The 141,296-nt window shown below is 46.3% G+C and overlaps 8 protein-coding genes and 1 non-coding gene across 12 annotated transcripts; 5 read left to right on the top strand and 4 right to left on the bottom strand.

Annotated features, from left to right (window-relative positions):
* Positions 1 to 27,385: 27,385 nt before the first annotated feature.
* LOC144158840 (beta-1,4-N-acetylgalactosaminyltransferase bre-4-like) lies at positions 27,386 to 33,701 on the bottom strand. The gene has a single exon (XM_077690004.1). It carries the CDS (start codon positions 33,299 to 33,301, stop codon positions 32,144 to 32,146), a length of 1,158 nt encoding a protein of 385 aa, XP_077546130.1. The 5' UTR covers positions 33,302 to 33,701; the 3' UTR covers positions 27,386 to 32,143.
* A 6,287-nt stretch (positions 33,702 to 39,988) lies between these two features.
* LOC144158841 (EEF1A lysine methyltransferase 2-like) lies at positions 39,989 to 51,598 on the top strand. Its single transcript, XM_077690005.1, has 7 exons — positions 39,989 to 40,111; positions 40,289 to 40,354; positions 42,777 to 42,888; positions 44,132 to 44,236; positions 46,898 to 46,970; positions 48,658 to 48,813; positions 51,458 to 51,598. Exons 1-7 carry the CDS (start codon positions 40,047 to 40,049, stop codon positions 51,568 to 51,570), a joined length of 690 nt encoding a protein of 229 aa, XP_077546131.1. The 5' UTR covers positions 39,989 to 40,046; the 3' UTR covers positions 51,571 to 51,598.
* A 7,685-nt stretch (positions 51,599 to 59,283) lies between these two features.
* Rpl29 (ribosomal protein L29) lies at positions 59,284 to 68,244 on the bottom strand. Its single transcript, XM_077690003.1, has 4 exons — positions 68,150 to 68,244; positions 67,366 to 67,426; positions 65,400 to 65,464; positions 59,284 to 59,448 (listed from the first exon to the last, which is right to left on the bottom strand). The coding sequence occupies exons 2-4, from the start codon at positions 67,400 to 67,402 to the stop codon at positions 59,314 to 59,316; spliced, it is 237 nt and encodes a 78-aa protein (XP_077546129.1). The 5' UTR covers positions 67,403 to 67,426; positions 68,150 to 68,244; the 3' UTR covers positions 59,284 to 59,313.
* A 158-nt stretch (positions 68,245 to 68,402) lies between these two features.
* On the top strand, positions 68,403 to 98,891 carry LOC144158838 (protein SHQ1 homolog). Its single transcript, XM_077690002.1, has 14 exons — positions 68,403 to 68,784; positions 68,951 to 69,018; positions 69,670 to 69,734; positions 72,845 to 72,973; positions 75,755 to 75,936; positions 77,981 to 78,093; positions 79,455 to 79,570; positions 83,603 to 83,658; positions 85,271 to 85,369; positions 87,137 to 87,190; positions 88,123 to 88,246; positions 90,146 to 90,266; positions 91,446 to 91,485; positions 93,270 to 98,891. The coding sequence occupies exons 1-14, from the start codon at positions 68,710 to 68,712 to the stop codon at positions 93,816 to 93,818; spliced, it is 1,791 nt and encodes a 596-aa protein (XP_077546128.1). The 5' UTR covers positions 68,403 to 68,709; the 3' UTR covers positions 93,819 to 98,891.
* A 3,819-nt stretch (positions 98,892 to 102,710) lies between these two features.
* On the bottom strand, positions 102,711 to 105,899 carry Sec63 (translocation protein Sec63). Its single transcript, XM_077689994.1, has one exon. It carries the CDS (start codon positions 105,810 to 105,812, stop codon positions 103,497 to 103,499), a length of 2,316 nt encoding a protein of 771 aa, XP_077546120.1. The 5' UTR covers positions 105,813 to 105,899; the 3' UTR covers positions 102,711 to 103,496.
* A 357-nt stretch (positions 105,900 to 106,256) lies between these two features.
* Positions 106,257 to 126,807, top strand: LOC144158835 (putative phytanoyl-CoA dioxygenase). Of its 4 annotated transcripts, none has more exons than XM_077689995.1 (10): positions 106,257 to 106,493; positions 112,262 to 112,395; positions 113,855 to 113,949; positions 115,354 to 115,517; positions 115,851 to 116,013; positions 117,773 to 117,854; positions 118,889 to 119,070; positions 122,520 to 122,675; positions 124,514 to 124,648; positions 126,035 to 126,807. In XM_077689995.1, the coding sequence occupies exons 2-10, from the start codon at positions 112,335 to 112,337 to the stop codon at positions 126,086 to 126,088; spliced, it is 1,092 nt and encodes a 363-aa protein (XP_077546121.1). In that variant the 5' UTR covers positions 106,257 to 106,493; positions 112,262 to 112,334; the 3' UTR covers positions 126,089 to 126,807. The 4 variants fall into 4 exon arrangements, with proteins under 4 accessions (XP_077546121.1, XP_077546123.1, XP_077546122.1 ...); XM_077689996.1 differs by lacking the exon at positions 106,257 to 106,493 and adding an exon at positions 106,585 to 106,773; XM_077689997.1 differs by lacking the exon at positions 112,262 to 112,395.
* Positions 126,771 to 129,806, bottom strand: Ndufv3 (NADH:ubiquinone oxidoreductase subunit V3). Its single transcript, XM_077690001.1, has 2 exons — positions 129,429 to 129,806; positions 126,771 to 126,865 (listed from the first exon to the last, which is right to left on the bottom strand). The coding sequence occupies exon 1, from the start codon at positions 129,768 to 129,770 to the stop codon at positions 129,444 to 129,446; it is 327 nt and encodes a 108-aa protein (XP_077546127.1). The 5' UTR covers positions 129,771 to 129,806; the 3' UTR covers positions 126,771 to 126,865; positions 129,429 to 129,443.
* Positions 129,807 to 136,158: 6,352 nt separating this feature from the next.
* LOC144158836 (uncharacterized) lies at positions 136,159 to 137,967 on the top strand. Its single transcript, XM_077690000.1, has one exon. The coding sequence runs from the start codon at positions 136,375 to 136,377 to the stop codon at positions 137,182 to 137,184; it is 810 nt and encodes a 269-aa protein (XP_077546126.1). The 5' UTR covers positions 136,159 to 136,374; the 3' UTR covers positions 137,185 to 137,967.
* Positions 137,968 to 140,373: 2,406 nt separating this feature from the next.
* On the top strand, positions 140,374 to 140,514 carry LOC144160190 (U4 spliceosomal RNA). The gene has a single exon (XR_013320375.1). It is a non-coding gene; the product is annotated as a U4 spliceosomal RNA (small nuclear RNA).
* The last annotated feature ends 782 nt before the right edge of the window (positions 140,515 to 141,296 follow it).

Genomic DNA, 141,296 nt, shown 5'->3' with positions numbered 1-141,296 from the left:
TTTTTAAGCGCTGAATATCACGCAATTATGATCCTTGTGGCGCATGCTCACAAGGCTTTTTTGCTCATAAAACGTATCGTGGGTGTAAAACAAATTTTAAGCTACAATTTCGCCCACTAGAAAATAAGAACTTCTCGATTTCCGGAAGCTTTCTTTGCTAATATTTCAGAAGAGGAGATCTACTGTAGTGGTACGTACATGGTACATGTGTGGGGACACCAAAGATTACCTTTCCTATTCTTGGCGAAATTGTAATGCGCACATCTACCTAGTAAAAAACGGTTGCCGCCACTACCCTTCGTCCTTGGCACTGTACATTCTGATTATCTTTTGGCGCTGCTAAGTTGTCTTCATTTCGAGAACAAACACCGCGATTTCAGGTCGCCCATTTAAGCATTCTGGACTTGCCGTGGTGCAAACTGTTGATAGCAGATGCCGCCGCGCCGACATGCGTCGGAAGGTTCACAGAATTACGCTCGGACGGTGTCTTTTCTTGTGTGGAACGTAGCTTGTTCGAACGGGGCCAGTCGGCTGTGCGATGTCGTCTCACGTACGCTGAAACTGTACGCAGGTACCATCGGCGTACACCAAGCATAACCAAGCGGTCACAGGTCAACATTACTCGAAAGCGGCTATTTTGCTGCGGTCTGGAAAGGCTGGCTGGGTCCCCACGCAATACATAATCACAAGCAACTTTCTCACGTTTTCAGATAGTGCTTCTAACAATATGAACTCCGGTTTATCTACGTTGTCGGCCCGAGAAAATCGGAGCTTCGTCACGCTTTCGGATACGCGACTCCATGTACGCGATACGGCAGGGCAGTTGGCAGCAGCAGCAGCATCGCCGGCTGCTCCCGCAAGAACAAAAATTGTTTGTTTAGAAAAGTTTTAGCAGTTCAATGGTGCGTTATTTTGTACTGCAAATAAAAAAAAATGTGTATTTCGGACTACACTACACAAAATAATGACAATTATTAATGGTATGACGTCATTGTGACGTCACGCGTGGCAGCAGCCGTTGCCAGGGGGGGGGCGTGGCTGGTGCCACGCGCGTGGCAGAAGACGCTGCCTAATTTATAATGTAATTTAATTACATTTTAGAAAATTCTGGGAAAGTAATAAATAATGTAATTTAATTACTTTTTACAAGTAATTCTGCCATCTCTGCCATGCTCTGGTATCGGCTGCATTATTCCATCCTTGGGGTCCACCCTAGGAGGTCCCGCCACCGGGCATTCATATAGTAACAACGCTGTTGTGTTCGGCCGTGGGGGCGCAGGTCGCGCAAGCAGATAGTTAATCGAACAGGCTAGACTGACGTGGAGCTGACGCACGCCTCTATCTTCGTGTTGATTACCAGTGCAGTTCTTCCCTTGCATATTTCACGGCTATCATAATGAACTCCCTATCTTTGAAGTGCAAAGAGAGCCACAGGGTATGCATGCCGAATGACTCCCAAGAAGGAATAATCCAGAGTTTCAATTTTGGGGCGGTGTCGAAATTCTCCTGGCTGCGGGAGGTGTTGTGGGAGTTCCGGGGGGGGGGGGGGGGTATAAATTCCTGCTGCCAAGTTTACCTCAAGCCACGTACACTTATACAAGGCTTTCACGATATTGTCTGTGACACTGCCGCCGATGTTCTTGCAGCTGTTATTATTATTTTCAGAAACGTTCCTTTCCTTTCCGCAGTACAACTGTGATACGTAGCTGCCGCACGCGAACAATTCAGCAAAAAGGCGTTGCGCAGAGGAGATTTCAGAAATGTCTTATTCACCCGAAATGTTGATTGCAGCTGTTGATCGCACTACTTCCTCACGTTAAAATGGGAAACCCATATTACCATCGTCATTACCACCAATAATCTGCTGCCCTTTTGATTGAATGGCGCTAAATTTCTCAGTGAATGCTTTCTCTGTTACAGGAAAATTTCACCGAGCGAGTTATTAAAGGTCAGACGGCTCATCCTGTCTGTGCATGTGCTCACCTGTTACCACGATGCTTTTCGAATGTTCGATTTGCACCTCACCTTCCCCCTGATATGTAGCGGGTTCGATTTCCGGCCGCGGCGGCCACTTTTCTGATGGAGGCGAAAAGCAAAAACGCCCGTGTGTACGAGATTTCGGCGCACGTCAAAGATCCCCAGGTGCTCGAAATTAATCCGGAGCCCTCCACAACGGCGCGCCTCATCGCTTGCGTTGCGTCGGCGCGTTAAACCCGACAATCAATCAATCAATCAATCAATCAATCAATCAATCAATCAATCAATCAATCAATCAATCAATCAATCAATCAATCAATCAATCAATCAACCTTCCCCCCGCTGCTTATTCTCTGGATCAGTTCTGCGGCAGAAGTTCTCATTATTGTAGACACGGTGGCTGCGCACGTGGGCTAGCAAGACTCAGCCGACACGAAAATACGGAATGTTCCCGCTAATCAGGAAAACATACGTGCGTACGCTTTTGTCAAAACAAAGTAAAGCTAAACGACCCACGAAGACAAAATACAAAGCTTACTCAGCTCCATTCCTTCATTTGAAGACATTTTTTAACCGAAGAAAACAAGAGAGAGAGAGAGAGAGAGAGAGAGAGAGAGAGAGAGAGAGAGAGAGAGAGAGAGAGAGAGAGAGAGAGAGAGAGAGAGAGAGAGAGAGAGAGAGAGAGGAGCTTTATTTGTGTTGTGCTCTTGCATTTTTCATTTCCTGCGTTTTATTCAGACAAACGATGTCGCGGGTGGAGAGGCAAACGGCGGACATCTCCGCCGTACATGCGACATTGCAAAGCAACGATGTGACAAAAAATGAAAGGTACAAAATATGAAAACGTGCTATACTAAGTCTACAGACTTCATAAAAATAGCATCATGCGACCTAAAGAGGTCGCGTGATGCTATTACGTGGCATTGATCGAGAACGCAGGGGGTAAACCCGCAGATGTGCTCGGTGGGTGCACCGTCTGTCTACCCCGTCTGCGACTGGGCTCGTAGCTCAATCGGTAAGACAACGGGATCTCGCTCAATTTCTCTATTCGTTCCAGGTTCGATTCCTAACGGTGCCAACAACTTTTATTTGTTCGAGGGAGTTTTTTGTTGACGTCAATGGTCGCCACTGAACCCTTGGGGGGTAGAGATAAAAAGCTTCGCTTTAATAATATTCATAATATTCAACAACCTACTGAGGTCTACTGTATGACTGAGGCCTCTCCTAGCGACCTCCAACTGCTCCTATCCTGCGCTGCTGGTGTCTTTTCTTCCCCCCAAATTTTCTTTTGTCCCTCCATCGATTGACCTTCCCCTTCTTCTAGACTAATCTTTTGGTATCCAGTCTGTTACCCTAATTGTCCACCGGTTGTCGGTTCGTCTGACCACATGACCAGTCGAAGACCTTTTTTTTTTTTGCTTCATTTGGACTGATATCTACTCGAGTTTGGTCCGTAATCCAGGAGGCTCGTTTTCTGTACCTAAGTGTTACCCCTATCATTATTCGTTCCTCATCCCGTTCAGCCGTCCTAAGTTTGCTTTCCATGGTTGTTTAGTAAGGCGCCAAGTTTCAGCTCCCTGTGTGATCACCGGCATGGTGTATTGGTATTATATCATTCTTTTGAGTGGTAGAAGCAGCTTACTTTTCTGTATATGGGAGCGCATGGCGAATGTTCCCTGGCCCATGCCTATTCTGCGCCTTATTTCTCTCTCGTGATTGGCGTCAGCAGCGATAACTCGTCCGAGGTTAGGGGCGAATCACCTTAGGGGCGAATTACCTTAGGGGCTCGGGCTGTCGGCGTCTTATGTCGTCGTCGTCGTTCGTCGTCGTATTCTCATGTGGTCACGGTACTAAAACGCCGGGGCACTCGTTTTCCAAAGCTTCGTGCTAGAACGTAACGCTTACTAAAAGAACACACCGGGACACTCGTTTTCCAACACCTCACATAAGAATGTTTCATCTCCATGGGCAAAAACGCGTACTAAAAGAACACACCGGGACACTCGTTTTTCGTTCGCGTTCGCTTGCTTGCTTGCTTCTGTTTCGCTCCGTACTCGCTTCAACTTTGAAATTTGCAGATCTCCATTTTGAATTTCACTTCTCGTCCGTCTTCGTAATTGGGATGTCGCGTATATCAGCGCGTGCCGTGTGACAATGGAAAGACTTACAATATTTGAATACACTTATACACTGCATGCTTCGCCCCTCCCCAGGTTTCACGTCAGTGGCGATTTTTACTGGGCCGCATGCTCAAGCTGTCTTTGAGCACACATTCTTCTCAAGCAATCCAACACCTAGGGAGAGGAACACCCCAGGGCTCTGTCTTGTCGCCTACACTCTTTACTATTGCCATGCTCGCAATTTCCACGGGCCTGAGTAACATACAAGGCATCAAATACGTATTATATGCCAACGACCTCACAGTATGGATCACGAAAAGATGACTGGTCCATATCGAAAGCACATTATAGACAGCATTAAACATAATAGAGGCGAAAGGGATTAAAAAATGATTGAGTTGTTGCCCACTGAATCCGAGATTCTCATCATAATCAACCATTACAAAAACCAGGAACAGGAAAGGATCCAAATCTACCTTACTGGCTCGCTGATACCACAAAAGAAAGAAATTAAGATTCTAGGGTTCAGAGGTCAAAGAACCGGGAAGCTAACATTGACGACAGCAGCGCCTTCTGAAGCAGGGGAACCAGATTGTTATTTCAATTATTCCAGCGTTTTGTTACATATGCTGAAGAGGGCGCTTTCGGCATGTTCATTATTCACTAGTTTACATTTATTCATATTTGTTGTTAGCACAACAGCCCTACTTTATGATCGCAGTTCCTCAAGCATTTTTTGCAGGTGTTCTGCAGACTCAGCAAGTCTATGTCGTCTCGAAACCTCAAATGGTTCAAGTATTCTCCGTTGATTCGTAACCTTGTGTTTTGCCAAGCAACCTTTTTGAATACGCCTTCTAAATATGCTGTCAACAGTCTTGGCGAAATGGTATCACCCTGTCGTACGGCCGTTCGGACCGGCCGCGGGAATTTGTCGCTTTGCTTGTAAAAGATTACCCTGCCCGTATATTCCTCATATATGTCGTCTAGAAATCTTATGTAGGTCTCCCTATATCCGCTGGTCTTTTATTGCTTCTAGCACTGCTGCGGTGTGTACTGAATCAAACGCTTTCTAATAGTCTATAAATGCCATGTAAACGGGTTTAGTGTACACTGCTCATTTTTCTATTACTTGACTGACGACATGAATCTGATCCATTGTTGAGTATCATTTCCCAAACCCAGCCTGATATCTAAATTGTCGGAAATCTAGATTGTCACTTATGCTGCTACCAATTACTTTGGTAAATAGCTTGTAGACAACTGAGAGCATACGCTGATGGGTCTGTAGTTCTTGAGAGCCTTGGTGTCTCCCTTCTTATAAATCGGAATAACGTTGGCGTTTTTCAAGGCTATGGACGCTTTTAGACTCCTTAAGATTTCTGAAATTGGTGCAGCAAATTTTTCCAGTACAATATTTCCTCCCTCCTTTAGAATATCCACGGTTATGCCGTCATCACCTGCGGCTTTTCCTTTTCTCATGCCCTTTAAAGCCATTTCTTCTTCCTCTTTAGTTACTAGTGGGACATCGCAAGCTAAACTTGTACGCTCAGTAGCTTCCACTATAGTCTAACGTCGCTGGCGTATAGCCGGGTGTACAATCGTTCTGCTACTTTTATTATCTCGTCTAAGTTTTGCGTATTGTTACCCTGCTCCTCTCTGAGCGCGTATATATACATCCTGTCTTTGCCGATGGCTAGCTTTCTCTTAGTTGCTTTCAAGCTTACCCCTATCTGCAGATCGAGTTTCCTCGATCACTGCCATGTTATACGCACGAATGTCTTTCCGGTTTTACTTCTGTGAATTCGTTTCGACAGCTCGGCTAATTTGATCTGATCCACCGTACTTGACACTTTCCTGTTCCTACGTTTCACCGTTAGTTCAGCTCCCTTTTCTGAGTTAGTTCTTCAGTTTTTTCTCTACATGTTTCTTCACCCACAGCTGCTGCTGATCCTGCGATTGCCATGGTTAGGTTGCCATTTAGCCTGTCTACACTACCCTCGTCCTCCCCGTTTAAAAGCGTGAATTTGTTTTGAGTGGTTATTTTAACTTCCTGCGTCCTGGCTCTGACTGACTCCATGCATGCTGGGTTTCTTACTTTTTCTAAGTTTACTTCTTTCTCGTTTGAGAATTAATCTTAGCTTGCATCTAATCATCCTGTAATCGCAGCTCCTAATCTTACTTGGCACCTCTGCGTCCTGCACAATACCTGGGTTGTCACTTAAAATGCAGTCAATTTTACTTTTTTTCTTGTACGATCGGGGCTTTTCCGTAATAAGGCACGTGGAACATGCACATTATCATGATAACGAACATGATAAGGTAGCGCTGCCTGGCTGGGCTTCAGGTTCACCGGCATATCAACCGCATGTTGCGCAATAACAATAAAGGCTCGTCCCCCCGAGGTTATCTACTTCGGGAACCGTACAGGTCATCCATGAATATTCACTCTAAAACCATTACCACCATAACTTGCCCGCACTGATATTTCAGAAGCGTTCTTTTCTTGTGATCACGATCACGAAGGTTTGGAACAATTGAATTGTTTGCGCACCTTTATTGTTAAATGCACGAGTGTTGGTGCTTGTGACAATGCTTTGACGACTCACCTGTTGATGAGAGAGCAATAAATGAACCATTGATCGATAAAGCTAGCTTGCGTCGCGCAGGCGTCGGCGTTGGACGCCGGGCGACACCAATGGGTCTGAGAAGCGTCCCAGAGCGAGACGTCCCATAGCGCGAGCAGCTTAAACTCATCAATAGCAAAAGGGAGCCGCTTACGCCGCCGGAGGCGGAATTCTCAGTCTTGTCCATATCACGTCCGTTCCGAAGTGCCCGTTTCGAGTGAGCCCTGATTGGCTGAAAGCAGATGACCGGCTGTGAGGCAGCACATCTATTGGTCGGAAGCCCCGCAAGTGCAACTATGTCACGATTGAAACGGACGCGAAATGGGTCTTTTCAAAACGGACGCAATTCCGAATTCTGCCCCTCGGTCGGTGCTCTTCAAATGACGCAAGGAGGCGGAAGAACGCAGCCAAACAATTGCTAACAGACAGGCACGCGAAATCATCCACCGTCCAGAGTTTCGTTACACCGGGGAAGGAACGAACAGTGGCGCAGCGTGTAGGAGGCAGATCGAAGCCATTCGAAAGCGCTAAGGCGGAAGCGGATGCAGAATCCAAAGCATCTCAACCGGCAAGAGGTCGAAGCCTTTCGATAACGACAGACGAAAAAGAGCGCCTCAGCCATTTGATTGGACGCTGATGCTTTCGCCTTCACAAGAAATAAGAAGTGCTTAGGTGTCAGCAGAGTTTTCAGAACGCAACTCTTAAGCGCCCGCTCCTGTGGTTTCGCGTCGCCATCGGCCTCGTTGTAACCGAGCCAACGAAGAGGACACCGAAGATAGACGAAATAGATCGAGAAGGAAAGCGGAGGAGGGAAGTTTGGCGAAAGTGTAAGGTGGAGGGTAGTATGCCCTCCCCCTTACACTTATACGATTTGCAAATTGTATCTATTTCAAAAATATCCATCCCGCGTCCATTCCAGTCATGCAGTATAGTGCGCTTGTGAGGCCTCTGACCACTGACGTGCATAGGAACCGACGCCCCGCCTTGTTCGTGCTGCGTCACAACCGCGTCACCTGCTTTCAGCCAATCAGTGTTCGCCGGAAACGGGCACTTCAAAACGAACATGAAACGGACAAAACTGATACTCTATAATTAAGGTTTATTGGCAGAACCCGAACTTCGCACCCAAAGAAACCCACGCCTGCGAAGTGAGCTCAACTTCAGATCTACCCGACGATGCACAGGATTGCATTTTTCAACTCATACGCTCGGCAATAAAAGGAATTTCTATTTTGTTGGCTGACACGAGCTTCCGTACACTTATATTACACAAAAATCTTTTGACAGTTGTCATGTAAGCTGGTCTCAATGTTTGAACAGGACAGTCACTGTGTAGGCGAAAACTGGTGTACATACCACACGAGGAGCAGCGGGATCTCAAATGCAAAAGATAAGCATTGTAAACAGTCAGATAGTGCTTCTAGTCGTTTGTTTACACAGCGGCCTGCTTGCCGATACAGCAAAGGCCACAGCACAACGGGGTCTGATAACGACCCCTACTGAAGAAGCAACATATACTTGTATCCATGGTCCCAGGACACGTGTTAACAACAGCCTTATCTTAACTCTCCTTCTTTAGCGACCCGGGCACTCATACTTGCATAGTTATTAGGACCCTTAAAAAATAAACTGACGATTACTACACTCCCTAACGTAAAATTTGACCCGCCGCGGTGGCTCAGTGGCTAAGGCGTTGCGCTGCTGAGCACGAGGTCGCGGGTTCGATTCCCGGCCGCGGCGGCCGCTTTTCTGATGGAGGCGAAAAGCAAAAAACGCCCGTGTGTTCGAGATTTCGGCGCACGTTAAAGATCCCCAGGTGGTCAAAATTAATCCGGAGCCCTCCGCTACGGCGCGCCTCATCGCCTGCGTTGCGTCGGCGCGTTAAACCCCACAATCAATCAATCAACGTGAAATTTGAGCGCAGCGCGAGCTGCAGTCTTCTCGGTCACGGAGCATATCTGCTGCGTCTCAGGAAGTGATCACGTGATCAACAAATGCACGGCGGTGCATGCTACTCTGCTGTTACCCGCAAGATCCAGCAACGCGAAGCAGATAAGATGATTCAAACTTCTCCAGTAAACCGCGTTGCGGCGATAACTTTAGCGCGGTTTTGATACAATGACTTGCTGCGGCGGCGAGCGAGTGACCCAAAATGGCGGCGCCAGCGTATACGTGTCTCCTCCCTGTACGGCGGACGAGTGTGAATCGAGGCACCCTATGCTGTTATGTCGCAGCGCGTCGCCGCCGCCGGTCAGCGTGTTGTTGTAAATCATTTGATTGATTGATTGATTGATTGATTGATTGATTGATTGATTGATTGATTGACTGATTGATTGATTGATTGATTGATTGATTGATTGATTGATTGATTGATTGATTGATTGATTGATTGATTGATTGATTGTAGGTTTTAACGCGCTGACGCAACGCAGGCGATGAGGCGCGCCGTAGTGGAGGGCCCGGATTAATTTTCACCGGGGGATTTTTAACATGCGCCGTAATCTGGCACTCACGGGCGTTTTTGCTTTTCGCCTCCATCAGAAAATCGTCTGCCACGGCCGGGAATCGAACCCGCGTCCTCTTGCTCAGCAGCACAACGCCTTAGGCACTGAGCCACACGGCGGGTTTGTTGCAAAGTATGTTTGAACCTCCGGCGCAAATGTTTTCGGATTAGCCACGCAATGGAAGCAGACAGCATGTTGCAAATCGGGTTTTAACCTCCCGCGCCAATGTCACGTGGTTTGAATCAGCGGCGAACGAAACAGCGTTTGGGGAGACGGAGGGCGGGGAGGGCGCTTCTGGTGTGGCGACGCGCGTGAAACCATAGCGAAGGGGAGGCAGTGAGAGATCCATAGCCGCGCATGCCGCCCTCCTCCTTACCCATCGCTAGACGCTCCTCTCTTTTCTTTCTGCCATCACTGCTGCGTTCGGACACTCGTTTACGAGGACGGCTACGCCGCGAAGCCCAAGTAGCGGCTACCAGAGGGCTGCGCCTTGAAACAGCGCCAACCATGGATGTAGAAGGAACCTACATTTTTTGTTGCGTTAGGAGTGACCGCGAGGTTATATTTATTTTAGAAAAGATCGCCATTTGGGCAAGTTGGGATAGGCACATTGCGCTGATGTTTGCTGCACAAGCAGCAGCGCCATTTTCCTTATCCTGGTGTTGAGGGCGTTCGTTTCTATTGTGAAAAAGGCCGATAAGGTTCCTCGATTCACGCGCTTCTCCGCCGTTTGTCGAGGCACCCTAAAAAAATGGGCCCATCTCCCCGCAAGGGGGACTCGAGTAAATGCGTCGCATAGGGGGTGGGTGTATTGCGTTAACGTTTAGTGTTTGGGGGGTTGGTGCTATCACGTGTACACCACGCAGCTATCACGCCGCTAGCACGCCGCTGAGTCACCAACGCACGCCGCTGACGACGTAGTTTGAATAAGTCAAGGATATAAGGCGCGTTCGTAGCCTTTCATTCTGTGTCGGTTTTGTGGCGCAGTGGGTAGAGCACCATGTACCTTGCGTTCCGCCCGCAGGGTCGTGGGATCGAAACCAGGCGCCGGTAATTGTTATTTCTTTTTATAGTGTAGGGGGAGGCTGGCTGCTGCGGACGCCGACGCACGGGTGACATCGTGAGTTATACAAATGCTCTGCATTTAATATCCCAAGTCCACTTCTTTTCCACTTTCTATATCAATAAAGCACTCACTCACTCACTCACTCACTCACTCACTCACTCACTCACTTCACTCACTCACTGATAATGGGTCGAGAAATAGCCACTCCTTTGTCGACGCCCTAGCGTGCGCTACAGGCAAATTTATTAGGAAAAACTCCCACCTCCCCTCGCGGGAACCCCTGTGTAGATGCGACGCATAGGCGGAGCGGCGAAGGGACCGCGTTTTATAGCGCGCTTAACATTGAGGGGACTGCGTAAGCCGGTCCCAGCCGATGACGACGTTGGCGTACTTGTAAAGCGGCGTGGACTCTAGGTGTTTGAGCCAAGCGCGGATGTTGCTTCGCCGGAGAACGGAACACCGGTTATATGCGCAGCGCGCCCGAAAGAGAGGAAACCGCGGAAAAGAGTACTGCACATGCGCCGGCCCGAGCGCGTCTGCCGCGGCTATGACGCAACACAATCCAACACAGTCCACTTTAATCCAATCCAATCCAAATCCAAGCTAAGCCAGCCAATCCAATCCAATCCAATCCAATCCAATCAAATCCAATGCCCCTCGCGAGAGAGTGTTCGCTATCGGAGAGGAGAGCGCAGCTGGCGCGGCGAGGAGAATGGGGGAGGGGTGGACAACGCCGACGACGACAACGACGACGACGCCGGAGGGACAAGGCGAGTGAATCAGATGCTCTGCATCTAAAAGTGCATTCGCTCGCAGCGGCCACTGTCAGCTGCACCTGTCTATTGGCTAAGCATCTTGAACGGCCGCGTAGCCGACACGGACCAGAGGGAAACGAGACAATAGACGACGCCGTACTCACGACTAATTTTATTGAAACCGCAGCACAAATATAATAAGTATGGCCGAACTCACCTGCTCTCACAATATGACGCACAGCTATAGATTAGCACGCACACCTAAAACTGCATGAATTCACGCTGATTATTAACACACAGGCCCATCCGAAACGAGAATTCTTTTTCATGCAGTGTTATCGGCGGCTCGGTAATGCACAAATCGCCTCGTTTTCTAATGCCTCATATTAAAAAAGGATGCGAATTTGTGCGTTAGCGAGCTGACCGTGACACCTTCCAAGACCCAAATCGCAAACGAAGAAGGAACCCACGCGACGATTTTTCGCGCACCAACTAAACGCATCCTCGAACGATCTAAATGTATACCGATATGTGAGGTAAAGGCGTATACCATTGCAGTCCTTCTTCGTGGTCGATGCGTGTATTGTCATATCTAGAGCCGTTCCTTTTCCGCGATTTTCAAGTAACCGTTTTGACGCAACAGAAACCCGGTTTCACGCACGCGTCGTTTGTCCATATATCTTATCAGAGCTTTTCGGTCGACCAACCGGTCCATGGGGAAATACATTAGTTTTTGACAGAACGCCATCGGTCCCAATAAGAAAGCTTTCGCTTTAAAAAAATATTGGTTTGACTGCCGAAACAATGAAGAGTACGATGGCATGCTGTGGGCATGCAGCGCTGGGAGAGAGAGAGAAAGACAGACAGATATATATATATATATATATATATATATATAGAGAGAGAGATAGAGAGATTTGCCCTTAGGCTAAGGCCTCTCATTGGTGGGTCTTCCAGGGGTCTTGCCGGGAAAGCGGGGTGCCTATGGTCTTTTGGACAAAGCCTGCCAACGATAGCTGCTGCTCTAGCGTGGCCGGTTGAGTCGGCCACTCCCTGCGGATACTGCTCCTGTCTACCTTGGGACATAGCCATAACACGTGCTCTTGACTGATCGGTATGTGGCATTAATCACACACTGGCGGGGAAGTGTTTATGGAGCCTTTGTACATGTATACTTTGTCGGGTGTGAGTAGCGTTTCTGTTTGCGTCAGCCTTATGGCACAGCACCGAGTGCCGACCACACTTGTGACACATTGGTGGCTTTGTACCGTTCAGAAGGTGTGAATGTGTCACGCGTGTGTGTGGTGTTGAAGTAATACGTAGCTTGCACGTGACGACACGAAAACCCTTTCTTAAATACTGCTCTCAGCTTTGGTAGTGCTGCTCGAGATGATAGCTAGCGGCAGTCAAGTTCGCAGTCTTTCACCGTGCAAGCATGGCCGCTACACTGACGTCAGTGCAATCTATGTTTACAGCGCAAACAGTCCAAGGGCAGAAGAAGAAGGCACAGGACGAAAATATGTATGGCGAGTTCGCAACCTCCCTAAAATATTTCGCACAAAAACTTGCGCATGGGCTAAAAAAAAAAAAAAAAAACATTGCTTACTGCCATGGAGTTCGCGTTGTTTTCAAGGCTCCCGGTGAACTTGCAAACATTTGCGCACTGGCTGCTAAAAACAGAGCGTAGATAACCCTGATTTTCACGAAGGGCGCTGCGGAGCAAAGATATAATAATCACGCTGTCCTGTGGCCATTGTTACATTGTGCAAATGGACCGCTGTGTAGATAAACTACTGCGCGAGCGCTATCTGTCAACCCGGGATTCTGCACTTTCGCATTTGTCATTCTACTGCGCCTCGTGCTGTTGCACACCTGTTTTAAATGCGCAGCCTTTCAATGTGAACTCAGCAAGAAAACGCGTCTGTTCGTTTGTGACGCTTCATGTGTCACACTTGAGCCGCACAGTTCTTAATTTCAAATCAATTTCCTGTTGCCCCTAAAGATGTTTTCCTAGCAATACACTGGTGTTTTGTAGTGACTTTATTGCGGCGCAAAGTATAGCACTACGCAGTAATAAATGGGGTACTATAAAGGCTAATTATAAAAAGCACTAGATTAAGTGCAGAGCACTTTAGGGGCTCGCCTTTTCGTCGTAGTTCGCTGTCACAGTGTCACGCGACTGCCGGAATCAGGCGGCGCAGCAACATAACGGACCAATGTAGAGCCCCACGGCGTTACGGCATAACGGACCCAAACAGAAGCTTCGAAAAAAATCACGCCATATCCACGGAATGAATGACGATAAGTGGGGCGAAGCTCGAGAGGGGGAGATCATCGGTAACCGTAACTGTCCCGTGAAAGTTCGCCCGTTATATCATTAAGAAAGACGTAAGACTGTGTGCGTACATTGTACAAATCAACTTTATTTTGTTCTTGTTCGTTTGTTGTTTCGTTTCTTCGTTTGTTCTTTTCATTTCGTCGTTGTCATGACTGGATTGCGAGGTCCCTTCATTACGACGGCTTTATGATCTGTGAAATGAAGCGAGAGAGGTTCTTGTACTGGCTGCAATGGGAAGTTTGCAAACACTAAGTCTATACACGTTCCTCGGATCGTGGTAGGGTTCATATGGATACATCTGAGTGCGTATTTGAAGAAATAACTTTTATTTAGGGCGAACTTGTGCCCGAACAAGACGAGAGGAAACGAGCAAAGGTCTTTGCGTCTCGTTCGATCTCCGAGAACGATTGCCTGCGTTCGTGGCGTGATCTCTTGCGTGATCTCCCCCTCGCAGTGCACGTGCGCTCGCGCCTCCGTTGGCGAACACAGACAAGCTCGCGCTCCCGGTGCCGAGTTTGCGCTGCCGGTTGCAGCCGGTTCTTGCGCGTGCAACGCGGCCCACTTTGCGACATCTCCGAAAGCATGCGGCGGTCACGTACCACGAGACACAAGGGATGGACAGACCCATGGCTTTAGGAGCTTCGCCCCTAAAAAGTGGCCGCCAAGAACGACGCGTTCCAAACTTCGCAGATCCCGCTCACGCTGTTTCAGACAGGAGGCGCGCGAGCACTGCGAAGGCGGGAAATTTTATTCGCACTGGACAGAAGCTCCGTTCAATTCATCAATAGAGGAGTGAGACAGGGAAGCGAAGAGCGTGATGGGGGGAAGCAGTGAGCGGATAACGGTGCCACATTCCGTTATGGCGAATCTCTGCTCTGCACTTCCGACAGCTTTCACGTTGAGTGGGACGGCTTTAATTTTTTTAATATACGGCCACTTATATTAACCCTTCAAAAAAAATTGTTTACAGAAATACAGTTGTGGTACGCAGTGAAGCCGACTTTAACTACAGTTGGCTCGAAAAGATAGACAGTGGGTACGTCATAGTATACTTTGATTTAATAAGTAACGAGGACGCCGAGTGCAAGAGAAAAATGATATAATGACGTTTCGACCCCTGGAACTGGAGCCTTGCTCACACTCTGTGCGTAAACAAGGCTTCCGTTTTGGGGCCGAAACGTCATTATATATTTTTTCCTTTGTCGTAGGCGTCTTCCTCATTTCTTGAATGACCATTCCCGACCAGATGGGCGTCCGTCGATGCCTTTATTTCATCATACTTTGCTATCAGACACCTTACATCGCCCCCCCCCCCCCCTTCCACCTTCCCCTTCATAGTAGTGCGGTTGACCTCCGGAACCTTCCTTCTTTCTGGCCAGACTGATTATAATGGCCTTGAAAAATGTCTTCCCAGCAATTCAGTTGTGCAGAGTAGTGAAGCGGACATTAAGGACTCGGTGTATAAAAGTAGTGCGGCTTGCGCATCTATCCCACAATTCCTCCTGCTTGGGAGCTGCTTCTGCAATCTACCTGTTTTCCAACACGACTGTCCCGCTCAAGCACTGCATGCGACCACCTCCCGCGAGAAGTATCAGACGCTTTTAAGAGAAGCTTATTAGTCTACGTACAAACCTAAAAAGCACGTCGTAGCGTCCCTCTAACCTTCAAGCTCAGCCTATAGGTTAAGCAAGCGCCGCGTGCGGTTTCGCGATACCGATTGATTGATTGTGGGGTTTAACGCGCCGACGCAACGCAGGCGATGCGGCGCGCCGTAGTGGAGGGCTCCGGATTAATTTTGACCACCTGGGGATCTTTAACGTGCGCCGAAATCTCGTACACACGGGCGTTTTTGCTTTTCGCCTCCATTAGAAAAGCGGCCGCCGCGGCCGGGAATTGAACCCGCGACCTCGTGCTCAGCAGCGCAACGCCTTAGCCACTGAGCCACCGCGGCGGGTCCGCGATACCGACGGAAGCGCACTCGACGGGCTTCGGTGACCGGCCAAAGCAAACGGCGCCTCGCGGCCTTGGGAGAGCAGCGCTACTCGATCGTCGGCGCAGAGAAATACTTCGAAAATAACTTTGTGATGGACTAATTCGGAACGGCACGCAATTGAAGCCTCGCTTTACGTCGATTCCCACCCATGCGAGGGATTCGTAAGCACAGTGAAATTAGCGTCCGCCAATCTTGAGTGACGTTGCACGTATCCCTCTAGCCAGTGGTCGGCAACCTGCGGCCCAGGGGGCGGTATTATGCTGCCCCCAGCACATCATCAAAACCTCCACCTGTCACTTTCTATTTCAAGGCCGACACGCCAGTTTTGACCTCGAATGGTTTTAGACGGGAGACAAGACCATGAATTGATCGCTTCCAGTTGGAATGGCCCCCCATCTGCATGCTTAGCCAGACTATTGCCAATTATTGTCAACTATTATAGTCAATTCGCTGAATTTTTTTCATTAATCTGCAAAGCCCCCCCGCACACACACGCGAGCACGCACGCGCGCCCGATTTGCCATCCGGCACTCCGCTGTGTGGGCTTTGTGCAACTCGGCCCTCCACCTCAAAATGTTGCCGACCCGTGCTCTAAACAATTGTGCAAAGCTGCGCACTGCCTGATAATTCTGAAGTTACCTCCCTTGAAGTGTGCAGTTTCCTTCATGCATTCTAGCTCGTGTTTTTGCAATGAGCCTTCAGCTCTGTCTGTCTGTCTGTCTGTCTGTGCGTGTGCGTGTCTGTGTGTGTGTGTATGCGTGTCTGTGCGTATGCGTGTGTGTGTGTGTGTCTTATCGGGTGTGTGTCTTAGCGGTTTTATCGGGTCTTGGCCAAAAACCTCTAATCAAACTGTGGTTATTATTAAACCTGTATTTTACACAAGGCTCACCTAGTAGTAGGAGAAAGACTGCAAGGGGTTTTCTATATTATTTTCTTTATCTCTCATATCAATCAGTTACAGTCGAACAACCAACTAGTAGTTCCAATTAATAACGAAATGCCTCGATGACCTCAAGTCTGTTTATGCGCTTTCAATGAGAAAGCACTCATTCCACTGGCGGCGATACTTTTCCAAGACTTCTGCTGTTACCTCGGATGTGAAATTCTGTATTCGCTTTTGCTTCATCGCCTTTTCGCGTCAATTACTTCAACAGGTGGAGTGGTCACATTTACCACCACAGCTTTTTTAGCATCGCAGTTCTCCGTGGCTGGGACGCGCGTGTTCTACTCACGTGCCGTCCGTTCCCCTGTAACGCGATATGACGTCAGCGTAGCGCAACGTACTGACGCGCTGGCACCGGCCTGTCGCAGCGCGGTGGCACCGCACTAGGCTCCTTCTATGGATCATCATCATCACCAGCCTATCTACGCCCCATGGAGGAAAGAAAAGCTTTTTTTTCCTCCATGCTACGCCCACTGCAGGGCAAATGCCTCTACCATTAATCTCCAATTACCCCCGGTCCTGCGCTAGCTGCGACCAATTTATCCCCGCAAACTTCTTGATCTCATCTGCCCATTTACCCGCCGCGGTGGCTCAGTGGCTAAGGCGTTGCGCTGCTGAGCACGAGGTCGCGGGTTCGATTCCCGGCCGCGGCGGCCGCTTTTCTGATGGAGGCGAAAAGCAAAAACGCCCGTGTGTACGAGATTTCGGCGCACGATAAAGATTCCCAGGTGGTCAAAATTAATCCGGAGCCCTCCACTACGGCGCGCCTCATCGCCTGCGTTGCGTCGGCGCGTTAAACCCCACAATCAAAATACTCAGCGACTCCCGAGCCGCCGTGGCAGGCTACAGCCGCGGTCGCGTCGGAAGACCGGCTGCGAGAATCCTCCCGAGAGGAAAGGAGACCGTAACAACGCTGAGGTGGTTCCCGGCCCACGTCGGAGCCCTCCCCGGCGGTACGCCCAACCGCAACGAGGGCGCGGACGCCGTCGCGCGAGAAATCGTGCACCGCGCGACGCCCCCCCGTGCCCAAGCCCTGCGGACGGAAGACAACATGGAGCCCCTAGCCGGCTACAGTGAGATACTGGCGTGGTACAAGGAGGGACGCCGCGAGCTTCCCGGCCCTCATCGGGGGCTGGGGAGGCACGAGGGCGTGCTCTTCAGACAGCTACAAGTCGGGACAGTGTTGACGCCGGCACTGGCCCGGCACATGTGCTCGGACATTCCCGGCGACGGTGTGTGCTGTGTGTGCGGGGTGGAACTGGCCACCCTGGCCCACATACTTTGGAACTGTGACGAACCTGTGCGGGGTGTGCGGGGCCCCGGCCCGCTACCACCGGACATCGAGAAGTGCATCCGCTCGACGGATGAGGGCGACCAACTATACGCGATCCAGCGGCTCGAGGAAGCCCTGGGCCGGCAGAAGCGAACGGGAGACCCTCCTGCTGGGGGAGCGCTCCCTAGTAGCCGAAGCCAAGGCCTGGGTACCCCTTGAGGCCCAGGGTAGGCGGGGGCGGTGAAGCCCTGCGTGGTGAATCCCGCCCCCCTCGCAGGATTTATTAATAAAGGTCATTTTCTCTCTCTCTCTCTCAATCAACCATCTGCCCATTTAACTTTCGGCCGCCCCCTGCCGCGCTTGCCGTCTATAGGGATCCACTCTGTTACCCTTAATGACCAACGGTTATCTGGCCTTCGCCTTACACGCTCTGCCCACGACCATTTCTTCTTCTTAATTTCTACTAATAACACGTGTTTGTTCCCTGACCCACTCCGCTCTCTTCTTGTACCTTAATGTTACACCTATCACCTTCCGTTACATTGCTCGCTGAGTCGTCCTCAAGTGAAGTTGAACCCTTTTAGTGAGCCTCCAAATTCCTGCTGCGTAGGTGAGTACCAGTAAGACGCAGTTGTCATACACTTTCTTCTTCAGGGAAAATGGTAGGCTGCCACTCATTATATGAGAATGTCTGCCGAATGCACTCCACCCCATTCTTATCCTTCTGATTATATCTGCCTCATGGTTGGTATGCGGGGTCACAACTTGGCCTAAGTAGATATATTCGCGCTTACCACTTTCACTGCCTCGCCACCTATCTCAAACCGCTGTGCTGTCCCGAGGTCATTGATCATTACTTTAGTTTTGTGCATATTAATTTTCAGCCTCATGGTTCTACTCTGTTTGTCCAGTGCGGTAAGCATGCTTAAATTTGCAATTCGTCCCGCGAGTTACTTAGCAAGGGAATCTCATCAGCAAATCTGAGGTATTCTCCATTAACTCTTATTCCCACCTATTCCCAATCCAATGTTCTGAATATTTCTTGTAAACATTGGAGAATAAAATTGGAGAGATTGTGTCACCTTGCCTGACGCCCTTACTTATAGGTATTTTACTGCTCTTCTTATGGAGCACGATGGTAGCTGTGGACCGATACCCTTTAGCATTCTTACATAATGCTCATCTACACCCTGGTTCCGTCATGCCTGAATGACTGCTGAGGTTTCGACCGAGTCAAATGCTTTCTCATAATCTATGAAGGCTATATATAGTGGTTGTGTATACTCCGCGCACTTCTCTATCACCTGATTGATCGTGTGAATATGGTCCATTGTTGAATAGCCTTTACGAAACACTGCTAGTTCTTTACGTTGACTGAAATCTAAGGTGGCAGAAATTCTGTTAGACGATTACCCTGGTAAGTACCTTGTAGACGACTGACAGTAAGCTGATCGGCCTGTAATTTTTTTAAGTCCTTCATGTCACCTTTCTTATGGATTAGGATGATGTTCGCGTTCTTCCAAGTTTCCGGTACACTCGCGGTCATTAGGCATTGTGTGTACAGGTTTGCCAGTTTTACAAGTACAATTAGCCTACTATCCATCAAGAGGTCTGCGGTTATCTGACCTTCGCCAGGTGCTTTGCCCCCATGCATTTCCTTCAAAGCATTCCTTACTTCTGTCGTTACTGGGGGGATGTCTATCTCCTCTGAACTACTTTCTCGTTCGGTATCATCCTGGATGTCCCGGCTACACTAAATTTTTTCACGCTTAATAAGCGTGAGTGTCGACGATTTTTTGCACGCTTGTTACAAGAGTGACGTGTTTTCGCGCTGAAAAATCACGCTTTGTAAGCGTGACTCGCGGGATGCCTAACGCTTGCCAAGCGCGAGTAGAAGATATTTTCTGCACGCTTGTTTTAGGCGTGGTGAATTATCACGCTAAGCGCTCACGCTTGCCATCCGTGACTGGCAACCTTCTTAACGCTTAGCGAAGGTGAAAAAAGGATTGTCCTTACCTGACGTGGAATTCTCCAGCTGTGCATAAGACGCCTCTCTGACCGTCAGAAATCGATTAGAAAGAAAGTTGAAAGAAGACAATAGTTGCTGTGCCGTAATTATGGTCTGGGTAGATCGGAGCACCCACCGAGCATATAAATACGGCAAAACAAACATGATCTTATTTCAGCTTTCTTTTTAAATGATTGCTGACGGTCAGAGAGGCGTCTTATACACCGCTGGAGAATTCCGCATCAGGTAGGGACAATCCTCTTTTCCCCTTCACTAAGCGCTAAGAAGGTCGCTAGTCTCGGATCGACAAGCCTTACGTTGCGATTACGGCGTTAATTCTTCGTTATACACGGCCCCAAACGTTCGCAGAACAAGGGGGTTTAGGATTGCCGCTGAATTTCGGTTGTGATGCCGAACCCAAGCGCCATTGAAGGCAGTGCATGAAGCATCTTGAACAAGTGCACCTAGCGAATCCCATACAATTAAGACTGTGATGTGCATTCTTTCGGCACATATACCCATACGTTTGCGATGAAAATTAAGTGAGGAAATACGGTGAAGATTGGTGCAAAGGTTGACATTTTGAACCAAAGGTTAGAGTCAAAGAAATTTAAACAGATTTCAAATTTGAGCGAAACTTTTTATTATTTAAACTGCCATCGGGGGAAAAGCCTCTGTCAGGCTTCTAGCCTTTTGCTTTTCCCCCGGTCTTTCCGTCATTTCGCCCTGTATGCGGAAAGAAAAAAATAAACTTCAACTTCAACTTCAACAATAACTTACAAGAATGCTTCCGAACAGAGAAATCTGAGAAATAAAGACGGGAACTATAAAATAGGCTCCAGATGAAGTGTTGATGCCGCTTTAATACAGCACGTGAATACTGCTATGAACTTAACTCCGGCGAGGTGTAGTCTCATGGACAAATCGCGCAGCATTTTTAGCGCCCATGAAATTTCCTAGCCATCACGTGTATACCTACTACTTGAACGAATCCTAGCAACTTCCTGAAAGCAGACAGATACGTAACGTCCTTTATGTAACACACACACAAACACAGCACCAAGGCTTTTTTTCCAGTGGCGTCTCCAGTTGCAACTTCACGACTTTTCTGGGTTCTGTCGCATACCAGCTGCTTCACGTCGCCTCATACAGTGCACCGGCAAACGATGTCCACGGGTGAAACCAGGCGTAGACAAAAAGCGGCTTGAATCAATGCGTTTGCACTCTCATACAACACGCAAACTTCTGCCGCGATGTGCAGCACAAACGAGCGCATTTTTAATGCGTCCATAAAGCGGCGGTTCTGTACAATGGAATACGATCTTCAGCGCTTCGTAATGTGCGCGTCGACTGTGTGAATTTGCGTTAGTCAACATTTTTTTTTTGCCATTTTCGAAGTGCTCTGCGGAGGCCGGAAAGAGGAGGCGGCTCCATCACCCACGGTGTAGCGCCTCCTCGCCCGAGAACGGCTACCGACGCGAACCGCAAGCGCGGACGCGAACTTTATACCGCCGAGACCGACGGAAACCGGACGGCGAACGAGAAAAACGACTCCCAGCCACAACAACGAGAAACGTACCCCATCCTGCTTTCTTCTCAACTTTCCCGGTCGACCGCGTGATCCGTGTCCAACGGAAGCTACGTAGAGAACGAGACCTGACACTAACTAATGCGAAGTTCCGAGGTCAATAGGTAGATCTACACAATACACTAAAAACGTCGTTATTCAGAAAATAGTTCACTATATTTTCAGCAAAGACATTAGGAAATAATTTGCTTACCCGATATTCCAAGCGACCGAGCATGAGAGCTGACTGCCCACTGTAAGAACGCCATCCGGCCGGAAAAGTGGAGTTCGTAGTCAACGGCGCCGTGTCGCGCGAGAATTCCCGGCAGTCGACACTCGGTGTTCTCTCGCACCAACCACGAGCCCACCACACCTCCCAATCAAGGTCAAATCACCCATCACACTGTTACTCTACTACTACTACTACTACTACTACTACTACTACTAAGTGATTCGGGTGAAAAGGAAATGAAATGCACTAGGGATATTATTGAGCCCATCTGGGGGCTCACCTGCATGCATACAACCCAGTGCGGGTGTGTGTGTGTGTGGGGGGGGGGGGGGGTGGAGGGGGATGAAAGATCATGGAGGAGAAAGAGGGTTGTAAAAGAGATAGGCAAGCTAGAAAAAGGAGAGAGTGGGGCCTCTGCTATTCCTCCTTCGCCACTTTTTACCACAAAAAGCGAACACTCCGCGCAGTACACGCGTGAATGGCAGAAAGACACGACGCATAACCCACCTGCTTCGGCCGATGCCTCCAACGGCTCTAACTCCGTTTTCCCGCTAAAATAGCTGAAGCGAGTGCCACCGTTCAATCCCTTTGCATGGCAAAATAAAGAAAAGAAGCGCAAGTCGCAGCAACCTCCAGCAGCGCGCCCCACTGCTCCGTTGTGGACATGTATCAGGATATGTAAATGCGTGATTAGGAAAGGCGTGATCACTGGCGCGAGATTTTTCTTAACGTGATTTTTTACGGTTTACACGCATGCAATCTTGCATTACGCGTAAAAGAAAGGGAATGTGGTTTTCCCAACCCGCTTCACGCTTATATCGAAGAAAACCACGCGTATTTAGAGTCACGTGGTGCTCAAAACGAAGTTTACCGCGCAAAGGAGCGTGTTTCACGCTTACTATGCGTGAAAAATATGGAACTCCTCGGCCACTGTGACTATTTTATCCCTATTTGTGATGACATTGCCTTGCTTATCTTTAAGTGCATACATCTGATTTTTCCCCGCGCCCAGACGCCTCTTCACTGCTTTCAGGCTACCTCCGTTCTTTACAGCGTATTCGATCCTCTCCATATTATACTTCCGTATGTCAGCTGTCTTACGCTTATTGATTACCTTCGAAAGCTCCGCTAGTTCTATTCTGTCAGCTGCGGTAGAGATTGTCATGGTTTGCCGTTTCCTAATTAGATCTTTCGTCTCCTGTGAAAGTTTACCAGTATCCTGTCTAGCCATAGTGCCCCCGACTTCTACTGCACACTCCGTGATAATGCGTGTAAGGTTGTCGCTGGCTTCCTGTGTCGTAAGCTCGGCTTCCTCGTTAAGAGCTGAGTATCGGTTCTGCAGCGCGATCCTGAATTCTTCTATTTTACGCCTTACTGTTAGCTCATTAATCGGCTTCTTTCGTACTAGCTTGTTGCGGTCCCTCCTCAGATCTAGCCTAATTCGAGATCTTACCATACGGTGGTCACTACACCTTACCCTTCCGAGTACTTCAACATCCTTCACGACGCCGGAGTTATCGCATAATATGAAGTCTATTTCATTTTTATGCTTCCCATTCGGGATCCTCCACGTCCACTTCCAGCTCTCCCGTTTGCAGAAGAAGGTGTTCATGATGCGTAGATTATTCCGTTCGGCGAGCTCGACTAGTAGGTCACCGCTGTTATTTCTGCAGCCCAGACCATAGTTCCCAACTTCCTTGTCTCCAGCCTGCTTCTTACCTACTTTAGCATTGAAATCTCCCTTAACTACGGTATATTGTGTTTTTACTTCAGCCATTGCCGATTCCACATCTTTCAGCCATTGCCGATTCCACATCTTCATAGAGGCGTTCAACTAGCTGGTCGTCGTGGCTGCATGTGGGCGCCTAGCGCTGTACCACCTTAAATTTGTACCTATTATTAAGCCTAATTACAAGGCCGGCTACCTTTTTTTAATGCTATAGTATTCTTCTATGTTGCCAGCTAAGCTTTTATTGACTAGAAATCCTACGCCCAGCTCTCTTCTGTCCTCTAGACCACGTTAACATAGAACGTGTCCATTTTTCAGCACCGTAAAGGCTTCACCTGTTCTCCTAACCTCACTGAGCCCTATAACATCCCATTTAATGCCCTTTAATTCCTGGAACAACACTCCAGACTCGCTTCACTAGATAAGGTTCTCGTGTTAAACGTTGCCAGGTTCAGGTTCCAATGGCGGCCTGTCCGGGTCCAGGGATTCTTAGCACCCCCTGCTGCGTCACAGGTCTGACCGCCGCCGTGGTCAGTTGCTTCGCAGCCACTGGAGACTGAGGGCCGTGGGTTAATTGGCGTATTCAGGTACGAAGCTGCAATCGGAGCCTTTGTCATCTGTTAAGTTTGGGCTCCTCATTTAATTATTTAAAGCCGCCGGTGGCTCATGTATCAGCGTCACCTCCGCTTGTAGCTGTCATGCTGTGTCTCTTTATTGCAGCCGCATAGACGCGAGGTTGGGGGCCGCCGAGTGCATGCTTTGTGCTCCTCCCTTTTTGTGTGGCAAAAGACGGGGGTGCTTAGCCCGAGTACCTCTGTTGGTATGCGGTCGTTCGGTTTGGTCAGCGGTCGCCTGGGCTTGGAGCGCCTCTTCCCGTGGCTCAGACGGCGGGCAGTGGCGTCCGTTAGTCTGGGAGGGGATTAGCCACGACTCCATCATTGTGCCGGCGAGCGCGCGCGGACACGTGTGTAAGATGTTAGCCGCGCGAAGACGCTCTGGGCGGTCGGCTTTAGCTTTTGAGCAGGCACCACCCGTTTAAAGTAATAGTTTGACCACTCCGCACGGCCAGTGACTTTAGATGGCAGATGTCTTGTATTTGCTTGTCGGTTGCAATAAGGTGCGTGGTGCATGAGAGAGAGTGTTGGGTCACGTGACCACAAGTGGGGACATGTGTGGGATTGGCTTGTTCTTGTGGTCAATCAATGCTTCACATTAATTACTTTGAAATGGGTTTTCGCTCTTTCTTGAACGCCCCCTTTGGAGGCGTGGTTTTGGGATCGAAACCGGAGTGTTGGATTTTGCCTGGGGTCGCTCGAGAGGGATCTAGTTCAGTATAGATCTTGGCCGAACAGGCTGCTGCGGTCACAATTACAATGCAACCGTCATTCTGTCAGACACCCTGAGTTCCTTCCACTGAGCCCTAGATCTCTAGTCTCTATCCTTCAGTGCACCAAGGTGCGCGTGCGCGCACTACGCTGGCAAGAGCCGCTGAGCCGGGCATGTGGCTGGGCGGTAACACAAGGCAAATTTTGTTGGTCGATTCTGAGCGGGTTATCCACACTTCGTTGTGGAGTGCCTTGAATAGCCACGGACCCTCGGATTTCTAGAACCAACAGCACTCCACTGACACGAAATTTTCGTGTTACGTTTTTTTCACTGCTATGGGTGCCTATTAGCCCACTAATCATAGAATGGCACATTAGACGGTCGATCGCAGCGTAAACAATCATTTACGGCGTCGTTTATTCGTGTCAGTTTTGGCTTCGACAAAACGAACGACGACGGGCCGCCATAACAGGAGAATACACGTGACGTCAGCATTCTTGTCGCACCGCTGACGGTCTGGACGCGCTCGCCCAGACCGCCCGAGGTTTTCACTGCAGTGAAATAAAGAATGTTTTCACCATCCCCACGCGCCCGGGCAGCATGACGTCAGTCCAAAAACCATGACGTAAACACATGGCGTAGCAGCGCGCGCCAATCTCAGCCGGCGCATCGGCTACGTCACGGGAGCCCCGACGTCGGCAGTTTGGGGCCAGGAGCAGATGATGTCATGTCGGCCCGATCTGGGCTTTCTCGTGCGGGCAAAGATTAAAATGGATTTAAAATATGCCATACTGGACGGTTACTATTGAAACTTGTTGAGAGACACCTCCCGATAAAAAAGAAGCATTTTATAGTTATCTAAGCTTCGAAATTTCGCGTCACTACTCCTTTGAGATTCTGGTGATTCTCAATGGATTTTATTATCGCTTCGGATCAACCAGTGGAGTCCGCTGGTAGGCCTTTAGGTTTAGCTTCGGAACCAACAGTGCGCGGACATTATCATGCATCGCCATAGGCCTCCTGCGCTGGAGTTTTGGCGACATGCAGCGCCCCTAGCGGCCAACGCCTCTGGGTAGTACAAAAGCAGACGACCCTCGCCGCCCTCCATGTGTTTTCAATTACAAGCCAGAGTGAAAGTTGGTTGTGGCGCTTTGTGGCGAGTTTAAATGACTGCATATTGTATGAAATAGCCCTTAAAGTAGTTGCAGAGGCTAAACAAAATAATATCCGCTAAAAGAAGCCGATTTGTCGGCTTTCTTTTAGCGAGCTTTCGCGATGGTCGCGGCGTGGGACAGTATCGCCAGGTCGGGTGGTTTAACTGTTTCACGACAGTTACAGTTTTTTCTTCTTGCGTGCGGTCGACAAAGGAAAGTTCACGAGTAGCATAAACAAGGAACGCTGCTCATCCTATATCCAGCTGAGGTAACTGCAAAAGGTTGCTTCAGCGGGAGCATGCAAGCGAACGCAAGAATTGCGCAGCCGACACAGCTGACACTGCTGGCCTGGCACCGCCTTTGAAACGAGTGGAAATTTTGTTTCGTATTTTCGCAAACTAAATGATTCTTGCGTAACGATTTACGCTGCACGATTTACGAACGGGAGGGTACATGTATACTAGTGAGTAGGTGGGGCAATAGCGCCAAATAAACAAATTAAGCGCTATTAAAGGACGCAAAACATGCACCAAATCACACGCCCGCTGCCTGCAGAGATGTGTACTTCTATAACACCACATAACACAGCATAACATAACACAGCCGCATACACGGCGCGGGGCCCCGAATATTTACATACGATCGTCACTGACTGTGTTGGTTTTCTAGTGCAGGGGTCGTCGAATCTGAACGCCGACACGCCAGTTTTGACTTCAAATGGAGTTAGACAGCGAGGCAAGAACAGAGAATTGGCGTCCTCCAGTTGAATTGCACCCCCATGATCACACTTCGCCAGATTATTGTCAAATATTATTAGAAATTCGCTGAATTTTTTCTCTTTGCATTCAAAGCCCCCCCCCCCCCCCCCCCCCTTCCGATTTGCCGTCCAGCCCTCCGCCGTGTCGGCTGCATGGAACTCGGCCGTTGCTGACCCTCATTCTAGGCTATTAAGTGCGAACTGGGAATGTATACTGCAAGAGCGTAATTAAGTAAAGCGAGAGCAAACAAGGAAAGCGAGCGGCCTCTTAGTTCGCCCGACCACTTTGTTTTACGGCCACTAATTTCGGAATCGCAAAACAGATTTCACGCTTCTGACGGTCGCGGCAATTTGTCACTGAGACACGCAACAAAACGGCAAGCTAACGCTGCACCGTGTATTCGTAACGGCGACGCAAACGAGCACTGTTTAATGAAAGTGCACGCATAGTGTGCAGGTACGCAAAAGAGCGGCGCACCGCAGCAGGCGAGCCTGCGGTCCGCCGGACTCGCTGGCTTTTTAAAGCGCGATCATCACCGATTGCGTCACTCTTCTTGGCTGTTTTTGAGAAGTCTCTGGCACCTAGAGTATTAGTTTAAACTAGAAATTTCACTTAAAATTTCACTTCGTACGACCATCGCTCGGTGATCACCTGCGAGTAGCAGACGCCGTCACGGTCCCGGCACTTTCGTCGGCGCTGTAAACGTGTGAAGCGCTGCAAAGCTTTTTCCCCTAATGCCAAGTTGATCGCTGAAATAGATCGGACGCGTCGGGGATGAACTGGTGACCACGTCGCAAAATAATCGGGAGCGTCGAGCTCATTTTGCTTCTGTCAACACGGGATCCTATGGGACCCGCGCAGCTTTGTACTACCCGGAAGTACTGCCCGGAAGCCGCTTGCGCAGCGCCCCCTGGGCAGCGCAGGAGGCCTATTAAGTGTGCCCGTGTTAACAAAAGTCGCGGGCCGTAGACAATCCGGAGGTCTTCTGTGGCGTGAAGAAACGACGCAGCGGAGTCGATGGTTTTCAATGTAGCTCGTTTATTCTAAAAAATAAGCTATGTCTCGGTTATGTGGCCTAACAGAGAGAAAGTGCAACCGGGCAGTGCACCTCTGTGACTAGCGGTAACCCTGAAAGAAAACACGGCAGTGGCCGAAAGCGCGACAGACGCTAAGGCAGCGAAGGGGGTTCCACAACAACACGCGCTCAAGGTCAGGACGACACTGCTGGACTCAAGCCTCACGAATGTGATCGTACAAAAGAAAAAAAAGTGCGGCACTTTTAAACACTAAAAACAGTTTCCGGGCGGGCAAATTCCCAAAGTATTCCGGTCGGCTTCACCTCCCAGTCGGAGCTAACGATGCAATTCTACACGCTGTCTTTCAACACTAAGCAGATTCTGCGACACAGTCAGAAAGCATATGGCTTGTGCAACAAAGCAACAAGACAGGCTGAAACATTCTAGGGTCTAAAAGCTGAACACTAAGTGTTATCTTTAATGCTGCCTATGCCACAATGGTTGGCAGATTGACCATCAGTTTCTTTTTAAACTCAGAAAGTAGCACGGCTGGGTAAAAAATGTCAGTGTTATGTAAAGTTTTCACATTTGTTCGTAGGCATTTAAGGTATCGAGATACAGGAGGCTTGCGATATTCCAAGCAGTCGTTGACTGGTGGTGATACGCCAAGCCATAAAAAATTGTTGTAGTCTCATCGAGATTCCTTAGGTATTGATGTTCCCTATGTTGCATTGTCTTGATGTTGACAGCGCCCTGTGGTTTATTGCTCTGACGTGAACAAACTATGCTCAACAACCCCCATTATTCAATACCCTACATGTTCAATCCAACAACCCCATGTGCTCAATTATCTTCAGATCCCCATTACTAGCACCTACACTGGTGCACATCACTGGGCGACACTGGTGCACATCATGGCCTGAAGAATATGGCAGAACATCAGCCTACAAATAACAAATAAAGTGCAAATAAAAACGTAGTATCAAGATGCACATAGTTATATATTGCCGGTGCATTGTGTCACGAAAGACAAAGCAAATATCAATGTGAATACCTCATAACAAATCTGCGTCAAACAAATAATAGTGTGCACGAAGAACTGGGTACTTGTGCAACAAACACCACACAACAGATTGCGTAAATATCTATAGACACCAATGGCAGACTATTGTTTCTGTAAAACCGTCTCGTCGATGCATACAACTTCCTGCTCTAATAGATGGTTGCCGCATTCGACTTCATCATGGCCATGTTTGGAGGGCGACATACTGACTAGTTTTTGAGCTACCAAATGCACCGCTCAACTTGGTGCTTGCTTGCTGCATTATGATTCACCTGCATACGAATCAGTTGGCATGCTGAAACCTACACGACACACATACGCCTAACAGCAAGAACTGAAATTACATTGCGATGGCGTAACATCCTACACATCAGTACGGAAAGTTACGCCTAACACAATGTCCGTAAAAAATCGGCAGTCTGGCACGTTTCCGTAAAAAATAAGTGGAATGAATCGTACAACTATGCGGTTCCAATCCTATCGCAGAACTATGTAAAAGTGGCACTATTGGAAGGCAGCTGGCAAACTTCTATTGTTCGCCATTTGATTCACTGTGGGTACCAGGCATTTTCTAGGGTGACATTTTACTGCACATAGAGCACTAATGTGCGACACAGCACAGACTTACAGGGGTAACTAATTTGTTCATTACACTTCATAGAAATGCTTCATGGAATGTCTGCAGAAACGTCTTTCAGTGGAGAGTATGGCTTTGCACAATGCATACAAAACCCTCCATGCATTGCCAGATGTGGAGCGAACAACCGTTTCAAAAGGTCCTAAAACATTTCTCCTATAAGAGCAACATACGACATCAAAAATCTACAATTTGAGGAGCCTGTTAAAGACCTCTGCAAAAAAGAAACCCATACAAGATCAAAAATGTGCAAAAATTGCAGGTTCTGGTAGATTGCTTGTATGGTGTTGTTGCTAAGGTGGTGTGCTAAAACAGCTGAACTTCGTGAAAACATGCAAAATGTAACAAAAAAATGTCAGGGGAACAGACTGAGAACTGGCTGCTCCGTAATTTAGCATTAAAATCTGGTTTTGGTAGAAAACAAGCACTGAAAACAACAACAACAAACAAAACAGTCAAACCTTTTTGTTGAAGGGCTTAGTGTGTCTCTGTGTCCCTTAAATGCCAACTTAGAAGGGACTTCTCACTGCTGCAGGGTTCAATGCGACCAAATGTAATAACTAACATTGAAAACAACAGCAGCGATTTCACAGACCAGCCGGCAGGTACCACCTTTCAATTTTTCTTGTCTTACAAACTCTGCGGCAACAGTGCAAAAACTACCAGGCCTAAACTCAACCCAGCGTCTCTTTTTATCCACAAGTTCCCTGATCGGCTGCCATACCTGCAGTCTGAGATAGCTTTGAGATTCTCGTGCAATAACAGATAAAAGTTCAGGTGCAGGAAGTGTGCAACACACAAGCAAGCCAAGGCTTGTGGTCTAAAGTTAATTATAGGTGTGACAAAATGACAAACTCTGCTTATCTGGGTACACGCAACCTCGAAACACTTACCAGAGTGCCACACGAAACCAACCAGAAAACAAAAGAATTACAGCAGCAAACAAGAGGCCCTCGCTACCGTCCTCTTTGTTATGGCTGCACGCTGCGATCTCTGTTGTTCGAAAGGCATGGCATTCTAACGAAGGCGTGTAGCTGCACCTGCCTTGATAACCAAACTAATGCCTTCAAGTGCGTGTATGAAAGTTGACTCCATCGATTTTGCCGCAACAAAGCTGAATGTCAATAGTTCATCAACTGGGTATTTTCTGGCTCTTGTGCAGGTTTTCAGGAGGTACCTCAACCAGCAACCACGCCATGGAATAGCTGTGCATTGTGAGGGTCAAAGAATGCGTTGAAATCCCAACGGGCGTAACTCCTAGGTGTGATAGGGTGAAGATTACAGGACTTCTAAACAGTAGGTCAGACTGATAGTTTAGAACGACGGCCTCATCTACCAAAGATTGACGAAACTTCACGTAAAGCAAGCGTATCAAAATCGACCAGTGAAACATACATGGTGTGGGTCGATTTCACAGTTTTCCGCCAGGACAAAACTGGACAAATCAGCAAAACAGAGGCAGCCTTCCACAAAGGAAAAAAAGAATATTGAATCCAAATCGACGTGTGAAATTTAAAGCAGTTCCACTGTAATATTTGTAAGCATTGCTTGCAGCGCACTGAAGACGCGAATATTACTCCCACCAAAGCGATGCTGAGCCTGAGCTTTTGAAACGTTGCAGGACTTTAGGTAAGATGCCCCTGCAGTTTCCCAACCCTCTTTCTTTCACTAAAATATTTATGTTATAAAAGTGATCGGTGCATGCAGCTTGGTATTGCTGTTTAAATTTTTTCATAATTCCTTAGTTAGCCAGTTCAGGCAAAGTCAGAACACATACAACAAAAACAAAAAGGCAGCAGTTCGTAGTGTGACTTTAAGTCAATATGCTTGTTCTTCGATTATTTCTTAACAATGTGCGTCATCATTCTGTTCACCCTGTAAGCTCAGAAAACGGTTCAATGGTCATGATTGCAAGGCTCGGCTAAACCAGTCGAAAGATTATGACGCGTACCACCTATCGTTAGGCCAGGAAAGAAATACACTCAGGTACATTCAAGCGAGCCGCAGCACATACCATTTCGTAGAGTACCCTTCTGTTCCAGTTGATCACGGCTCGCTCCTCACATTTAAAGCGATACAGTTTAAGGATAGTCCAAGCCTATGCGACAACAGCCAGCTACGACGGTGACCCCATGGACAGCTTCTACGACCATGTCGTTTTAAAAAAGATTTACATTACCCTAGTTATGGGAATGTTGGAAAGTTTGTCCACAGACAACTGCTCAGTCGAGCACAAACTACGTGCAGGTACTTTCAAACATTGGCACCGACGTGTAAAACTTTGACAAAATTTTTGAAGCCTAAAAATTACGCTCAATTGTTTCTGCTTCCCTACTACTTCTATTCACCCTGAAATGCAACTGGAAGGGTAAAGTGAAAGGCTTACCAAAGCTTTGGCTCACCGCACTTGACAGCCAGCCCAAACCACAGCAGTAACACTTAGTGCAACAAAAGCTCTCCTCGCAATCAGGTGCAAACTAGGCAGTTTCTAGCTCCCCAACCCATCACAAAATCCTAGGCTAGGCCACACATATTTTACACAGCTACTTTGGCTCCTTTAAACTGCTGTCTTCAACTTCCGTTGCAACTCATCTGCATAGTTTGAGCCTGTTTTTTTTTTTCTCTGCCTTAACCAACCTCCATGTTGTAAAACACACCTCGGCAAAGCCTAAGACTGAGCCGGCTGAGCAGTGTTCGCAGCGTTGATTGTGAAATGTCGGGGCACAAATGTGAATCGAGAAGGCGTTTTAGTAAGTACAGACTCTGTACCTGCCAAGACACCATTGATGCCACGAACACTGCTTCAATTCACGCATCCCCCAGGTCTTCAATGTAGACACATCGATCCTGGTTTAGCAGTTCTTTCACGCCAATGCTGCCAAAAAAGGCGAAGCTGAGGTACAGAAACACTGCAATCACAGCCAACTGTGTGCAGGACATACCAGTTCCATGCGTTCTGGCTTATTACACACCGATCAAATCACCAAAGTTCACAAAGGCCGTAAACTCAGGGTTAGCCACTGCAAGACGAACACTGCACTAGTGTTTCAGTGCACAAAATCACACTGCACCCGGGTCGTCCGCTGTGTGCCTTCCTTTCATGCTCTGAACGTCCACCAGTCCTGGGACGACCTTTCCTTGCGGATGCGGCGGCGGATCGACGTCGACCAAGATTCTCGTGTAGAGCGGCCGCTCCTCCAGGGCTAGCACCTGGTACCGCAAGTTGTTGAGACCGTCCATGTCGTGGCGGGACATCCCGCTCCTTAGAAGCTCCTGCCTCTCGGCGCTGGGCGCGGCCTTGGCGTGCTCCAGCATCGTGTAACGCGACACAGACAGCGGCCACCGCATGCCCACCAGGCCCTGCTTGCGCATGCGCCGCTGCAGGTCGTCGTCCTCGCCTCCCCAGCCGAAGAACTCGTTGGAGAAGCCGTTGAGCTCGCGGAACTGCTCCGCCCTCATGGCGACAGCGCCGCCGAAGAGGTCCGGGTACGGGAGAACGAACCGGAAGACGTCGATGGACGAGCTGAGGTGGCGCGGCAGACGCTCGCAGCGGTACATGTTCCGGGCGTCTATGGGGAGCAGGTCGACGTCGTGGAAGATGAAGCAGCAGTAGCTGTCTCGCGCCAGGGCCTCGGTGAAGCCGATGTTGAAGAGCTTGCCCCTGTTGAACGCGTGGCGCTGGCTCTGCTCGATGACGAAGACGCCGTACTGCAGCTGCTGCCGCTGGAGGAACGGGTGCATGTGCTGGAGGAACAAATCCAGGTGCTCGCGTCGATCCCTGTACGGAATGACGATGGCCACGAAGTGGCGCGAGTTGCAGAACGGCGGCGCCCAGCGTCCGCCCGGAAGCAAGCCCCATTTGGTCTCGAGCTCCTTCAGGAACGTCCTGTTCACGCTTCGCAACACCGGGACACTTCCGCGACGGTCCTTGATCGGGTGAGAGGGACACTTCACGCCAGGGTCGGCGTTCTGCCACGAGAGTTGAAACCCTTCGCGAGGCGTCCACGGGCACTCGCTAACCGTGCGGTAGATGTCGGCTTCCGAAAGGACGATGTGATCGCCGCTCCGCCAAGTCGGGCATCGCAGCGCGCTCAGCAGCACCAACGTGAGAAACAGGCCGATCACGATGCCGCCCTGGTTGGAACGGTAGAGAGCTAACAGACCGTGACGATGGGACAGTCGAAGGACGCTGCGTTCGACCCCGTTCAGCAGACCCATTGCTGCGGTGGAATGCGAACGCGGCGTCGCACTAACCGTGGTTTGTCAGCGAGGACCCGGAGGACTTAACCCATGCCGCTGTTGCTACTTCAGCAGCGCGCGTCGCAACAGCCTCTGCGAGCGACAGCACAGATAACGCAGCCTCGTTTCGATAAACACGCACGATGCGACTTGTTGCTAGTCCAAACACTCGCTTCGAGCAGTTGGCGTTTGCTTTTTGGGAAGACGTTGCGGGCGGGTCACCCCGGCATACCGACGCTTGGCTCGGACGCTGTCACATTGCGAGAAGCGGCTTCCGCACACCGATGATCGCGCAACACACCTGTTCCGAAATATCAACACGACTTCGGTCGACGCGAAACGAAACAAGTAAAGTTGGGAATCATTGGCGCAGTGTTGTGGGCACGTGGGTTGAAAATCTGCTGTTGTGTGATTGCTTCCGTCGTTATTTCACTTGAATTGCCTCTAGGGGCTGCTGAAAAATAAGAATAAAAATAAATTAATGGATATAAAAGAAAAAGGGGGAAATGAGGGCTAGTTGTCAGCGGCCTCGGCAAATTTTTTCGGTTAAGTCTCCTGCCACGCGCGTGGCACGAGCTGCGCCCCCCTGGCAACAGCTGCTGCCACGCAGAAGTGACGTCAAGCTAAAGTAATCACGTGACTTCCTGTGACGTCACAAAACAAACGTCATATTTACGTCATTTGATCATGCCACTTTTTTGTGTTGACGACGGCAGCCGGGTGTTCGCGTCTTGTGTCCCGATGTTCTCCGCCCGTAATTCGAATGGCAGGCCTGACGCATCGTTACGTCCTTATCTCCCTGTACAGCAGCTGCCTCGCGGCGCTTTTTTCTTGTTGGGAGGTGTGCTTGTAATTATTTAGATTGGGTATTTTTTGTGAACTTGCTGTTGCACGTCTTGGTAAGCCTAACGCATTGTTTTCTGCACGCTGCTTCGCCCCGCTTTTTACATGCTCCTAGAACTGTACTGTTGTCGTTTAATATTTTGTAAGCTTCACGTTGTTTTGCAGTTCGCGTGCTATTTGCTTTACGCGCCTGCATTTGTTGTCTACTTGTGCCTCGCTTCTTCCATGCCAAGCCTTGTGTTCTGATTCTGGAGTGGTGGCTCAATTATAAAACGTAGGGATCAGTATTTTCCATCGCGTCGCGCCGTAGCGAGCGACGTAGTGTCAGCGTGTGCACGAATCGAGTGTCGTCAGGTAGCGCACGGCATCATCGAACGCAATCCGATCTCGCATGTAGCTTCTGCAATTTTTCCCCCGGGGCAGTAGTACTGTCGCCGAGAAATGTATCCTGACTATTCCACAGAAACGATCTGTGCACGTAGCGCTGCAGAATCCGTGCAGGGAGCGCAGTTGCACTTCCGTGGGTGGAGCCCAACTGCCCGTCCAAAGATACATCTATTCAAGATACCACTGAAACCATTCGCTGACTGGCTGGCTTCTTGTGCAAGGAGGCTCAAGCTCCAACTGTGCAAGCATGGGAGAAGTGCAGCCGATAAGATCGCCGTGTGAGCCAAGTTTGGAACTTCTGCTAATAGTCCTTTAAAAGTCTGGTGTGCATAAGGTTAACAAGTGACAATTCAGTTATTGTTCATCTATGCTCAGATTTGTTGCTTAGTACCATTGTGCTTTCAACTTAGGAAGTCTTAATGAAATGATAGGCAAGGCTTAAAATTACTGCTTGGCTTTTATTTCCCTTTCCTTCGCTCCAGTACCTTTCGCCTCCTCTAACCTGGTTAGGCAACAGAACTTCCTCCTGCGTCTGCTTTGAGTATGTATTTTGATAGGCTCGTTCCTTCTTTACTCTTGTGTTTGGCTTGGTTGGAATTGAACATAACCAGGCACAATACTTTCATTCACTCTCAGCAGGATGGGCTAATGATGATGAGAGCTTATCTCGGAGGCTTGCAGTCTGCACAAATTCCAAGTGGCTGTGACATCTATATGCCCATCCCAAGCACTCTGCGGAGTTCAACTTGACACTAATGCTTGTATTCGCAACTGGTGAAGCGTGCTTAAGCGTCTACTGTCAAAGCCTTTGGGGTAGTGAACAGGAAGAGTTTCCAATTGTGAGGGGACGTTTCACATTCTATTGCTTTTTAACTCCGCACTGTGTAAACTGTTTTGGAAAATTGCTCAAGTGAATTTACTTAGTGGTAAGGGGCTTTATAAAATGTCCCAACAATGATGCAAGTCTCGTCAGAAGCCAGCTGCTAGAAAACACATTCACGGGTTGTGTGTTGTGTGCCCATTAGCTGTTTCTTTTTCTTCCACAAAACGGGCACTTAAACAATCCTTTAAGCCAACAGGCGTAAAAAATAGTTCATCAAGTACAACTTCGGGGTAATGGTTGGTGTCGAGCGTGACATTGCCCACTCCCAAGAGTACTTCTTAATTCCTTGTGCAAGAACTGGAGCCAAGGCCACGTGCGTAGATGTGAATGTCTGTCGGTGTTTGTGAAAGTTGCAGTACAGCTGGAAGGTGTATGGATCATGGGTGGCTTTAACAATAAAATGACTGCTGAACGTACTTTTGCTCTGGTATCAATGAGCAGCATGTGAGCATTGATAAGTGCTTCACTGTTGACATTTTTGTTACACAAAAGCAGGCCATGTTAAGGCCCCCTGGCAAATATTCATGAAAAACACTGGACCAAAAAGCTGCCAACACATGGAAACCATGTTGATCACGGCACCTTTCCTAGTACTTCAGTACCGTTTATCAGTGCTGTGTTTTTTCCCCCCAGCTAGTAAACTATCCCAGCGTTGCACCTTAAGCCAGAAATCAAAACACTTGCTTGTCAATGACAAGTGATCTGCCAAACTTCCGTGTCTATGCAAAAAGTGAGTAGCTCTACTTTCTCTGCACTGTTTGTGCTGTGAAGTTCCATTTCTAAACAAAATGCCAGGGTTCTTCTGGAAGATGCACAGCATTAAAACCCCAACAAAAAAGGAATAAGCACGCGATACTTTCTTGCACTACACTAGAGCCCTGCGGGAAAGCCAAACCAGCAAGTGATCTTTTTCTACAAAGCGCTGCAGAGGAGCCAAGAAATGAATGAATGAATGACATTTATTAAGATGGGGGAGGCCACGTGGCCGTAGTTGGGGAAGGGGAAGAAGGGAGGAGGGGGAGGTGATCACTTAATCGTTAGAGATGACTTGTTGGAGATCGATGATCAGTGATTTCTTTGTGAGGGGGATTGTAGACCCCATCTCACACTACCCTTGCCAGGCCACTCTTAATAGAAAACACACCTAGAGCATGAAAAAGATTCCTTTTTGCGGACACCAAAGCTACGCTGGAAAGCCAAAATGTGTGGTGTCTGTTAATGCAGATTAGCTGCAAGACGGGCATGTTCACGTAAAGATTTATGAACCAGGCTGGCGGGGTAACAAAATCATTGAATGAGGTTACAACAAAATGTGTTATGAAAAATGATATAATACTGTTTGCTATAAATAGCAATTAAAGGTATAAAATGGTTCTGACACCAATTAAATGGCCTGTTGGAAATCATTGGCAAAACCTAGAGAGCAACATTTCATACAGCTGCAATTGAGAAATAGTAAAGCGTGGTTGGGGCCTGAATTCAGCAGGCATGCTCCAGCTGAGAATGTATAATTGCAGAGCAAAACAATTATAAAGGCCTAGGGAAAAGGTGAGCTTAGTTGAGTTTACCACCAAGGTATTTGGTAGAGAGAATAGTTACAAAAATAAAGAAGCAACATGGGAAGCTTTATTTTCCCTGATTTAAGTTTATCAGCACTGAGCTTCATGTTCTGCATGTCCCATTGAAGAATGTTACACCTGCATGCGCTCGGCACATCACATTTTACGGTATAACACAGTTTACTTCGAACATAGGTAAATAAGAGAATATTGCATAAGCAGTTCATTTATACGTGAAATAGAAACAGCAGGGTTTTTAAAACGAAGCCCGGAAGTGTGCTGAATGAAAGGGACCAATGATGAGTTTATGTTGTCACTAATAACAAATTTCAACGACCTTGTCAGAAACAAACCCCTTCCATGGAGGGACTGTGTGTAATCAAGATTTTTTTGATAAAAGGTTGTAAATGCCCTGTAAATGTATGTCAAAAGGTATTTTAACGCCCTAGTCGTGGCCTGTGAGTCATCGGCGCTTTTTTCTGGTGTTTAGATGATCAAGGGCTGTTGTATGGGATCCACGTTCTCTTCTCACTTTGGTCACCATCTTTCTTAGTCACTGCATTCATGTGCTTGGTCAGGGAGCTAGCAAGCGAGGACGACAGTCGGCACCAACTATCAGCTGAGTTCCTTCAGGCTGGGACAATTGCTGGAGAGGCTAAACAATGTTTTTAAAATCCCTGAGAGCTTTCACTTTTTGTTTTGTTAAAGAACATTTAGGCAACCCTTCAACTGTCCGAAATAACAAAAATGACTATTGTGCCCGTTAAATAGTTAATCTACGCACAGTGAACGATGGCACAAAATCTATCAATGTGAACCTACCCTTTGAACCTGCTTAATATTTAGCAGAGACTCACTCCATTCATTAGCTGTTTTATGGCGCTGTGGGTGGGCTACTGGTTTCCACCTATGGAGCCTATGGGCCGCACTAGTTTCCAGTCGTCCTGGCAAATGTTTTTGGAGACTAGCACTACCCTGCAGTGTACGAGCCATGGATTCCTTGGGTTGGCCATGTGAAATTCTAGTGAATCGTTACAAGCCACCAAAGAAAGTGAGCATGTTTATCGACCACTGTTTTGTGGCCATGAAAAGTTTCGTTCATTAATTAAAAAGACTAACAAATGAGATCAATTTTATTGCAAACTTCAAACAAATAACTGGCATTACAGAAAATGTGTAAAGCAGCTGGAGCTCCATAGCCACTTTCCAGCTATTTCTCCATGCCATCAGAGAATCTTGTTTGTGCGACTAACAGATACCGACCTATTCCACTGCAAAGAAACATAACTTGGCGATTGCAGTGGGGCCTCTAGTTCCGTTTGATCATATCACTTGAGTGTTTACGTACAGTTAACATACTGATGACTGTGTTTATAGGGCATGCACATATAACATCAATGTAGTTTGAAATTGGGATCTTTTGCACCATTTCTTTTTGTTAAATTCGCCCCATGATAGCCTTGACGTTTGCCTATCAATTACATTTGCAGTATGCTCGCTGCTTATACCTGTTTACACAAACAATCCGTAGATGCTTTCACGTTACAGGCACATCTTAAGATTCTCTTTGACGTTGCTTATTGAGCCTGTGCAGAACCCATAGGTTTTCATATGCTGGAGTGCATGTAGGTGTATTAGACATGATGGCCGGCCAAGCGTATACCCTTCCTATTGCCGTCTCTACAGCCTCTTCTCTGACCCTATCGTCTGGGTGTGTGTCCTGAATTAACTTCCTTTGCATGAGGGACTCAGTCAAGTCTGGCCAACATAGCGTACACCACGGTACAGTGAGACGTGAAAGTTATACCAGTGCAGTGGCTATGAGATGAAGCGTCTAGCTAGTCTACCTTTTGAAGGTCGCAGGTCCTAAACTTGTAGAATCATGTATCCTACTACGAAATATTTGGTTTCTACTAGGAAATCTTTTTAAGCGCTGAATATCACGCAATTATGATCCTTGTGGCGCATGCTCACAAGACTTTTCTGCTCATAAAACGTATCGTGGGTGTAAAACAAATTTTAAGCTACAATTTCGCCCACTAGAAAATAAGAACTTCCCGATTTTCGAGTTTTCCTTGCTAATATTTCAGAAGAGGAGATCTACTGTAGTGGTACGTACGTGGTACATGTGTGGGGACACCAAAGATTACCTTTCCTATTCTCGGCGCAATTGTCTGTAATTGTAATGCGCACATGTGCCTAGTAAAAAACGGTTGCCGCCACTACCCTTCGTCCTCGGCACTGTAAATTCTGATTATCTTTTGGCGCTGCTAAGTTGTCTTCATTTCGAGAACACACACCGCGATTTCAGGTCGCCCATTTAAGCATTCTGGACTTGCCGTGGTGCAAACTGTTGATAGCAGATGCCGCCGCGCCGACATGCGTCGGAAGGTTCACAGAATTACGCTCGGACGGTGTCTTTTCTTGTGTGGAACGTAGCTTGTTCGAACGAGGCCAGTCGGCTGTGCGATGTCGTCTCACGTACGCTGAAACTGTACGCAGGTACCATCGGCGTACACCAAGCATAACCAAGCGGTCACAGGTCAACATTACTCGAGAGCGGCTATTTTGCTGCGGTCTGGAAAGGCTGGCTGGGTCCCCACGCAATACATAATCACAAGCAACTTTCTCACGTTTTCAGATAGTGCTTCTAACAATATGAACTCCGGTTTATCTACGTTGTCGGCCCGAGAAAACCGGAGCTTCGTCACGCTTTCGGATACGCGACTCCATGTGCGCGATACGGCAGCTGGCAGCAGCAGCAGCATCGCCGGCTGCTCCCGCAAGAACAAAAATTGTTTGTTTAGAAAAGTTTTAGCAGTTCAATGGTGCGTTATTTTGTACTGCAAATAAAAAAATGTGTATTTCGGACTACACTACACAAAATAATGACAATTATTAATGTTATGACGTCATTATGACGTCACGCGTGGCAGCAGCCGTTGCCAGGGGGGCGTGGCTGCTGCCACGCGCGTGGCAGAAGACGCTGCCAATTTTTTCGCGAGGCTAGAGGCCGGCAGATGACGGGGTAGTCGGCCCGGTTTCTTTAAACATGGCGGCGCCCACAGACGAAACGTGTGGTGAGCTCAACCCTTCAGAACTCGGAACAAAAACTTAGTAAGGACGTTGTCAGGGTTTTTTTTTTTGTTTTCCTGCCTATTTGCATACGGTGTAGCTTCAAAACCTGTTAAATTCACCGCGTTTCATGTTATTGATTATTTTGCAGTCACTGCAATCGTTTGGGCGATCCCGAAAAGAATTGCGGCGACGTTTATTCTGATGCCTCTGTTTCAGCTGGGAGAAAACATATCACAATGAGCTCAACAACTTCACAGATCACGGCGACGTGGGCGAAGTGTGGTAAGCATCACTGCATATCGTAACTTTCTGCTGAGTTCTTGTTGCACAAGTGTCCACTAACACGGCCGTAGCATCGCCACCTACGTTGCCACTGCGCATATCAACCGTAATTGAAGCGCCCGAAGAATCGCAAAATAACGCAACAATTTGTACTAACTAAAGGTCAGCTAACAGCTGTTTTGTCGCATTCATGCCACAATGATCGGTCAAAGGCCCCTAGTGTACGCTCCCGTTGTAAAATTAGTGGTGCGCATTCAGCAGGTAAAGCCCGCTTTAGCCACAACGCGTCCACGAACGTCATGTGTTTGGTGGACGCACATGCAAATTTCCCCCATCCGGTTCTTTTCAGTTAAAAAAGGTTTGCCGAATTTAGATTCGGATGTGTGACCGTTAGTAGCCCCACACACTGATCTCAGGCCCCGGATTTTCTGCGGTGCTTTATCTTGCCGAGCAAATCGCCCGTGTCTTTAACAGTGGAGCTGTTGTTGGTCAAGCTTTTTCGTCCGTCTGCTGTAGGTCATGCGTCACGCAGGGGCAGGAGCAGGTTCCCAGACGACTGATAGAGGGCGCAGTGGTTTGCATGGGCGGGTTCCTCTCCCTGCCGCTAGGGGAGGGAGAAGGGAGAAAGGCTCCCGCAGCTGACGTTTAGCAGCTGATTCTTGTGGGACAGTCTGCTACACCCGCACGTGTAGCGTAGTGAAGAGAATAAAGCTCTCCCGCCCCGCGCCTTGCGCCATGCCCTTGATGTCATGTGCGTGGTGCCGGGCAGGCATTCCTTCCAACATGGTGTCAGAAGTGGGATGTGCTGACCTCTGCTCTCAGCCGGAACGACACGTCAGCACACCCAACCAACCCTCATTCTGAAGCCGCTTCTGCCTCATCTACGGGCCTTCCCTCGACTACAGACCTGCCTGCGACCTTCGCGAGCAACTCATCTTAGATAGCCAACAAGAACGGCAGCGCTGCCTCGTTCCAGATCACGGCACCTGACCCGTTCACCTTCTCACCGTCAGACTGGCCCCAATGGAAGAGACGTTTCCTCCGCTACCAGGCTGCTTCAGGGCTCAGCGATCGACCCAAAGACTGCCAGGTGGATGCACTGGTCTACCTCATGGGACCCCAGGCAGAGGACATCTTTAATACCTTCAGGCTGACCACTGACGAGCAGAAGAACTTAGACGCACTGCTTAAGGGCTTCGAGGACTACTTCATACCTCGGTGAAACATCATCTACGAGCGGGCGAAATTCAACACCCGAGTCCAGCTGGATGGTGAGTCCATCGAAGATTTCGCAACAGCCCTACATGCACTAGCAGATTCTTGTAACTACGGGGAGCTCCGCGAAGAGTTAATTCGAGACAGACTTGTCGTGGGCCTCAAGAACCATAAACTGTCGGAAACTCTGCAGCTTGACCCCAGCCTAGACCTAATGAAGGCTTTAACTATCGCTCGTCAGAATGAAGCAGTCCAACAGCAGCAGGCAGAACTCTTATCGAGCACGCCAAAGAAAGCAGTCAACCTCGACGCTCTGAAAGTACGGCAGAGTAGACCCGCTAAAGACACAGTTGCAACGCCACCCCCAACCACACACCACCCGAGGGGCTTCAAGAAATCATGTGGCTGGTGTGGCAGAGAGCATCACGCGAGGGCCATCTGTCCTTCCAAAGACTGCGTCTGCCAGAAGTGCGGGAAAAAGGGCCATTTCTCAACTGTCTGCTAGAAAATAGTGAAGAGGCCCGTGCCGCCGTGCGAGGGGCATCCATAGCGCAGCAGCACAGAGCATCAGAGCAGCAGCACAGACCATCACATATGAAGCAGTTTTCAGACTACACCCCGAGCAACGAGTCGCTGTCCGCATCGACCGTGGTTCTCCTGCCGCACCCCACAGCGACGGCCAAGAAGCAGAAGTGAGGGTACGCTTGCAGAAAAAGCAACGACGACAAGAGTGGAGACGACAGCTTTCACCAGGGCGACAAGGACGAGAAGCGGCACGACACCAAGTCCATACCATCGCTTCGCCTGAGGCGGCCAACCTGGAACCATGCAGCGGCGAGCCGGTCCAGAGAGGCGGCTCCGTCAGAGTCCAAGCAGTAACCTTCCTTGAAAAGGGAGGATGTGGGGCAATCTGCTACAGCCGCACGTGTAGCGTAGTGAAGAGAATAAAGCTCTCCAGCCCCGCGCCTCGTGCCATGCCCTTGAAGTCATGCGCGTGGTGCCGAGCAGGCATTCCTCCAACAATTCTTTTTCGCGAACCATAGAATTTGCTCTGCGACAGGGCTGCCGTTCTAAGGTGAGCGCCCGTTGGCATTCGAGTTGACACAAGAGAACCGTAGCTGCGCGGTTTCAGCACATTTCGCACTGGGTGGAGCTGGGTGTAATATTTTTTTTTTTTTGGAAGGTAACGCTGGTAATACTGTTTCAGGTTTGGGAGCCAGAATGAGCGACGAATCATCAAATGGATGCTGGGGCATGCCGAGAAGACAGACTTTGTTTTGGACGTTGGCTGCGGAAACGGGCACCTTCTCATACAACTGGTGGGTTACTGCAGCGTAGTTCTGCCGTTCTCATGTCAACGTTTCGAACTGCCTGCATAAGTAACGGTGGTTCTGAAACACCCTGTACTGATGCTATACCCACCGCGGTGGCTCAGTGGCTATAACGTTGAGCTGCTGAGCACAAGGATGTGGGTTTGATTCCCGGCTGCGGCGGTCGCTTTTCTGAATGAGGCAAAAAGCAAAAACGCCCATGTGTTCAAGATTCCGGCGCACGTCAAAGATCCCCAGGTGGTCAAAATTAATCCGGAACCCTTCACTACAGTGCGCCTCATTGCCTGTGTAGCGTCAGCGCGTTCATCCCTACAATACATCAAATTCTATGGAGCACGTGTGATCATGCACAAAACACTTGGAATTGTTTTCCGCTGCAAGGACTTTATTAATGCAATTAGCATTAACTGAGTTATCATGCATCAGAAAGGAGGCTTGTTTCCTTTCCTCTCCCGCACATTGTTTGCAACTCTTTAGATGCTGCGGTGCGATCCGGGATGAGGACCGTCCTGATCGTGTATTTCTTGTGGGAATTGCGAAAACTTGTCAGTGCTACGGAGAGGATGAGCTTGGCTGAAAGTGACCCAGTTCTAGCAGCCAAAAGGCAGCAATGTTGTTGTAATTGTCACGACCACCAAGGCAGGAATGCGGCAGAATATTGATTTACTGATTGGTCTCTGTTTCGGGTGCATTTGGTTGTCCGTTCACTCCTTGCACTGCTCGGAAAAACTCTTGAGTGTTGTGATACCATATCCTGTGTGAAAATTTCGTTCTGTATTCTTTTGCTTCGTGCAAAGTAGTCGCACATTGAGCGTTTGAAGAGCATGACTGAAAATGCATTCTCTGCAGTTTTTTGGGTTGTTTTCTTGTTTTTGTTTGTTTTTCGTTGCTTTTTTTCTTTTTGTACACTCGACTGCAAGTGTGCAATATAATCTACTGTGCCCGCACGCTACCTGCCACCAGGAGCAGGGGCCCTAGACAGGCTTCAAGTCTTTAGCCTCTGCTCCCCTTTCTGTACGAAAAGAAACAATAAAGGAAAAAAATAGTGCAGCAATCTGTGGTTGAAAAAAAAAAAAACAAAAACAGAAGAGAACCAACCACTCAGGCGGTGTGCTGCAACAGTCCTCTCGGTATTCGCAATAATCATCTAGCTCGAACAAACTTACCCACTTGGTGTTATTCCTAGGGCTTTCCTTGGCGCATGCACTGGTACCTCTTGCACCCATTCTAGGCCAAAGAGGGCTTTGCCAACTTGACTGGAGTCGACTATGTTGAGGGCGCAGTCACGCTTGCAAGAGAGCTGGCAGCTAAGGAGGCAGTGTCTGTCGTGTTTGAGGTGAGTGTTTTTTTGGGGGGACTATTTTATCCGGTGAACGAGAAGTCGAGCCATGCTTTGGCTATAGTCCCTGTATTTAGTCACAGAGGAGCCAAGTAGCCATGTTAACTGAAGACAAATAATAACACACCCGCCGCGGTGGCTCAGTGGCTAAGGCGTTGTGCTGCTGAGCACGAGGTCGCGGGTTCGATTCCCGGCCACGCCAGTCACTTTTCTGATGGATGCGAAAAGCAGAAATGCCCATGTGTACGAGATTTTGGCGCACGTTAAAGATCACCAGGTGGTCAAGATTAATCCGGAGCCCTCCACTACGGCGCGCCTCATCGCCTGCGTTGCGTCGGCGCGTTAAACCCTTGAATCACCATCACGAATAATAACATGCATTTCGATTTGTAGGTTTCAACTGCGTTCATTTTCTTTTGTTATTCTGAGGGTACAAAATGTCTGTAAGGGGTCACTTTAGTGTGCAGCACTTGAGCGCCCGCTCCTGCGTTTCCGCGGCGCCGTCGTCCCTCGTAACTGAGCGAATCAAGGGGACACCAGAGACAAACGTGATAGAACAAGCAGGAAAATTGAGAAGGAAAGTATGGCAGAAGAGTGAGGGGGAGGGCGGTATGTCAAGGCAGCGTGAGACATTCTCTCTGGCGGTGACGAGATAACCGAGAGAACGAACAAGCCACCGAAGATAGAGTGAGCAGGAAAGCGAAGGATGAGAGAATGGGGAAGGGCATGAGACATGGTCTCCCGCGGCGGCGCTTTACGAGGCAATGCCTGAGTATGTCATGCAGCTTCGTGCGTTCATTGATTTGGCGATCACTTCATGAGAATCAACAGGTACGCACGTCAGCCAGATGACTGCAGTTCGCCATGCACACAAATTTTGCATTAGGGAGCACCGTAATCATCAGCCAAATTTTAAAAATATTTTTGTTTGCTAATTTGTTTTTTAATGCCGGATATTTATTCAATAAGAATACGCGAAAAATTGATACTTAAAGGGACAGTGAAATTGATGTACAAGTTTGTACTTACCACGTTGGAGTGACAAAATAATTGAAGATCCTGTGGTGGGTCTTCAAGAATGCGCGAGCATCTCACCCCTCTCCCTCGCTAGCTTGAGTTCTGGCTTAATGCCCACACGTTGCTCCAGCTTAAAAAGTCCGCAACACAGCGTTTCTCGCACGCTCCTCGTACGCCTAGCCAACTGTGCTTTGCATCTTAACCGTCTCAATGATAATGTTTGAGCAGTGACATTGGCTGCCTGTCGCTCCTTTCGTTGCCCACTAGCATCAATATTTTGTCGCTGTCATTTCCTCTTTCCTCTTTTGTTGCCACCTAGTGCATTCTACAAAGCTTACTAGCAGTGGCACCCATGGCACCCATCGAGGCAGCCGGCAAGCCACGCTTCGACTTCTGGCAACCCACTCTCCACTCTGTTGTCCTGCACTGTTCTATCGCTCGCTCTGTTGACTGAGTAGCATGAACATTTCGCCAACATGCACAGTCTTTGAAACAAAATTGAATGCACTGGAATTCTTCCCCCCCCCCCTTCCCGTGATTTCGTAGATGCCAAGCCCTGATTGGCTGATGCCGACAAAGGCAGCTGCGAATTAAATTATGAGCTTGAAAACCATAGTGAAAATCAGAATAGTGCTGTATTTCTAAGGGAAAATAATGAATGGCTACGGTAAAAAAAATCGCACACCGACCAATCTTCGATGGAGGTGCTCCGTAACAGCAGCCTCCCACAGCCTTGCTAAAGCTCCAGGAATGTGGCACCATCTCTGTGTGGCTTTTGTAACAGTGTTACGATTTGCTTGTAGGGACTTGCTAAGCAGCGGGCTTTAACGACCCGTCTTGTCGTAAGCATTGACTGTTTTATTAAGCTGAAACTGTCGAATTACAGCTTAATGGTCTTCCTAGCAAGGTCTTCATCGCCTAAATAAAAAAAAGAACCAATTCTGGTGCTGCTGTTATATAAGAAATGTATGATATAAAGCTTTACCGTGTTTAACTGGTTAAGTCTGTAGCTCCAGGTGTTGTTAATTCCAGAGTCTGTTGGAATGGAGCTACCCTACTACTAACTGGTTATTTTATTGGCTGGTTTTCCTATTATGGTACAAATCGCCGAGAGAAAAGCCGGGAAAATAAAAATTGCTGTTGAGCACAAATTTACGCAATGACAGCAGCATTTTTTTTATGTCAAACAAGAATGGAGTCAGAACATTAAAATGAAAGGCAGAACACTAAAAATAAAGCAACTGTATATGTTGTCATCAGGGCTTTCTTTTTTTAAACTAAACTGATGATGCCACAAATTACACCTGTATTGATTTGAAGCAAACATTATTTGCAGTATACTGTAACATAAGTGTAAATTTCTTCTGCTGAAGAGAATCCTGACCCATGATCATGACCTAAATGACACAAGATGCGTAAGGGCTGTCATGTCCCTTTCAAGGGATGAATGCAGCAACTATGAGAAATTTGTGACGCTCGTGAATTTCGTGTTTCACACTGAAGCCACAAAATGGAAGTCAATTTTATCATGAAGACAGGCGTGAAAAACAAAGAAAAAATAAGTAAAGTGGAGAGGTACGCCAATAGAAACTCAGACCTGTTTGCGAATTATTCAAGCCAATGTAACATTTCTTTTGGAAGGTCGGCGACATCCTTGAAGAAGAGCCCTCAAGCCCTTTCTTTTCAAGAAAGTACGACTTTGTCCTGGACAAAGGTATGCAAATTCCTTCTCTTCACTGAGCAAAGTCAGCATCAGTGAAGCGTTTTATTTCTTTCTGATTGTATATCCCAATTTACATCTAATTATCAATCGCTAATTAGCAATCGTCGCATAATGATTTAGCTTGACTTATACAGCAATGAGGGTCCAGTGCACCTGTCTTAAGTGGGCTATAGTCAAGGTTTGTGGTGTTACAGCTTCGAAAAAGCTGGTCTGTTTTTGCATGTAGTGGGCAGCACAACCAAATTTAACGTAAATAACAAGGGGCCCATAATGCCTTCTGCACGTCAACGTTCTCCACAATGTAAAGTAGACACAGCGCTGTTGTTTGGTGTAAGAGATTGAATACAAGCATAAAAAATAAGAATGTCCTGTTAATTTCTGTCTAAGGTCAATAAAACCCCGATTGAAACTGAATGATGGTTTGGGGGCATTGAATGGCCTGAATCCGCCGCTGATACATGGTGGATAAAATGCTGCAAGTTATCAGTGCAAAGAAACTTTTAACTACCTTACACAGATCGTGCGATATCAATTATTATTAATATTTTCCCCCTGAATTTAGCTGTTTTTGGGGATGTGGGGCATTTTTTCCCCCCTTTTTTTGTGTATGAAATTTTGTGAGGCGGAGGTAATGGGAACTACGTAAAGACTGAGAAACAATTGCATCTGTCCATATTTTGTGCCATGTTTATGTTTGGGATGTCATGTTCCTTGTTTTAATTCTGCCTGAGCTCTGTGCACAAGGGCTTATTGAGGTGTACAAGGCTCATGGGAATGTGAAGTGGCAACCCTTTATCTAGCCGGCAAGCGTCAAGGTCTTGTGAGCTGTAAACTGTAGCATACATTATTCTGTAAACTGTAGCATACATTATTCTGTTAGTATCTACAGTTCTAATTGGTTGAAACTCACTCTGGTATAACTTTGAATGCTTTATACAAGCTGTGACTCACACCGATGGGAGCAGTGTGGGTACGTTGTGCTTTTTTTTTGCCGTCCAAGGTTGTTTTTTTTTTTCCCTAGAGTGGTTTGTAAGCAAATCACTCAGTTATGGCCAATTAATAAAATAATTAAAAGAAAAGTAGGTACTACTCGCAGGCGTTATTTTATACACGCATACCAGTAACATGTGCATCACTAATCTTAACATTGGGACCGATACACCATTTACTGAGGAATTGGAATGCATGAAACGAAACAAAATTTATTTTTAGTTCTCATTACAGTCATGTATGGCGTAATTTATATTCTGCCTTTCCTCGCAAGGGGTGTTGCCAAGAGCCGTAGCACGCTTCCTGTGACGAACAATTTTCAAACTCTTGGTGCGAATAATTAGCAAGAGCAGGCAATGCCTCGCACGGTGGTGAACCGCAACCGAAATAAACTCTATTGCATGCTTGAGTACAGTATGCATTTCACGTATCACGTGCAGAATTTTTAGTTATCCGGGTAAATAATTTAACCAGCATTTTGTTCCTGTTGATCCTGAAGAAGCATTATGCAACTGATTCCCCATTACTGAGGAGACGAAAACTGACATTGTTCAATTCTTCCTGAACAATTCTCCAATTCTTCAATTCTTCAATTCTCCTGTCAGAACAACTTGCGGGTGTTCATTATGGCAAAGCCGTTTCTAGCCAAGCCAAGCCACATCAGCACTGCTGGCCCCTCATTTTACAGGAACGTACGACGCAATCAGCCTGTGTCCTGACGACCCAGCCACGAAGCGGAAACGTTACCTACAAGTTGCTACCCGGCTCCTGTCAGCTGAAGGGTGTCTAGTCATAGTGTCGTGCAACTGGACACGGCAGGAGCTGACGGAACATTTCAAGCCAGGTTGGTACTTGTTTTGCGTCTTCTCCGCATTTCTTTGCCAATGTGGAAGCCAACGCACTGGCGTAGCGCTAGGAAGCAGCTTTAAAGGATACATTTTGTAATCCTAGGACTACGAGCAAGGGAGCGAAGCGAAGATAAAATGAGCAAGCAGGCAGAGCAAAGAGGGTGCAAGAATCTCAATGGGCATGAAAAGTGGATTTAAGTAGGGAAGTGTGCAAGTGAAGGATGAGTTGCTCTGAAACCACATCATCCCAAACACTGCCTCGGTCGAGTAATTGCTCAAGTGAAGCATGCTTTTGTGAAGCATGCTTTTTAACTTTCTTACGTGTTCAGGCTCCTGCAGTTGCAATATTGCAATACTTGTGTCTGTTTTGGAAGCTTTTACTTATGACAGAGCTGACAGGTTGCCAGCCAACTTGCAACGTAATATTGATGCACGAACAAAGAACAATACGTGAAGAATAACATTTTAATGTAGCCAATTTTTTTTTTCATATTATACGTAATGGCAATAGTTCCATGACGGCAGTATCCGTATCCTCTGACTACATGGCTGTTTCAACCATGCATAAGCGCTACATTGCAGCCCACTCAAACTTGTACCGGAATGCGACAGCATCCAAACTTAGCCCATTTTGCATAGGAACTACGAGATGGCAGTTGCTTTCCCAGGAACATGTATTGAAGACCATGGACCAAACACCACAACGTTCCCAACAGTCGCCATAATTGTGTCCAAGCAGTGACCCAGCGTCTTGTGACCATATATGTCGGCAAGTTGTCCATTAGCTCTGAGGGCTGTCAGAAAAGTGTAATGCTTTAGGACGCCCGTGATAGAAGGCTAAAGCTAAACAGCTAAGAATACCCCCATTCTTCAGCAAGTGCAACCGTAATGATTCTTTCAATTGACAGAGTTACGTGTTGTGTCGCGCCAGCTTCGTCAAAAGTGTCACTCCCAGCTGTCGCTGTAAAAACAAAAAGTAATGTCAGCAGATAAAAAGCAGATGACTGAAGTAGAAATTTGTGGACGACTTTCCCTTTTAACTATGCCTTTATAACTTTCTAAAAATTATTGTTATGTGAGCCAGGATTTGGTAGCTGAAATGCTGTTACAAAAGTAATTTTTTTGACCCTTAGAGATGTGGTGCAAAGTGAGTAATATACAATGGTGCTGTTACTTGCTGTGGTGTGGCACCCAGCCAGCACAGTCTGCAACATCTTTGAAATTATTTTTACTAATGAAACAGCAGCCAGTGATTACTGCACTGTACTTGAATACAGCTTGAGAACAACAATGGAAGTTGCCCCTGCACCTTACCACTGCAGTTGGTTGTTTCTCTGTGCAGCTGAAAGAGTGAATTACTGCGAGTATTTTGGTCATGTGAACTGTTTCCTAGATTTTTCATACTTAAACTGCTTATAAACTACTGCAGCAATGACAAGCCACACGAGCAACAGCAGACGGTACCACACATCAAGCACAACTTCTTTTAAAAACTTGCTAGCGTTGGCATTTGGGTCGGTGGATAGCATAGCTGCCAAAGGTATTTTAAGGGGCCAGACAACCGTTTTTTGTGGAGTGCATGCTGGTCTAGTTCATATGAAAGCCTGTGTTGTAATACTATAGTGTGACCGCAACAAATTTCTAAATGAACAGGCAGAAATAATTTTAATTTTGAGCTAAAATTTCTCAAGTCTGAGAGGTGGCGACTTGTGTTTAAATGGGACACCACGCGAAACAGCGTCCACTTGGCGCCATCAATTTCAACGCGTGATTCAAAAACTGCGTGAAGGAATAGGAGAGGTTGCACATTGTTGTTGTTTTAGCCAGGAACAAGTTTCTAAACGTGTCCTTTAATCTCGCGTGCAGTTAAAAGCATGTTGACGCACGTATCACTGTCACGGTTACCAGCATTCTTTTTACCAGCGGGACACGTTGTGGCTGGTAGACCTAAAAATTGCGATTTCAAAAGTTCTAAGCGCTGTCAACAAAACCGTTTCGGTTTGAGGTGTTTTAAGTGATGCCCTTTCATTTGGGATAACGAAATCGTACTCGTCAAAAATCGGTTGTTTGTCTCTTTAACAGCAGAGTTGCTCTAGGGCTGGGCTTAACGACAGTCTGTCTGGTGTCATGTCACTCTACATCTAAAGCGGGATTCTCCTCCCAGCAAAAACCGGTTCCCAGTATAGAAAAAATTCATCGAAAAATAAACAAAGGTCCCAGGGCCTGCATGCTTTGACATGTGATGGCTTGTATTGCACTTGGAGGAATGTCTTCCCAGAAATGCATTGGTGTTTAGAAGCGAAGCCAACTTTAAAGGGCTCTGCATAAGCGTGGTTTTTGTAAGCTGGCTTTGCAACATTGCCTGTTGCGCAGTGAAGCCTGGAAATCTACGAAGGGAGTTTGATTACAGAATAGGGCTCTAAACTCTTGTGTTATCAAAAGTATCCCGAAACAAATTATATGACAATTTTTAGCTGCTAAGACAAAGCTAACACGCAAATTTACGCAAAGAAGCCGAAGCTAAATGAAATTTTCGTAAGGACAGCCCATGGCTCTGATGTTTCAGCAGATTTCACTCTGAGTAGAACTGGGTTTAATTTTTCTGCTGTTTATCTGCTTGCCTTTTTTTTCCTTGTGTAGAGCTGACACTGTTGGACAGCATTCCAACCCCAACGTTCTCGTTTGGTGGAAGCCAAGGCAGTTCGGTGACATCGCTGGTTTTCAGGCGCAAATCAAGCGTTGAAGGCTCCTGACGACTTGTAATAAACTCGTTAAACTTTTTGTGTGTGCGTCGTTTTCAGTGCAACATAAACACCAATCGTCGCTGATTCTACAAACTCTACAGTCAACGCACATGTGCTTTAGTCAAACTCTAGGTAGGATGTGTGCTCAGTGCTGGGTTGATTTTGACAACACAATTAGTAAACGAGAAAGACTTCAGCGTTTACCGTAATCGGTGCAACACTTGTGTGGAACGATAGACACATCATAGCGTACACCCTTCCAAGGTAATGTGCAATGATTATCACTTCCAAAACAGTGAAAGAAGCCTATAGCAACTACCAACAATGATGGAGTAAAGGTTGTTGCGGCAGCGAAGAAGAAAATTAGGTGTAATCGTGGACTTGCACCTTCGTGATGGTCGAATATTGCGTACAGCTTTGCTACGTTCAAGTGTTACGCATTAGTCTGAGCTTCCTTCATTTTTTTGTGTCTTATTTTGTTCTGTGGTGTTGTGTCCATTAAGGGAAACGAATATCTCTAGCATACACGTAAATTCACTTGGCCATAAGACTGGGTAGACACTCAACATCTTGGCGCAGAATTAATTGCCTGCACGCAACTGATCGCTTGCGTACTTCCTTAAAAGACTGAAAAATTCTTAAGGATCTTTTGTTGCTTTCTGTTTCATTACGGAGAATATTGCAGCTTCTGGTGGTCTTTGCAACTGTAAAGGTACTTGGAAACTGCAGTGAATAAAAGCAAATCTGGTTGAAGTGTCTGCTGCTTATAAAATCACAGAGAAATGTTTTTAGCTCAGATGTCCAAGCTGTGACAGTACTTCCAGTCACAAAGCTTTTATTCAAGCCTTCTCTCGAGGCGCTTTTGAACATTACGCAAGGATACTGTATTTTCCCAGATGTAACCGGCACAAATAAGTGACAAACCTTTTGGGAGTAAAGTTGAGGCAGAGGAGATGGGCAATTTTTTCCCGGAAATGCAGCTTCATCATGCTGTATCGTGACGCATGCACTGCGACAGCCGCTGTCGTAACTTTTCTCTTGCGCTATTCTAGGACGGCTTGCTGTCAAGAGCAGAGATAAAGCGCGAGTTTTAGTGCACATTTGTAAGCAGGGTGTTATCTTTATGGCGAGTGCGCGTGTTCCAAGGGCAGGTGCTGCCTTGCGGAAGTGGGAGTGTCGAGGAGAATTGGATAGCAGGGGCCACTCCTGGCAAGAAACAAAAAACTGAGCTTAAAAAAAGGAGCCATGAAGAGAAAATACAACTTCGTTTAATTTGAAAGAACTAAGATTCTGCATCTCACTCGGCTTCATTAGAGCCACAAAAGATTTTTTTTTAACGAGAAAAAGCAAGAAGTATTTAAAAACTTTCAAATTTTGCGCCACAGTGACGTGTTATGAGCAAGAATGACGTCATACAGGCCAACAATAAAACATAATTTTCAGTGCGTTAACTGCACGTTAGCATTCGAGTGATGCAGTCAAATGGAACTAGAGGCTCCATTACAGATGTCCAGTCATGTGTCGTCGCGACAGGTCAGTTAGGCGGCCCGTTAATCGCAGAAACAAGGTTCTGTGACGTCACAGAAAAGTTGCGGGAAATCGGCTAGGGGGTCGCGACTGCTTCAAACGTTTTCTTTAATATCTCCGTTATTTGTTCGAAGATTGCGATGGTATTGGTATCATTGTTATCGGGATTAAGCAGTCGTTCTAATGAACCCAACTTGTATTTTGTCTTCATGGCTCCTTTAAAGCCTAGCAACTGTAATTTGCTTTGTGGATGTCCCTCGCCATACTTTTTGGTTGCATGTACATTTTTATTAACACAACTGTTGCGCGGAAGTTAAGCAAAATTAAGAAGTTTGGTGACCATTTGTATGTCTGTTGTGAGTAAATGCTGTTGGTGCAACTACAAGCCTCTTGAAACGTTATAATGCACGTTCTGTGGTGTCTTGGAGGAACGAAACGACGTACATAGTTTAAATTTGGAGGGCATAATGGGAATGTCAGGGTTGATGTCGATGCAAAGTTCAACGCGGTTCGGGGGAACTTGTTAATTGCTAGTTTTTGCCCCCGTTTTGATACGAGGCATGCAGGCATGCATGCATGTTCCAAAAGAACTGAATGTGGCACACAGCTTAAACTTGCAAGAAATGGGGGCCACATTATTACTGATGTACAGGCAAAGTTTAAAATGCATGGCTTCCTAATTTTGGCCTGTGAAAAAAAGCAAGCACGAAAAGAGCAGACTCCCACTGGCGCAGTTTCAGGCATGGGGTGCGCGAGCACTGCAAAGGCGGGAAATTTGAAATGCGTTGGGTGGCAGCAGTGAGCGGATAATGGCGGCACAGCCCGTTACGGCGAATCACTGCTCTGCACTTCCGACAGCTTCCACACTGAGTGGAACGGTTTTACTTTTTTTCTTCTGCACTGCGTCTTGGTCGAAAGTTCACATTGGAGGCTCTTGTATCCATTCTTTCCTCGTTCCCTTAGGGATGATGTCACACAGTGCGTCCAAATATGAGCGGAAGCTTGGGCTTTTGATGTACCGCTCTTGAAGCGTCTCGAACACCTCTATGCTTCACCTTGAATTCTCTCCGTGTCCTTTTCACTTCTCGACACGCAGTACAATACACAGCCAGTCCTGCAGGTGGTGTACAATGGGTGAGACTGGGTGTGTCTTGGTAGTGCGGAGCAAAGAATTCTTGTACCGGTGCTCAGGAGTACGCGACTCCAATGAAGACTCGACGTTGTCCCAAAAGTCACACCTTGTCTGGAGAAACCTGTTTGTTACCTCTTTTACTCTTGCCCATGAGAAAAACCATTGAAGGGACTAAAAATAGCCAGCAATCCTGACAGTTCATTGTTTTGTTTACGCCGGTAGCAGTCACATAGTGTCAGTAGGATTCATAAACTGTTTCTTCCACCCGTGACTCAACCTTAGTTGCATGTTGAGAAAAGCAGAGCGTTGCAATAATGGCTCGAACAGAAGGTTTATACTGGTATCCAGATGGCGAACAGCAGCTTTTTACGAGCGCAGTGATGGTAGTGCGCACCTCTAGGAAATGAAAGGTTGCTTTCCGGGTCCTCCTCAATCTTAGACGTTATGCTCGGCAGTAGGCATCAGATGTTTCGACGGTTTACAAGTTTCCTGCTCTGCGTTTTGGTCTTGTGGTTGTTTTTCGGTTTGGCTACGGTGTTTACAAATTTTTATAGACTGGACGTTGCAGGCTGACGACACTTTCTCTTAGATGAGCCCTGTTGCAAGGTAGAACGTCTCCGTAAGCAGGCTCCATACGTGCTGCACTTTCCACTCGCACTACCTTTGATTCGGCAGGGGCTGGTTGCGTTTCTTCAAGCTCTTTGGCCAATAACAAGTTTAACAGGCTGAGGCGTTTTCAGTGTAAGAGTACAAGAACTCTCTTGGAGTCTCAAGAAAGCCAGTCATATTAGAAAAAGATGTCGACTTCATTTTTACAGGTTGCTCGTTTTCGAGGCACATAGTCAGATGGTAGATGTAAGCGTTTGCTCTAAAAACAGGTGTAGCAATCTGCCTCCTCAACCTCCTGCTCAATTGCATCTTCAACCAGGTAAAAAACATCGGAATCGCATTCAATAAGATTGTTTCGGATCGCCGGTTCTCTAAACTAGCTTTCAGTTTCAACTCTTGGGGAGGTGGTGAAGTCAATAATCGGTCAGTATTGGCTACAACTCGCTTGAAATCAGTACGAGCATGGTTCTGCAACAAATGCAGAGCGTCACCAGCATGCTCTTCTGAAGTGGTAGTGTTTGTGCCAAGCATGGTGGACTATCCAGGATGTGCGGGGTCTCTGTCAAAGTTGTGGTCAGTTTTTCTTGTGACAATGTCGGTGCATCGGGTAGGGCTATGTCTGGTCTCGGCCAAGCCTGGTTAATTTCGGCACCCTTGAGGAAGACTGTAGATATACCGGTGTTGGTGTCACTCCGCATGCTACGTTCGTACAGAGTCTACTGGGACCCGACTGTACATACACCAGCAGGGTATCCAACAGGTGAGAGTACGTTGGAAACCGCAAGTTGGGATAGGGAAGTGAGCACTGGAAGTGGAAAGGTGCTACGCGTGTCATGTCGCTTAACTTCAAGGTAGATGAGTGTCAGAAGTAAGGGAAAAAAAAAAAAAAAAAAAAAGAGGGTGCTCAAGCTTTGCTTTTGGGCCATGCAGTGAAAACACAAGTTTGATTCATTCGAAAGAGTGCCTCATTACAATCATACCGACACCACTTTTGTAAACTTCGCACAAATAAGCTATATAATTAGGGAAAAAAAGGGAATGGCGATGCGACCCACTAGCTCATTTCCCGCAACAGAACCTATCATGTTATATGCCCAGCTCTGCGATTGGCTGAGGCCGGCAAAAGCAAGCGCACATTACGCAGAGCTTATATGCTAACCGAACGAGCTATTTCCACTTAAATTTAGGGCAGATTCTTTTTATAGCAGTAAGAATGGTGGCACAAACAGGGGAAATTACGAAAGCACACGTAAACATTAAGAGTACCGATGCATACTGCTGTTGGTACTGCGCGCACTATGCTCGTTTCAGATGCACAGCACTGCGGTGCTTTGGGGTTGTCTCAGACTGCACTGGTTGTTTGGCGCAAGCGATGTTGTCTTACATGACCCTGTTTGTCGAGCATACCCTGCGTTTCACGAAACGATTACTTTCTACCGTAACAAAACAAGCCAGGAGCAAATAGTCAAAAACAAAGCAACGGCGGACAACAGTCCGCGGCTGAGTATGGTAGCGCCATCTGGGAGGATTGACGGTAAGCAAGGCTGCAGAGCCACGGCCGGACTGGAGGCGCGCGCGCATTCCTTCATACGGCCTTCGCTATCGCTGCGGACACAATGGGAGCGCTTCTCCGCGGGTGGCTTTACTGCTTGCCGCGTGAGAGCGCAGCGACCCTGCAGTAGTTCACGTCCGGGCGTTTGCGCGCGCGCTTGTTGGTGCTGCCGCTCTGACATTTTTACTGCGTTGTGTGTTGCTTGCGAAGTGCTGCCAGCAAAATACGTCGCGATTTGTGTATCTGTGTGTGGACTTACTCGTTGCATCGTCGTTCTGTGGGACATGTGTTTCAATGCGAAGCAGTGAATCGGTCGCCGCGGACCGCCCAGTGAGACCGTAGTGTACTGTGGCGTATTGCACTGTAAGTCAGTCAAGCAGGACCCCAGGCATTTCCTTTCATCAGTTCTCAAGTGATGCAGAACTCGTCGCTAAGTGGCTGAAAAATATTTCGAGGCGAAATTTGGTTGTCAACGACAAGTCGGCGTCAACTGTCGTTTGTAGCCGGCATTTCCTCTGCACTGACTACGAGCCCGGGTGCCGGATCAGGAAACTTCTACCTGGTGCTTTTTTGAGAAAGCTGTCGTGCACTTTCCACGCACAAATGTACTGGAAGTACTGAGAATCCTCATCCAGCCACACCTCGAAAACTCGCCGCTGCTTTGTTGTCCGGAAGGAGTCGACAGCAGCCACGTGATAAGGTCTGCTGGCTTGATTTCTGAGAAATTTGTCAGAATACTTCTGATCAACTACGCCCAGAAGGTAACCGACAAGAACGAGAGGCCAACAAGTTATGTGCATAAGCCATCCACAAAGCAATTTAGGATTTGCATTTGGGTCCCAGGTGGGAGTGATTTCAGCAAAAAGGGTTGCAGTCGACATTAAAGTTCTTAATGAAATATTATTGAAAGAAGTGCTCAGTTTGTATGTTTTGAAGCTTTCCTTACTTACAATGCACGCATCATACCATTTCATAACGTCTTGTTTAGTGATACGAACAAGATAAACGAGCTGTATGACGCATCCTGTGACATGGCATTTCAAGTACAAAGCTTTTCGAGTTATAGTATTCAGTCACATTGTACATATTCAGGCGGGCGCAGCCTAACGTGCGTCATGCAGTTTGTATTTTCGTTGTAAATAAAACTTTTTCCCAAATATGCAGCACCATCTTTTAATTGTTTGTAATGCCGCTGTTGCGTAAACAAAAATGCCAGAACTTCGGTTTAAGAGCAATGACGCCCATCCAAGTCTGGCGTTCTATTCCGTGCAAACGCCGAATGTTCCATGTAAACTTATTTGCTCACTCAGACCCACTCGCAGGCAAAACGATGACATCATTTTTTCGAACTTTTCCGAACCGGAGTGGCGAGTCGCGTGCAAACGAAAACCTCGCAAAGGCCAGTAGAATTGACAAGGCAAAATAACGTTACGATTGATTGCTTGTAGGGTTTAACGCACCGACGCAACGCAGGCGATGAGGCGTGCCGTAGTGGACGGCCCTGGATTAATTTTTATCACCTCGGGAATTTTTAACGTGCGCCAAAATCTAGTACAGACGGGTGGTTTTTGCTTTTTGCCTCCATCGAAACGCGGCCGGGAATCGAAACCGCGTTTGCGTGCTCAGCAGCACAAGGCCTCGCCACTGAGCCATCGCGGTGGGTTGCAGTGGTTGAATAGAAATAAGGGCAAAAAGCGTTAGTTTCAGTACATGACAGTTAAAAATAGTGCGAGCATGCACCGCCGAAGCGGGACCGAGATTGCGCTCGCATTCAGCTCGCGCAAACGGCAGCGGCAAACGCAGCAGGTAGCAGCGGAGCGGCTAGAAGGAGCAGTAGGGTTGGAGCGACACCACAGGGGTGCGTCGGGAGGCGGAAATAGCCGCATTGCGAAGGCCGTATAAAGGAACGCGCGCCTCTTCAGTCCAGCCGTGGCAGAGCCTAACGATGCACTGGAAGTTAATTTGAATACATGCCCTTCTGACTTCATGGCATGCATCATGAAAACACAATTTGGTGGGAGAATCAAAATTTTAACCTGAACCGATTAATTTTTCAGTGAATACAGCATTGTTTGCTGCCATACAAGCACTGGGGGCACTATAAAACGCGAAGTATTTCAAATAAAACAAAATTTTATTTTGTCTGCATGGCCGCTTTAAAGCATGGATTGCGATAGAAATTTATGGCCGTTTGGTTCGCATAAAAACTTTATACCCCTGCTTGCAAAGCATCTGTTGGGGCAGTATTTTGCGATACCGGGGGTTTCAGTGGGCACTGCTATGGGATTTTTTTGCTCACGCTATTACTGGCTTTTCTGCAACACAGGGACGTAAATGCTATGCATTAAAGGCACAGCAATATGCCCTTCTCCTCCACTCCCGAGAGAAGCCTGCGGGAAACACGGAAGAGTGCTAATTCAAAACTATCCCATGGACATGTGAACAGCCAGCTGCCAATCACATACACACGGCAGCAAAAGCTGAACAAAACAGGCAAAAGGCACAGGCTAGGATGGTTCAGGAGTCTTGTACCGTGGAACACTGCTTGCACACACACCATGTGTATAGGGCACAAAAAGAATGCCCAAATGGTCTAGACAAATAACAGCAGTGCCACACAAATCTGTTCCTTCTTGCCTTATGAACCTTTGTTTTACCATGGAATAATTTTGGACTCTAGTATCTCTCGCACCCGTACTGGGCTTTCTGTTAAGGACATTTGCACTGAATCGAACAAATTTTAAAGCCCCATTTATACCTTCATACTGCGCACATCAGGGTCGCAAAAGTATTAAAAAAAGCAAGTATCAACTCGTCAATTGGAAGATAATTTGGGCAAGCTACACATTTCCGGCCAAGAAAGCATATCGGTAGATGCCCACCACCTGAGCATAGGCAGGAGTTCTGTACAGGGGGTGCCAGCTCTTTATTGCTATGCGTTTGCCTTCGCTGCCTTGGCAGCGGCCGCGGCCTCCTTCTGCAGGGCCTCGTTGGCGCGCATCTTCTTCAGGCCCTTCTTGTTATGCCTCTTGGCAAACCTCATGTTCTTCACAAACTTGGCGTCCACCTGCACAAGAAGAAGAACAGCAGAGGGCATAGTTCACAACCTTGCGGGATACCCTTGGCTTGACACAAAGAGCAGCTGTGCAATTATGATGACTCTCTCTTTATTCTGGTTGGATCAAGACAACGGAGTGAGGGCAGTTATGTGACTGCACCGAGGAAAAGTGTATGAGACAGCGACACTTCCTCACGCTTTTCACATTTTCTGCATTCCAGTAGAGGTTAATGGCTGTCGAGCCTGCTATATGATATGACCATGTGAGCCAAGGCACATTGCTGCTGACAGGAATGTCAAACTAAGTGGGAGGCAAGTACCTTGAGTGTTTGGTACCTTTCTCCCGGAGTGAGATAGTGCATCATTTGATAAAGGTAAACCATCACAAACACCTGCCCGATGCATTAATAAAGGTGCAATAAGGGTGCATGAGCAAGCACTGGCATTGCACAAAAATGATGTGGGCGAGTCGTGACCCCGTCAACACCATTTGGAGTGTCTGCTGGGAACGCCTATGACTGGCCAAGCTTTGCTTTAGCACCCAGTAGATTCGCTCAGTCCTACCAGTGTGAGAAACTGAACGAGGACACTTATTTGGGTGCATGAGTAAAACACAAAGGGTGTTGTTGCCTGCTGAACTTTGCCAATATCAGGGGTGAGACAGCTGAATCAGATTTGGGAGCAGTTTTTGGAGCAGCGAAATCTCGATTTTGGAGCAGAACCTTAGAAGCCTTTAAAAAAAAAAGGGCAACTCAAGGGAGGGGGAGTGCACTTTTAAATCAGTTTTAATGCACATAACGCTGAAATAGCCTTTCAATAATTTTTTTTTTCTACCAGAGTATCAAAAGGTACGAGCTGCACTACCTTTTTACAAGCCATTTTTCAATTCTTAGGCTACATATGCATAGATATATAGCGTGGAGTGCAGTTCAAAATATCGAATTGAAAAACTAAGGGGCATATTTATTATCATGTGGAGGCAGAAATGATTATTTTTATAAACCAATACTAAGCTTTACGCACAAGTGTAGAGCCACGGCAAAAGTTGCGCAAAGCGTGGTGACAGTCGTTGCACCCCACCTCCCATTTCAATTCCCAATGTGCACGTTCACTACAATTGTAATTTGAGTGACGTTGGTATGTTTAGCCACCTCCCCTTTGGCATTAAATGTCACTCCAGGTAGATGAACCATTATTACTCGCGTGCAATAATAGCCTGTCCCGCTATCGGACACTGCTTGGACATTTTCCGGCGATGTAGGCTGCACCACCACTTGTGCAGTGTCGATCGTCCCATTCCCGGCACTCACAAGCTCACTCTCAAAGGCAGCAATAACTTCGCATTTTATAACACCCCAACGAGTCCGAAATTTCACTTCAAGTATGCCCCGCGCCTCACACTCAAGGTTGAAACACGGCGAATTCACGGGCACCTCGTTTTTTATGAACTCCAGTCTTTAAAGTCACGCAATTTCCCGCAACAGATCAAACGACTAAATGTAAACACAGCCACCCCCATAATCAAAACCACGGTAGAAATCGGCAAAGAGCACTCTGCCTCAAACAAGAGCAACTGCTTTGCCCGGCGGCCATGTTTTCCAATCTTCACCACACCAAGATGGCAGCAGCGCCCAGTCATGTCGTTCTGGAGATACTGCGCTCCGAAAATTGCCGTTTTTTGATAAACTTGCACAAGTAGTTTGTCACCTCAGTACACAAGTATTTTTTACAGGACTTTGCAATGGCTTTAGATTGGAAAACTTGAAAAATTCACATGTGCAACCTGAAATTGTGACTTATGAAAAAACTACCTTGGGGACAATTTTATGGGGTTTTTTTAATGGAATGATCAATCAAACCTTTACAAACAGCATCTCCTTGGGGGTGCTGGAAAATTATGCCATCAGGAAGCATTTTTCCCCACTGAAACTTACGGGAGCGATAAAATCCTTGGCTCTAAGACTGCTTTGGAGCAGTTCGGCGCAGGAAATCAAATTTGCATCAAAACTGCGCAATATGCGCAGCTGTCTCACCCCTGCAATATAAAGGCCTGTTTATGCTTGCGATACAAGCGAGCAATTTCTGTCGCTCTAACTGTGGTAACTAGTCCAGATGAATTTTTTGATGCAGTTGCTATTGCAGTGAAACAGAGAGGCCGACGCTGCATGACTGACACGTCACATCCCACCAATATGGCAGAATATTTTGTACCAGTATGGCGTGTGTGAAGATATTTGCTGTTGGTGTTCAAACGCTGTTTCAAATGCCTACAGAGCCGCTCATGTTGAGGTACAGAAAAGACAACATGAATGATTATGCAATACTGTTTCAGAAAAGACACTTGTAACATCTGGACATGAACCATAAGGATGAGACGAGTGAAAACGGGTGCAATCTTCGAGTATCGAGCGGTACGTACACGCTTCCCACGTTTCTTGCAAAGCCTTGCTTCAAAGCCATTTTCGCACAGCCTCGGACAGACATTACTAGCAAGTGGCATAAACTGAGCAAAGCTCCTAATTAAGCATCTTGGTGACAGCACGCGACCCAAAGGTGTCATGTGACATTGAAAAGGATGCGAACATTTGATAGTTGAAACCAAAACTCCCGTAAGGTGTCGCAAGAAGAAAAGACAACAAAAGTGAACAAACACCGCCACCACCACCCCCGTTGCAATAAGTGTGAACAGGAATGGCCAGTATTTAGGTGCAAAATGCAAAAGTAAACCACAAAGTGCACTTTTCAGAAATGTGCCTTTAGCAGCCGCCATTCGACTACTTTGACGCTGTCAAGAATATTGCAGGGGTGAGACAGCTGAAACAAATTTAGCAGCAGATTTTGGAGCAGTGAGCGACATTCAATATGTCCTTCTAGGGGATTAAAAATAAAATTTCCAGTAATTGCAGGAGACAAGTACGGTTTCGACGTGATCTAACAAAGTCACCGGTAACCGTGAATTATACTGTTAATTCGGGACTGCCATTTTACACGCAGTTGATCCCATAAATTTGTCTAAATGGAGGCTCATCCCAACCTTACTATGACATCGTAATAGCGGCGGCCGCGGTGCTCGCCTGCCAACAATTTAGCGATGCGCTAAAAGCCTGCACGGAACCCACATGCGGTCAGCGTGCCCTTGGTTCCTTCGCGAAGTCCTAGAACAAAGATGGTAGCAAATGCGCGGGTGCTAGAAGAAACCGAGAGTAGTACTAGTGGTAGAAAAACTTCACCTTTGAAAATATGGGGGGGGGGGGGGGGGGGGGGGGGAGAAAGAGATAGCGAAGAGAGAGAGAGAGATTTGAGAAAACTAGACTCCTTATTTTTTTTTCCTGGCCTGGAGCAATAAACTGTGTCATTCTGACGAGACACATTCCAAATTTTAAACGTCTTGTTCTCGAAATACTTTGTTCAATTGGGAATAGTGGCAAGGGCGTCCGCAGAACTTTTTGCAAGGGTGGGCATCCATTCGCGGGGGGGGGGGGGGGAGCATGTTGGATAGCACCAAAAAGGCGCTATTTGTGGTTACAAAAAGTACAAACAGCGAATTAGAACCAGAGTTGGAGGATATACATTGGATTTTCTTACCAAACAAAGAAATAAAGTTAATAAAGCAGATGCGAAAAGTTACGGTCACTTTGTAAAGAAGAGTGGCCAGTGTCGCTGTGTGAGGGTTCTCAACTCACGCCAACTGATCACCAGCACAAAGCACAATACATTCACATACATTGAACTGCACTCCGTGAATCTTCTTTGAATAGCAGCTGCAGACGCCTCGGGTTTTTCTGGGCAAATTGCGAGATGACATGTGTGATGAAGTCTGTTGAAATGGCTCATGCAATAAAGATACTACTTGCCTCCCTGGCTTTCAATGCAGTACAGGCGTACAAGCGTTTTGAGGGGCTGATTTATAGGTTTCGTTTCGGGGCTTGGGTGGTGCTGACATTTCGCTATTTTGAAGGAAATGGTGTACAAGGTGATGGGACGGCACGGGAGGATGTTACACTCTCCCTACTAGGTGTAGCGGTGAAGATTTTTTTGGTAGATATAGCTGCGACTTTGTCCGAAAACTGAAGTTCTTGCAGAAGACTGCATAGATATAGAGTTTACAAAAAAAAAAAAAAAAAAAAGTCACACCTTTCAGAATTGTTCGCTATTTTCAATAGCCAGCACAGGCAATCTGTTTCGCTGCCATCACATGAACGGCAATGTTAGTCAGTGTCGAAAGGGCAATGTTGACCGCAGTCCTGAAGGGCGTTCCATACGGATACGCAAGACCTGAGTGTGCTAATCGTTTGAGTGGCGTGGATTGTTGCACTAATAGGTTCACGTACATAATTAAAAAATCTTTGCGCTAAAGGACAGGACAAAGGAGAGAACGTTGGTGTAGTTTTCTCCTCTCTTCCGTCCTTCAGGGCAAACTTATTTTAATTATGGGCCAACCAAGCTGTGCAGCTTTTTTGTAGTGCATAAAAATATCCGAATTTCCAAGGGGGGGCAGTTGCCCCCCCTTCCGGATGCCCATGAATGGTGGTGAATCTATTTCATTAGTTCGAGTTTGTCAAAGCATTGAGCCGTATAGGCACCTGCAGGGGGAATCCGAATTCGTTCTTTAGATCCGGAAATTTGTAAGATGGGTTTTTTTTTTTACTGTACTTTACACCTCCTCCTTCTACCTTCTGATACTGTGTTGAGGTTGTATGCAACATCAACAACGAAACTGCCACAAAATATCAAACTCAAAAGCTCTGCAATCATAAGGCACTCTTCGAAACATTTGAATGATGAAATTATTATTTTTGTAATCATGCGTTCGTTCCATTTCCGAAGCTAGCAATCTCGGTGCCAAACACGGCAACAACTCACCGTTCTATAACACTGCAACGTCTGGAAAAGTTCACTTCACGAAACCAGATTATAGATGTATGCACCGCGTTTCGCACTGAAGGACAAACAGCGGCGAAGTCGCCGGCCCCACATTTAAGCGAATTCGTTCTCTTGAGCTGGGAAACTTCCAGTAATCTGCCGCCAATCTCAAACATTATCCCTGCATTGACGTTACTGTTTAGCACCACAACACATGGATTGAAGAAATGGGAACCAAGCTGACAGTGCAACCTAAACCAGGGAAGATATCGGCGAAGTGCACTAAGCGTCTGAAGTACAGTGGGGTACACTGTAAAGAAAAACGGCGAGTGCGTGGCCACTGTGCTCCGCAAATCGCCGGCGCCGAGAAGCCGCTCTGTCGTCTGCTACGGCGCTTCTCCCGGCCGCTCACATCCTTCGAGTGCGAAATCCCTCAGGCTGAGCGGCGCAGCGGAGCACCGTAGCAGACGACACAGCGGCTTCTCCCGCACTGAGCGGTCTGTGCGCATGTGCCGGCTGTCTCCGATTCTTGCCACTTCTCGGCGCCAGCGATTCGCGGAGCACAGTGGCCACGCGCTCGCCGTTTTTCTTTAACAGTGGACCCCACTGTACACAGTGAAGTACCTAGACCAGGCGGCGGTCATGTCAGTTGCCACACTAATGCCCAATTAGGAAGGCTGCTTCAGCGAAGCGAATGGGAGAGCCAACTGCGCTTTAGAAGCTATCGTTTGCTTCGTTTCAGACTATTTCTTCCGATTGTGTGTTTGCAAGTGACCAACAATAAAGGCGGTGAGCCGAAGAAGGGAGGCCTTCCGCGCCTCTGAAATTTCTTCGCATCAAAATCCTTGCGTTTCAGGCCGTTTTGGAGCAGTTTGGTGCAACTTTCATGCTTTGGGAACAGCTTGGTGCAGGAAAACGGAATTGCAACCAAACTGCGCAATATAAGCAGCTGTCTCACCCTGATATCGAGGCCTTCTAGGGACAAAAGCAACACCAGAAATTTAATCCACACACGCAGCAGCTCAAGATGCTGCAACCAGTATTGGTCTGCTTGTGTGGATTGCACTGCTAAATATGAACGAAAAGATTTGGCTCACCCCTCGCATGGATGGCTTCAGCCCCTTCTTCGGCCTCTTAATGCCATTTCTGTGATCCTTGCGGTCTGAAACACGAGAGAAGAGAATTTACACACATGCTGCATTGCCGTTTCCATTCTTCTTACACCTATGCCTCGACAATGGAATTGTTTAACGACATAATGATATTGGAGGGGGTTTGGCAGATGCATAACAGAATGCATCCATCCAAACGCATCTGCTCCACAGAACTTAACAAAACAGAAAGAAAAAGCCAATGAGAAACAAATTTCCATTGGTCTTGGCTTCACTTACTGCACCAACTACACAACACCGGGTAGTTTTCTCATGTACGCAGCTCATGACCCCGCAAGCGCTTTAAAAAGGAAGCGCCCCGGGAACGCCGAGAGATGCACGTCTCTGTAGCACCCGTTCGATTCGCGCGTTTCCGAGCGTCGGAGAAACGGCGAGGACACTTTTTAGGTGCGCGTACAACACTGAGGACTGCGTTGCTACGGCTAAAAGTAGCGTGATTAACCATTACATCGTAAAGAAAGCTTACCAGATATGTAACAAATGGGAGTCGGTTTGCCACGCATTTCCCCTCACAAAAACATGCATGCAACACTCGTCTCAGACTTTCTGTTACGGAGTTTTGTGACTGAGTCACTGAGAACTCATTAAAGGAGCCATGAAGAGAAAATGCAAGTTCATTTTATTCGAAAGATTTCGTGTTTTATAGTGCCCCCAGCGCTTGTCCGGATACAAACGGTGCTTTATTCACTGAGAAATTAAACGATTTAGGTTAAAATTTTGATTTTCCCGCTCAATCGTGCGTTTTCGTGGTCCCAAGTGACATCACGGGAACCGACCGCTCTGCAGCCTAGAGTACCTTCATTCACGCATCCGCCGTACAGGGTAGAGACACGTATACGCTGGCGCCGCCATTTTCGGTTGCTCGCTCGCCGCCGAAGCAAGTCATTGTGTCAAAACCGCGCTAAAATTATCGCCGCAACGCGGTTTACTGAAGAATTTTGAATCATATTGTCTGTTTCGCGTTGCTAGGTCTCGTGGGAAACGAAAAGAATAACGCGTTGAGCCCGTTGGCCCAATTGCGGCGGCACGGGACCGTTCAAAGGTTGTCTCCACCCTGTACAGCGGTGTTGGTTTGTTCCGGCGTTTCGTTACGTTCCGTAACCTAGATGGCGCCACCATACCGTGGCAAGCATTTGGTTTGTTTTTGCCCGCATTTAAACCTGGCTTGTTTTTGTTCTGGGAGAAAATATTCGTTCCCTGAAACAGTGCTCGCTCGACAAATGGGGTCACGTAAGACACCGTTGCTTGCTCAATCGGCCAGTGTCGTCTGAGACAACCCCAAGCCCCGTAGTGCTGTGCAGCTGGCTAAACCAAGCATGCTGTGCGCAGTACGAACAGCAGAACGCATCAGTACTTCCATGTTTACATGTGCTTTCATAACTTCCACTGTTTCTCCCATCATTCTTATTGCTTTGTAAAGAATGTGCCCTAAATTTAAGCGCAAATCGCTCGTTCGTCTAGTTTGTAAGCTCTACCTAATTTTCGTCTGCTTCTGCCAGCCTCCGCCAATCGCAGAGCTTAGCTCATGTGACATCATAGGTTCAGTTGCGGGAAATGAGCTGGTGGGTCGCATGACCATTCCCGTTTTTCCTAATTATGTAGCTTATTTGAGCGAAGTTTACGTTAAAAGTGGTGTCAGTATGATTCTAACGAGGCAATCTTTTGAATGAACCAAACGTGTTTTCTCTTCATGGCTCCTTTAAGTCCTTAATTGGAGTTAACTTGAGAAATTATGTGACGGAACTTCACATGCAATCACTGATTCGCCCGTGCAACATGGCAACACTGGAAAACTACAGCAAGTTGTCCAATTTCAGCTAGTTTATAGTTTGAGTGCCAACAGCATAACGACGAAAGTTTGACCCAACACTATGTAAGCAGTACAACTTACTCTGGTTGTGATTGGTGTGGTTCTTTGTCTTTGCCATGGTGGCCCAACGTTAGCACGGCACCTACGCAACAAAATAAACACGGTTAAGACGCCGCAGACAGCTACTACAGCAATAAGAAATGACCGCGCAAGGCTCGCCATCAAATTAGCGAATGACCACTGCAAGCATACACTGCATACAACTCATAAACGGACCCACCAACGAACCGGGTTATTTGGTAGACGACATTATGTTTGACTGCACATCGAAGCAGCATTTCATCCGCACTCTGTCAGCCAACCGATCAAATCTTGACGAAAGCAGACAACCCGTGAGACAGAAAACTGCTGACATTAGGTATTTTAAAACACACAACACCAGGTAGTTTTCTCATGTACGCAAATCATGACCCCCGAGCGTTTTAAAATGGAAGCGCCTGGGGAACGCCGAGAGTTGCACGTCTCTGTAGCACCCGTTCGATTCGCGCGTTTCCGAGCGTCAGAGAAACGGCGAGGACACTTTTTAGGTGCGTGTACAACACGAAGGACTGCGTTGCTACGACTAAAAGTAGCGTGATTAACCACCAGAATGCTTTTAGAGAAGCAAAACGAGCGGACGTGCAGCAGCGGCGGCTGCTACAACGGCAGAGTTTGGTGCCTGTTTCATTATAAGTGACATCCGGAACTAAAAAAAAGTGACCGCACTATGAACGATAAAGCTTCGCCAATCTGTACGGCGGAAGTAACGTACGCAGATTGGTTAGAAAACATGGATTAAATTAGATTTTGAATAACACCGACATACCTCTCAATGCCGTCCGCGGTGTCCAAAGATGAAAAGGAGCGACGCCGGCTCTCCTGGCGTCGAAACTGGTCGAAACCGCAATAAGTCAAAAGCACAAAGTTGTTTTGTTTTCACTGTTGGAAAAAAAAAAACTCAATTTTTTAAATAACAAACCTATATTTTACAAGTGCTTTTAAGATACATCTGACAAAAGGGTGGGAAATAGTCTTGTTATTAGACTCAACAAAGTTGACAGGCAACACTGAGTACAAAAAAAAAACAAAAACCTACCAAAACACAAAGGCAGCTGTAAAGGCTGCGGTTTCTCTCGTGGGTTTTGGCCTGCGCGAAGGAGTTTTTACGCGTGATCGGAAGTCACGGCTCACAGTTGCATACAGACTTGTGTCACGTTTCAAGGACTTCCTCCACATTTCTTGAGACGCATTTCTTTTTGGTGCGAGGCGTGCTTTTTGCATCAGTAGCCCCGCGGCTCCGGCTCTCTCCCGGGTGTTTGGACCCCTTGAGGCGATACTCGATTCAATGAGTTCTTGAAAGAGGCGTGTCCACATTTAGCGAAAACAATGTTGACTCCCGCGTTCGAGCTAAGACAAGATGATGACTTCTTGATCATTGAAATCAAGGCACCGTACTCTAAGGTAAGGCAACAATGTCTGTTTGTTTAGTAATGATCCAGCCGACCTCTGCAAGTTATTTTCTTTTTTTCGAACTATTGCACTGTTTTTTGAGCCACTTTTAATGTTTCGGATCAAATAACGCATTCTTCTTATTACGTATTTTTCCTCTCTACCTGTTGTCTTGAAGATTTCGGATGCGGAGATATACTTCCACGAGGAGGAGTTCAAATTCTACTCCAAGCCGTACTACCTGAGGTGACGTTGGTTTTCAACATTTGTTTTTTACACTAGGATTAAGGCGCCCCCTGAATCTTGTTTGCGTGCGAAATCAACGAGCTGTTGATTTTTGTGCAATGAAGATCGAGAGGTGAAAATGTAGTTAACAGAATTTGCTTAATGTAGTTACCGAAAGAATGGTATTTAGTGACACTTCCAAGCCGCTGTCATTAGAGAAAATAACGAGGGGGAATAATTTTACTCTTAACTAGCACGCTTCAGCTTCGTGTTACTGCAGATCTTTCAAACACTAGCACTGTCGGTTGGAGTATTCTTTGCTCTTGGCTGACTGCACCACAGTAGGGGGCAGACGTTAATAGCGTAGTTTGAAGGAAACATAGGGTTGGGTTGCATTCAGTGGTTACTGAGCGTGATCGGGTAACTTAAATATAGGTGACGGACTCCAAAAGGGGCTGTCCAAGCGAGTTATTTCTGGCCAAGCAGCAGAAATAACAGCTGTTAGTCGGCCAGTTTCACACGAAATCCCCAAGGTAGAGCAAGTTCTTGCGAGGACAAATTCGACATCTACGTGAAACTCAAACGCTGGTCATTTTTTTCCCTGTAATATAAACCTTGGTTAAAAGTGTGGCTTGTGCATCAAGTATTCACCTTCTCCAACCCGCGGTGCAGGCTACACCTCCCTGGAAAAGTGGTGGAGAACGGACTTGAGTTGGCGAAGTACGAGTCTGAAAATGGTGAGATCGTTGTTTTTGTCATCCGCTTAATTAAGCTTTAATCCAAGAGTCTGGGGTAAAGCGTCTGTGTGCTGTGTATCAGTTGAAAAAAAAAAGGCCCCGTATCTGCTGACTTCGCTGCAAATGTTGTTGAAAGACAACATTTGCTTTCAACAACAACAGCAACGTCCGCCAGCCCTGCCACAAAAATGTTTCTCATCTCTCATGCTCTTCCCGTTCTTGTCTCGCACCTCCCAACTCCCAAGATAAACACAGTCAAGGTGTACTCTAGTCAGTTCAAATTTTCCACACTGCACAGCTTGTGCCCCGTCTACTAGAACCTTTCCTTGCTGTTGGATGTCTTGGAATGCTGCCATGATGTCTAGGCTCGGGCGCGAGCACTTTTTATATTTCAGGGTCAAAGTATTGTATTCGATGCATATTCCTTATTTTACTTTGCAAATATCCATCACACATCTCTTTTCAATTAAAATAATGCTGCCTATAGTACAGTCAAAACTCGTTATAACGAACTAATATCGGGACAGCAAATTAGTTCGTTATAACCGATGTTCAATATAATAGTAGAGGTAAAAATCGGCTATAGTCGACAATCTGGCTCGCGCAAAAATACTTAATGCAAAAATGCATTTTTTTTAGGCTTCGAACACACTATACACAAGGTAACCCGTACCTTTCTCTTTGTTGCATTTCGAGCTCAATGAACCAGAACATGAGTACGTGAAATTACAACAGAACAGAGTTCACGTGACAAAACAGGACTGTGTCCTTATTTATTTGATGAAGGATGTGATCTTCGTCTGGTGGATACTCACAGCACCGAGCAGGTTGAACTTTTCCACAGTGCCCACTAACAAAAGGGCCTTTATACTTCTGCAGTTTAGGACTGCGGGGTGTTTTTCCAATTAGCTTCTTAGCCTCCTGGTCAAATATTTCTTCGTTGCATCCAATATCGCGCGGATCTCACGGTTTCAGTTTCGTTATAAACGAATAAGTGTCATTGAAATAAAGCGTGACCAACCAAAGACTGTATTTAGTTCGCTATAGCCGATAATTCGCTATATCAGTGTTTGTTATAACGAGGTTCAACTGTATTGATGTAGAGCAGGGGTCTCAAACTCGCATGAGTTAGCGGGCCACAGTCATGAATTTTAGTCCCGCAAGGGCCGGGATAGTCAAAAAGGTTGAAACGAAGGGGGGAGGGGGGGTGGTGTTAACAAAATGTGAGATAACTCTGCCATTTGAAAGAACCAAGTAGGTCTTTCCGTCTTCCCCACATGTTGTACATATGCTTGGTCATTCCTGAATAGAATTGGCGTCAGAATTTGAGACACATATCGATACCGATCTACAGGATGACTAAAATGGGGACGCCGATTCTGAAATATAAAATATTTGTTCCACAATTATGCCTTAACACATGGTGACCGCATTGGGTGCCTCACAAAAAAAAGGCTTGAAGGCAGTTGCGTCTGTGTATCTTACTAGAATAAAGCGTTATTGATAGTAATAGACGAGAAAATATTGCGAGTATCATTTAGGAAAGTCACAAAACTTTATTCCTTGAGAAGAACAATATAGCTGCTATTGTTCTAAACATGCTGGCTTGATGCCTGGCAACGCTTGGCTGCGACTGGAGAAGAAGTGTCCGCAAGAACGTCTTGCGCGGAAACGATCCTCATGGTCGATCGCAGGTGCTCATCAGTCATCCTCGACCCGAGAGCTAACTCGAGTCACGGTGTGCTCGCGAACGTTGCCAGTAAAAGCACCATACTTCTCGTGATGGCAAGAGATGAAGTGGCGTCGAGCATTGAACTCCTTTGGCACAGCCACAGTCTGGTGGCAGTCTAAGCACAACACCTTCTCGCTTGATTCCGTGAAGAAATAAAGTTCCCATCGCTCCTGAAAGCACCTCTTCTCGTCTTCCACTTTGGGTTTTGCAGACTGCTTGGACAACGACATTGTGGCCCGTTAGACTTCCACAGCAGAAACCTTCGTCGTTTGCAGATCTTCCAAAAAACAACAGGTGAAAAAGACACCTGTCATATTCACAGTGGCGACAGGCGCATAGGAGCACAATTGTGTAGTGTGCTCTATCATGATTGACTTGGGGCGCCGCTACCTTTCACAGTGCTGTCAACAGGTTGCGAGTCGGAGGATAGGCGCTTAGTTTTGTGTCTCGATATGGAGCATTTGATGTCTGGAAGTACACAGTTTCGACGTGCAATATGCAGTCTTTTCCTCAGCAGCGTGATGTCGCTCTCTCCCAGACCATAAATAACGCTGCGACCCGCCCCTAAACGCACGTGGGCGCATTTTGGAGCCCGAATGCAGCATCCGACGTGTGGCTGCGGCCTTTTCGCCACATCTGCAGCGAATTAAAAGTGTTTGACATGAAGACGAATAGGAAAGCAAATATCCGCAAACACCACACAACGTGCGGAAACCTTTGCACTTTCTCGGAAGCCTGGAAAACTCCGGTCTAGGCGCGTCTTCTCATTAGCGGCGTGCAGCCCCGTTTGCGGGGTCATAAAACGCCGCGGTGAGTTTCTCCGCGGCCTGTGCTCGCCCAGCCCTGTGCACACTGTGGAGTGCTCGATTCACAAGTCGCAGTTGCTTGCGAACATTGTGCACCCGACTTTTGGGCTGCTGAGCCTTAACATGCAGGTTCCATCCCTGCCCCGGTGGCTGCTTTTCAAAGGGAGAGGAAAAGCAAGAATGCCTGTGTGCGAGTATTTGGTGCACATTGAAGTTGATTGGTTGATTGTAGTGTTTAGCACGCCGACGCAACGGAGGCGATGAGGCACGCCGTAGTGGAGGGCTCCGGATTAATTTTGACCACTTGGGGATTTTTAACGTGCGCTGAAATCTCGTACACATGGGCGTTCTTGCTTTTCGCCTCCATCGGAAAAGCGGTCGCCGCGACCGGGAATCAAACTCGCGTCCTAGGGGGTCAAAATTAATCTGGAGCTGAATCACTTCCCTTGAGAGAGGGGGGGGAGATAAACCTTCCATGTCACATTTATCAGTTCTTTTATTTCGTGGCTCATAGTCGCTCCCTTTGCATCTTCACTCTTGATTTCTGTGTTTTCCATGTTTTGACCCCGCAGGTACATACATCATCCACATGCCCAAACAGACTCCTGGAGAGGTCTTCACTGGCCTCGACCTCCTGACCAAGCTGTTGGCTCCTGCCCCAAAGGCAGCGTCTACACGCCCTCCGCTCATTGAGGTTCTCGGTAGGTGTGGGGAAATGCTGGGGCTGTGGCGTTTATTGTGCCTGGCAGCCTTAATGGGGAAAGCGTCACTGGGCTGCTGGGTTAATTGTGATCACGGAGGGGCTTTTAACTATTGGCGGGGTGGCCACACCTGTATTTTCAGAAGTTGAAGGGATAATTCATGGATTGGAGAAGCTGGGGGCGTCATCTAGCGTTCACATCCTGATGGAGTGTCTTTGAAGGTGCTTTTTGTTTGGTTGTTTGGCCTGATAGTGGACGTGTCATCTGTTGCAAAGAGAGAGAGAGGGGGGGGGGGTTATGTGACTGAGTAAAAAGATAGCAGCAGTGCCTATTCATTGCTACCTTGTGATGCCCATTCCGTTAATATGCAGATTGAAAGGTTGCCTGGTACTTTCAAGCTGTCTCAGTTTAGTCAGGAGACGAAAACTTGCCGGGAATTGTTTCGTGGTTAGTGCAAGTCGTTAAAAAAAGTGGGCTATTGCTGACTAATGCTGCATTTTGACTGCTTCGTTTTGTAGTGTCAGTAAACAAAAAAAAAAAAAGCAGAGATTATAGTCTGGCTTGAAGAGCATGAAAGATATCACTACTGAAAGAGAAAGCTTGCTTACAGCTACGGTCCTTCCTTTTTGAGTTAAACCCTATACTGCCTGCTATTTCTGCTTTGGAATGGTGGGTATAAAGATCAGGTTAAATCCAGTTTCTTAAGCCCCAACCACATGGAGCGATTTCGCAAGCGACTTGGGGAGCGACGCGACTAGCGACGAACTACTTTTCGCCGCGGACCAAGTCGCTCATCGAATCACTCGGTTCTGGGCCGCCAGAAACAGTCGCTCGCCTCCCGGAAGTAGCCTCAGCGACTAGTCAATAGGAGAGCTCCTACGTAAGCACGCAACCTCCGGTTTTGGAAGAGAACGGGGGGAAGAGTTTGCAAATCCACGCAGACGACGTTTGCGGTGCAGCGGCAAAGAAAGCTTTGCGTGGCAAAAGCTTGTGTACATGCTGAAGCAGAAGCAAGAAGGCTCCCGCACACACTGGGTGAGACCCGTGTGGGAAAAACGACGTCAAGAAAGCGAATTCTTCACGGCGTTCATGTAGGAGCCGAGAGACGAGGTGCAGGAGGAAAAGCGTGCGTTATCGCTAACCCAAACCAGTTTTAGAGGTGCAATGAAGTGCAAAAAGCAAGGTAGAAAGGCGTAACACTTTTTAGTCGCGCTTTTTATGACAAATGAACAAAAAAAATGTTTGCAAACAACCAGCGTACCAAGCGCGTTACTATGCGCAGTGCGGAAACATTGAAATCGCCATCCTCAATCGCATGCTCAGTCGCTTGAGCCGTCGCTGTCATGTGGTTGCCTCGGCGAGCGACTTCGGTTCGGCGACTGCGGATCCTAGTCGCGTCGCTCGTCGCGTCGCTGGAAAAATCGCTCCATGTGGTTAGCGCTTTACACCCCAATTCGTCAACAAATATGTTTATTTACTGTTATGAAATGGGTCTTTCACTGACTTACTACTTCAGGACCCGCGGACTTAAAAACCATCGTGCACCAATACGAAAAGTTTTACAAATACATCGAAATGTTCCTAACAGCCTGCTTTGCTCATTTTAGAAATGTGTCACTTCTGCACCTAAATAAACAAAGAAAATACTCTCACTTGCTAGACACCTAGTGCCATCTAGTGAAGGCTTGATCAACCAAAATGTGTTTCTCGTTTAGTTTTTATTTCAGTAAAGAGGTTATGTATTTCTAAAACAAGCAAGCTGGGCCATGAAGAACATTTTCATGGATCTGTAAACCTCTTTGCATTGGTGCACAATGTTTTCTGCATCCGTAGGTCATAAATTAACAAGTCCTATAGGAGTGTAATGAGGTGAATCCCCCTTAACCAGACACAGAATTACTCTGTTGAAACGAAAACGTGTCGAGCACATAAGACTTAGGAGCAAATATCAATCGCAACAAAATTCCTGAATAATTTGGCCATTGTAACATCGCCTTGGCTTTAGTGAGGGCCTCGGAAAGCATGCTCAAAGGAGAGCCTTTCCAATGCATTCTTGAAAAGAATGATCGAGAAACAAGTACAGACCATATTAAAAGTTGAAGTGACTTGTCAGCTTCGATGCAATGACGGTTAACGCCTGCAGAATGCGCGCGAGTCCGAAAACTGCGTTTTCTTGCGGTTACCAGTTTTTTGATGTACGCTACATGTGTGAGAGATTTTTTAGAAGGTAATAATGCCACCGAATACCCAATATGTTCTTTGTACTGAAGCAGCTAAAATGTGAATTTCAGAAAGCAGCTTTCTGTTCGCACCAAACTAGCATCCGATTCCATCCAATTTTGACAAATGTTGCAACGACGATACAAAGTGCTCGACATACCATACGCAGTCAACATACACAATCCTATTATGTAATGGAACAGTAAAGTCACCTGTCAAATTCTCAATTTGTGGCTCTGCTCTATGGGTGAACTCATCTGAGCATTTTGTGGAAGTTTAAAACATCGTCGATTTATTCCTAACCTCATAAGGAGAGGAAACACCAGGCACCCCTTTCAGCTGCCTAGTTTAGTGCCACTATAATATCGCGCTGATTTGCAATGTGGTTTTATGCCATGTTGAGAACGTTTAGGAATGTGACCTACATATCTTGGATGTTAGCTTGACAAACGAATCAGACAATGTTTGCATTTGTCTTTAATAATTCTGAAAAGCCTGTTTTATAAGTGGAAACATTTTCACGGGATATAAATAGGGTGCATCACTACGTTTTTCTTCTAGAAAACCACGCTGCCCAAGATGAGGCGCTACCCGAAGGAGAACAGCTGGAGGAGGAGGATGAGATGGACTGGCACGTCGAGCAGACTCCCTGGACGGCTCAGGACGAGACCTCGCTACTCGAAGGCAGCGTGCGGAAGTACGGTTTCGACCGGCAGCGGACGGGAGTCATTGCCCGGATAAAGGTGACCTTTGCATTTCCCAGCAACAGCCGTGGGTTGGTGCAGCGTCCAATTCGGAAACTTCCTTTAAAGCGGTCTTCACTGCAAGCACAAGTGTTATGAGGGAAAGCAAACTTTGTGAAGGACGGCTTGATTGGGTGGGTATTGGAATGTCAGCCAAGAGCACGTTCTTTTAGGAGGCCATCAATACAAAATGCCAGTTTGGTTTATTTTAAAAACTTGAAACTGGAAATTTATTTGAAGTTTTTGAATCTCAGGAAAACCAAGGGAAGGGGACGGAAAGGTACACACCAGTACCTGGCTAGGTCCCAAAACCTTATGCAGTAAAAGCTCGTTAATTTGAACTCGCTTAATTCGAACTTACGGGTAATTCGAACTGACGCCCTGGTCCCGGCACAGCCCTGTACATTTCAATGGCGGAAAACTCCAAATAATTCAAATGCGTCGGTATCAAGAACGGTTAATTTGAACTGGGGTCCCCTGGTTTTCATCGCTCTTCGAAGAAGAAGTCTGCCCAGAGTAATTACAATGTGTTGCAAATGCAAACCAAATGAAATTTAGTTGAGATGCAAAACAATGAAAGAAAAAAAAAAAACCACATAGTGAGCGCTACGCTGCTCCGACACCTTATTTCACTGCCGGTGCCAGTGCTGCGGCGCATGCCATTGCAGGTTTTCTTTGTGGCGTGGCCTGTGATCACGGGGTGTGCGCAACAAGCGTGTAGTAGCGTCTAATTGGTGATAACGAGTTCAGACGTGGAATATTTGTGTTCTGCCCACGCAGTGTAGCGCGATGTCCATTCATCCTGTGCCCTCCTGATAATTCGAACAATTTGATGGTCCCCTTCAAGTTCGAATTAATGAGCTTGTACTGTACAAGGGTTAGCAGCAGTCTGCTTTTTCCCGATCACAGCAGTACCTATGCTATTGCAAGCTCCTAACAAATAATGGACATGTTAATGAAAACAGAGACAAAGCAGTGGCGAGTCCCCAGCCGCTCTCGAGCAATTTCTCTATGACGACGTAGAATCTTGTTTCTGCAATTGGCGGGCATCAACCCGAGCCACCACCAAGGAACGTGGCGGGGCGATTGTAGTGGGGCCTCTGGTTCCGTTTGACCGTATCACTTGAATGCTAATGTGCAGTTAACACATTGATGAGCGTGTTTTTAGCGCTTGCCCATACTACCGTATTTGCTCGATTGTAACGTGCCCCTGGCTGTAGCACGCAGGTAAGATTATGCCAGGAAATATGATTAAATAATTTGAGGCCAATTCCTACCGCACATGTGTATAAGACATGACACCACGTACCTGGCAGAAGACATTTTATTTGACGCATGCAACTGTGGCAGCGAGAAATCACTTGTGGTTCATAAATTTGCTTAACCAAGTTCTGCTGGATATAAAACTGGACCGCGGAACGTTGAAAGTGTTTGCAAATTCAAATGCCTTTCTCTTCACAATGTTAGCAGAAAGAATGTGCAACAGCTGTCAAAAATAGGCCCATTGTGGAATGGGTGTGCCGAAATTTGCTCTCGTTATGTCATCTAATTGTTTTTGATATGGGTTGAGTTGGATGTTGGGGGTAGTTCGTGTCCATGGGAATGCTGCTGGCCACTTTGAAACTTATTTCGGTTCTGAGTGCAATTGTAACCCTCACACAAATTTGAAGGCTCCTTTTTGCAAAAAAGGGTGTGCATTAGAATCATGAAAATGCGCTACATTGCTGTAACATGGATTGAAAGTTTTTCCATATTTCTGGTGTTTTTTTTTTCCTAATCCTCCTCCTCCTCTTCTTCCTCTTGTACCTCCTCCCCTTCTTATCCTCCACTACTACTGCTTTATCTTCTTCACCACTATCATCATCATGTACCTTCCATTTGTGCAAAGTTGGCTTCTCTGCAGTGCATTGTGGTTACGACACCGCCATCAGTGAGAGCAAGAAAGCTTCGCTTTAATATAAACATACTCACAAATGCTGAAGTTATTACTGCCGTGAAATGCCAACGAGAACGTGCAACAGGTTCTCGTTTTTTGCCCCCGCAGGACGAGATGCCCGGGCTGGTGGACATTGTCGACCCTGAGCGCAAGACTGTTCAGGAAGCCCGACAGGAACGGCTCAAGGAAGAAAACGACCGTTTCAGTGCAGAACACTACCTGTGAGTGGCGATGCGCGAGACATCGAGAACGTTTACTGCTGAGCAAGCATTGCAATGAGGGCTATCGTCATCTTCATTTGTGACCGTTTCAAGCACCCAGTGGGAAAACTTACAGGGGCTGTGAAGACTAAAAACAGCTTTCTCAGTTTGGAAGAACTGGCCTTTGATATCTCACTCAGCTCCTTTCCAGCAATGAAAGATGTTTCTCTTGAGGGGGTGCTCTCTTAACTTGGGTGTTTGAAATGGGTGTTCAAAATGGCTCCTTGCCAATGGTGCCGCCAAAGAAGAGCTGTAAAATTAGTTCCACGCGATGCATCAATAAACCGCTTCGATTACTGCATTCCCCAGGGTTCATAGTGTTGGAAAATACAAAGATTACAGTTTTATGGCCAACACAGTTTTGTTAGTTGTTCCACCAAAAATGGCTAATTGTCTCTAATTACCTTGGGAACTGATTGACCAGCTAAAAAAATAATGGCATATTTAAAATCGGTGGAAAGAAAGCGCCAAGACTGACAAGTTTCACGCAGTTTACTTGAAAATTAAAACAAGTTGTCTTAATTAAGACCAGTGTCCCCCATTAACTAAAAAATATCTAGCAAATAGTGGAAAACTTCAAAATTTCGCGCTGTAGGGACGTAATGTTCATAGGAGTGACATAATGTGGGTCAGCACGAAAAACGTAATCGGAACTACTTTTTGTATTTGAACACATGTACTGTATTTTTATGTTTGTGTGTTCTGTAATACCCACCCCCTTCTTTAATGTCCCTGGGCCTGATAATAAAATAAATAAATGAATAAATTTGTGCAAAGTTTCGCATCAAATTGGGATAATTGTTATGGGGACAAAGCTGCCTTTTTCGTGAGTAAACCTTGTGTTTTGTCTTTAATTTGGCTTTTTCAATTATATGAAAACGCTTTCTGTTTGTAGCCCCGGGAAGTTGTGCTCTCTACTGGCACAATGAAATTTCTCCGTTACTATTATTGGGGATTCAGGCTAGTTTTTTATGACCGAAGCTGATGTAAAGTAATACATCTAATTAAACCCAAGCAAAGGCAGTGTCGGCAGTTGCCGTTCCCGTCAATTTTCGTTCCGGGCTGTACCATTCGGCCACAATTTCACCATTTCTGCCGCGATGTCTTTGTTGATGTGACAGCTAGTAACGGGCGAACGGATAGCTTTAGAAAGGAAGCGGACCACACAAACAAGTCCCAATATCTCTTGAAATTAAGGTAGCGGAAATTTCTCTCGAGCACGATTGTTCGCATTCACCTTAGTGAAACGACTTCCAACTTTCTTCCCTTCCGAGTCGCAAAGTACCAGAACTTTTGTCGTTTTTGTCGCACGCTTTTGACAGGGCCGACCGTTACGAGCCAGCGGGAGTGGAGCAAGTGCTGGCCTACGCTGCCCCCTGGTGGGACCTGGTGGCCCGCCTGGACAGCAGTGGCGACACTGCGGCCTCGGAAAGCCTCTGTGAGTGTCACTCTCTCCCTCTCTACTCCACCCTCTCTTCTTGCGTAGCTGGGAAACATTGCAGCAAGCTTCGCCGCGCATGCCAGCAGTGTTGAATGCATGTCATGCCCTTTGACCTGCTTGCTGCAACATTGTTTGGTGCTATACTGGTGCTATACCGTATTTACTCGCGTAATGAGCCCTCCCCCCACTTTTCTTCCTAAGAATTTACTTTCTAGTAACTTTTCAAAAAAAAAAATGCAGTGAAAATACTTTTTTATCTCGGCGTGGTTGCTGGTGCCGTAAACGATCGCAGTAACTGGATTACATAATTACCTACGTGTTTTTGCTAGAACTAGTAAGACTTGGACAACATTTCTCTTACCATCCTGATTCTATGAAACTTTGACTTTAGAAATATTTTGCAACTTTTTTCCGCATAATGAACTCTCCCCCCAAATTCATGCCGAATTTTCTAAAAATAAAAAGGGGGGGGGGGGGTTATCAAGCGACAAAACACGGTATCTTGTTCTGAAATAGGTACAAGCCTGGCATTTCCGGCGCGATGAAGAAAGTTAATTAAACAGGTTGATTTGTGGGGCCCCGATCCTAAGCTCACATAATAGATAGCACACCACCCTTATTTACGAAAACAATGCGTAGAAATGACCTCGGAGAACATTTTACAGTAAAAAAAAAAGTCTCAAGACTTGGAGAAAAGTTCTCAGAACTTGAGGTGCTCGAACCCTAGAGTACTGAGGCCGAATGGTGTAGTTACTTCAGTGGTTGCACAAAGAATAAAAGGAGTGTTCCAAGCAAAGAAGTAGATGGTGCCGGCTTGTACCTACCTGGGAGTGGAATGCTGCAACACTGGTGCTTTTCTTTCAAGGATAAGATGCGGTGATGTCGTGCTTGCACTGAGAGGAGCATGAGATAGTGAAGGATTCCGCTGGTGTTTAACATTGTGGCAGTGCCCTTTCAAAACGTTTTTGTACGCGCCTTTCCTCAGATAAATTGATAGGATGGTGGGATAGCGCATTTTCTCATTCAAGGTATTAGTGGAGATTGGTTACTCTTAGTGCAATTCAGTCTTACGACTGATTGCTTGATTTCTCAACATTTGCAGTGCAGTGTAGGCTGCTTATAACGTATGCTGCGGGAGCCACGAAAGTTTGCTCTGTAACTGCAGTTAAACCTGGATATAACAAAGCTGACAAATTCTCGGAAAATTTCGCTATAAGGAGGTTTTCGTTATATGCAGTTTCGGTATAAAAATTCGGGGGAAAAATGCACAAATGAAACAAAAGTATAACTGGAAGTCGGCGTCACCTAGAACATTTATTTGGCGGAAAAAAACGGAGTTATGGTCGACAGGCTATTGGCCGGGATGCCAAATCTTGCGGCGACGTCCTTCTTTTTTTCACCTGCGGCAACGGCGTCCAAAACGGCTACCTTGTCTTCAAGAGTCAATGTCTTTCGTTTCTTTATCGAGGCACTCATCTTTACAACCGCACACTTCCTAGATGCGAGGACGCAAGAGCCGACTCGCACGCGCGAATAAAAAAATGCCGGAGGAGTACTGATGCGCAGAAGGGAGCAAAGAACGGAAAGCGCGGAAAGCGAGTGCGGCGTGTGTTTTCTCCAGTACGCAGCCACAGAACAGAGAGAGCGCGGGGCGATCGTGAAGAGAGGAGAAAGCGGTGCCAGAGGAGGTTCGCTTGCGAAAGCTGGCCGCCTGACGCCATGCTCCCCCCCCTTCCTTTTTTTTTTTTTTTTTCTCCGTGAAGCTTTTCTTTTAGTGTCACGTGGTGCGGGGATAGCGGATTGAAGAGGACTCCGGTAGCCGGCGCGAAAGCCTTTGAAAACCCGCGAGCACGGGTAGCACTGGTCAGGGAGCAACGGAATGCAGTTTGAAAAAAGAGGGGAGAGCGCGGCAGACGCGTTCTGCAGCCCTCTCCTCTTTCTCCGCAACCCACACCCTTTCTACTGAAAGGGTGTTGGTTGCGCCGGCGCCGGTGGCACCGCGGCACCCCGCAGGAGCTCAGCAGCGAGACCGTTGCCGCGGCTTGTGCGCGCCGTGCACGATCACATCGTTTCGCGCTGTCGGCGCCGGGGCAGCCGCGCAGCAGATGAATGCGGCTGTCCATCACGCTAAAAAAAAAAAAAATGGTGCAAAATGGCGAGGTATTTGGCGGAAAAATTTGTTATTTCCAGGGTGCCCGCCGCTGCTAGTTTGTTACATAGAGGTCAGAAATACACATGCTTCTATGCAGTAGCGCCGGGGAATATCAAAACTTCGTAATAAAGAGGAATTCGTTGTATGGAGGTTCGTTATACGCAGGTTTAACTGTAGCACTGTACTATAACCAAAGCACGCACAAACCAAGTCGCATGTACAGCGTACCTTTTAAGCATTGTTTATTTGGCGTCACTCAAAACAATCGCTGCTTAAAAACAGAGGCACAGTGCTTATTTCAAATTTTACTTTTTATTTCATATCGGCTGCTGCTTAATGGTTTGCTGAAATCGCAGATGCGTTTATTTATTTGTTGTTTTGTTTTGAGCGAGTGCTCTTGACGTTTCTTGGTGTTTGGTACCTTTTTTTTTGTTTTTGCACTGTGCCTCAGTTGCTGGCAGGGTGCAACACGGTTTCTCAATTTTGCACAGCATTCCAGTAGAGACAACTTATGGCACGATGGCTTGCTACCTCTGGAGGTGCACATGGCTATTACGTAACTTCGAACGGAACTAAACAGGCACTGCATTTTTTTTCTTTTTTGTGGCCAGGTTTTAGCACTGACTCATGTGGCCAGGTTGGAGGGGGCAGGGGAGTGCAGGTTGTGTCAAATGGCTGATCTTTTTTTTTTTGACCGTGAGACAAAGTGCAACCTGCTCCAGTTTCATCACTGGGCACCTAAAGGAACAGCGCTGTAACGTGGAGATCGCGTTTCAAGTGGTATGCTTGCGCACGAAGCTTTATGTGAGGCGAAACGATGGTCACAAAAATTTGCATTCCATCCAATCCAGTCTTGCACTTTCTTAAGCAGCTGCGTTAAAATCATCTGGGCTGTTCTCTGTTCACTCTTGGGAGTTGAGTATTGCAAATGGTGCGAATAGTGTTGCCTGTCTGTATGGACATATTTTGATGTTGCGTCAGTTTGAAGATGACGAAACCAAACAGATCAGGCACGGAGTCACTACAGCTTGAGTTTAGTGAATGCCACTTGATTTGTAGTGTAAAATGTTGCTCGGTGGCAATGTACAGTGATGGACAACTGAAATGTGAACACAAAAATATGAACCAGAACATGTGAAATTGAAAAATACAGTTCTTGGAGGTTTAATGGTGACACGTTATTGGCATAGTTGAAAAGCCACATTTCCCAACCTTGCTTTTGTAATTAGGCCACACGTTATTTTGATTCACTTGGAAAGAAATCACGGCATTTGTGTGTTTTGGTTCGTATTTTAATGTTTGCATTTCATTCGTCTACGACTGTACTTATTAAAATCAGCAGTGCCGGTTGTTAATTTGACAACCAGCAACATCCAGAGAGTCACTTTATAGGAGAGCTTCATTTTCTTGGTTAATTTCTGATATCTGTTGTTAAGGTATGCATTACATTTTATACAGTAAAACCTCATTACAAGAGACACTCAAGGGAACCAAAAAACGTGTCTCTTGTAACCAAACTCTTGTAGGCAATGTTGCTAACATGGCGGACATGGGAAAACCAACCAAGCCGCTTTCATTCAAATGTCTCTTATAACCAAGTGTTCCTTGTAACAGTGTTTCTTGTACTGAGGTTTTACTGTAGTACAAGATGCTGTAAATTGTTTCACCAGCCCTCTTTGTATGGCTCCCGCTTTGCATTGTGGTTAAGGGAATCCAAAGGCCTGCTGATTATTGTTCTTTTTGTTTTTCTTTTTTCTGACTTAGCACTGCTCTTTTTTTTTTTTTTTTTCTGACTTATCACTGTCCTTTTGTTTCTCAGCACTGTATTTTTTCCTCTGACTTGGTGCCTTTTTTGTGTTTTCTCTGCTCCCCTCTAGTTCAGTTCACGGAGGAAGAGAAGACCAAGATGAGGAACTTGCCACGCAAGGAATATATCCTTTGGCCTCTTTTTTTTTTTTTTTGGCTGCACTGCTCAGGAAACTTCTTCATGGTTGAAGTTTGCGTGCGTGCATTCATGCGACATTGTGTTTCACACCTTGGTGCTGGTCACATTCTGTTGGTTGGGGGCAAAGTGCATAGGACAATGGGTGGGGACTTGTGTCGGTACAACATTCAGCCCAACAAGGGAAAAAGCAGTCTTCTGTGTGCTTGTAATGGCCGTCCAGAGCGTAACTTCGTGAGAGCCCCATCCGCTACAGGAACTGTTCTACCACTCTTTGATTGTTTCAGAGGTACAGTAGAACCTCGTTGATACGTTGAACAAGAAAAGTGCGAGGGAGAAAGTTACTATTTGGGAAGAAACTTACGATGGGGCATTTTTAGTGCTCACAATTGATAGAGTAGTTACCGGAAAATCGTATTGTGCGCCAGTATGCCCTGAAGAAACGCCAACTTTCTCTGACGATGATGATGAATGATTGTGGGTGAAGTGGGAAAAAAAAAACCGCTTCCCGTGGCCAAAAGCGAACCTGGGTCACTCACGTTATGAAGCCAGTGGCTATCCAATTGCTCTATTTTGACATGGTCGAAGTGAACGCCAAGCGACAGGTACCAATTTGTGCCGTACACCCAAAACCCAAACGTTAGGCCTATGCAGTGCACACGAGAGTTGCTGTGGGCATTCAGAAAAGTGGTGTGGGCCTGCGTAATTGGCCAACCAAAGATTCTATCACGAGAAAGCTTTGCATTCAACCGTTGTTGTTGTTAGACGGACGGGTGCATGATTTTTTAAACAGTAGAGAGCAGGGGGTCAGAGTTTTCCCACAAATGGCTAGTTTGAATGTGTGAAGCTTTGCCTAATAAGGAACATTTGGTGTGAGCGTAACCGTGGGACCTAGACTGCTTGTCAGCTGAGGTTAAAGTGAAACAGGAAAATATATGAGGGGAACATTGTAAAAGCAAAGGTTGACTTTGTTAAGTTTAGAGTGCAAATTTTAAATGAAGGGGGGTATAAATTACCGTCAGTCATTACAAAAAACTTGCTTTGTTGTGGCAAGTCTTCGTTTCAGTTTGAAGCCTTGACAACCCACTTTCAAGACTTTAACGAACAAAACTTTCCAGGCATTGGGCTCTGTGAATCGCCAGTGAAGCTGCAAACACCGCCGGAGTGCAGTACCAAGTATCATGAAAAAATCCCGGGCCACCATCTCCACTAACGTGAAACCTGGTGAAAGGTGAAGCATGCAGTGTATAAGTGCGTTCTTGGCGCCTTGGCGTTTTTGGCAACGGAGATGAAACCCTTGGGAGATATGGGTATAGTATACAGCTTTGCTGTAGAAGTCTCTTTGAAGTGTGAAGCTTTCTAGCGCGAGGCGTAAAAGAGTGTCCTGGTGTTTTTTAGTGCGCACTACGTTCTAGCGCGAGGCGTAAATGAGTTCCCCGGTGGTTTAGTACCGTGGCTACACGAGACAAACGACGATTACGACAGCGACGACAGGAGACGCCAACATCCCCAGCCCCTAAGGGGCCTCACCCCTAAAACAGATTGCTCCGTGCTTGCGGAAACTCTTTGCATTTCTATGGCCCTTGACTCTTGGCGTGCACATCTGCTGGACAAACAGTTGGAGCCGTCCTTGCTGCTGGGCCTGGTGGACATTATGTTCGCCTACGCCTACAACAAGCGGGTCACCGAGGGGGAGAACACGGTGAGCTTGCTTCTGCCTCTATACTCGTGTGTTGGTGTTGGCCAGCACTGTCATGGTAAAGGGGAAAAAATTCGCCTCATTATTGGCTGCCTCAGTGCAGTTGAGTTGTTGCTCCTGTAGGGACTGCACTCCTCGCACTTTATTCCAGCTTTGATGCAGCTGGAATCTGGGGATTGGCCTGTTAGCTTCCTTTTTTCCATTGGTAGCTCTCGGTGCTGGGGTTGCTGTGTTTGTGTTGTATAGAGTTGTTAGAAAACCTAATGTATGCGCCAAGTGGGTGTCTACCCTTAAGGGCTGCTGAAGTGCTGTCTTAAAGAAACCTTGCCATCCCTTCCTAAAAAAAAGTTGAGAGAAGCGGGAAAGCTTTGTGACATCAAAACTGCCTCAAAAGTGTGTCAAAACCTTCACTGAAACTACATTAAATCTATCGTCGAACCTTCAAAGAGGCAAGCAACAAATGAACAAGCCCAAGCGGCCATTTTTTGTGCACTAAGTAAACGCATCTACGAACGATCTAAATGTATACCGATATGCAGTTTATGAGATGAAAGTATACTATTGTACTCCTCCTTCATGATCGACGCGAGTATCGTCTTAGCTGAAACTGTTCCTTTTTCGCGATTTTCAAGTACATAATCGTTTTGACACAATGGAAGCCTGATTTCACGCACAGACCGTGTGTCCACAAATCTTATCGAAACTTTTCAGTCAACCAACTGGTCTATGGGGAAATGCAGTAGTTTTTTGGTAGCACGCCATCAAAGCTATCGCTTTAAAATTGTGATTGGGGGTGGGGGGTGCATTTTGGAGTAATATTTCACACGCTGATTCCAACATAGCCAATTTTATTGGGAAATTCTTATAATTAAGTGAATTAGCGGGCAAATCAAATGACCAACAGTATGGTCCATCGAGCACCGGTGACATTACCGATACTGATAAAAAATCTTTGGTTGGTTTGGTTCGTTTTTTGGTTTCGATGCTGGTTAGATTTTTGGTTTAATACTGGTTCGTTTTTAGTGACTTGGTGAAGGAAGGTTAAAGGTTTGGCGTTTTTGTTATATCAAGTTCATTTCGATGCGTTTGCCTTAAAACAAGGATTTCTTATTTTCATGCTACAATTTTTTTTTTCCCTGTACATTTGTGGCAAACAAGGTGGTGCTTTGGAATCTTCCTTAGTTATTACAGGGCTGGTAATCCAAATTGCGACGGAGCTCCCTACAGTAGTGGCTTGGTTAATTAAAATGGCTCGTTATAATGTGTACTCACATTTTATTCCAGTAAATCATTTGTGGAGCCATATCCCCATTAACTGTAAATGGAACTGTACACTCAACTACCCTAAGTGCCAAGGTAGACCCCGGTTGCAACAAAACAGATGTGAATTCTGGAGCCAATTTACATGAGAATTGAGAAAAGTGCGTGAGTTATGTTACACCTGACTAATGTAAAGAACACACACTCCACCCCTCTCCACTAAATTGCCTTTACAGTCTCATAGTGCATAAATTTAAGAAAAAAAAATGTTTGATGTTGCAACTGTTGGGTCCCTTGGGTCCCCCCCCCTCCCACTTCTTTCCTTGTGTTGGAATGGAGGGTTGTGTGTAATGAGTGCAAGCTACAAGGAGTTCGTTATGCTTCACAGCCACGTTTGCTTACATTGGTATGAATTTTCCCATCACTTATCTTTGTATGCCATAGTCTTATCGATTAGTACAAAAGAGGTATCAAACTTTTATCTTGTCCTTTCCTTTAATTCTCTCTTAGGTGGAGTCTGGTTGGAACATAAGCAAGCTGAGTGCCACCCTTTCCTGGTTTGAGGTGAGTGCGGCAAGATTCCCTTAGTATAGCTTTCTGCTTGCAGCATGAGGTTGGAGGTATAGAGTTGATGTTCAAAGGATTGCGATAAGTTCACTCGCTGAATCTGTGAAAATTTTCCAGTTCAGATTTCCAGCGGGGGTTGGATACGTAACGGCTTCTCATTCAGTTGTCGCTTTTTAAAATTGATGCCTGTGCAAGCTCTGCAAATGAATTGCAGTAAACTCCCATTAAGACGAACTCGCCGGAACCGTTAAAATTGGTTCGAACTATCAGAAACTCATCTTACGCGGATGTTTTTTTATCATCTTACGCGGAGTGCAAAAGTGTAATTCATCTTAACCATAAGATTCGTCATAGCTGAGTTCGTCTTAGCAACCATCTACTGCAAATATATACTGGAACATAGGCGCAATGTTTTTCACATCGTGGAGGTTCCGAAAATGGTCGAATTTTTTCGTTTGCACCGAAGGTTGTACGAAAAACAGAAATGAGGCAGGAATCGATGAAATTGAAGTTTGGGTGTCTTGATTTGTACGTGTAGTTGAAATGCAATTTTATGAAGCAGTGTGGCAAACACAGAGTGTTTCGTTAAATCGAGGACTTTCCGTAATTGGAAGAGTACAGTCAAGGACACAATCGATGTTATGGCGGACGATTATTGATTAGGAATTATCCGAAAAATTGGTATCATAGGGTTGGCTTTCAACTGAATTTTTATTTTCAGTTCCACCGCAGTGGTACTTTGTGTTGTCCATTTTGAGTACACATAAAAAGTGTAAGCCTGCCTTTTCAGCATAGCACAAGTGTCCTTGCCGCAATGTGTTTGCTTTAGCATTCTGCCTCTTTTTGTCAGGGATTGTGCAAGCACAGTGATGCGGAGATCACGTTGCTTTTCCCCGAAACATCATCTAATCTCCCGATTCGTCGTGCAGGAGTTCTGGTCCCTGGAACAGACCATTCGGAGCTGCTTTCGGCGCAGCCTCATCTACCCACTGTACCGTCACTGGGGGCTGGCCTACGCGGTGCTTCGCGACGTCATCCAGATCCTCCGTCTAGGTCCGCTTCGACTCCTACGCCTGTTTTTCGTGTGCCACTTTCGTTTGTTCCAACCGTTCTTTGATAATGTCTTGCAGTCATGTTACCTTTACGCTTTGTGTAAGACCCTTCCTCTTGCACTCTCTCTCTCTTACTAAATTTTTTTTTTTTGAGTAGACAGCTTCTTTTGTGGGACCAACACCTTCATTCTCTTGAGGATTAATGGGAAAGCGTGGATGCTGTATTTTGAAGGTTGTTGGAGGCAGATATGTGCTTTAATGTTTGTGGTGGGTTCTTATGTGTGACCGTAAAAGTGGCCGGACTCTTTAAATACATGATATCTTCACATTAAGGTTGGTACTTAACAAGGTAAAAATTTGAGCTTTTTGGTACATATTCAAAAATAGCAAAACAGCGAAAAGGACAGGACAAGGAAAAACAACAAGACGAAGCGGTGACTTTACAACGAAATGCTTTATTTCTGGGAATGGTTTACTTCTTCGTGCCTTTATAAACCGTTCACGGAAATAAAGCATTTGGTTGTTAGTCAGCGCTTCATGCTGTTGTTTTTCCTCGTCCTGCCCTTTGCGCTGTTTTGCTATTTTTGATCAACGTTGGGATGAGGGATTATGTTAAAACTGGCGTGCTAATTTAAAATGAGGTAGTGTGTTGCTGTTGCCTGCGAGCAAAACACAATTGCATGCGGGTGAAGGGACGGGGTTCTTGCGTGAGCATTGCCAGCTGTGGTGCACAAGATATCCTCAGGCCATCACAACATGACTGCAGACATTTTATGCAGACATGGTTGCGCTATTTGACTAACTCGCAGGCGTCTGAAACCACGACTGTTGAGAGGGGACAAAGCTACAAAAAAAATGTTTTAAGCTTGCTGAAGCAACTTGAGGGTGTCACGGTGCGTGCGTACTGTGAAAAGCAAAAAAAAAAATAGTGGAACTGTTCAAACGCAGGAGCAAAAGCTAGCGGTTGTCTCCGAAGCGGACTTGAAGGAAAGTTGCATTTAGTGAAGAACTGATGGAAGTTCTAGAACTTGGAGTTTAGATGCCTTGGTGTTTTTATAGACAAATGTTGAAATACCAGGCACTTCCTGTATTCGTAAAGTAACCTTAAAAAGGCCATTCTTTTCATAGCATAGCAAACTTTTATGCAACTTTTATGCAAGCTGGCTTTCTCACACGGCCTCAGTGTTGCGTGACCCGCCGCGGTGGCTCAGTGGCTAAGGCGTTGCGCTGCTAAGCACGAGGTCGCGGGTTCGATTCCCGGCCGCGGCGGCCGCTTTTCTGATGGAGGCGAAAAGCAAAAACGCCCATGTGTACGAGATTTCGGCGCACGTTAAAGATCCCCAGGTGGTCAAAATTAATCCGGAGCCCTCCACTACGGCGCGCCTCATCGCCTGCGTTGCGTCGGCGCGTTAAACCCTTCAATCAATCAATCTCAGTGTTGCGTGGGAAAGCCAACCTGAGGGCACATTTTGTGCAAGAACAGCTAGAATGGTAAGCCTGTTTCGTGGCTGAAGCCAGTTTCTCATGACTTTTCGAAAGTGGTCTGAGAAGGGCAACAACAAAAGGCTTTCCTTCTTTCTAATTCTGGTGTTGTTGGATAGAGTTAATGGTAGGTGGACAGACAGTTTAGACAGATTTGCATGGAATCAAAAGGAACAGGAACGAAAAAAAAAAAAAAAAAGTAGGATAAGGAAAACACCGAATGTCGGAGATAGAGATTTCACTGATGGACAAGGGCTTTGCAGCCTATTGCCTGTAAAGAACAAGGAAAGTGTGTATTTCTAGCTGCCAACTTGTTCAGGTAAAACAAAACAACCACCTCCCCCCCCCCTCCCCCTTCAAAAAAATGAAAAAACTGAAGCTGTTTCTTTTTTTTTTTTTTTTTATGCTACGTTTTCAGGTCCGCGGTACGTTCTGAGGTGCCTCCTTGAGATTCACGACACGTTCAGCCGCCATGATTCCCGGTACATCCTCAACGACTTGTACGTCACTGACTATGCAGTCTGGATACAGTCAGTCAGGTCAGGATGCACCACAGTTTTCGCCCTTCTGTTTTTTTTTTTTTTTTTTTTCATGTGAACGTCTTTGCCTGATCTTGATGTAAGGATTATAGGCGGGGAAGATTTCCTGCGAAGATGTCCTGAGAAGTCGGTAGAGGACCAAGCGTGTGCTGCGTTTGCTCGTATACAAGCGCTGCCCCTCTTTTCCTTGCAGACGTGGGAGCTTTAAAACGGAGACGTGTGCTTAGATTTGAAGCAAGCCTTGGAATATTGGTTCCTTGTTTCATATTGGTTTGTTTATTTTATGCCGGGGCAAGTTTTTATGTGTAACTAAAGCGTGTGCCTTCTTACAATTTGCTCCACCAAAACCCGTTGGGATTAAGTACACCTTCGTTTCAACCAAAGGCTTGTTTCTGAAGCTATAGTGAAAAAGGTGAAGCCCCATCCCAGAGAAGGTTTTACTGTAACCAAGTTTAGTATTGGAATGTGGTCGCGGTTGTAAGCTAATGTGCTTCTCATTGTCTAGCTCGCTTTCCACTCCTTCGTTATGCCTTAATCAGGCTTCCTACGCTGTAAAATAGTTGTGAATTTAAGATCAAGGTGTTTTCTCGACGAAGAAAATAAATTTTCTGAACCTTTCTCACTTTTGTTTGTTTCTTCTTCTGAATCATTTTCGACGCTTTGGTGTTCTGAAGAACAGTGTCAGTGGCCTTTTTTGCTATCTGGTGTGTGTGCATGAATGTGCTTGTGTACTTTATTTTTTTAGCTTTGTTTTAAGGCGATGACAGGTTACGACAGTGCAGATTGGGGCTAGCGTTTTTAGAGGAGGGAAAAAAGCCTTAGTAGCATGCCATGGCAAGGTTAACACTGTTTCAGCAACTGCTACAATTGGGGAAGCATCGACAATGCAGGTGCAGTCTTTGTCAAAATTTTCTAGGCCATGCCAAAAGTACGTAGCCCACAGAAAATTCAAAATACATGCTTACCTCTTGAGCGAGCTTGAAACCTTTTATGCCGTAAAGCTTAAGAACACACCTGTCTTTCTGACTGTCATAAAATTGTTTACAGTTAAAATTCAAGCTTTTGCTTTGAATTCCGTGTGGCTCAGAAATCCTTGGCGTGGCCTAGAAAATTTTGTCGAAGACTGTATCATCAACAACCTTTCACTAATTCTATTCCTTTTTTTGTTTGTTTTTTCAGACCAAAATCATTGCAGTCTTTGGCAGACGCACTGAAACAGGTAAGTGTAAATCTTCTAGTAGCTGCCGAAAAATTTTTCGAAATATTTTACTTAAAAATTTTTTTTCCTGTCTTTCTGTTTTTTCTTTTTTTTTTTTTTTTTAAAGTGCATTTGCGACCTAGGATATCTTTCTCACTTGCGAAGTCGAAGAAGTCTCGCTTCGAAGTGCAGCTCTAAAATTATATAGATTTACTCAGTGTTTCCCGATGTTTAAATTGAGTGTTTCACACACCCACTCTTTACAAAGAGAGGAGTGTATAATAAAAAAAATCTGAGCACGCTGAAAGCTCTTAGAGTAACTGCAAAGGTAAGGGTGGGGGGGAGTGTCTTCATAATTACAGCAATCCTTCAGGTCAATTCGAGCATCTTGTCACATAGGCATGCCTTTGCGGGCATACTTGCGAAAGCAAACAACCTCACGTATTTACGATTTTCGCCACAAAATAGAACTTCCTGCGAGTAGCCCCCTAAATGGGAATGGATTGGTTTTTCACATCTTCTCGAGCCTCTCTGCACCTTTAACCTCTGCCCTAAGATTGTAAGAGAGTCAAAGGTAGGGTCAGGAATGGGGCAGCTTTTGAGCTGTGTCCCGTCAATGGACTGTTGCCTGTCCAGAAAGTACAGCACTACTTTGGGTTAATGTAACCGGTGTAAATCAGTCCAGTGCTGTTCCTCTATGGGTTGCCTCGCGTCCTAGGCATACTTCGTCTCATCAGTCCCCCTGATTTCAAGCGAGGATTCGTTTACTGGGCATGTGGTTTGTGGTCTCGTGCAGCGAAGTGCAAATGGCAGTAAGGTGGGGGAATTCATGTATGATCGTAATGGTCGTTGCGCTGTATAAGTTGTGAGGGGTCCGTACAGTGTGGGATTGGAAAGAAATCGCATTTTGAATGAGCTGGGAAAATTGTTTGTTGCTACAGAGGAGGTCTGCTTCATTAGTTGCGCCCATTGTTGCACAACAGCACTTGATTTTATCTGGTCAATCATTTAGGGAACGCGAAGTGGATGTGTACATTGGGCTCCCACACATCCTAATAATTCTGTGCGACGTCGTTAAAATTTGCTACAGTAGCTCAGTAGCTAAGTTGTGCTGTTGAGTGCAAAGGCACGGGTTCCGTCCCAGCCGCTGTGGCCGCTTTTCTGGTGGAGGCGAAAAGCGAAAACGCATGTGCGTCGAAGTTTGGGCGTACGTTAAAGATAACCGGGTGACCGAAATTAATCCGGAGCCCTCCACTGAGGCGTGCCTCATAACGCAGGCGTTGCTTTGGCGAGTAAAACACCCTAAATATTTCTTCCTTTAAGTGCCCATTAAGGTTGTTGTGGTTCTGAAGATTGAAATCACAATAGTGACTTAGGTTCAAATCGGATACTCGACCTGTAACCTGCAATACCGAAGCTATTAAGAAGTCAACTGCTTTATAAATTAACAGGACAAATGTATGTGAACATCAGTGTTTCAATATAGTTGCCCTAATAGAGTTATGTAGAGTTGTAAGGGAAAGGAGAATGCCAGGAAGGATCACACAGGTCAAACAAGCACTTTGATTGCAAGCTGGTTTATTTTTGTCTACTAGTGTCTGCGACCTCAAACTACTAATTCCCCCATCTTCTTTTAGTCACCCATTTAGTCACTACAGGAAACTTGCACTGGGGCCTAAATGTTAGGACTTGCATTCATGTTATTGGCTGCAATTATCCGCTAGATTCTCCTTGTGAAATAAATGAATGCCTTTTTATTTTTTTATTAAAGCATTTGAAATATAGAAAACACTGCCTTTGCGCAGGTGAAGATTCGGAAAGCCGACGTGGACCTCGATCTACCAGAGCTCGAGCGCGGAGCCAAACTGGCCATCGCGGAAGCCGCAGGGGAGGCGGCGGGGACCGACACCGTCAGCGCGGCCATGCAAGCTCTGTGCATCTCGAATCCGCTTGCATCCGCAGCCGAAGGCAACCGCGAAGCCAGTGTCACCGAACCGGACAGCAACCAACGGCACGGCGGCCACGGCGATGACAGTACAAGCTCGGACGAAAGCTCATCGTGGAGCGGCGACGAGAGTGACTCCGAGTCGTCGGACTCAACAAGCGACTCGGACTCGGACTCGGCGCTTGACTCGGACGACGAGGATGCCGTTGTGGCCGGCGGTGGTGACGACCGGGGCGGTCGTCGGGCAGTCGTTGTAGTTGACGGCGATTATGTGTCTGTCGAGTCCTCCGATAGCGACTCGTCTGATAGTGATGACACTGACTCCGACGCTAGCCACTCTGGAGGGGAAGAAGGCATTGACCAGTGCCTGTTGTTTGTGAAGGACGTCGAGCCAGAGAAACGTCGATAGGAGATTTGCCAAAACATTTTTTTTTTTTTTTGTCGGCACTTTTTTTGCGGTTGCCTCAAGATTTCCTCAAGACCGTTTCCCGTTCGGGATGCAAGTGCTCCTCATTTTTGTGGACTGAGCAGGAGTGACCCAGCTGACTTTGGGGCTGCTCTAAACGGCATTTTCTCACGGTCGGTCAATTGTGCGTATGTTGCATTCTGGTGCTAGGAAAGTTCTCTGTGTTGTTTACGTACTTAAGCAAGTGTAAGTTAAACTATGGCCCACAGAGGCTAAAATGTAGCATTTTTTTTCTAGCACTGTTTTTCTGTACTTGACGCTGAAACCTGTAACTTTACTGAACTGTACTGCCTGCAGATGACGGTATGAACAGAATTAATTCACTTAGTTTGAGCATCTCAAGTATTTCTTTTTTTGCCTAATAGGCATCTTTTCCAAAGTGCTTAAAGTACACTACTCATTGGATTGCTGCTTCCGTGACACTATTCTTCAATAAAACCTGTCCCTAATGGTGAAGGTTGTTAGTTATAATGTGCATGAAAGATTGATAGCAGAAGGGGAAAAAAAAGCAGGAAGATGTGAAATTGAAGGTAGCTAATTTTACGGTATGTTTCCAATTAACTTCTTTGAAAAATCTTTGCAAATGTAACCTGCCAAGTTTCTTGCACTGAGCAGAATAATTGATTTTGATTGATTGTAGGGTTTAACGCGCTGACGCAACGCAGGCGATGAGGCGTGCGGTAGTGGAGGGCTCTGGATTAATTTTGACCGCCTGGGGATCCTTGATGTGCGTCGAAATCTCATACACACGGGTGTTTATGCTTTTCGCCTCCATCAGAAAAGTGGCCACCGCGGCCGTGAATCAAACCCGCATCCTCGTGCCCAGCGAGCAGAATAGTTAATGTTTGTCGTTAGGTTAACAAATTTGGTTGGTAACTACAGTGCATTCGGCGAATTTGTTGCCAACTTCATTGCTAATTTTTGGAAGGGATGGCAGGACTGTTGAGGCGATCATAGAGGAATTAAAGGGACCCCGCAGCACTTACCACCAACTATTCACATTGCATTTTGGGGTAAAGTCTGTTGTCCCAGAAATGGTCTGGTTGAAAGTGAAGTATTGAGTTCGTCACTTCGATCGCACCAGAAACACACACACACACACAAACAAACAAACAAAAAAGCCAAAACTGTTCGTACATTATCAGGCGTAGCTTCAAGGTTGGTGCACAGCGCTGACATAAAGTGTGATGTTGACCAGCAACATGCAACAGGGCTGTCACCACTGTATATGATGTAATTAATACGTTGTGTAATGAGGGAAGTCGAAGCGAATGCGGTTGGTTTTCATGCGTGTTTTAGAGCGATTTGTGAGCTTACCGCTTCACATGTACGTGTATGGTATTCCTGGCAGTGTAATCTAAACGTCACGCAGGTTTATTCACACTGCTCAAAGCATGTTGCAGGGTCCCTTTAATGTAGCTGGCGAACCACTATGCTCTTTTGCACCAAAAACTCATGCGCGTCGCTGGTTATAGATCGAATGCACTGTAGAGCTTGCCGTGGAATCTCGAAACATTTGTCACATCGTGTCAAATATGTGTGGTATGTATGGGTGAAAAGTCCAGTACTCGCATTGTTTCTGTGTTCAAGAGAGTGGTGTGGCCTTGAGCTTTGCGTACTTAAACTTGAGTGTATTTGCCTTGAGCTTGAAGTGCAAATACATGGACTAGCCTCGATGGAGTGTTCATTGGAGATCTTGTGATTTTCGATGCTTACTGTCCGGCCAGATAATTCTAAACTTCGTGAAACATTTCCTTGCCTAGGCTGTTTGTGTGCGATTCTTGCACGCTATTTTGCATGCCTGTCTTGCCTTGTGACTTTGTCGACAGAGCAACTTAGTGTTTGATAGGACAGTGCGGTGATCCAAACAGCACCCTCGAAGAAACATCTTCGCTTCCCCTTTTCATTACATTTTATTTGCAGTGTTAGTTTTATTTGTTACGTTTTATTCGCAGTGTCAGATGAAAGCAGAGTGAACGTCTGTTCAAATATGCGAGATCACATGTGCGCGAGACTCCTTAAAGTTGCCAAGCAATTTTGTGAACCAGTTGTACAGCAAGGCACTTTTTTAGAGACACTACAGAGAGCACGGAGAGTAGAAAGTAGTTGATTTCACTGGTTAGCCGCGTTGCACAAACATTTTTGCAAACTTTCGCACGGTTTAGCAGACAGGACCATGTTTATGTGAGCCTGGACACAGGTTTTGTTGAAATGTTTTTTGGAGTGGAACACATTTTTTTTCTACTTTTATCTCTGGAGCTTTAGCTCAGAACATTTCTCAATGAACCGTTACCATGCACGGTGCTCCTAGCATTCGCGAAAAGCCCAAGCTAGCTTTTTGTGGCAATTTCCAGTGACTCGATGAACTTTAAACATCAGCTTTGGGTGTTTCTTTACTGGTGTCCAAAGCATTGAGTCGACATAGTTCCCAGTTTGGACACCAGATGGCAGAAGCTGCCCTTATTATGAGTGCGTCGAATAGTGTTTTAAAAGATTGCTGTTGACAGGTAACCTTCTCAAAATAAGATTGATTTCTGCTGCTCCAGCTATTGTGAAAGGCATGGGGTGAAATTGTATTGAGAGGAGACTTTTGTGGGAAGCTTTATAGGAGGTCGAGTTCGATACCTTGCCATACAGGGTCTGCTTCCGTGTTGTAAACTGCGCATACCCTTTTGGGGTGAACGTGGTGCATGTGGTTTTTCTTGAGTTGTACCAAGAGCATGTTTCTCGAACCAAAGACGCTGCAGATGTTTCTACGCACGGTACTCATTTCGAGGCATGCTCCTTTGAGTTCAGTCATTTTTCTGCCAGTTTGTGAGGCCCTCAGAGCATCGTCATCAAGAGCTTGTTGGGCGTGAGTGCTGTAAGATAAAGATAAAAAACTTCTCCTCTCTCTGTAAGGCTTGCGATGAAATGAATGCGGTACTTCTTAAAACTTAGCTTTTCTTTGGGCTTTTTTGTTGGACAAAAAATAAATGGCAGCTAATTAACATAGGCACATAAGTGGCAATTGCCGTCACTCTAGTACAAAGAGAAGCCTTCAGACTATATCATCATCGTCACAACACCGCCGGTGCTGTGGCTGAATAAGTCATGTTAGAGGCTGCCTGTAAGGTGTTGGTGTTGCAGTCACAGACATAAGAAAGCAGTTACACACAGTAATTTTTTGTTGAAGAGGGAATGTGAAGTGTTAAGGAGTTGATGTCGAAATCACGTTGCAATAGGAAGCTTGATGTGGCAAACGAGATTGTGAAACTTTCGAAGCAGTTCTGGAAGAAATAGGTGGAACGTGGGGAATTCTGGTAGCCTTATACTATGCAAAAATGCTGCATTTGTTGCACTTTTTTTTTTTTTTAGAGTATCACCAATTTGCCTTTTTGGAGAGCTGTATAGTTCCATATATTTGTTGGTTATTTTGTTCACACATTGATAAGAAAATAGCAAGTCGCTGTCAGAACGCGGCCCAAACCTGACTTGAGATGGATTGATCCATGTCTGTACTGCTTGCCACCTTACTTCATTCACCGCAATTGTTCCTTGATTTTGCGTCTATCACCGACCCTAGCCACTTTCAGTGTGACACCAGTGTTGCACCAGAGCAGCTGCGAAGGTGGCCAGGGCTGCACCAGTTCATAAGCTGGACATTGTCATTGCATTTTCTCCAAACACGTCCTACGTCATCACCAAGGTATATTTTCTCTGCCTTGAAGAAAGATCAATGACCCTCGCCACTTTCAGTGTTGCACTAGAGCAGTTGCGGAGGAGGCCAGGGGTGCACCAGTGCATAAGCTGGATACTGTCATTGCATTTTCTCCAAACAATTTCTACGTCACCGCCAGGGTATATTTTTGCCACTTTGAAGAAAGATGCACTTGGGAATTGTAGCCAACTGCACCGCCATAGAGCACGCATACTCATTTTTATTTATTGTTTCGCGTTCGACTTGTAAGATTTTGCCATTTTTTGATGTGGATGCATTTGTCGGTTTCGGTTTGCAGGGTGCTGCTTCAAAGAGATTGCATATATGAGAAAAAGTTGGTGCTTGGGGCATCTGGGTTTTTGGTGCTTCGGATCTATATATATATGTAATCAAAGTACTGCACAAGAATTTGTATTGTAAAAGAACTGATTGATGTCTAATGTGGACGCATTGTGTAGGATTGAAGGGCTGGCAATAATAGACACTCTGTGTCTGCGTGAATGATCATTACCAAACTGAAAGCAGAGATTGTGTACCTTTTTGTAATCGTTCTGCCAGAAAGGATAAACTTGAGTTGTGGGCCTTAAATGTTTTAACCTCATATTGGCACATGTTTTCAGCCACAACATTTCGGTGTCCGTAGCACTATAATGAGCAAAAACTGCTTTCGGGATGTGTTGTGTGCTTCTGTCTGATGCATGTTTTTGTAGCAGGATCTGTTTACTTGCGGTTGGAAGTTTACAAGATCACTTGTGTGGATAACGGTCTGTTTAGAGACTTGTTCGAGGCCTTAGGAGATCGGGGCTTATGGTAGGCTGACCAGATACCGCGTTTTGATTGAAACAGTCCTGTTTTTTTTTTTTTTTTTGTTTTGCCTTTGTCAAGCGCTGTGTCCTACTTGCTACGAGAGTTATTTCACGTAGTGAACGTGCCCCAGATGTTTCTTTGTCTTGATAATTAACTCTTAACATTATTGTATACAGCCCTACAGGGCCTCTGAACTTCGACACATTTTTGTTCCCTGGGAGTGATTTCTCGATACCCTGACAATCGAAATGGCAGTCATATATCTTGCTTTGTTTTTAGTTTGTTTCCTCCTAGTTCCCCTTACTCCTGGACAGAGCAACTTAAGGATTGTGATCACCACTTTATGTTGGGCCAGTGTTCTCAAGACGGTACGCATTGTTGGGACCGGCACATTTTTGGAGCAATAACTTTAGCGTACGCACCGTGTTGCAGTTTTTACCGGTCTGTCTGTCTGTCCGTCAGGTGGTTGAGGTTGTTGGTCGAATAAATAAGGTCACTCTTTGTCACTTCTTGTACACGTGTGGAGTTTTCATTTACTGTGTTTACAATTGTGCTCGTTTAGGTGTCTTCAATTGTGCTTATGGTAATGTTTCAAGACCACTGCGCGCTGCCGAACTCAACGGTTCAGGCTGTAATGATGCGTTGCATAACTACTGCTGTGAACTGGTACCACAGCTTTAACCAGTTGTAACGACATTCGGAATGATAGTTTAGGAGTTTGATGCGTCCTTGTTTGAACCCAAACTGCGGATTAATCGGATTTTTACTGAGGTTCTCCTGCAGTTAGGGAGGTGTACTACTATGACACGTTTTGTTGCAAGCTTTGATTCTGGGCTTTGTAGGCTGTATTTCTTCAGGTGGAGGCGGGAAACGACGACAAAAAATAAACTCGCGCGTGTATGAGATCTCGACGCACATTAAAGAACACCAGATAGCCTAAATTAATCAATTAACCTCCTCTAACACTGCACATTGTAACGCAGATTTGGCTGCTGGCATTGTTAGACGTCAAATTCGTGTTTTGAGCTTGAGGCTGAAAGTTTATTCCTGTTTCCATTAGGTCCGCTTCAGAGAAAGTGATTATGCAGAGAGGCGCTAATGGTAGAGCCCAGCGAGTAGTGAATATGAACTGCAGAGCTGTTGTGCAAATGAATGTAAATGCTGTGATGTTGCTTTAGCTCCTACGACAACACAAGTTTGATCTCGTATTGAGCAAAAACCAGTCTTCAGAATTTGTGTTTCACTGCGAGGCTCTCTGCGATTCACTGTTGCAATTTTTCTAAGCAATACTTTGTAAGCAGGCAACTTGGCTAACCTTTTACGTGTGAGCAATATCCGTATTAAAGCGTAGCCGCCGTAAATTGAGCAATTTACTTTGTAGTCTAAAGATGCTTTATCGAAACCCTAACTTCCAACCTCCCCACGTCTGAAACAGCAAGTCTTCATACTGGCATTTTAATGCATTACAAAGGAATGCTGGTACATTTTTATACGCTTCATCTGATGTCGCCAATTGGTTTAATATTGGCCTGCTGTTATTATGTGGTAATTTTTTTGATTGACTGGCGTAGCTGTGTGTCATATCAGGATCTTGCAATCCCGTCATAAATTGAATCTCGATGAAGGGGCGAGGCAGTTAATACATGAGGACGTTGCACTTATGACCTTCACAAGGATGAAGCCCAGATTGTGTGGTATGTTATGGGCATTATGGGTGCAAATGTACTGTCTAACTCTATCCCAAATATTGCTGATAGATGCATTATTGTAGACTTCTTCATGGTTTTTACACGACACATTTCTTTTACATGGTCGACACATTGCCATTACGTATTAGTAATGCTACATATTAGAGGTTTAGCAGCGCAGACAATTAGTACCGGTACTGGTACAGCACCGGGTTGGTGTGCTTACTCATGAGAATCAAAACGTAGTTGAACACACTAGTGGTCACGTGCATGATACCAACTATATACCAAGTGCTATACCAGGACCGGTCTTCTGGTGTGCTAAAACTCCCTTGACGTTACCTCTGCCGGTGCCAAGTTTGCCTAGTTCAACGTTCTTCCAGGATTTTTTCTTGGGCTAGCATAGCAGGCATAGAATGAGCATCTCTAAAGCATGCAAAGACGGAGCGATTTGAAGCAAACAATGGGCCACCATCCGAATATGACGGAAGACTTTTCCACACGCCGATTTCTAATGCAAAAGTAAGGAAGCAATCGTCGGGCAAGTTCTCACCTACCATACGGCCAACAAAAAAGTGTGAACGTTATGAAACAAGCTTGTCATCGTAGTCATCAGTTCACAAGCGAGTTGTAAGGTAAACGGAGTGAGAGCGAACTCGTCTCGTAGCTTGCAAACCTTGTGCACATGTTGAACGTCTCGAGAGTCTTGACGTTTCTCGGCTATTCATCGTACTTCGGTGCACAGACATCAATCATCTGAAAGAGAACACCGCAATGGGTGTCCTTGGTCAATTCTTTCCTTTCTTACGCACTTGACAAGCCTTACCGGTGTTCAGATGTTTTCTGGTTAGTTGTGCGAGTGTTTTTAGGTCATTCACTGCAGAACCAGTTACATGGCCCGATTTTCTTTTTTTTTTAAAGAGCTGTTATGTGTGGCCAAATACAATTATCATCACCAGGAAGGCGGCTTTCAGAAACAAAAGGCTAGCAATCATTCACAAGTGGCCTGTCGTCAGCAAATTGCACCTGAACGCAATCACACTTTGCTGTACACTACTTTTTGAATCGCTTTTGCGCTAATTTCTGCCCAGTGAATGCAAATGTGAACTATGGAGTTCCAAGCAGCTTTACCCCCCCTCCCGCATGAATTTAATGTCAAAGTAAATTTTTATTTAGTGAATACTTTGTGCAGTTATAGCCCCGGTTTTTCTTACACGGAGTACGAGTTATACCCCTGTCACACGGCAGATCTATTGACATTTACAGCAAATGTCATTCGCTCTAAGTGTCATTAGTTCGGCGCTACACGAGAATACCGAATGACAGTCAAGGCGAATGACATTTACCGGCTAACTGAGGTCCCGGACCTCAGTTACACCTCAGTTGGCAGCCGAATGAGTAGCCTCGACAGCAGTAGCGCATCCCTAGACAGGGAAATTTGGTAACAAACCAGAGAATACTGTTTCTAAAAACTGTCAGTAAACTTATAGTTTCTTCTTTGTGTTCTTGTTCAAATAAAGAAAGACCAGCAAGTACTAACAAAAAAAAAATCTCGTCCCCAGTGCACTCGCTACCCTAATCTGGATTTTTTGCAGACTTGTCTCAGCTTGTGATGTCTACTGATGTCACCTAAATCGGTGGTTTTCTTGTTTTCATTTTTAAAAAATATTCCTTTGTTACGTTTTTTTTAAGAAATATTACGTGTGAAAACATTCTATATGTGCTTGAAATGTAATTTTGCGGTTTTGAGAGCTCGCTAATCGTCACCGCTATCACAATCAAATGACATTTGTTCCGCCGTGTAGACCCGGACAGCCGAGCCGAATGTCATTGACAGCTAATGTCATTCAGTTTGAATGACATTAGATTTGCCGTGTGACAGGGGTATTAACTTCCAACTACACTCCACTGACTTGCGAAATCCTAGAACTGCTAATGATTGTACCACACATTACGTACCACGCCCACACATGCCGAGTGTCAGTTGTACCAAAATCTGATCTAACGTGAACAAAGAAGCCGCGACACCCGTTCGTAGATCTTTGCTGCATCGACATGTCGAGCAGGGGCAACAGCATCAGGTCTTTGTGTTATCTTAGATTATGACGTACACGTTTTGACCACTTCGGCAGCTTCGATCTTACTTGTGTAAGCTTTCTGGAGAGCCATTTTATATTCACCTACTTGAAACTGTTCAGGTTGGCACAAGCGACATTTATACATGTTTTATTTCCTTTAGATTCAGTGTTTTTTCTTTTTTTGAACTTTAAAAGTATGCACATAGTTTGAAGCACAGTCCTCAACTCGACAAACATGTTTTAGTGTCCCTGTAAACACCGAATTGCATTCGGAGCTAGCATTGGGTGAAAAAAACGTCCATTTGTTTTTGATAACAGATTGCTGCCTGTAGACTGCAAAGTGTACTGGATTCACGAGGACTAAATAGCCAAACAGTCCCAAGTTCACAAGGGGATTATTGCGAAACGGTGACGTGTGAAAACGGACTGTGCAGCACCAATACATAGTTGCAGTCGTACCGGTTCGCATGTAAGCCAGTATATATATTTTTTGCATTTATGTCTGCTCTGTGACCACAGCGCAGAGCCGACAGGACAGACACTGAACGGGAAACGATGGGGGCACTTTTGAAAAACGACTTTTTAATAGAAAAATAATGCCGACGGTCCTTCCGTGCAAGTTTTCACTCCCCCGGTGACGTCTTGTAGGCGATGTGCACGCACAAACCTTGATGAAGAAATGCTTCGAGAATGTGCGTGCACTCCCATCACCGCGGAAGTTGCGTCAATGTGCGTGTGACACTCCCCACCGCTAACCCGACGACGACGACAGGGCTGATGAGATCCAAGCTGCCTTGGAAGCTTCGTGACATAATTAAATACAATAATTAGTCTCGCCATCTGGCAAGATCCTACCCACGCCCTTTTTACACCTCCCCCTCTTCCCTTCCGGTGGCCTAGACAGGATGACAAAGCCGGCAGAGCAGGGGACAAGGCATTGTATACAAGTTAAGAACAACCGAGCATGACTTCGTGTTTGTAAAAAGGAACTGGAAAAAAAAAAAAAAAAGAAATCGAGGGAACCGGCAATTCATGTCTTCCCCAACGAAGATGCGCATTGATCAGACAGCATCCCACATCTATACAACATCTGCACGCAGTCTTTCTTCCCACCCCCCCAAAAGAAAACTTCAGAGCATGGGTGGCAAAGTGGTGGAATGGGCTGACTTCAGTTTCTTCCAAAGTCGAAACCAAAGCCGAATCCACTCGCGATGACGACAGCAATCTCGACAACACCACCCTGTCGCACCCACGCTCCTCTTGAATCAAGCGTCCCCCTCAGTCCTTGGAAAGGCAAACGGGTCATCACCACCACTTGTTCACGAACGAGTCTTGTCATCAGAATGCCTCAGTCGTAGTCTTCGGAGTCTTCACTCGCCGCCAGGTCGGAGTCCTCCACTGCGCTGTCCTCTTCATCGGCCCTGTCCTCTTCGTCTTCCGACATATCCCACTGCGGGTGCGACTCCTGGACCTTGGCCGCCGGCTTGACGTCGAGCCTGAGGTTCTGCATGACGTCCAGGTCCCGGTACGAGTCACTCCGCACGTGCAACGTGTAGTGGTAGATGCCTGGCTTCGAGGGCGCCGTGAACTTGAGGACCACCTCCTCGGAGTCGACCAGGTTTGTCACAAGGAACGGCACGGTGGAGAGACTCCGCTGCTTCTTGTCCACCAGGTACACCCACCAGAACTCCTGCTTGTCGTCGGGGAACAGTGGGCAGTGGACACTGTGTGATTGCCGCGACTTCTTCTCCAGGTTCTTGTCCTTCTTGGACACCTTGTGCTGGATGCTCTGCCAGTCGTCGTCCTCTTCTGCCGTCTTCGCCGTCGACGAGTTCTGGTTGGCGGCACTGTTCCGCCGGCTCTCCTGCCGCTCGCTGTGCCTCTCGTCGTCGCTGTCGTCCGAGTCGCTGTCGTCGTCGTCCGCTCCGTCGTGCAGCTCTTCGGTCCGCGACGATGGTTGCGGATGTGGCTGTGCTTCTTCCTTAGCTTCCGCCTGCTGCTGTTTCTTGTTCTTGCCTTGCGGAACCTTCTTCTTCCCCTTGCCGCCCTTGCCCCCCTTCTTCTTGCGGGACTTGTCCCAGCCCTTGCGCTTGTTGTTGGCGGTGTCCTTGGGGTGCGCCGAGCTGTCCTTCGTGTCACCGGCCGCTGTGTCGGCTTCCTCCGGACCTGACGCTTCCTCCGCTTCCGGCTGTGGCGCGTCCTCTTCCTTGGCATTTGACAGCAGGGGCTTCCTGTTCAGCGTGGCCGTGACGGTCACGATTGACTCCGCCGTGATGACGCCTTCATCCTCGTCGTCCAGCACTTCCGTGCTCACACTGAGTTCAATGAGGGGCATCCTCTCCAGGCAGAGCAGGACGTCGTCGTACTGGGTGTCGCTGAGGTTTCGGAACAGCGCCCGCCTGTCGGCGGCAGGCAGTGCACAGAGTTGATGCAAGCTCCTGATGGAACGGCGCTTGCCACTGAGGTGCTTCAGTTGGTCTTCCGTCACGTGCGGGAGCTGGAGGAACGGGTGGCTGTGCTCCCACTGCGCCTGCACTAGGAGCGCCGACAGCCGCATGGCGGCTTCCAGGGTCTCCAGGCTCGGTATCCTCGAGATCCTGCCCGCAAGACCGAGCATAGTCAGCTGCGACGCGCAGTGCACGAACTCGGCCAACAGAGCGGGGCACTTCCGAAGCACGTAACACCTGTCCTCGTCCAGACCGGGGCTAAGCGGTATGCGAAGCATGTGCGCGTAGAGGAGGGCGCGCGCCTTGATGCTGTACTCGTAGCACAGTGGGCGCTCACGGTTCTTCTCGTTGAAGTTGGGCAGCATCTTGATGAGGGCCGGCAGCTCGACGTCGTCCGTGGGGCGCAGCACTATCTCCGGGTTGTGGCTCTTCTCGAACTCCAGGGAGGCAGCCAGGACCATGACGACGCGGCGCAGCACGAGGAAGTGACACTTGTTGATGAAGTACAGGTACAGGTGCGAGGTGTCCAAGAGGACCTGGTCCTCGCCGTACTTTGCCGAGCGGTACCACCAGACGCCGACGGCCACGGGCAGCGCTATCATGAAGACGGCGGCGTACAGACCCAGAACCCAGAGCGAGTTCTCCTTCTCGACTATCCACGACGGCAGCGCTATGCCGAACGACGTGGCCCCCGGCCCGTCGGGGTTGCCGTACGTCTCCCAGTTCTTGCGCGCTTCTTCGTCGGTCAGCGCCGCGTACGCCTTGGCGATGAGCATGAACTTTTGCTCATCGCCCGTGTCTTTGTCGGGATGGTAGATCAAGCTGAGCTTGTGGTACGCCTTACGTATGGCTCGTTCCGACGAGGACGGGTCGATCTCCAGGATCTCGTAAGGGTCCCACTTGACGAAGTCGTGCTCGAGGTGGGCCACCTTGTAGGCCGTCGCGGCCATGGCGACCCAGCCGAGGATTAGCAGGGCGCGGATGATGTTCTGCTTGGTGCGGCGCCACGGCTGGTTGACGCGCAGTCGCCGGGTCTTGTCCAGGCAGTGGGGGCAGCGGCAGCTGCGGCGGCCGCCGCTTTTCTTGTCATCCGCGCCGCGCTCCTCCTTCGGCCAGAAGTAGTACGTGCAGGGGATCACGACCAGCGCGAGAAACGACAGTAGGAAGTAGAAGAAGGTACCGCCGCTCTCGTCGTACTGAAACTTCGCACCGGCCATGTTGCCCCCACGAAGCGCCCTGCCTCCGGCGACACAACCCCAACGAGCACCACGTCTTCAGCGCTTCCGTCGCTTCCGTCTCACGTCGGAGGTGACACGTGACACCAACAGCTTTGGTGCGGCCGTGCGCCGTACGAAGGCGGTCACGTCGTCGGAGCGCAAAATGCGTTTAGTAAGCTTTTAATTCGGAAAAGCGTTAGGTAGCTGAAACAGTTGAAACCACATTTAAGATTTTGAACAAGTCTTTTTGTTTGTTTTGTCTTTACTTCATTTGTTTAAAAACTTTGCAGTTTTCTTTGATGTTTTGCATAAACAATTTCAGTAAATAGTTTTTTACCTAAAATAAACGCTTTTTAAAAAAGTGTGATAGTACCAAAAGAGTGCCTACGAAGTTTTCGAACAGCTGTGCTGTCTGGTTATTAGTAACCATCATCATCAGCGTTTTCGTCTGCTTTCAAGAGCATTCTTGCTGACTTCGGAGTAGCAACTGAGGAAGTGCGCAAAACCTTCTCTACCCCACTTTCGGCTGTCGCAGTCTTTTCCTTGATGTTTCGTTCGTACGGACAAAGCAGCGCTGACACACACGTCGAGCGCACGCTAAAGTGCTCGTGAGGCAACGAGTTGTGACCAGCGATCAACAGCTCCTAGCTGCAGCCGCGCCGCTACCGTACACCCCCATCGGTACGTCAAAGGTTTGCTTGTTTACGTGCAGAAATCGCGGATGCGAAGGCCGTTGTGTGGTAAACAACGAGGATAACCAGAAAGGGTACGAAGCGAAACGTCGCTCGTATGCTGGCGGCATTCTCAGCGTTCCGATCGAGGTCGGTCACTGACACGGGCGCATCGTCTCACTTGAGTGAAGAAAACGACGAACATCAAAGCGATCCTTTGAAGGACAGTTGACTGAAGACGACGCCGTCGCAACAGTGTGACAATCCACCAAGCAGGTCGATTGGAACAGGTTTGATGTCCGCTTGTTCGACTGGCAGAGGCGATTAATCGTGCTGCGTGTAAAGCTAGGTTGACGCATGTTTTTAAAATCTTATTTCGCGTGCTTAGCTGATGCCTTTTCAAAGCTTAGTTTCGGTTTAACCATTGCATGCAACGGACTTTAGCTGCGTAAAAACCTGTTTCGTATTGTTCATTCCTCGTGTCGGGCATTTATTCGCCCCTCAGCTATTTATTCAGCTATCGGCCCTCGACCATCGTAGCCGGCGTAACTCCTTGAAACGATTAACATTTGGACGGAGATTTCTTCACGCGAATAATACCAACCCTGACGTTATTTGTGTCAGTGCTGGCGGGGTAAAAATGACGCCAACCCCTCGGGGGGATTGGCCAAAACGGGGTGACTATTGGGGATCGGTGATAATCAGTCCCGGGGCCATTTCCCGGTCGATAGCTTGCGGGCAGTTGGAAGTCTCGCCATAAGCATCCATGATGTGGAAAAAGAACACAGAATTGCGTTTTGGGTGCATTCTGCAGCGAGTCGTTGCCTGATAATCGAAGATCCGCATTTGTTGGACACGCAGTACCAGACAATGCGAGCCGTCGAACAATCACGCTGGGATTAATCTAATCAGCTATGGAAGGACGTGCTCGTGCACGTACGCGCCACTATATCCTTTGAACCTATATAATTATGAAACTCTATGTACGTCTCTACAGATCCGCGCTTGCGAAAGTTACGTCCGCTTTACTTTTTTGGTTGTCTTTTCTTGTGCTTTTCCCCGACCGGAGCACTAGTAAAACGCACGCGCAATCGCATAATTGAAACGCCGATGGCGTTATCTTCACGTTTTCCTCTTGTCCGCAGAATTGGCGCGACCGAACGGGCGAAAAAAGATTCACTGGCGTAACAAGATAGAGGCACCTGCAGCGCTATTCGCGGTTTTACCGCGAACCTCCGTGTAGCCAACTCAGGCGCGCGCTCTACAAAGTTTTCCCTACATTATTTCGGTAGTTTCCTTGCTGGAAAGAGGAAATGGTGATTACGGGCATTGTGTTACGCTGTCGTTTGTTCATACCTGTTTCTCTCTTGTTGGTTGCTTTTGTTTTGTGTCTTAGGCAGGGCATTGTTTGCTCTGCGCAAAGAGGCGCCTAATCTTTGTCTGCAGTCGTCAAAATTTGGTCATTTTCCCTTTTCCTGCATAGTGTATGTTGCCACTTTCACAACGCAATGTGAAATACAGTTTTTTTTTTTTTTTTTCAAATTTTCCCTAAAGGTTGAAATTATTTTTCTGGCTGAAGCACTACGCTCCCAGCTTGTGATGACGGTTACTTTACTTTAAAAACCTTACCTTACCTTACACAATTTTACATTGTATGCTTATCAACCTCCTAGATTGTATGTGATTTAGAAGGGTTGCTGTATTTTTGCCGCATTAAAATGCCAAGAGAAATCAAGCAACAGTGTGAAAATGCGGGAGAAAATTTTCCGCCTGCTTTAATGGAAGTGTGTGGTATGTGACACTTTTGACAAACAACGACGTTTTATTCTTGTTCAAATAGGTAAATTAGTTTAGGTTAGGTTAACACCATGGGACACTCTCTCCTAGTTGAGATAGGTAACGTAGTTGGCTTAGGTTAGGGTAAATTTAGTACTCAATCTAAGAGGTGTCAGAAACCCGGAGACGTCTCTGTACGTCTCTTAAAAAGTGTAGAAATGAGGTATGTTCGTTAATATTGTAAAATATTTTAAAAAATATGTTTGATTTATCTTTCGGCGTCCAAAGGGTGTGCGATACTTGTACAGGTGGCGGCCACACAATTTTCTGGACCATGCAAGCGCGCGTGATGATAGCCATCGTTGTGCACTCTGTAGCCATCTGCTGTCGAGACTGACACATCGCGCACACGAGTCTTTCCATACTTGAAGGCGCGCAAATTTTCTCGCTTCCAGGGGTGCCGCCTTAATTATCAGAAAATTAGACGATGATGCAGCTGAATGCAGTCGAGAAGGCAGACGTGGCAGGCGGCGGCAGGAGGTTAGATGTGCAGATGAGATCAAGAAGTTTGCGGGGATGAATTGGTCGCAGTTAGCACAGGACCGGGATAATTGGAGATATATAGGAGAGGCCTTTGCCCTGCAGTGGGCGTAGATAGGCGATGATGATATGATGATGGTGATGATGCAGTGGTGCCTTTCCCTTTGAACAGAGAACAGGGAAGCGCCGCATGGTGGCTCCTTTGTAGCATTCCTTTCGTCCCGCTGATCACTTTGCGGCAAAATGGGCCGATTGCATTGGATTTTGTGCACATCTTTTAAGTGTTTTTATGAATCATCCTTCTGACAAATTGTTTGATGCCTTCAAACTGTTGGCAGCGTCAATGTTATGTTGTTTGAAGGTGGGAAAAATATAAAAATATCAGGCTAGCCATTCAGAGCAACGATAGAGCAGCACACAGGGAGCACATGCGCAAAATTTGGTGCAATAGACGCCTACGTAATGTCGCAGATGCGCTGTTAGAGTGAAAGGAGTGCTGCGGAGCGTTGCCCTAAGGTGCGCACTACTAAAAATTGTAGCGTGACTATCGAAAGCGCGAAAGTTTGCATGCCTGTGAACGCGCAAACTCTCGACAGCAGGCGCCGTGCTTCCAGAATTTGCAGCGACCACTTTCGCGTGGTCCGGAAAATTGCGTCCTCACCTGTTCTGGCACACAGCATATGCTGGGTTAGCTTTTCTAGAAACATGGTGCACGTGATGCACCTTTGGACACAATAATGGTTTTAACCTTGCTATAATCTTGGCCGTCAGTCATTTCCAACTCTCCTTTCGTGGGGTTTGAGGAGCTCGTTTTATTTATCAAAACGGTAGGTTTTCTAGAGACCCATATAGGTTTACGTTTATTAAAGTTTCCATGTTGATCAAACTGGAAAATTGAAGATCGTCAGCATGCCATCAGGCGCCATTTTTGTGTCTAGGGCAGCATAAAATCTTTCCCTGGGGACTTACGAACGCTCCTACTCTGCCCCACCGCGATTATCTTGTGCCCCCAAATGTTCCAATCTGATCTGTGGTTTACTGAAACTGGATGCTTGTTACATGTATATATGTAGTAGTGGGTTACCTTCTTTCTCGCCTTTTTTTTTAAATTTTAGTGAGTTGATGGAACAAAACGCTACCCGCTGATGGAAAACTGACACATTTCTTCTGAAACCTGTGTAAATTCCGCATTCACTACCAGTGGATGAATTAACGTTTAGTCTTAGTACCGAATCAAAGCCCTGATCATCACCTTGCAATTGCTATTGCACTCCAGTTGTATTCGTAAACATGTATTCTGGCAAAATAAGCCTGCTTTTCTGACGGAGGCAAAAAGCAAAAACGCCCATGTGTTCGAGATTTCAGCGCACGTTAAAATCCCCAGATGGTAAAAATTAATCCAAACCCCACAATGAATGAATGACTGAATGAATCAATCAATCAATCAATCAATCAATCAATGGCGAAATGAGCATTTAACTGTGCAGTCGTTGGCACCGCTTATACCACTGTATTCTCTTTGCCTTTCAATTAAGTCATTTTTAACAAACAACTCATGTAATTATTTGCTAGGAAGAAGCATTGTCAATATTAGCAAGCCTGCTAATTGCTGGAAATTGTGCATTCAGTTTTTTAGTGTTTTCTCTTTAACCACACTGCAGGAATGACAGAATTTTCTACGCTTCGTTTGTGTATTCGGAAACATCAGATTGTCTGAGCATCCAGCAACATCGAATTGTCTGAAGAATAGGTTATTGCCCTGTTTTTTCATGCTTTGCTCTGAGCTCAGTTTGTGATTTGTTTGTCTGTATGTGGCTTTGTCTTTTATACTTTCCACACCTTTGGCGAGCAAAGCTGAACCTGTTACAACAGAGCTGTGCGCTCGATCCATTTAATGCGCACATATTAATGCGTGCACAATGGACTGGCTGAAGGAGTAAGGAACAGCAATATTGCTGTTTCTCACGTGTTTGTGGTGATTTTAGAAAAAGATATAGCAAGATGACGTAAATCAGGGCACACAGATAAGATGGATGCAAAAAGTAGTTCACAAAGGGGTGAAGACATATCACGATTGGAAACGGAGCTGATTATAACCAAAGAAGAGGGGAAAAAAAAGCACCATGCTAGTCAGTATAGAGAGGAACGTGTTGAAGTGTGCAAAACACAGATAACACATTACAATGGGCATGGTGCAGAGAGCTGGTTGGCTTGCACATGACGTTGAGTGCATTTTCCCGATTAATTTTGTTTGGTCTGCCGGGTTTGATCTGCAATCTCGGTAACTGTGGTGGTTTCCACATAGGCTGACGTTTCTTTCGGAGGTTTGCATTTAACTTACCTCCTCGCATTTGACTCACGTTGTGTCAGAATATTCAAATACTCCGGGTAATGGTTGCAATGAACGGCACACCATAACTGCACCCTGTGCCAAGTCACAGACCTGGGACACTTGGGGCACGTGTGATTAATTCGTGTGCCTACTTATATGCCTAATACAGTCTAATCCCGCTACAACAAAGTCTGCTTCAAGGAAATTTCCGCTCAACCAAATATTTCCAATTCCCTGTCAGCTAGCCATAGAAGTCAGTGCAAAAAAGTCCTCACCACAAGGAACCATTTGTCTAGCTTGATTTCACTTCAACGAAAATTTTTGCTGATTGGGGCTTGATTTGAACAATTGTTTTACAATAAAATAAGCATAACGCCGGCTATCTGTAATTTTTTAGACATTCAAGGCGCTCAGCTTCTCCGAAAACGTGCGCCGTGCACCCACGCTACCGCCGCCGAGCAGCTATCTGCAAGTAATCTGCTCGATAGGTATGCCTAGTTATGCAGCAATACATTTTACGACTGCATTAAATTTCTTCAACCCCCTCACCCCCCCACGTGTAACCGCTCTTTAAGTGCAGGTAAATAATACGTTTGTTATCCGAATAAACACGGCGCAATTGCGCATCAATCGTTTTTCTAAACACGCATTATGCTGCCAATGATGTGGAAATATACGAGGCTATTTTTCTTGCCCTCCTGTGGTGTGTTGGGGCAGGTTTCGCCTCAACGAATTTCCACTTCAACGAAATTTTTCGCATGTCCCGTCAATTTCGTAATAGCGGGATTAGACTGTAACTCCCTTCTCCTGCTTCTGCATCAGTCTCTTCGCTCGCATTTTGTACATGTGTCGTAAACTCACTCTCTTTCCTATAAAAGTTAACGCACTTGCTAAACTTCATTCGAGAACTTTTTGAGTCATAGCTTGGCAAATGCACCGTTTCTTTCATTCTCATCTTACTCACCTTTCCCGGGCATTGTAAAAAATCTCCGTAAGTGGCCAACCTGCCCAATCTTTTGGATTAACTGTTCCTAAATACGTAACCTCACTTTCCCCACCCTGGAGAAACCATTTTCTCTTTCTCTGACGTCGGGCTTTTCGACCTGCTCCTACCCTCTCCCCTTGCCCAGACTTTGCTGGTTGCTCTCAACAGCTTGGCGTTGGTGTTGGTGGTGGCAGTGGTGTTGGTGTTCGGTTTCTGCCATGTGGCTTGCGTTGGCTCGTACGTGCGCCTTCAGTGGACCAGCGGTGACAATTAGGTTAGGTAGGTCACTCTATGACATTAAAGGGGCAGACAACCGATTTCAGGGCCGTACATGCTCTCTGATGATGATGATGATGATGATGATGGTTGGATTTTTTTAGTGCAAGGCCAGCTGGTGTTTAGTGCAAGGCCAATATGTTTTTTCACGGCTGTTATTACAAGCGGCTCAGTACATAAAACGTGCAATTATATGCAAACCCTGCCTGTTCCTACTGCCTGTTTCCAACAAGTAATATTAGTTACCTATTCAGAATTTTAGCAGCAGTGTAGCTAGTGATATGAGTAGTGTTCAGGTATGCACTGTCAAGTGCGTTGAAGTTATCGCACCCACTCTTGCTGATATTTCCATGATCGGTCTAAATTGAAGCAATGTTTCAAGAAAGAAAAAAAAAAGCAATTGTAAAAAATAGCTATTACTTTAAGATGGAAGATTGGGAAATTGCAGACCCATCTGTACATTTAAACTTTTAAAATGTGTTGATAAGCGTAGCTTGATTATTACAAATTAAATGGGAATCCTCTAAGAATATGTCAGCCAAACTTGAACAAAATGAATGCCTGCTCATACAGTTAAGTATAGTTGTTGTTTTAGATATTTTTATTGCTCCCCAAAGGCATTTGACGCAGTAAAGCATGACGTGGAACATTACTACTCAGAAAGAAGAAAAAAAAAACCTGTATTATTCTATCCTGCAATTACTATGCTTATTTCGCAGGAAACAGATGGTTATCTAAATAGTGAATCGTCATAAATCAAATTCATTCATGCTAGAGTCCACCGGGAATGGGACTCCTACTATTCAGTCTTTTTTCTGAGTGGCATTAGAAACATCAATCCCATAGCTATTCAATGGCAATGGCACAAGTATGTTTTTCTCCTGTAAGAACATTAAAAAAAAATTTGATGAATGTGATCACACGCTCGCTGCGCCGCAGCTGCACAATAATTCAGTGATGCCGAACGTAAATCAATATTCAAAAGCAGTTGTACTTAGATTGAAAAACAAGTCTACCCCCCCTGTATTCTCTTAGAACTAAAAAATGATCGAAATTGTTGATAGTTTCAAATGTCTTCGTGTAGTATTCTCAGCTACTGTGCCATGACTCCCGTATCTGCACGTGAAATTTTACTTCAGGATTAAAAGAAACGGCTTCAATCTGTTTTCAATGTAGTATTCATCCCTGACGTAGTTGCAACTCCTGACGTTTGATAAGGCATCGGCGAGCTTTCAACATCACAGGGGAATTAAGTTTCGAGTGTGCTAGTCATTTCGTGATTACACGCATGGCTGAAGCATTCCATTAAAATATTTCCATTCAGACAATTAGAAGATTTGGAATGATGGTTGGTGACATATCATATCAAAGTAAATGTGCTATTGCTCTCTCGTACTATTTTCAAGCACATACAAGTATGCCAGTAAATTATTTCTTTTCTTTTTCCCATCGCCGCTAAAAGGAGCCATGGCTCAGGAACGCCTCAAGACCATTGTCGGCCACCTGAAAGGTGGGGGCATCAACAACGTCATCAGCATGTTCGAGGACAAGAACATCGTAAGTCTCTCCTTACATTGCTGCCATACTGTCGGCAGATGGCCTTTGTAATTAACTCTACGCTTTCGACAGAACGTTGCATTGGGGATACCAAGTAGATATTCTATTTTTTAAAAGCTGGAGGCTGTGCGAAGGTTGGGAGTTGTTCGCTGGCTGAGGTAAGAGGAAAGCTTAAAATGCGAGTGTTTATTCTGTGATGACCAATCACAGTTTTCGCAACTTGTGGGTAAGAACTTCTCAGGAAAAGCCGGTGTCGACAGCCATGTTGTCCACACTGCCAGTGTTCCAATGTACCAATTTGTTTTTCTCTTTCACAACAGGTGGTGGTGTTCATTAAATGTATGACAAGGCCGTGATTGTTTTAAAGCCAAAGTCAAATTTTCGAAAAGTTTTCGAGGAAGTTCATTTGAGTAGACCTTGAAACACGGGTTTTGGTTTTTGTGGTGGTGCTAGCCGTGTAAACAATTTATGCCTTAGTATTTAGGGGACACCATTCATCATTTCCTTGGTGATGGTGATTAACTTAGAATTGAATGTTTTGAACAACACATTGAGGTTGACCTATTGGGAGGTGTGCATGACCAAGATGACTTTGAGAAAGCGAGGGAACAACACTCTACAGACTGTCTCTTTATAATTCATTAGCTGCAACAGCATTTGTTTCCGAATACCGTGTGCCTAGAGCACCACCTCTGTAGCAAAGTTCAGTGCAGTCACCCTTTCATTGATGAATTTTTGAGTGGTCTCAACATTTTTCCCCTTTTCTGTGCTGCCTTGTGCTGTTCATCAGGGAAGTCCTTGTACAGTCAACGCTCAGTAATCCAAAGTCGCTTAATTGGAACTTTCGGTTAAATGGACATGATGTTTCGATCCCGGCTATTTTACGGTAATTCAGTAGAAGAAATCGTTCGATAATTCCAAGCTAAGACCCAATATATTGGTTAATTAGAATTTATTTCAAATAAAAAGCACCAAGGTGACGTCCGTTGTATCCCGATGAAATTCAAAATATTTAAGCGCCAAAACACTACCTTGCTCTGCACTATGTCGGCGCCTACAAAACTGAGGCAGTGCACAGTCATAAAATGGCAGGTCTGCTGACACTCGTGCCAATGTACGCCTCTCTTTCTTTTAAGGTCCTCAACCATCTTTCGTGGTGGATGCTTCAGGCTTCAAATTTAGTGATAAGTCTCTCAACTATCAGGACAAACTGTGTCGTTTGCTCGAACCGCCGACAAAAGTCGAGATTCTGAAAAAAGTCAAGAAGGGAGACGTGTTGCGGACTGATGGCAGTGCTGTTATTGTGCTTTCTGTTTAATTGTAAGTTCGGTTAATTCGAAGTTTTCTGCGTTTCTTGTGGACATCGTGTTAACGGGAGTCGACTGCGTTGTGCTCCCCTTGCAGTTGGAGGAGGTTAACAAGAAAATAAGCGCAACTCAGTCCAAGGGTGGTTTCCGCTTCACCTTCGACAGCTGTCGCCTGTCGGACGAGCAGCGGCGCTTCTACGAGGACAACGGCTTCATCGTCATCCGCAACCTCGTAGCTCCGCGCGACCTTGAAGTTTACAAGTACGTCGGTTTGAATCCAGTGCTTACGCTGTCCGTCCCTTGGAATTATTTTTGTTAACGTCATTTTGGCACTACGATAGAAAGGCAGCTGTCGTTCACACATCTATGATGAGACAGTTGAAGCAAATCTGGAAGAGAAAATGTGAAGAACAAACCTAAACCTTAAAGGGGCCATTCAGACAAAATACAAGTTTGTTTTATTGTTTGTTTGTCGCTGGTGGTCTTATGTTGCTAGGCGCAGCAACTGACAACCAAGATGAGTGAATGAGGAGGGCTAGTGCATGGACTAGCATATACTGCCTTACCCTGTTCCTGAACGAAAACTGCTTCCAGGAAGCGCTTCCAGGACATTGCAGACGGCAAGGTGAAGGTCCCGGGCCTGGTGGTGATGAAGGACATCACCAAAGTTGGCGCCAACAGCAGCGAGCAAGTGGTCAACAAACTGCAGGAGCTGTACATGGACGACGTCCTCTTCACCTACTGCACTCTGCCACAGGTGAGGGTTGGGGAGGGGTTTTGGCAGTGGCAGTCAGTGTCGATCATCGTCATCAAAATTGCTGTCATCGTCATAATACATAATTACCGTCGTCGTCACCATCGTCAGCTATCATCAGTGATTGTTAATCCTCTTTATAATCATCCCCACAGTTACCGTCATCATTGCCATCACCGCCATAATCGCCAGTTTCCATCGTCAATAATCATAATCACCTTAATCGTCGATAAGTGATCACAATACCTAGTTGTCAATCAATCAACAGTGATCATAATCGTTGTCAATCAGTCAATAATTATCAAGGCTACCACCAGTTGATGATCATCATCCTGCCTGTCCACTGCAGGATGAAGGCTGCTCCCTCAGATGTCCAGCCACTCTTATCGCGAGTTCGGCGAGTTCATTCTTTTCTGCCGAGTGTTCTCAGTTTGTCCTTCCATCGAATCTCTAGTCCTTCCGCGTTGTTTACAATCCCTTGCCAAAAATTTCGTTAAATGGACAATCCGCCGCCTGTCGTCCTTTATCAACGTTACATGACCTGCGCAACTCCATTTCTTTCGCTTAATCTTAGCTGCAATGTCTACACGAGTTTGTTCCCGAATCCAGGCTGGTATTTCCTTATCATGGAGCATAACATTTAGCATTTTTCATTCCATAGTTTGTTGGGCCGATCTGATTGATTTTGATTGATTGTATGGTTTCACGTGCCAACGGTACACAGGTGATAAGGTGCGCCATAGTGGAGGGCTGTTCCGGATTAATTTTGACCACCTGGGGATCTTTAAACGAGTGCCGAAACCTCGTACACACGGGCGTTTTTGCTTTTCGCCTCCATCAGAAAAGCGGCCACCACGGCCGGGAATCGAACCCGCGTCCCACTGGGCCGATCTAAGTTTGCTTTCAGATGCCTAGTGAGATTCAGTGAGCGTGGACCGTGGTACCTTAGTTACGTGTTGTTTTGTTCTGTTATGTTGTAATGAAGTAACTCACTTCAAAATTGGTCTCTATATTGTGTGCAGTTGGCTCTGTCTTGCAACATACAAAAAGTTCTAATGGGCTACTGTGGTGAGTGTAAGGAATGTTGGGCCGGAGTCAGTGGCCTTGCAAGGTCAGCAGCAGAGGCGAAGGGTGGAGTGAGGGAGGCCACACTTCAGCACGTTGTAGAGGCTAACCCGGTAGATGGTCAGGACGGGGCGCATGGCGTCCTACAACGGCCGCAGGACACCGGGGTTCTGGCCGTCGTACAACAGGCTACAGAAACCCACGACCTGCCCGCTGGGCAGGCCTACTCCATTCCGAGCATCCCTTCCTCCTCTTGTTCTGCTTTCCTTGGCCTGGATTCCTCGCTGAAAGATTTCCACTATTCTTTCGGCGGATTGGCCGCCTCTCTTGACGTGTACCTCATCACACTTGGTCGCCTGGTTCCATTTTATCATATTACATACTTGAATTATAACGTGCATTTAACACATTAATAACTACGTTCTTAGTGCTGCCCATATTACGTCACTGCATCGTGAAATTTAAGAATTTTTTAATATTTCTCTGGTTTTTTTTTTGTGACATTGGTAAAATGTGCCTTTGTGGCTGTAATGAGGCTGACCAAAGGGTGGTTCTTTCAAATTGAACAAAGTTGTATTTTGTTCTGGCTTTTATGCCTAGCAAATTGTGAGTGTGTTATCGAGGCCCCGACGGCCATTGCTTTGTCAAAAGACCTGCCTGAGATAAGTGCGTTTATTCACCTCGAATCTATTTCTAGATCCTGGACTACGCGACTTCCTTCTGTGGTCCCAACTTGACGGCAGTCCACACGATGCTCATCAACAAGCCACCGGACACAGGTAAGCAGCGAACTGTCTTGAACCGGATTCTGGCTAATTATGGTGCGTTTAAATTTGTTCCACAAACGTGGGAAAGAAGTCTGGTTACGTTTAGGGTAAGCGTAGTTTGTATTGAATGAATCATTCCTTTGTTTTAGGCTCAAGGCTTCTGTTATTACAGATGGAAGGTTATTTTAAAGTTTGCATGATTCAGTTGTTCCTAGGTCATTCAGAAACGGGCAACTAAACAGCTACTGCCAACATGAAACAAAGTAGCAGATGTTGTTTGATGTAAGATGACTGTCAGGACGACTGACTTCAGAAGCCTGGTGTGGCTTCAGTGCCGGTAGTTCTTGCAAAGAGTTGATTAATTGATTGATTGTGGAGTTTAACACGTTGATGCTTCACCTGGGCTGTGAGGCTTGCTGTAGTGGAGGGCTCCGGATTAATTTCTGGATTAATCTCTAACGTGCGCCAATATCTCAACAAACGGGTGCTTTCGCTTTTTGCCTCCATCTGAGAAGCAGCCACTGTGGCCAGGATTGAAATTGTGTCCTTGGGCTCAGCAGCACAGCGCCATAGCCACTGAGTCAGTGGCAGGTTGCATGGAGTCCCACATAACATGGCGGAGTTTGACGACTGAACCTAAACCTAATCTGGCAATGGTGGTCCAGTTGATGGAATAGGAGATACACAAACATTCTGGCATATGCCATTTGGTAAACCTTTGAGAACCCCGAGTGGTCGAAGCTAACCCACAGGTGTTTACTGCAACGTTCTTTGTTTGTTTGTTTATTTATTTCAATACCTTCGATGCCTAGGGGGTGTTATGGCTTTGCACAAACAGGTGTGAAAACAAAATACACAGTTAAAGGTGAAAAAAAATCACTAGTGGAAAACAAAAAAGTGGGTGAAATACGAAACAGCATTGGGTCATGATGAACGAAAGTGATTTTCAGTGGCGGCCTTTGTTGGCGAGGTACTCTGAAACTTTTCTTTTCTGCATTCTTTTGTGTCCTTATTTTTAAAACGAGGTGTGCGTTATTTCGTTCCAGGCGCCCTGACCTCGCGCCACCCTTTGCACCAAGACCTGTACTACTTCCCGTTCCGTCCGGCGGACCGCATCGTCTGCGCCTGGACTGCACTGGAGAAGGTCACTCGCGAGAACGGCTGCCTTGTGGCGATCCCAGGGTCACACCACGGGGAGCTCATGGAACACGGCTACCCCGAATGGGAGGTTGGTGAATTCGTGCCGGTTCTAGTGCTCCACTGTAGCCGGGGTCTCGGCTGATTCATTTGATGCGACTACTGTAAAACCTCGTTACACGTGACATTCCAGGGACCCGGGAAACAATTTCTTGTAACCCTAAATTCTAAGCACACTGAGGAGTCGGACTACATCACTTTATGTACGTCAGGATCAAAGTGTGTTCTAGCACGTCTGCTGGAAATTGCTCAGGGTGGCTTTTAAAGATGCCATTCATAGTAGTTTTAATAACTGCAGATACTATTAGCTTCCTTCTCAACTTCTCGGAGTAAAGCACCTCACTTTGCTAGTCCTTCTGTTGCTCACAGTGCCGTCGAAGTCCACATGTGCAGACACAAACTCCTCAAAGGGTTCTGGAGCCTCTGTAGTTTTTGAATGCAGGCCCAAGCTTCATTTTCAAGACAGTTTTCCCGCAGGATCTTCCGTATAGGCCCCTCTTTCATCGTGTCTCTTCTAAATAGTGAAGAATTTTTCTCTAGAAACCTTAAAAATGTTGTCCCAAGTAACCAAGTGTCTCTTGTATATGTGATGCAGCTAACTAGGCGGATGTAGGAAAACCAGCCGAACAGTTTTTAAATGCCTCTTGCAACCGGGTGTCTTGTGATGGGGTTTTACCGTGTTTGCATTCTTGGACTTTTCCCCAGGTTTTCTAATCTAATGGTAACTGTCTGACAGGCATCCTGTGGTAATGCTCTGTTTGACCTTTGAAACAAGGAGGGTGGTGGGGTGGACTTGGGGAATGAATGAGGGGGAGGGGCGGGTTGACTTTTAAAACGAGGATGGTGTAACGATTTGAAGGGGGGAAAAGGGGAGGGCGAAATAAGTCCTTTGTATGCCAATATCAGTCTGAAACCGTTTTCCTGTAACAGGGCGTCAATTCGCTTGTTCAACACAAAGCTGTTACGCAACTGGATGGATGCTAACAGCATCACGTGGAGAGGTGCCCAGCGGTTTTCGGTGAAAGGTCTTGTGAATATCTAGAATACGCTCTCCGTGCCGTCAAAGGCAGTAGTGATACCTAGCACTCACAGGTTGCGCATGGCTTGTTTAAACGGGGCGTGTTGATAAGTGGTGCAAAGGAAAACCATCGAAATGGGAATTAATGGTTTCGGCACATTCACTGCTCGTTTCGTAGTTTCAGGTTTTTAAATGGGAAAATACTAGGGGTGTGCGAATATCAATTTTTTAATTTCGAAGCGAATTCGAATAATAAAAACAAAGTTCGAATCGAATCGAATATTTTTCGAATATTTTTCGAATACGAATACTTATTGTTTTTTTGTAAAATGAAAGTTTTCACCATCTAGAGACACAAAAAGTGCAACTTTATTGCAGAACAAATCATACAAAGTAAAATTAGGAATTACACAATACCATTGCACTCAACAGGTTAAGGTCTGCACTCACTTAAATGTTAACATGGAGAAAGGTTAACTGCTCGACATGTTCGCGGAGCAGTGACAGCCTCCTGCTCGTCACCACTCCACCAGATACCGAAAGCAGCCGCTCACTTGAGACACTAGTGGCTGGCATGCCCGAGCCCGTGCACATTGCCGCGCGCTGATACAGTAAAATCTCGATCATACTAATCTCGCGGGACCGCGAAAAATATTCGTATCATCTGAAATTCGTATGAACCAACACAAACCAAAACATTGAGCGCTGAAAAAAGTTTTAGTCTATTTCTTCTCTTACTTTCGTGTGAAAAAATTCGTGATTTTTTCTGCTTTTTTTAACCCCCGTGTCGCAAAGCAGTCCCTTCTGGAGTACTTAAAGCTCCGTGCTCGTCTCCTCACTCGCTGTGCCCAAGCTCGCTACACGCCGCAACAGTCAAGCGTGAATCGCATGGTGCGTTTTTGCACGCGATTCGCTCGCCTCGGCTCTGCGAGCGCTGTATTTTCACGCCTGCATCGACAATTTCGCGGCAGAACGGAGGAGCCTGACTACTTGCGATGAGATCGAGACAGCTGGCTTGGCTCCGCCAGAGATGGTTAGGCTTAGCACCCCGGCAAAGATTATACGGGCGCTTTCTAGCGGCGTGGATGTTGTTTTATAGTACCGTTTTCGCGTGCATTATCAGCTCTTTTACTGCATTAGCAACTTCGTGTCTCCCTTGAGCCGTATTTTAAAGAGCGGTTAGAAACGGTCGCTCGAGCGCCCGCGCCACTTCATGGCTGGAGCCGACGCCATGTTGACGCCACCGGCCGCGCCGCGCACAGCGTGGGGGTGGTTTTCCGGCGGTGTCAGCGCGCGTTGGGCGTGCGCAGAGCGTTTTCGCGAGCAGAAAACAACAGCCCGGCCGTTTCTGGAGAAAAAGTGACAAACAGGGCAGCGAGAGCCGTCACTTGCTCGTTCGGCAGTCGGGTGCCTCGCCGGCTCGTTCATATCTTCCGCCGGGCCGCCCAGGTCCGTTCGTAACAGCCGAAATTTTTCCCATTGCAAACAATGCAATTTCACCGGGACTTTTCGGAAATTCGTATCATTTCGAAATTCGCACCCCCAGAATCGTATCATCGAGAGTCCACTGTAACTACAAATAAACACCGATAGAGTCTGCGAAAGCACGTACCGTTCGCCGTGATATGCTTCGCGACTTTGCTACTGAGACACGCTCTGAATTTTTTTTTTTTTTTTTTTTTTTTTAGTTTTGGGTGGTTCGAATATTTCGAACTATGAAAGTGTCGTTCGAATCGAATCGAATACCAAAAAATTCGAATCGAATATTCGCACACCCCTAGAAAATACCATTCTGATTCGACGCGTTCTCTTCAAGTGACGAGGTGCTAGCTAAACAGCAAATTACGAGAAAATCGAAAGTTTCAAAAGACAGTTGGCGTTTTCAGAAATTCCAGCTACTAAAGCACATCCTTCCAGAAGCAACTGCGGCCTTTTAAAAGTGCTTGTGTGATGTTGTAGCCCTCAGCAGTGTGACGTTGGAATCGGAAACGGAATTTTATCCGTTCAAGGGATAATCCAGGGAGAAATGGCTCAAGTGATTTCGGATAAGTGGAGGGATTAGGACCTTATCAGTATTCACTTTGCCAGAGCAGTTGGTTGACCTCTGTACAGTTCTGTTTGTAGTCACCCACACATCCTTTTACCTCACTCAGCTGTTGCGGGATGTGAGAAGATCACGTTCTGGTTTGCAAATGGAGCCTAGTAATTTAATTGATTGATTGATTGTGGTGTTTAACGCGCCGACGCAACGCAGGCGATGAGGCGCGCCATAGTGGAGGGCTCCGGGAGCTTAGTAATTTAGCGTTTCATAGGTTCATTAATTGCAGCCGCAACGCCGTTACCTACAACACATGACATGTCGTAAGCTGATTCATTTGTTTTTAAAGGCAGGCAAGTTGACGAATCGTGGCTCATTGCTAACAACTTGTCTTCTCTCTCCCTTTTTCTTTTTTGTTCAAAAGGGCGGTGTCAACAAGATGTACCACGGAGTCAAAGGCTTGCCAGACTCTGTCTTTGACAGGCGTGTCTACCTGGAGATGGAAGCGGGAGACACGGTCTTCTTTCACCCAATCCTCATTCACGGATCGGGTGCAAACCGGACTGCGGGCTTCCGCAAGGTGCGGAATGTGTCAGTTTTCTTCGATTAGAGCAAAGTTATGGATTCGTGGGCTTCTGTCAGAGCTTTTGCAAGGATGAAAAGGCCCACCAATTATTTCACTTAAGGGGGGGACACTGGTCTTGAGGACCAAAAATTTGACAAAATCAATTTTTGTATTAATTTTATTTGCTGTCTACAGGTCCCAAAGAATGTACCTGCAAAATATCATAGCTATATCATAAGTATTCACAAAGCTGTCACCCTTTGAAGTCGCCTAAATGACCATTTTTACCTATGTTCGCAAACTTCATGCCCTGTTTTCTGAACCAATTTTTTTCCCACATGGTCAGCTGTCAGGTACAATATCTTGGGATGTACTGGTTCGATTTACATCATTTTTGCTGCATTCGAAAGCTTATGAACTGAACAGTGCAATGAAACCACGAAAGTACAGAATTCTTTTTTGCTGGCACAAGATTTTATGCAGTTAATTTTACAAAAACATTGTAAATTGATAACCTGACATTTACGAATTTTACCGCTTTTGCAGAAACCATGCTAAAATTACTGCAGTGGTATAGTTGCACTACCTGGTCCTTCTAGAGCACAAAGGGTTTTATATAAAAGCTTTTTGAGTATTTCATGGGTACATAATGAAAAAATTGCCCGTAACGGAGTGACATAACATGTTGCACAACTCTAAACTTACACCCCATAGATGAAAACTGACTGCATATTTGTGCGCAAGATGTTGAAATACACTCAATGTGTAAATCTCAAGCACATAGGTTAAAAAATAACAAAAATGTCCTCAAGACCAGTGTCCCCCCTTAACATTTTAACGCGTTGCTACACATGGTCTATGAGGCGCACTATAGCGGAGGGCTCCAGATTACTTTTGACCACCTGGGGATCTTTAAAATGCGCCAAAATCTAGACACCTGAGCGTTTCCGCTTTTTGCCTCCATCTGAAAAGCCGGGAAAATATTTCACTGAATCTTCGTGACCCCTGTGTAGCGGGTGCAGAGAACATCTATTTGCAATCCGCATCTAAATTCAGTGCGAGGAACTCGACACAACACGACACAAACGCTTCTAAGAATTGTACAGACAACAGATTCCACTCCGCGTTGCGGTATTTTACCCTACAATCCCCCAATTCCCGTTCAGTGTGCGTTTGAGTACCCACCAAAACAGGGAGAACGAGCTTTATTGAGAGTACCTACCAAAGATTAAATTTTTACAGTTCATCACACTTCATCATGTTTTCCTTAATATCTCGATTATTCGCTTGACGTTTCTGCAACAAAATTGGTATTCTACAGTGTGGTGCGACGATAATTGGAAAACCTTAAAATTTTTTCCTTAGCGAACCGCCGCTCTGTTTGCGCTCAAACTTCGCACGAAGGTCGCACTTTGTGGTTTATTTTGTTTGACACCGGGAACAACGACGGTACTTGCCTGTTTATTCTGAAAATAAATAAAAACGATTTTCGCCTATGGGAAAATGGGGGCTGATTTGGACGTGCGAGCCAGCGCAAGTTGATCTTGGAACGACGGCGCCACATGGTGTATTCAGGGCAAAACGCACATTTGGGATTCACGGTAGGAAGGAGCCAAACGGTGCAGCAGACGATCAGAAAATGTGAAAGCGGGTTTTCTGAATGTCTGCTCGCTCATTTGGCTCCTTCCTAAGTGCATTTCCTGGGTGCACTTCCTTTCTAGGTCCCTGTATGTTATTGGGACAAAGAGTCTTTTTTATGAACAAAACTTGTATTTTGTCTTCGAGGCCCTTTTAATGCACCTGCGACTCATTTTTGCTCTTTGGTCCCTCTTGTTGTCTTCGTTTCCCGCCAGGCCATCTCGTGCCACTACGCTGCCTCGGAGTGTGAGTACATCAAAGTCGAGGGCTCTGTCCAAGATCCCATCGCCAGCGAAGTGATGGAAATATTCCGGAAGCGTTTTCCCAACATCCCCGTCGAGGACTATGCGGTGAGTAGGTCCCGTCGGGAAAGTCCTCCGACAACCGCGCGTGATTGCGGAGTCCTTGGGAAAACAAAGTCCACCGGGCTCTGGTTATTTGCAACCTTGTATGTGAGGCAGGTACCTTTTGCAAAATGTGGCCAGGCATAAGTATAGGTCGATACTTGTTGGGGGAAGAAATGTCATTACTAAATGGAATAAAAACCAGCGAACACAGGACACAGAAGAAAACGATGGGACAAGCTGGCACTAACAACTGAACGAACAAGGCACTTGAACGCCTAGAAATACCTTCCAACAACATCATGCGCATGTGTGAATAGTCATGTGTCACATGAACGAAAAGTTAACAATCAAGTTCAGTTGTTAGTGCCAGCTTGTCCCGTCATTTTCTTCTGTGTCCTGTGTTCACCGCTGGTTTTTATTCCATTCAAACATGTACCAACTAGCCCAGACCAATGCCTTGGTATGCCCCTGACTAAGCTTAGTTTCGTAGCATTTTTTTATCACATGAATTGAAAGCTTCCGCAACCTTTCTTGAAGCAGACTGCTGGAGGGTTACCGCCAGTTGCACTTTTCTTGTTTAAACCAAGCACTCATTATCGTATACATTCCAGTACAGTCAACTCACCCAGTCCAGTTTTTGACCATAATAGTTTCCCTTGAAAGAAAGCTGTTAATGTTTGTAAGCAGGAGGGAGGCATTTTAAGTGCAGAGCACTTTAGGGGCTCGCCTTGTTGTCGTAGCTCGCTCGCTGGACCCAAGTAGAGCTGCACGGCGTTCCATCATAGCAGCTGTCGTCGCAGCGTAACCCAGAGGCTTCGAAAGCCAAGCGGGTTCTATAGTCATAAGCATTCGAAACTCGTGAACCGCTGGCGCTTGTCATACATCTCCCCTTTGTTTAGTGCAAAGAAAACTGCAGGTACATTTGAGGCAAATTATACGTAACTAACCGGCAGCGCCCTCGTTCATTTAGTTAGGAACGTTTATTTGGTTTGTTTTTACGATAATAAGTGAAAAAAAGTGGCAGTGCAACGCCGGCAAGCGCGGGAGAAAAAGCAAGCACGAAAAGAACAGAACTCCCGCTGGCGCAGTTTCTGGCAGGGGGCACGCGAGCACTGTGAGGGCGGGAAATTTGAGTTGCATTGGGTGGTAGCAGTGAGCGGATAACGACGCTGCAGCCCATTACGGCGAATCACTGCCCTGCACCTTTGGTAGCTTTCACGTTGAGTGGAACGGCTTTAATTTTTTTTTAAAATCACCCATCCTACACACTCCGATTCGGCCCAGCCTGCCAGTCCAACATTGCTCCTACTCCTTCGTAGGCGTTGTACGTACACAGAAAGTTGGAAGCGTGCGGTGTTCTAAATCTCAAATGCTTTTTTTTTTTCCCAGGCCATCTGGAAGCTGAGGGCTCGCCAAGTACGAGGAAAAGAGGGAAACTTGTAAGATGAAGGCACCGTGAACGGCGACAGAAGCTAATCATGCGACAACACTGTTTTGAACTTTCGTGTTTAATGATAAAAAATGGGTTCAAAACAGTTTTTACAAGTGGGGAATCGATGTGCCCCACTCATGATGGCCCAACTCAAAGTTTACTGTTTGCTTTGACAGCCTTTAGAACTTGACTCAGCATGGATATTTCATGTGAAGCTTAATTTGGTTGCAGGAACATTACCAGGATGACTTGAGTGGTTATGGCGTTGTGCTATTCATGAATAACACAGGAAAGGTTTTGATGAAATACGTATGTTAATTGCTAATGATTGCGTAATTAAGAGATGTTTTTAATCCTTGTATAAATATGCCTAAATCTTGAGGCCAATTGGTGATCGTTGCTTTTTTAGATATTTTATTGGGCACGCAAATAATTTTTTTTAAAACCATTTAGGTGGCATTAACACAAGGCCTTCATGTTAATATCTCACAAAGGCAGCGCCTTTTGCGAAGCCTCTTATGGGTGTCACATATGCAATTGTTGATTCTCTGTATGGGGTGCAGTTTGTGTCGGCTGAGGGTGGCAGTCTTCAGCAGAGTATATTTTTCTAGATAGCTGATAGACTGCAATATTTTTACACACATACCGCAACATGCACTATTGTGCGCATGCGAGACAGTAAATGGAATACTGTTTTTTCGAATGACAATAAAGGTTTTTTAATAATTTTTCTCCGCGAGGTTTCTTTGCGTTGGAGTCATCTACGGCAGCTGTCAGCAATGTTGAACCTGCAGAAAAAAAAAAAAAAAAGAAAGTGGTGTCACCATATAAGTAGCAGCAAACTGAACGTGTGCGAAATCAGTGAAGATTATGCTCAAAATAGCATTGCAATATGACACTGGAAGTAGCCAATCTCGCTGCTTGCAGATGTAAAAACCTTCGAGTGGACACTCTTTAACCAGGATCTGATTGCCAAGCAGAAGGTTCAGTTTATTCTCTTTTAACGTGAATCATTTGAGACAAATGCAGTCCCGCCATTTTTAATTAGCTTTAAAGGCAATAGGATTTCCCCAAATACCCTAACCTGCAACCCTTAGAGGGACAGACAACCAGTTTTTGCGAAGTATATGCTCTTATCCAAAATGAAAGGGCATCACTTTAAGCCAAAACAGTTTTCCTGATAAGGTTCTAGAACATATGAAAACAGAATTTTTAGATCTACCACAAATGAATGCTCGAAAACATGACAGTCAGCCGCGTGGCAATGTAGTTTTAACTGTTCACGAAAGGAAAGAGGTATTTAAGGACTAGTCTCCAGCTAAAGCAGTTATAAAATGCAAGACTTCTTATTCCTTTAGGCGATTTCGGAGTCTCGCATTGAAACCAATGATGCAGTTGTTATACGTACGGTAGGGTCATGCTTAGACACTACAAGGTGCCACCTTTCCAATTTCAGAAAGTTTAGTGCCGAATTAGTCATTTCTGTCGAATTATTTGGAAATTCCTTGTGGTTACCCTACTATATAAAACGCTGGCTTTCGTATGAGCTAGAGGTAATGCACTCCACAAAAATTGGTTGTCTCTCTCTCAATTTCAAGATGGATGAATTTCAAGCTGACTCCTTTAGGGAATCAGTTCTGAGTATGAATTTTTTTTAGTCCGACAGCAGCAGCAAATTCATCAGAGCAGTGCCTACTTGAGAAATGGAGTGTAATAATGTTTGCTCTGTTATGCATGGTACCAAACTAACAAGGTAAAGCTGGCATTCACACTAATCAAGGCAAAACAAGAGGTTGGTGGTAATCGTGTAATTAATAAAACACATGAACAACTGGACCACATTTAGCAAAGTTTTGAAAAAGAGGCCAGGTCAAAGAAGCTGTTCAAAGAATTGAAATGTGCTGCAGACACAAACGTCAAGGGTCATTTTTTCAAAGCAAAGCTTTCTATGCCTCTTTTGCGCCGTAGATTGTAAAACCAAAACGCACTGCAGGAAAGCCAACTTTACACAATGGGTTCACCCAAAGGACACATGATGGTGGTGTTGAAACGCAAAGCAGCAAAAAATAATAAAAAAATAAAAATAAAAGAAAGTAAGAAACTTTTCGTGGTTGGAATCGAACCTGGGTCCTTCACGTAACCAAGTTGACGTCCATCTGCGGGCACCTCTCTGACAGACACAGTCAAAACAGTCTGGATTTCGGACTTTTACTCAGGTTGCAAGGGAGAAAGCTTCACATATTAATTATCTTTCCCTCAAGAAAGAGGCTTTCATTTTTTTTTACTCTGGCAATGAGATTTATGCTTGACTCACTGGAATGTATCTGCCAATCTCATCTAATGCCGCAGGGGTCATGCCGCAGGGGTCATCACGTAATTGCTATTAATTCTCAAGAGCTCATTAGAACAGACTGCACACAGACATCCTCCTCCTTGGCCGTCGCATGTTTATCTTTATCCCTGCAGCACTTTTGACACTAATAACCTCCCTTGAGCGCTTTCTAATTTAATTAAAGCCCACACGTCGTAAAACTTAACAGCCGTGACTTTGCTCGTGGACCCAAAGGTTACCATACTCGCTCAGCAGAACCTTATTACCCATCTGCAGGCAGGGCTTGGGCTACGGAAATTCCTTTCTTCAAAGGTAAGTACTGTAACGAAACATGGTCGTGATTCTGAAGAACCGTCAGGTACACTTGATTACGGAAAATACTTTTTTTGTCCTGTTGCAGGTGGTAGCTGTCCTAGGCATTATTCCCCTCTATGGTTTTCGTCCACCAGCATTCTAATCTTTTCGTCCACCAGCATTCTAATCTTTTAGGCGCCTTGACAGCCTTGAAGTTAACTCCCTCTGTTTTACCCTAACATCCCCGCCCCCTTCACGCACACCCCTTACCCTACGTAGACAAAAAAAATATTAAAATAAAGATTCAGCTAAGAAAGCCTCTCAAACATTTTTTGCCTTTACAAGAGCACTGCAGCACACAGGGAAATACGACATCGTTTCACCTCAGATTAGGACGTCGCTGATGGCATATTCGATGCGCTGCAAACAAGCCAACCGTATTCTGCTGCATGGTGTGTTATCACCTGTGCGACACGAAGTTAGTAAAAGGATTCGTCAATGGATATTATAGGAGCAGCTCAGTTAGCGGTTCAGCCATCTTTATTTTCGTGGTCTGCCATTGCAAGACGCATTACGAGACATTTAGAGCAGAGGCTAAAAGGTGGTCAAACAACGTAATTGGCGAGGGGAATTCAAATGCCGCTCGCAGACGACACAGTCGAGCAGTCCGTTATGTGGCTACTGCTTAAAACTCGCCACTTCAACACGAGGCCTTTCCGGCTCACCTATTTGCGTGTATCCTACTTGCTGCTCGACGGCTGCGGCATCCGCATCTTGGACATGTCTGCGTGGATGTCGTAGAAGCTGTAGGGGTTGTGCTCGAAGTACTCTTTAACCTTGTAACCTTCGGTCGCTCCGCTGACATTCGCCGTCTGCTGCGGAGGCGGGGGTGCTTTCGGCGCGGCCGATGGCGGCGGCGACGTAGGTTTCTTCTTGTCCTGGGTGTTTTTCGGGCCCTGCCCAGCGGAGGCAAAAAGCCGACTACCGAGAGAAGTTGCGGCAACACTTGACCGAGCAGGCTGAAGCCGCCAAAGGCAGAAAAATTTGTGACCCGTGGAGGCCGCCATCTTAACCGTGGATTTCTGACTGGCTCAAGTCAGTGGCTAAAGACCGGCCGTGCCAATTGCATATTCGCAATTTCTTGCATTTTTCCTGCCGTATTTTTGTAAAAGGCGTTTTAACTTTGTAAATATTTTAGTCCGTAAAAGAAAAAAATGTTTAAACTCTTCAGTGACGTCAAAACACAATTTCGCTGTAAAAGAAACTGCGCTGATGTTTGCAACCTTAGCTGGCCAGAAAAAGAGGTTGCAAACACTGACAAATTATAGGGGGATTTATTGTAAATTTATTGCCTGCCGCAGTTTTCTTTTTTTACGCAGCCCCCGTTTAGCGGGTGTTTTGACAACCATTCACACGAACCGTAGCAGCGCACGGGGTGTCAACACTTGTGAACACACTCGTAAGTGCTCAGCGCCTTTGTGTCAATTACGACGCATTGATTTGTCAGGTGGTACCAAGGACCGCCTGAGGTTGCTGCTGCATGCGAGTAGTCAGGTGCAAATCCTTTTCTGCGCATGGGCAAGAAACTAGGTATCGGGGTCCGGCTTCTGTTTTATTTACGAAAGGATGGAAGGAAAAGCTCATGTAGCAGCGCTACACTTTTAACAGTGAAAGCGGTTCTTGGTCGAGGCTTTCATGAGACGCGCCGTGGTAACACGGACGCAGCCACAGAACATGACGCAGCGATGTGGTGAGTGCTTAGCCTCGCAAGGAGGAAAGCAAGCGCCCAGCCCAGGTGCAACGTAGCGGGGAGAGGGGGAACGGGCGCCTGCTCCGTGGCCAAGCGCATGCAGTCGGAGCCAAGGTACAGTGCATCAGCTGATAAGGTGTGTCGTGTGGGCGACGAACCAAAGTGCGCGAGTCCTTTTTGCGATGGAAAGATTGCATGGAGCGCCGGCGTTCCCCGGTGGAGGGAGATAGACGGAAAACGTTTATATATTTTTTTGGTGGTTGGGCGGCACTCCAGCGGGATCTTGTGCCATGTACAGTTCCCGACGGGGCCAGCAGGAGTGGCGCCCTTGATGCAGGGCCCCAGCGTCCCCTTCTGCAAGCCCGCTGAATCAGATAGGTCTGGTCTACACAGCAGGCACTGCTGGCCGGCGTTCCCCGGAGAACTCCTATTGCAGCCAGCGCCACCTAAAAGTTTTTTAACGAAAGTCAACAGTTATTTGAGAAATTTCTATGAAACTTCACGCTACAAAATGGAGCAATAAGACAATTAAGGATGAATTCAACAAATAAAACTTTTGAAGTCAATTGGTAGGCAGTGGCCGTCAGGGGTGCTGCTTGCAAAACGAATTGCTTAGCATAAATTTTTATTGCAAAATGGACCCCCCGACCAGCTCTGGACGTCGCACCTCTCTTGTATATTCGGTGACAACTTAAGAACGGCACCAGAAGTTGCCGCTGTGCCTTATCACCGTAGCCGGATGTTTCTCTGTGCGGCGCAAGTAGGGCGTTACTGGGAATATTTTGAACATGGCGTGAGTCGTTCCCGTGATTTTTTGGACTTCATATGCTTATAAACGACTCCAGTGACGACAAACAAACTGCGTGAGACAAGGCAGACGATATCACGCATTCATAGCAAACCCCTTTCAAAACGTGCGCGCACTGACGTCACGGGTCCGGCGCTTTGGCGGAGTGATACACTACATGAGGTGGTGCCGTTCTTGAGTTGTAACCGAGTATAGTACGCCATAGCCAAGGCACGGGATAGAGCACGCGCTGAGCGTAGGTGGGCAGAGTCAATGATGAGAGGGTCCTGGAGGGAATCGGTCTATTGGGGGGTGCGCACCCATCAGATGGTTCGGAGAAATATAGACGAGTGCGCTTGGCAGTCATTTCTGGAATGTTCGGAAAGAGGTAAAGTCGCACGCTCTCTGGAAGAAGCAACCACCCATCGGGAGTGGGCGTGCAAACGAGGAGTGATCTGCTGACTTTAAGAAGTTCTGTGAATCTTAACCTTGCAATTAGGGAATGCCAGGCAGTGTTGCTGGTGACATCGGCGTTCGCTATGCTAAGTCAGTGAAGCTGGGCTACCTTTTTATTCATTTTTTTAATGGACGAAACCAAACTATGTCCGACGTAGCTTCACATCATTGTTTCAGTACAATGCGCTGTAGGCACTGTAGCTTCGAGTTGCCTAGTTCTGGCGTTGCCTGAAATGGCAGTTCAGACCACTGACCAGTGGTCCGACGAAACTCGAAGAAAAATTAAAAGTTGCGTCTTTGGGAACCAGAAATAAAAAAAGGGCTACGAGAATGACCAGAATTGTAATTATGATGCATGCTTTTTCACACCGCTTGAGGCATCGTATGGTGGCATCGCATGTGCGCTTGTTATTCTCATGTTTTGTTTCTGAGTTAATTGTGTGAGGATGATAGGCTAGTTTTTTATAGCCTATTTATAGCATATTAGAGTTTTTAAAAGTTTATATACATTTTATACCCTTGGGCATAGAATAAATGAAATCTACTAGTCCCATATTGGAAACCATGCGTTCAGCGGCGACGGTCAGGTTGTCATCCTGGGTGGTACCCGCGGGCCCTCATGCGGTGAACTCGAGCTGACTGGAGACCCGGACATGTCTTGAAGAGATGGTCCAGAGTTGCATCAATGGCAGGGGCTATACAAAAAGGACACGTTTCCGGAGGAGCTTGCGTTGTCCAAGAGGTCGTAATCGCCACGGTCAAAGCTGCGCCCATGCGGGTTCTCCAAAGCGCCACCTCCTTGTGGCGGGTGCTAGATATTTCCAACTTTGCTATTTTAATTTTGTGTGTGCCAGATGTCGCTGGTAGCAGTCGAATTCAACAACTTTTTGTCGTTTTTTGGTCGGGCTATGTGACATTGGGCAACTCTTGTTTCGTTATATCTTTGTTTGCTGCCCTTTGTTTTTTCCAATGATCTACACATTTGCGATACGCTTTAACTTCGCCAATTACGCATTTTCGTGCAGACACAAGGCTTGTGGTTGGTTCTTTTTGCAAGTTTTGTTTTTGTTTATTTTTAAATTAGTGATGTCATAAGTGGGTTTTTCACGGTTTTTTCTACCCTTTTACATTTTCTTAGTTTGCGTATTTCATTCAAGAAATAATCTACACTCACACTATTGTAACGATTAAATGTCTTAACTTTGCCGATCAATCTTGTGCATGTGCTGCCCGCCTGGTGAAATGGTTTAACCACTCCACGCGGTCAGTGACTCTATGTCTATGAGTGCCATGAGTGCATGAGAGTGAGTGTTGAGTGACGTGACCGCGGGTGGGGACATGTGTGGGATTGATTGGTTCATGTGGCCAATCAATGGCTCATATTAATTATTTTGAAAGGGGTCTTCGCTCCTTATTTTTATTGTTACAGTTCCTTTAGGTACATATGTATATATATTTGCTGTGTTGCTGCCATTTCTTTATGAATCTGCCTCACTTCTACGCCTGTACCATCGACCATCACCTGCTGTGGAATTTCTGTTCTTGCTCCCCCCTTATGTAATACCCCGCAAGGGGCCCTGAAGGGTATAATAAATGATGATGATTTCATGGAAACAAAGCACTATTGCTATTATTAAATTTTTGTGCATACACAAAACGTCACCATTTTTGTGGTACGGATACTCGGGGAAAGAAGGCTTACGCATTAAAACCAAGGTTACATTCTACATAACCTACACAACCTTACTGTGATGCTCTGCCTTATGGCCAATACATGACATTACGCAAAAAAAAAAAAAAAAAAAAAACTCAAATTACAATTTCTGATGCAGCATTGGTTAACTGAAATTGCGACGACGTTGATTCCTCCACCCTTCTTGTAGGGTCTGGAGCTTCTTCATTGCTTATCGGGGCTGCTGAAGTGAGGAGGATTCCTCATAGTCAGGCTATACAAGCACGCATAGCACACGGGACAAAAGGTACTACTTTCTTAATCTTATTTCTTCCCTTTTCATCTGTGTTTCGTATTTACCGAAAAGTGCTTTCGTATAAAAAGCTGACCAAATCGTACCAAAACTAATGCCCCTTCGTCTAAAGACAGCAGTAGTTGAAACGCTTAGCTTTCTTTCGCGTGAGCGACTCGTTCACTGTCGTAGGGGATGTGGGGTTCATAGAGTAATGGGGACGGGAGGATCGTCGTCAGTGAGACTTAGCTTCATGTTAAATCCAGACTGCTTAGACCGCGTCAGAATGGTGCATTCGGATAGACGTCGGCTTCCTAACGAAAGCGACTCAGGTTCGATTGCGACCACAGAGAAGCATTTTTTTTTCTCAAGGCACTTGATGTGCCTTTGCTTATCATCATCATCGTCATTTTGTGAAACCAATTGTGTGAAGTTGGCTTTCCTGCATTGTGTTTTCTCTACGGGACGGTCATCATCAGTGAGGCATAGAAATTTCTGCTTTGATCAGAAAAAAAAAAAAAACAGCAATAATCAATGCACATCAAAAATCCACCTCGCTTCAGCAGCCACAATATGCGATGAACGTGCTCTAGACCCCTCGACCAACATAAAGGCACGAACATCGTCGCAGTGTCAGTCAATTTACCAATGCTGCATCCACTGTAACACAGTGACACATATAATTCATGTTATTTCTGTGTTAACGTCATGTGCCGGGCGTAAGTGGAACACTACAGCAAAGTCACATTAGTTACGTAGGACATAAGTTAAGCTTTAATTTCAGACATAGCTTTAGTGCTGTACTCACTCAAGTTTTCTTCAGATGTAACTCTGTTTAGTTGGGTCACGCTGGACTAACTCTAATTTTTATTTTGGGTTAGATGTAATGTAACTTTAATTTGCATTTCAAATTCATCAGAAATAAGCCTAAACACTGAAAAAAAAAGAAGAAAAGAAATGCTTACAAGTCTGATCGTGTGTATGAGGTGCTTATATTTTGTTTTCATGCAAGAACATGTCATTCAAAAGCTTCAGTTTTATAAGCCACATGAAACAAACTCCGTAAACTACTGTGTTGGGATGTCACTCAGACCGACAAGAGGGAGCGCTCTTTAATAATAATAATAATCTTTATTTCATGTTCCAAGTAGTACATGAGGGGGTGAAAGAAAAAGCTGCTGTTGGCAGCTTGACCAGCTCCCACCCCCTTTTTGCAAGGACAGCATACAGCAACACATGAATAACAAGAATGTGTGGTTTTTGACTGTTTCACAGGGAACACTCGGTGAAGGGGTTATAAATGTTACAGGATACTGAGTTGGAAACTTTTCTAAGCAATAATACAAGAGAAATAACCTGACAATGCACATTGAATTACAACAGTAAAATAATTATGCATATTAGCACACATGACCATTAGGCATCTTGAACGATACAGTACAGTTGCATACAGTATAGTAAGCGACAACATTAAACAAACAAGAAAAAATCGAAAAAAGAACTGAAATCCACACGCAATATAGAAAATGACACCCATAAAGTTTACAAGAACAATTCATAGATTTCCTTAGGATGAAAGCAGAAAGGTCTGCCGGCAAGTTGTCATTTACATGCTTCTCTGCGGGGATGGGGAGGAGGGAATAAAGACCCTAAAAAATCGAGCAGAAGAGAAGGGGAAAAAAAAAAAGTAAAAAATATGTAGCTTTGAGTAGGTGATGTAGAAGTCTGGATGGTTGCACAGGATGGGGATATTTAGTTCTAAATTGTCTCTGTGACACCGATGTGTAAATAGCTAACCCTTTTGCTGAGATGATGGAAACGGCCAGGGTCCAAAGAGAGCTTCCAACGATAGAGAGATATGCGGTTGAAGCGCTTGATCTTCTGCGCAAGGTTGTTTCTTTCCTGGCTGCATGGCAAACTTTCTAGCGAGATGTGCTCTACTGTTTCCGGCAATCCACAGTTGTCACAATAAAGATGTGTGGTTTGACCGAGGAGATGGCAGTAGGAATTCGTGAGTGCTGTGTTGAGACGCAACTGATGGTTGCTGCCTTTTCTATATGTCCTCTAAATAAGAAGGAACCATTTTGCATACCTCATGTTCTCATTCAACAGGTTCTTGGTTGGCGCCTGCAAGCCAAACCAAGCCTGAAAACTCAGCTGGATAGGAGAAGTGGAAATACGAGGCTGGCTCTACAACGCCTTGTGAGAAGTTCGTGCGTCCAGCCATGTCAGTCATTCAGATTGACTCGGACGAGATTGCTGAAGAAAGAGATTGCTACATGACACAGCACACTGCTGGCTCAGATAGAAATGTGCGTGTGGAGGTGCGCGTTACTGAGTGGTGGTGCTCCAGCAACGGAGGGGAACAGTCGAACCACCAGGCTGAGCCCTTAAACAGCATCATTCCAGAGACTGGCGGGCGCAAGGACAATGCCACAAAGTATGTCTGCCGCCTCTGCATCAGAGATTTTGGTGACGCAGCTAGCCTCGGATGTCACATCCAGGCACAACATCCCCACAAGCATTTACCCAACAAAACGGCGAGGGAGCATTCCACAAGGCAGCGCCATTCAGAGTGCATCGCTCAATCCGTTTACAACTGCCACCTCTGCTTGGATAGCTTCGGTGACGCGGCTAGCCTCGGAGAGCACGTCTGCGTCGCGCATTCCGGGAAGGTCACCCAGCGAGACGTCGAGTTTTTCTCGAACATCGAGATGCGTGCCAGCAGAGATCTCTTCAAGACACACAACTGCCCCTTCTGTCCAGAGGTGTTCCAAAGCAGGCCCAGCCTGGGAAGTCACATCCGGATGAAACATTTCGAAACTGGGTGCCATGACGCGAGACCCTCCACCAGCAAGCAGTGGTGTGACGCTGAGCGGGCGCCTACTACAAAACGCTACAAATGCCACCTGTGCGCCAAGCAGTTCAAAGACAGAGCCACGAGGCGTCAGCACTGCGGAAACGTCCACACCGCAAACAGAGAGGAACGTTCACGCAAACGGAAAGTCTACCTCTGCGAGCGCTGTTCCAAGACCTTCGACAGCAAAGACCGCCTCACCCGACACGTGTCAAAGCACTCAGGCAGTGTTTCCCTGTCGTGCCACCTCTGCCGAGCCGTGTTCTCGCAGAAGGAGTACTTGACGCGACACCTCCAGACACACCACGTCGAGAAGCTTTTTCGCTGCCCGCACTGCGCCAAGCGGTTCCTCCTCAAGGCCGAGATGCGCACCCATGTCCGAACGCACAAGGACGTACAGAAGTACGCCTGTAACTACTGTCCGGCTAAATTCTTGGCACGTGGCCGCCTCCAGAAGCATGTCACCAGGCACACGGGCATCAAGTTATCTGCATGCCCCAAGTGTCCCTTGCGTTTTGCCAGGACCAAGGATCTTGAGAGGCACTACAGTATGCAGCACCCAGAAAAGCATCAGTTCACCTGCGCTGCTTGTTCGGAGGTGTTCACTCAGGCCAACTTGCTCCAAGTCCACATTGAAGCCGCTCATCAAGATAAGCCACCACAGTGAATTCTCCACTGTGAAATCTCGAGCACCTAAGTAGGATATGGTAACAACACTCAAAGCCCTTTCGGTGTACTTTGAAGAGTGGAAAAAAAGAGTCGTGTTATGAAACGATGAATAGTATCGTGAATGTGATAATATTGCATATGCGAGTTGGTTAGACTTCGAAGCCCGTTTGTTCATAACGTGTCATCAAGCTACAGAGGTGCGCAGAAGTGAACAGCAGCTGATGCTGCCTGTAGATCTCGGTGCTGAACACTCAGGGCATCGAAATGGCGGCAGCTTTAAACCGTAGGAGCGTGTCCATGAATGCGCATCTGTTTTTTAACAGGGGAGTAGGGAGTGTGCACCTATGACCTTGTAAGCTTGGGAGGCTAGCTTTTAAATGCAGCGTTCCTTCGACTGTGTGTGGAGTCCAAAATTTGTTTGAAGTGGAGCCGGTGCGTCTAAGGCATGCCTACCTACTTTTATGATTTACTGGAACACACTCAGCCCAAGAGCCGTGCTGAATAGCCTACTAAGTGCACAAAGTGCCTCTGTGAAGAATATTTTGCACAGGGAAGCTAGTCACATGGGACACAGAAATAGTCAATACAAGTACAAATCTTGTAGTGAATTGAGGAAAACTGTTACCATCTAGCGCATTCTTTTACCGATGGCACATGTGCTGTCAGCACTGAGTAATGTTTAGAATGTTTAGCACCATTTTCTTTGTGTTCTGGATGTATGCAGTCGCTGTGATGTTTCCCGTTGTTCCGTTTATTTTTTGTGTTGTCAAGAACAAAATATTTACCGGTACAAATGTGAATTTGGATTTTTATGTGCGGAGGGTAGCAAAACAGGCTAAGCGCAGTCCAACGTTTTTTGTCAGGTGTACAAACTTGTTCTTGTACATGCTGAAGTTACTGCTTCTGCCCTTCTACTACTTGACATGCACACTAGAATTGCTAATGCAACATTAAGCTCTGTTGCAAGCTTCGCTTGTTCTTATCCGTGTACCTTTCTAGGTATCAGTTCCTACCTGCTAGTCTCGAGTTTACGTCTTAATAAATGAACAGCTGCTCTAAAAAGGCAAAGACGCTTCCTTAATTCCAACCTGTATGCTTCCTGAACAAGTTAATCTGTGTACTTTTAGTTCAGCCTCACTAATGTTTGTGGCAGGTTTTATTTTCTCTGACATTGTGTGTTCACTTGTTTGTAAGGTCACCAGTCATAGTGTTCAAGTGTTCAATGAATTGTAAAATGTGCCTCAGAAATGCCATCCGTCTAAGTCAGTCATATTTATATTCCTTCTGGGTTTCTGGTGTTCTGTTTGAAGCCATGTATATGCTAAAAATGGCTGTCACTTCCAAGTAGACATTGCGCTTTGTTAGTCTTCTTGAGTGCAATATCTGTCCAGTGCCAAATACTTGTTATAATGAAATGTATGTCACTCGTCATGAAGCTGTGCTTTTTGATCTGAATACCTGACATTAGCTCAACTGCACGCTTAGCGAAGAGCGCAAACAGGTCTTTGTTTGAGATGTCTAATGTCTGTGATTAGCAACCACATTGGCTCGTGTTCCGCCTCTGACATTGATGTCACAAGTTTAGAATTTTTAATCTTTGGTTGTCAAAACTGTCACTGCTCCAGAGTATCAGCCGTGGCTACTCTTTAAAGCATCAGCCCGAGTTATTTTTGTTGTTTTGTCGGCGGAGAAGTTTTTTGAGTTTGTGAACTCCATTCTTGTTGCATCTAGTCGTGTACCGCCGTTCCGGTAACCAGTCAGTCAGCCACAAAACTTGGCCTCACTGTAATGTACATTCATGGAAAACTTGTGATAACACACTGTCAAGAGCTGAGAGATTACAGCCTTCATTGGCTCACATAACACGGTGCTTTGTTCCTTATAAAAAAAAAAAACGTTCATTGTTTTTCAAATTCTTTTACAAACACCCTCAACAGCTGAGAGGGCACAGTCATTATTGTCATACACAACACATATTGTATATTGCTCAAATCATTCACTGTTGTTTTTGTTGTTTAGCTGAGACGTGCTTTTATTTTTACGTGTACACATGGTCACAATAACTGTCTGTGGCACAGGGATTCTTAGAAGCTAGAAGCCAGTTTATTTCCGCATAGTATCCGTTACTTTACTTTTATATCACGCGTTATTGTTTACACCGTCATTCATTTGTGAAAGTTGTGTAAGACCACTTCTTGTATGTGCGTACACATTGTCACAATAAAGTTCCTTTCACGAGGTACCCCTCAAAGCTGTCCTTCTTACGTGTGTACCAGAATAGGTCGCTTTTGGTAGCTTAATTTGGTCTGTTTAGGTTTTGGTGACTGCATTAGTGTTGTAGTAACGCCTACGACACGTTTGAATCGGCTTCAGAAATATACACACTCGCTTGCTAAGTGATGTCAATTATACCCCAACGCGAAAACGGGCTACTTAATTGCCCGCGACTATCTTAAACAGAGGTTGCATGGTGCGCGGCCATTTCGGAAACTGCGTTTTTTCTTCCTTCTTATTTCGCTTGAAACATAATCTTCAGAGGTGTCTACAATCGCTTAGTCCTACGGTGTACATTTACGGGTACTGTTTTTACACTGCGGTTATTCCGACGGTGGCGCGGGATGACGTGTAATGCATCTAAAGCGGAAACAAACAGCAATCACCGTTCGCAAAGGCATAAGCAGGTCTGAAGATGTACATGATGTACACACCACCGAATACGCTGCTTGAGAGCCAGGTTTCTTCATCTGCGAATTCGCTGGTGTCGTAGATCGCTGTGAACTTTCAACCTTTAAAGGGCAAAGAGTTTGCGTACGTTTGGAGCACTGCAAAGAACAGCGGGAGACCGTATCTTGCCGCAAACACCGAGGTTAACAAGCGTTGGTTGTTCTTTCAAGACAGGGCGCCATTGAACGTTTCTGCTGCAACTACCTAGATGGCGCGCAAGTCTGGCGGTCCTCTTTTGAATGATCCGCAAGTAATGTAATATCGCAAAGCATATTGTCAATATTTTAAGTGTATAAAATATAAACTAAGAAGTATTTGCAACTTGGGTTTGAAACTTCTACTGTTAAGTTAATGTTATCATACTGCAAAAGAATAAAACGTACGTAAGAGAAAGGTGACTTGCACCACTGTGGACGTTCTGAGGGCCTGGTTGAAGGGCGTCCTTCGGGACGCAATATTTGTCAGCTTTGCGCAGAGGCAGTGTCGCATCCAATGAGGTCTTACCGAGGAGCGACTATTGCTAGTTGAAAACTTTTCCCAATACCCCGCCTGGACGACGTGAAATACCGTCGGCCGTGGCAATTTTTGGCAGGCCCTACGGGGCTTCGTATCAAAACCAAAATCAGACTTCCGGCAGAGTTTCGTGGTGTACTGGCACCAAGGCCGAGAGCGCTATTGCTATGATGAATACACGAAGAATGCGGAAATTAAATTAAGGCTCTATGCACACGGGGTCAGGCTGTATTGATACTTGCTGAACCAGACACCGTTGACGAAAGACTGACTTATTAACGGTCCTGTCCGCTTGTCCTGTGTCTTGTCCTCTGTCCGCTTGTCCTGTGAGTCAACCTCACGCGCTGTTACGTCTTGGCCAGCGAAAAAAAAAAAAAAAAGAAGCCGAATGGCACTACTGGAAAGGCAACTTTGCACAAAGGAAGGGCACGTGATGAAGACGACGGAATAACAACAACAACTCGGCCTTTTCATAGATTTCACGAAGGCCTTTGACTGTCTTAATCATGATATACTAATACACAAACTAAGGCTTAATGGTATACGTGAAACTCCGTTATCGTTACTCCAGTCTTACTTAACCAACAGGCACCAATGCGTTTGTATTGATGATAACATTTCATCCTTTTTGCCCACAACAACGGGTGTACCGCAGGGAAGTGTGCTGGGACCCCTCCTTTTCAATGTATTCATTAATGATATCGTAAAAATTGACTCGGAAGCAAAATTTATAATGTATGCTGACGACTGTATTTTACTGATATCTGGTAAATGTGAAGATAATTTAATAATGAAATGTAACGGTATTCTTGAAAGGTTGCACTCATGGTCCCAATCCAACAGAATAAATATAAACCCAGCGAAAACAAAGGT

This window comes from Haemaphysalis longicornis, unplaced genomic scaffold (assembly GCF_048455015.1).
Source record: "Haemaphysalis longicornis isolate Haplotype H1 unplaced genomic scaffold, Haemaphysalis longicornis Haplotype H1 scaffold_10, whole genome shotgun sequence".
NCBI classification, from domain to species: domain Eukaryota; kingdom Metazoa; phylum Arthropoda; class Arachnida; order Ixodida; family Ixodidae; genus Haemaphysalis; species Haemaphysalis longicornis.
This window is presented reverse-complemented; position numbering and strand designations above follow the sequence as displayed.

What these genes read in the sequence shown, in the direction of transcription:
- LOC144158838 (XM_077690002.1), top strand. Translation starts at nt 68,710, where the DNA reads ATGTTGACTCCCGCGTTCGAGCTAAGACAAGATGATGACTTCTTGATC. An exon ending in TTCAGTGCAGAACACTACCT is followed by an intron (nt 78,094 to 79,454) that starts GTGAGTGGCGAT and finishes CGCTTTTGACAG; the next exon opens with GGCCGACCGTTACGAGCCAG. An exon ending in CCACCCTTTCCTGGTTTGAG is followed by an intron (nt 87,191 to 88,122) that starts GTGAGTGCGGCA and finishes TTCGTCGTGCAG; the next exon opens with GAGTTCTGGTCCCTGGAACA.
- LOC144158835 (XM_077689995.1), top strand. Translation starts at nt 112,335, where the DNA reads ATGTGGCTTGCGTTGGCTCGTACGTGCGCCTTCAGTGGACCAGCGGTG. An exon ending in TGTTCGAGGACAAGAACATC is followed by an intron (nt 113,950 to 115,353) that starts GTAAGTCTCTCC and finishes CTCCCCTTGCAG; the next exon opens with TTGGAGGAGGTTAACAAGAA. An exon ending in TCCCCGTCGAGGACTATGCG is followed by an intron (nt 124,649 to 126,034) that starts GTGAGTAGGTCC and finishes TTTTTTTCCCAG; the next exon opens with GCCATCTGGAAGCTGAGGGC.
- Sec63 (XM_077689994.1), bottom strand. Translation starts at nt 105,812, where the DNA reads ATGGCCGGTGCGAAGTTTCAGTACGACGAGAGCGGCGGTACCTTCTTC.
- Ndufv3 (XM_077690001.1), bottom strand. Translation starts at nt 129,770, where the DNA reads ATGGCGGCCTCCACGGGTCACAAATTTTTCTGCCTTTGGCGGCTTCAG.
- LOC144158841 (XM_077690005.1), top strand. Translation starts at nt 40,047, where the DNA reads ATGGCGGCGCCCACAGACGAAACGTGTGGTGAGCTCAACCCTTCAGAA. An exon ending in GGCACCTTCTCATACAACTG is followed by an intron (nt 42,889 to 44,131) that starts GTGGGTTACTGC and finishes CACCCATTCTAG; the next exon opens with GCCAAAGAGGGCTTTGCCAA. An exon ending in CGACTTTGTCCTGGACAAAG is followed by an intron (nt 46,971 to 48,657) that starts GTATGCAAATTC and finishes CTCATTTTACAG; the next exon opens with GAACGTACGACGCAATCAGC.
- LOC144158836 (XM_077690000.1), top strand. Translation starts at nt 136,375, where the DNA reads ATGCGTGCCAGCAGAGATCTCTTCAAGACACACAACTGCCCCTTCTGT.
- LOC144158840 (XM_077690004.1), bottom strand. Translation starts at nt 33,301, where the DNA reads ATGGGTCTGCTGAACGGGGTCGAACGCAGCGTCCTTCGACTGTCCCAT.
- Rpl29 (XM_077690003.1), bottom strand. Translation starts at nt 67,402, where the DNA reads ATGGCAAAGACAAAGAACCACACCAATCACAACCAGA. An exon ending in CCACACCAATCACAACCAGA is followed by an intron (nt 65,465 to 67,365) that starts GTAAGTTGTACT and finishes CTCGTGTTTCAG; the next exon opens with ACCGCAAGGATCACAGAAAT. An exon ending in TGAAGCCATCCATGCGAGGG is followed by an intron (nt 59,449 to 65,399) that starts GTGAGCCAAATC and finishes CTTCTTGTGCAG; the next exon opens with GTGGACGCCAAGTTTGTGAA.